This window comes from Nematostella vectensis, chromosome 4, assembly GCF_932526225.1.
Source record: "Nematostella vectensis chromosome 4, jaNemVect1.1, whole genome shotgun sequence".
Classification (NCBI taxonomy): Eukaryota; Metazoa; Cnidaria; class Anthozoa; order Actiniaria; family Edwardsiidae; genus Nematostella; species Nematostella vectensis.
The window spans coordinates 16,450,528-16,589,957 of record NC_064037.1 but is presented as its reverse complement, the minus strand read 5'-3'; the positions used below and the strand labels follow the sequence as shown (position 1 = coordinate 16,589,957).

At 43.3% G+C, this 139,430-nt stretch overlaps 13 protein-coding genes, 1 long non-coding RNA gene and 2 pseudogenes across 20 annotated transcripts; 8 read left to right on the top strand and 8 right to left on the bottom strand.

The window, feature by feature from the left end:
• Window positions 1-78: 78 nt before the first annotated feature.
• LOC116619143 lies at window positions 79-2,227 on the bottom strand. The gene is made up of 3 exons (XM_032383564.2): window positions 1,070-2,227; window positions 672-836; window positions 79-563 (listed from the first exon to the last, which is right to left on the bottom strand). Exons 1-3 carry the CDS (start codon window positions 1,941-1,943, stop codon window positions 388-390), a joined length of 1,215 nt encoding a protein of 404 aa, XP_032239455.2. The 5' UTR covers window positions 1,944-2,227; the 3' UTR covers window positions 79-387.
• An 872-nt stretch (window positions 2,228-3,099) lies between these two features.
• Window positions 3,100-8,920, top strand: LOC5513926 (vacuole membrane protein 1). Its single transcript, XM_032383565.2, has 14 exons — window positions 3,100-3,427; window positions 3,530-3,618; window positions 3,821-3,879; window positions 4,591-4,783; window positions 4,891-4,981; window positions 5,353-5,463; window positions 5,992-6,071; window positions 6,417-6,507; window positions 6,636-6,687; window positions 6,872-7,035; window positions 7,188-7,304; window positions 7,546-7,607; window positions 8,158-8,263; window positions 8,566-8,920. Exons 1-14 carry the CDS (start codon window positions 3,257-3,259, stop codon window positions 8,716-8,718), a joined length of 1,539 nt encoding a protein of 512 aa, XP_032239456.2. The 5' UTR covers window positions 3,100-3,256; the 3' UTR covers window positions 8,719-8,920.
• Window positions 8,921-9,815: 895 nt separating this feature from the next.
• Window positions 9,816-14,809, top strand: LOC5513927 (nucleoredoxin). The gene is made up of 6 exons (XM_001634099.3): window positions 9,816-10,233; window positions 12,229-12,480; window positions 12,870-13,077; window positions 13,241-13,329; window positions 13,894-13,984; window positions 14,287-14,809. Exons 1-6 carry the CDS (start codon window positions 9,934-9,936, stop codon window positions 14,592-14,594), a joined length of 1,248 nt encoding a protein of 415 aa, XP_001634149.2. The 5' UTR covers window positions 9,816-9,933; the 3' UTR covers window positions 14,595-14,809.
• Window positions 14,810-18,426: 3,617 nt separating this feature from the next.
• Window positions 18,427-19,700, bottom strand: LOC116619116. The gene is made up of 2 exons (XR_004296529.2): window positions 19,101-19,700; window positions 18,427-18,651 (listed from the first exon to the last, which is right to left on the bottom strand). It is a non-coding gene; the product is annotated as an uncharacterized LOC116619116 (long non-coding RNA).
• An 879-nt stretch (window positions 19,701-20,579) lies between these two features.
• LOC116619144 lies at window positions 20,580-23,446 on the bottom strand (annotated as a pseudogene).
• A 3,379-nt stretch (window positions 23,447-26,825) lies between these two features.
• Window positions 26,826-27,584, top strand: LOC125561899 (uncharacterized protein K02A2.6-like). Its single transcript, XM_048726699.1, has one exon. It carries the CDS (start codon window positions 26,826-26,828, stop codon window positions 27,582-27,584), a length of 759 nt encoding a protein of 252 aa, XP_048582656.1.
• Window positions 27,585-30,388: 2,804 nt separating this feature from the next.
• LOC5513935 (ribonucleoside-diphosphate reductase subunit M2 B) lies at window positions 30,389-35,024 on the bottom strand. Its single transcript, XM_048726539.1, has 6 exons — window positions 34,793-35,024; window positions 34,367-34,579; window positions 33,998-34,144; window positions 33,531-33,769; window positions 31,599-31,869; window positions 30,389-30,790 (listed from the first exon to the last, which is right to left on the bottom strand). Exons 1-6 carry the CDS (start codon window positions 34,922-34,924, stop codon window positions 30,638-30,640), a joined length of 1,155 nt encoding a protein of 384 aa, XP_048582496.1. The 5' UTR covers window positions 34,925-35,024; the 3' UTR covers window positions 30,389-30,637.
• Window positions 35,025-37,324: 2,300 nt separating this feature from the next.
• LOC125561861 lies at window positions 37,325-39,129 on the bottom strand (annotated as a pseudogene).
• Window positions 39,130-44,173: 5,044 nt separating this feature from the next.
• LOC116619148 (ribonucleoside-diphosphate reductase subunit M2 B-like) lies at window positions 44,174-46,970 on the top strand. Its single transcript, XM_048726541.1, has 6 exons — window positions 44,174-44,392; window positions 44,606-44,818; window positions 45,042-45,188; window positions 45,418-45,656; window positions 46,143-46,413; window positions 46,555-46,970. The coding sequence occupies exons 1-6, from the start codon at window positions 44,261-44,263 to the stop codon at window positions 46,705-46,707; spliced, it is 1,155 nt and encodes a 384-aa protein (XP_048582498.1). The 5' UTR covers window positions 44,174-44,260; the 3' UTR covers window positions 46,708-46,970.
• Window positions 46,971-63,538: 16,568 nt separating this feature from the next.
• Window positions 63,539-66,810, bottom strand: LOC125556723 (ribonucleoside-diphosphate reductase subunit M2 B-like). The gene is made up of 6 exons (XM_048726540.1): window positions 66,577-66,810; window positions 65,676-65,888; window positions 65,307-65,453; window positions 64,847-65,085; window positions 64,089-64,359; window positions 63,539-63,947 (listed from the first exon to the last, which is right to left on the bottom strand). The coding sequence occupies exons 1-6, from the start codon at window positions 66,706-66,708 to the stop codon at window positions 63,795-63,797; spliced, it is 1,155 nt and encodes a 384-aa protein (XP_048582497.1). The 5' UTR covers window positions 66,709-66,810; the 3' UTR covers window positions 63,539-63,794.
• Window positions 66,811-67,774: 964 nt separating this feature from the next.
• LOC5513929 (NADH dehydrogenase [ubiquinone] iron-sulfur protein 5-like) lies at window positions 67,775-74,286 on the top strand. Its single transcript, XM_048726538.1, has 3 exons — window positions 67,775-67,922; window positions 69,010-69,160; window positions 74,069-74,286. The coding sequence occupies exons 1-3, from the start codon at window positions 67,792-67,794 to the stop codon at window positions 74,156-74,158; spliced, it is 372 nt and encodes a 123-aa protein (XP_048582495.1). The 5' UTR covers window positions 67,775-67,791; the 3' UTR covers window positions 74,159-74,286.
• A 5-nt stretch (window positions 74,287-74,291) lies between these two features.
• Window positions 74,292-93,714, bottom strand: LOC5513940 (cartilage oligomeric matrix protein-like). 3 transcript variants are annotated; one of them, XM_032383567.2, is made up of 21 exons: window positions 93,107-93,714; window positions 92,515-92,683; window positions 91,759-92,033; window positions 90,946-91,144; window positions 90,192-90,803; window positions 89,815-90,008; window positions 89,505-89,579; window positions 88,922-89,067; window positions 88,443-88,565; window positions 88,027-88,129; window positions 86,878-87,063; window positions 86,391-86,516; window positions 85,855-85,979; window positions 85,210-85,420; window positions 84,885-85,088; window positions 78,711-78,799; window positions 78,236-78,312; window positions 76,327-76,463; window positions 75,650-75,769; window positions 75,419-75,504; window positions 74,292-74,906 (listed from the first exon to the last, which is right to left on the bottom strand). In XM_032383567.2, exons 1-21 carry the CDS (start codon window positions 93,374-93,376, stop codon window positions 74,789-74,791), a joined length of 3,645 nt encoding a protein of 1,214 aa, XP_032239458.2. In that variant the 5' UTR covers window positions 93,377-93,714; the 3' UTR covers window positions 74,292-74,788. The 3 variants fall into 3 exon arrangements, with proteins under 3 accessions (XP_032239458.2, XP_048582494.1, XP_048582493.1); XM_048726537.1 differs by lacking the exons at window positions 74,292-74,906; window positions 75,419-75,504; window positions 75,650-75,769; ... (1 more) ...; window positions 78,236-78,312; window positions 78,711-78,799 and adding an exon at window positions 83,551-84,707; XM_048726536.1 differs by lacking the exons at window positions 74,292-74,906; window positions 75,419-75,504; window positions 75,650-75,769; ... (1 more) ...; window positions 78,236-78,312; window positions 78,711-78,799 and adding an exon at window positions 83,551-84,311.
• On the top strand, window positions 79,009-84,571 carry LOC116619146. Of its 3 annotated transcripts, none has more exons than XM_032383571.2 (6): window positions 79,009-79,991; window positions 80,113-80,270; window positions 81,202-81,567; window positions 82,135-82,332; window positions 83,196-83,401; window positions 83,886-84,571. In XM_032383571.2, exons 2-6 carry the CDS (start codon window positions 80,159-80,161, stop codon window positions 84,069-84,071), a joined length of 1,068 nt encoding a protein of 355 aa, XP_032239462.2. In that variant the 5' UTR covers window positions 79,009-79,991; window positions 80,113-80,158; the 3' UTR covers window positions 84,072-84,571. The 3 variants fall into 3 exon arrangements, with proteins under 3 accessions (XP_032239462.2, XP_032239463.2, XP_032239464.2); XM_032383572.2 differs by lacking the exon at window positions 83,886-84,571 and adding an exon at window positions 83,758-83,862 and having other exon boundaries at window positions 79,793-79,991; XM_032383573.2 differs by lacking the exon at window positions 79,009-79,991 and having other exon boundaries at window positions 80,139-80,270; window positions 81,188-81,567.
• Window positions 93,715-94,995: 1,281 nt separating the features above from the next.
• On the top strand, window positions 94,996-95,922 carry LOC125561898 (transcription initiation factor IIB-1-like). The gene has a single exon (XM_048726698.1). It carries the CDS (start codon window positions 94,996-94,998, stop codon window positions 95,920-95,922), a length of 927 nt encoding a protein of 308 aa, XP_048582655.1.
• A 14,915-nt stretch (window positions 95,923-110,837) lies between these two features.
• On the top strand, window positions 110,838-124,033 carry LOC116619115. The gene is made up of 7 exons (XM_032383524.2): window positions 110,838-111,033; window positions 111,163-111,241; window positions 115,818-115,936; window positions 116,601-116,728; window positions 117,393-118,277; window positions 119,115-121,157; window positions 121,829-124,033. Exons 1-7 carry the CDS (start codon window positions 110,843-110,845, stop codon window positions 122,035-122,037), a joined length of 3,654 nt encoding a protein of 1,217 aa, XP_032239415.2. The 5' UTR covers window positions 110,838-110,842; the 3' UTR covers window positions 122,038-124,033.
• Window positions 124,034-124,774: 741 nt separating this feature from the next.
• LOC5513937 (transcription factor Sp9) lies at window positions 124,775-131,178 on the bottom strand. 3 transcript variants are annotated; one of them, XM_032383525.2, is made up of 5 exons: window positions 128,532-128,671; window positions 128,335-128,413; window positions 127,967-128,109; window positions 127,099-127,173; window positions 124,775-125,657 (listed from the first exon to the last, which is right to left on the bottom strand). In XM_032383525.2, exons 1-5 carry the CDS (start codon window positions 128,538-128,540, stop codon window positions 125,388-125,390), a joined length of 576 nt encoding a protein of 191 aa, XP_032239416.1. In that variant the 5' UTR covers window positions 128,541-128,671; the 3' UTR covers window positions 124,775-125,387. The 3 variants fall into 3 exon arrangements, 2 of the variants coding, with proteins under 2 accessions (XP_032239416.1, XP_001634182.2); XM_001634132.3 differs by lacking the exon at window positions 128,335-128,413 and having other exon boundaries at window positions 128,532-131,171; XR_007307527.1 differs by lacking the exons at window positions 124,775-125,657; window positions 127,099-127,173 and having other exon boundaries at window positions 127,971-128,109; window positions 128,532-131,178.
• Between the last annotated feature and the right edge of the window lie 8,252 nt (window positions 131,179-139,430).

Here is a 139,430-nt window from a genome sequence, read left to right as displayed (position 1 = left end):
CCAAGGGTCAAACATTGTGGGTAACTTTTTGAGGAATAATTTTTAAAAGCTTACAAAAACGGTACCACATACGAAAAATACGGAAAACACTTATTTATTCTAAGATGAGATCATCCAGTCACAATCGCTTGTCCTTCCAGAACAGTAGCTGTCAAGTGGTTGGCTTTGATGGGGTGTGTGGCACGAGGAGAGTCGAAGATTTGGAAAAAGACGTATAGTGTGTCTTTGTAGGTGAGTTAGAATGGTAACACTTGGAATACGAGGTTTTCTTTTAACATTTTTATAATAATGATAATAATAAAAAAAGCAAGTAGCGATGTTAACTTATATTAAGCGCCTTTTCGGCAAAATATGCCATTTACTCTCAAATTTCGCACTTGAGCGTCTCTAAAAGTTGAGTGCTTCCTTGAAGTCTTGGCCGCCGTACATGTCACGAGGAGATGTTGGTTTGCAAGGAGCCTGCGAGTCCTTGTCCTGCTCAGCGGTGTTTTTTTCCTTTTTGGCAAGTCTCTTGAGCTTCTTCTCTCGCTTGGATAGGCGCTTTTGGTGGGATTCCTCGGATCCTGGATAATAAAACAGTCAGATCTCTCATAAAAGTGTCTCAAAGGTCACACCAGAGCAGGCAAAGCTTTGACTAGAGCAGCCTTCGAGAGACTCTACGTGATACTTACTGTCCTCTGCAAAGTCGATCTCCCACATGACAGCAGATGTGGCTCCGTTGCTGCGCAACCTCTCGTCTGGTTGGTCAGCGATACTCTTGTTCTTGAGCTGTTGTCGAAGCTTGTGGATTTTCTTTTGCTTTTTCTGCTGTCGCTGACGTCGGGCGTCGTCAAGTGCTACAGAGAAAAAAACAAAATTGATCGTGATGATCCACCATGGGGGAGGGAAATTTTGAATTTGATTTTGCTTTCCGCCCCCCCCCCCCCCCCCCCTTCCTTTACAGCGCTTTTTTCGGTGACCCCCTCCCCCCATTTTAAAGTGGCTTAAACTTTTCGGAGCCCTTCCCAATATCTCCCCTCCCCTCTTCCCTCCATCCCTCTAAATGCTCCTTAAGGGATACAATGCTTACGCTTCTCCGCAAAGTCGATCTCCCATGCCACTGGGTCGTCAATCAGGAAGGGCGCGGCGTTTCTGGGAAGCCGCTCCCTTTCAGGTGATTCCCTGTTCTCTGTCCCGCCCCGCTTGAACCACTTTTCCAGGACATACTTCTTGTCAAGCTGCCGCTGGCTGGGGCCTCCATAACCCATGCCCACGATATCGAGGTCGGGGGTCGGAGGGAGATCGCTGTACTCGGAGCAGGACGCGCGGGAGGGCCACGGAGAGGAAGTAGCGGGTTCATCCGTCTCTCTCGCACTAGCGGTGGTGGCTGGCCTTGCTGCCTCCCTGCCTTCCACGACGTCCTCCCAGTTCTGCACTCCAAGGAGCGTAGACATGGCGCCTTCGCGCTGATATACACTGCTGCCTGGTGTCACGGGGCAATCATCCTCCGACCTGAACCTGTCAAGAGCGGCTTGCATGGCAGACACAGCCCTGGATACAGCAGGTGAATGGCTTTGCTTCTTGTTGCTGACCAGACTCGTGGGCCCTTTTGGCAGGCTTGGGAAAATGCCTTGGCGTTTCCCCTTGCTCTGGTCTTGGGCACTTTTGACCAGAATCAACTGTCCTTTCTTAGGCTTGCTAAGTTTCGGGTATTTCTTGCCCTTGTCCGATGTGGAGCCTTGCATGTTTTTCTTCGCTTCAACTGTGAACACGGAGTAGTCAGGCGTTTCTTTCTCGGCGTCTGGGATCTTCATGTCCGAGGTTGTGTTGGCGCCCACCTTTCGGTTCGCTCTCTTCACCATGATTCCCACAGGTTCACCTGTGTTCGCGGTGTCTTGGCCCTCCGGTCCAAAACCAGGAATACAAGCCAGACAGCTTGAAATAAACTCTCTCAATGTTTCCATAACAGATAAAAGACTTATAAATTCTTTTAGAATAAGCACTTCGTAGGAAAGCTATCTTTTTCAATTCAGTATATGGAATGTCTTCTAAATTTGCAAACGTCATAATTATTGATGCAAAGTGCGAGCGCGTTGGAGAGGCTCGCGCGCCCTGGGTCCACCCCTCGGGTCTGGGAGGCCTGTAAGCTCTTCAGAACGAGACTATATATAGATGAAGAGTCAAAAACAAATTGTAGAAGTGTTTATCAAGAATTTTAATAGCGACAAAATAATGTTACTTATTTTTTTTTCAATTAAAGCTACTATGATTTATTTATTTGTGATTTATTTATATAATAATAAAAATAAAAATAATAATAACTTTATTCCAATAAATACCAATACAGGTAGATTAGGATAATATACAAAGTAGGTTGGCTTATATGACTATCCTCTATTCATAATATTTAATTACATCATCACAAAATTTCAGGACTAGGCTCGTAATGGAGTCATCTGTTAAGCTCATAATATAAAAAAAAAAGGTTTTTTGGCCAGAGTTATTGATTGCAAATAGATCATTAAAAAATACTCGACGAATATCATTGGCATAGTCGCATTCCATTAATGTATGGTACTCGTCCCCAACCTTATTTTTTAACATTTTTCACAAATCCTTAATTCATAAGGTAAATTTTTATAGCGGCCTGTTTCAATTGCTAGTTTGTGTTCCGAGACACGCAATCTAGTCATAGATTGTCGGCGTCTAACATTAGCTTCTGATAAATATTTGTCTAGTTTAATATTTGTCTTGATCTTGCAATAAGTGCGTAGCTTTCCACTATTTTGATTTAACTGTGCCTGGGTTTTCCAAAATGTTGCATAACTTTTATATAATACTTTCTTAATATATTTTCCTAGGGTATGAATTTGTTGGCCTTCAATATCTATTTCCTGTAGTGTCTTTAAATCACACCAAGCAAATAGGGAATTGAAAAAACTTACAGGGACATTAGATGTTGAGGAAAGGCTGATCTTCGCCGTTCCCCCCACTAAGGTGTTTTCATATACCTACTTTGTATTCGGCACCAATATTTTGCCACTCATTGATGACAATGAGTGTGTTGGGTTGCCTGTTTACGTGGGAACGAGGCTGTATGTACACGTGTGTGATGGTGTGATGGTCAGCGGTTGACGGTTGGTGGCCAACTCAGTATTTGTTCCTTGAATCGAAAAAAAACCATTGTACTTCATTGTATCCTAAAGAGATAATTCTACTATTCGATCTGCTTGTGCCTGAAGGGCGAACCAGCTAAGGAATATCAGTTTACCGATACATGGCCGATACAGCAAGAAGAAGGTCTAGACGAAGCCTGCGGGGAACTGAATTCTCCGAGAAATCCTCCAACGCAGATCAGATTGACTCGTATTCACAACTCCGGGTAGTAGATTTGCGCAAAGAACTTAAATTACGTGGAGCTTCCCCTTACGGACTAAAGGCTGAACTGGTATATATAGGTCATATTTCTCTATTTCCGTCACACTTTCTTGTGACTAAGTGGTTATAATGCATTGATGACGTCTTAGTGCTGATGACCGTTTGTCGGTAGGTTGCTCGACTGAGGAAGTTGGACACAGAATCCAAAAACACAGAAACAAAAAATGTACCGGACGAAATGCCGGCAAACTCTTTGCTAAGGTAAATCATATCTTACTGTTCATATGAAGATATATATGAACTTTTGTGAGATGTTTTGATCGCAGCTTGACTGTTCCTTCTGATATATTGAACAACCAATATAAGGATGCCGGTTACATGTCATTAAGAATCTTGTGTAAAAGAGTATAGTACGAAATATGATGTAATGTAATGCCTGTCTGGTAATCTTTTCTCTTTCTAGAAATGACCAAATGAACCATGTAGAGGGCCCAAGAGAGAGATCCAAGCCATCAACAACAGGTAAGTATAATAATTAGCATGGCCTATTTTGAAATTTAAAAAAATAATTGCTTGCCTTCTTTACACCAGTTAAATAATAAAGATTATCAAGAAATAACTATTTGCATAGAGTAGGTTTTAGAGTGTTTATCAAGTTTTCTGATAAAACTCATTGTGTTGGTTGATATTATTTTGCCTCAAGGCTTTGGTCATCATTAACTCGAAGCTATCACATGACGATTAAACTCCCCTTATCCAAAAAAAAATCCCCTTATCCAAAAAAAATTCTTACTAAGAGCAGGGATTTAGCTAGGAACTAATCTTCAAGTGAATTTGTCAATAAGGTTGGCTATAGAATACAGGACTGCTGTATTAGGATTGTTCCTAGCCTTTTAATTGAGTGTTGAATGTCTAAATTCAACCAACACATATTCTTCCCCTATTATCTAACCCCTCCCCAGGGAGAGGGGGTGAAAAGATGAGCAAGGGAGGGGAAGAGGGGGAAAAGAACCGTCTCCCCTTCCCCACACATTTTTTCTCCCCCACCCCCTGCGGAGCGCGTTATCCAAGATGGTGGCCAGGTTATGCGAACTTCGTGTTTTTGGGGTTTTCATGCTGGTTTTCGACTATCAAAGCCTACAGGCTAGGCTACATATAAAAAATTTTTAATTAGTTAATAATTGAATAATGCTTTATCTCACAAATTGTTCATACACTAAATTGCTTGTTTAGAGAGTGAGATACCTAATAACGGCACAGCTCACCATACAATGAGCTCTGACCCTGCATTTGAGGAGGAGCTGAGACGCCAGCGCAAGCTGGACCAACAGAAGCGCCATAAGATAGTACTATGGAGAAGACCTATAACTACGCTGCACTATTTTGTTCTTGAAGTCATTATTTTATTACATGACTACAAAGAGAGGTAAGACAAGAAGCATGCCTATAGCACTTGAATGAAAATTCAAGTCATCTTATTTCCTTTTTTTGTGTGTTTCATAGCTAATGAAGTTGTGTGTTTTTTTATTACAGAGTTTTGAAGCACAGAAAGACCTGTTCATTGATTACATTTATTACTCTTACCACATTACTGGTGTATAATGTTGATGGTGCCCATCACCATGTGAGTCCATAACCCTGTTTTCAGAAGTTATCCCTTATTTGCTTTATTCTTGTCATGGTGCGATAGATAATTTTAAGTATAGTGCAGAGACTGCAGAGCATTGAAAAGTGGGTGGGTTGAGAATTGAAAAAAATAATATTGAAAAAGGAAAAAGGAATAATTAATAGTATTTGACTTGTTTCTGCCCAAAAAGGTAGTGGGGCCGCGGTCCCGATCCCTTCCCCTCCCCTCCCAAGTACAAAATGAAGTACTAAGCAGGCATTAGTGTTTTTTTTTTTGTCTGGTTAGGCCTCTATGTACATTACCCTTTGCTACAATCCCTGCCTGTTGTTCTTTCTGATAACATATTCTTTCCTGTGTGTTTATTTTAGTACATTGACGAAATAGAGGCACTTGCTGTATGGTGTGCGTACTGGGTCGGTCTTGGTATTCTCTCTTCTGTTGGGCTAGGCACAGGCCTCCATACTTTTCTACTTTACCTGGTATGTTCATTATCATTAGTAAGATGTTCACTGCATCTCTTAATGCACAATTATTATGTCTGGTTTGCTCAACTTTTTGTTTACAACAACAACACAAAAACTCTGAGTGATTGTGAAGTGATAAATGATGAGATATTACATGTTTGATAACATGGCACTCCCATGCTGCTTGCAAAAATCCTGTTTGAAAAGGGTTGTCAAAATAAATCATAATCAACAGTAAACCAAAAAAACTATTACTTGCATCATATGAAGTTCATTAGAAGACAGATGTATGCAAAATGAGCTCTTTTCTTAAAGTTTATATATACAAAATATATCAATTCTAGTTTTATCTTATTTATGACACCCAAATTTGTCTGGTGGAAGCTTTTGCCAGTGAATAGACATCTTTTCTAGCTTTTCTAGCTAAAAGAATATCTTGATTTTACACTTTTCCCAAAATAACTAGGTCTGCATGCCCCCTTTCACTGTTCTCTTAGTAAATCGTGGCTTTGAATGGGCATTCAAATTGTTTTTATTTTGCAGGGGCCACATATAGCTTCCGTGACTCTGGCTGCCTGGGAGTGCGTCAGTCTGGATTTCCCTGAGCCCCCTTATCCTACTGAGTGAGTGAATTTTGAAATATGGCGGCTCTTTGTTTAAAGTCGCATTGTCACCAGTTCACTTCCGAAGGTCCGACGGAAACCTCAACCGTTAAAAGACAAAGAATCTATTAGAATCAGAGATATTTAACATGCCATCCGCTCTAAATTATCAATCACATCCTCGAAGAAACTTGCAATAGACACACTGCTTTCAATATTTTGAAATATTTTTTGCGTTTTCCATTTAAAATCATCAGAGATTGTTACGTAATCAACTGGAAGTAAACTGGTGACAATACAGCTTTAATCATCATGTAGTATTTAATGCTGCAATTATCATGTCATGTTTGATTTGTAATTCTCTAGCATCAAGTGCCCAGCTCCAGGCCATGTTTCCTCATCCCCAGTCAACATGTGGACAATTATGAGTAAAGTCAGGCTAGAGGCATTTATGTGGGTAAGAGTGTTTATTTATTTACATTTGCCGGTCACACTCTGTAAACCTGTAACATGTCCCTTCCTTTTTTTTATTCTGATAATAAATTAGCTTTCACTGATTTTATTAACCCTTCTATTCTTTTGAAGGGAGCTGGAACAGCTCTTGGAGAATTGCCACCTTATTTCATGGCAAGAGCAGGTATTTTATTGTGCCTTTTTACACTACCCTACACTATTGTACCTTAACACTTCCTTAAGCAAAGTTATTAAATTATTGTACTACTTTTTTCAATCATTGGTTTCTGACTATATGTTTTTTACTACTTTACTGTATATGTTTTTGTGTGATAGCTCTGACTACTGTATATTTTTTTGGTTCATAGCACGGTTGTCTGGTGTTGAGCCTGATGATGAGGAATTGGACGAAGTTGAAGAGCTGGAAAGAATGACCTCAGCCGCTGGCCAGGACTTGTGGACAAAGGCAAAGAAGTTTGTTCATGACTTTGTCGAAAGAGTCGGATTCTTTGGGATTTTAATCTGTGCATCTGTAAGTATTAAAATCTATTACACCACTGACAGCGTACTTTTATTTTTTAAAAAACATATTTTGGGGGTAAATTTAAATATCATCAAAGTTTGTGCCTTTAGGATAATAGTTTAACCTTGTTGCTTCGGCTGTTCTGTTTCTGTCTATTACAGGTCCCAAACCCACTATTTGATCTGGCAGGAATAACATGTGGTCATTGCTTAGTGCCCTTCTGGACATTCTTTGGTGCCACACTCATTGGCAAAGCTGTTATTAAGATGCACATACAAGTATGTTTCAATCTGAAATATAGAAGTTTCCTGTTGGAAAAATAATCAAAATCAAATTCTCACAGTTTAAAACTGTGTGCACATTGAAATGTGTAAGGAAGCTGGGATGTGTTGCTGTGTGCCTGGACTACACCTAGGGATTATCAGCTACCAGCTATTATGTGTAAATGAGCACACAATTGATATTTTTGTTGTCAAAGTTCTAGTTTCTAATGCCTGCAACTGTACTGTTCTGTTTCAGAAATCCTTTGTAATCTTGTCATTTAGTAAACACTACGTTGAATCAGTGCTGGAGTTTGTCGGGTACGTTATTCTTTGTGGTTAAGAAATTATTCAGGGTAGAAGGAAAGGCAAGTTTCTTGTTTAAGTACCAGCATTGCTTCCTCCTAGTGTTGATTGTTCATTGTATCCTTGAGTGTTCATTATATGGCTAAACTCAAGAGTTGGTATCTTCAATGCTCTAATCAGAAAATCAACTCCACAAAAGATGATATTAGGATCATTTTTAATTTTTAATTTATTTTTTAATGTGCACAAATGATTACAAATTTTTAAATTACCCCTAGGATCACTTTGTAGCAGGGTATTCAATTGGGCTTGAAGCTACATAATTAGACATTTAGTGAGTGTTCTAAGCTGGAAAAATAAGAGCTAAAAGTTTCCAGTGGGGCAAATATTATTAAAATTATATTAATATCAAGCAGAAGCATCATACTTCATCCTATCTCTGGGTTGTAAAGTAAGCCATGACCCATTGATGGCTATCAAATGGCTAGGTATGCTAGCCAGTAATGAATATATAACAAGGCAAACCTCTAACTATGGCCTTCAAACTTTTCCTTTCTCAATCTAGCACTATCCCTGCTGTTGGACCATATATCCAGAAACCATTTAAAATTGCCCTGGAAAAGCAGAAGGAGAAGCTTCGAGGCAAGAGTGGGAAGGGAACAGTTGCCTCGGTAATCTGTTTTGATTTTTTATTGGTTCTTGAATAGTTATAAAATTAAGTCGGTCCTGCATTTAGCCCTAGACTCATATCCAAGGGGCTATAGGGGTCCAGTTTATGAACCCACAATTTGATTGGTAGGTTTACTTCATTGAAAGTAATAAATACTGCAAGCTAGGAAGGGATATCTAAGTGAAAATAATTTGTTTAATGATTGAATAACTCTGCCCCACTTAAAAATTCTTGCTATGGCCTGATCCCGAAGAGCATGATGACATGTTTACCATATTAAAAATGCATTCTCTTTTTCTCCAGGAGCCCAACATTTTGGCGTGGGTCTTCGAGAAAGTAGTGATTGCTATGATTGTCTACTTTCTTCTATCGATTATTAACTCTATGGCACAGGCCTATGCCAAACGACTAGATGAAGAGAAGCGACAATTGATGAAACAAGAGAAAGGAGAATGAAATCAATTGACTTATCACAGCATCACTATATTTTATTTCAACAAACTTTATGCTTTCGACATTTTATGTAATGCCAATAACTCTCGGACCTTTTTCGTTTGTTTTAATACCCAGTGTCTTAAACAGATTCATAAGTGCTGAATGTAATTGTGGACTGAATTTTGGAAAATAAACTGAAGTAAATATCAAAAACAAAACCAAATTTGTGTCATTTAATTTGTTTCTGCTATATTGGTGGCTATCCTCAACCCTTTTTTAACCTTTTTGTGCCACTTAGTTATAAAATGCCTCACTGAAGGAAGGGAAATCACCTTATATTCCATATCCAAGTATGTAGGTAGGGTGGTTACCATGAATACAGGGGCCTCAAAGAACTGGGGGGGGGGGTCACAGTCATCCCCTGGTCATTTCCATAACATCCAAGAAACACTTGACTACTTATACTTTGGATGGCTTTTTGAGAAACTTCATCTGGGAACACCCCTGAAATACCCCTTCCTGTATATTCAACTTAGGTCTGTGAAAATAGTTAAAATGACATTTTAAGTATTCTTCAATCAGGGTCCAGGAGGGGGTTGGGAAAAGTAGCCTGTGTAGCAAGCGTTTCTGTGGATTTTCAGGCTATGGGAGAAGGGAAGCTATACACCAAGCTCAGCCTTGCTGTTTAACTCCAGATCCCATTTCTCCTGGTCTGGTTGAAAATGAGGACAGCTTCAGAACCCTTGTCTAATACATGAAAAAACAGGTCTTCGGCAGGGGTGGGGCATTGGGGGCACATGTCCCCAATATTTTAAAAAAGTATAAGAAAATAAGCAGTAGGGGCGTGGCTATGCCCCCAATATTTTAATGTTTCGGTATTGTGCCCCTCCAATGTTTCGAGGCCTGCTATGGCACTGAAAACACACATGTACAGCAAAAGTTTTATAGTATTGAGGAGCTGTAGTCAATCCTCCCATTTTCGAATCCCGTATAAGTTTGTTGACATGTTTATTTAGTGTAAGTTGTCTGCACTATCGGCTGTCAGTCTGCGGTCATCGCAGGAAGTGGTGTGGGTTTCCTGTCCCAATTGGGCATTTGGCCAATCAGATCGCAGATCGCTTTACCCTAGAATCGGATGCCGTTTCTCCCTTACGCCTCGGCTGTCGTACGCTGACCAAACACAACTTTAATTTCTCCCAATATCGCTACCTTTTATCACTAAAACACCTCCAAAGTATGGCCAAAGCACTGGAAAGTCTTCTAGGCAAGAATTTAGTTGGTAAACACGGCCAAATTAGCGTGGAAAGCTTGTCTGGCGAGGGCAAGATTGTTGGGTTGTATTTCAGCGCGCATTGGTGCCCTCCTTGTAGGGGCTTCACTCCGAAACTTGTGGAATTCTACCAAAACTACCGATCGAAAACAAATAATGCGCTGGAAGTTGTGTTCATAAGCTCGGATAAAGATGAGGGGCAGTTCAATAACTATTTCAAGGAGATGCCGTGGCTTTCTTTGCCCTTCAGCGAGCGGGAACGAAAAGTAAGTGATCAATATGCAGCTAGTGCTATCGCCTTGCAAATATCAGCCAACGATCAAGTGTTCGAAATTAGAAACTCTATCTTTAGACAGGGTTGTGGAGAGTTTGGCTTCTTTGTAATCAGATGGCGGGGATAAACGCGATCATGCGAATTGATTGAAATATTATCGCTGCAAAAGCTAGTCTTCGGCATGCTGCGTTTCGCTGCGATAAACAAAGAGTGAGGCGAAGTGATGATTGTTATTTTGTCTTTGAGACATTACAAACAGATGTGCACGCTCAAAAAATCCTCACAAAAAACCCTTGTGTTTGTTTTCAGAAAATATCAAGCGAAGAGCAATCTGATTACCTATTTGCGTTAATTAATAGCGAGACCACTCGATAAATATGTCGCCTCCAATTTCTTTTGTGTCTGCTCACTGAATTCCCGTTTAAAGCTATTGTTTGTTAACATACCCAAATAGCTGTTTTGTCTTCGTCATACCGTGCATAATGGCTAGTAGTATTTAATATCGCTGGCAAGAAGTGTTCTACTCTAAAACAAGGCTGGAACACATTCGAGTACTTTTGGCGGATTGGCGCTTTTAATACCAAAGTTACGCTGTTAATTTTTTTTTTACAAAAATAAGTAATTAAGTTATTCGTATTCCCGTCATTTTCCTAAAAAAACTAATTTAGTAAATTCTCCGATATTTTTTAGCCATTAATGTCATCGTTGCTTATAACATATTGATATCTGAATGATGAGTGCTGTCGAAGAGGTGTGAACTCATTTCTTCAGCAAACATGGATTTTTTTTCCTAATTGATGACTGCTTTGTCTGCGAGGATTATCCAATAGCCGGAATTCTTTTGGGATCACAGCAGATAAGCTTTATATGCAGAGAGGCATTCTTAATAACTCCAAAAATATTTTTCTTTCCTTTATGAAGTGAATAGATATTTGTACTTTCTATAATGTCAGTATTGTTTTTACCTCAGTGGTGGACTGGTAGTATACCAACATAATTTGATTTTTTTCTATTATACCTGTTGCATGGTCAAATAAATTATGCTAATAGTTTGGGTCAATCTAGCACCCATTAGCGCAATTTGATTCTGCATTTTAAAACGCATGAGGGCTAAAAAATAATTTTTTTTTTTTTTTGCTATATGAGCCTTGGCATGTTCTTAGCATGTTCTTAAAATTTGGTGAAACCTCAGGCTGGACGTTCTTATAAAAAAAAGGTTCTTATAAAAAAAGAGTGTTTGGTAAATAAGATTTATGATTAGTGTCTTAAGGCTGCACTCCACTTTGCTGTTTTTGGTCTTAGGTGGGCATTTTTACATTATTATTACATTATCAATCTATTACCAATTAAGGAACTTTATGCAAAATAGACACAATTGGCCAATGATTTAATGTTAGCATGTTAGCCAATTGGGTCTATTGCACTTGAAAAACAGCATTATGTTTCTGTTAAAATTTAGTATGAAATACCTTCCCCAGGCAATGGATTTGCATACTCCCTTTCTAAATAAAACCATAACAAAAACATTTTCAATATTTTTGCCAAAATTTATACAGAAACTGTCGTGCCTGTCGTGCCAAAGAAAAAGGGAAAAATCTTTCAATTAACATTAGCCATTTCTAATAAAGGAACTTTCCAGCTGATTCGTATGCTCTGAATAAGTTGCTTTTTGTTGTTGTTATTTTACCACCAAAAGCCTAAGCGATTGAGTTAGCAGCCCAAAATGTCATGATTTAATAGTGCCTTTTAAATGCCCTAAGGAATGTGGCCCTAAACCCCCCAAACCCATAGATCCACTCCTAGAGATGAGATCAGACTGTTCTTTAAATTAAAAGAGCTGCAAGTTGTGTGGAGAGGGTGAGCTTGGAAGTCTGAGGGGTCCAAGCGATAGAGAGAGAGGTAATTAGGTCTTACAGCTTACCACAAAAAAAGACTTGGGGTCATAGGTCTGAAAACCTTTGCAAACTTTTAATGTTCCCTTCCACAGAAAAAGCTTTCTCAGAAATTCAAGATCGCAGGCATCCCAACGCTGGTGTTACTTGAAGGCAAGGACGGCAGTGTTATCACCAGAGATGGGCGGGGTGCCCTCATAGAAGACCAGGAGGGAAAAAACTTCCCTTGGAGACCAAAACCTCTATCAGAAATTATCAGTGGTAGCCTTGTAAACAAGAATGGGGAAGTTATCAATGCTGGGGATCTGAAGGGAAAAATTGTAGGCATATATTTTTCAGCTCACTGGGTAAGTTGATATTGATTATACGTTCATTTCTTCTGCATTAGGTTTAGAAGGTAGCATGATGAAGAAAGCTTGCTAAAGAAACACTTTTGTCAGTATTAGATGCACAAATTAAGCATTTTTAAGTAAGACAACATAGAGTCCACCCCCTAACAATGCATGCACTGTGTCTTATTTACATACAAATTAAATCCAGACTAAATTAAGGTGTGTAAGCTGTGAAGCCATGCTATAATAGTAATAGTGATAGTAAGTAGATCATCCCTGTTTTTGTCATGTAATCAGCGATTGGGATGCTAAGTAGAAATTGACTTTGTCCATCCTCTCTTTCCAACAACAAAATGCCTTTAAAAGGGATGTCACTATATCTAAACCCTGATTCCTGCTTGCAGTGTCCACCATGCAGAGCCTTCACCCCAGAACTGGTATCAACGTATGATGCAGTGCGTAAAGCAAATAATGCTTTTGAAGTCATATTTGTCAGTTCTGATAGAAGTCAAGATTCATTCAAAGACTACCTAAACACCATGCCATGGTTTGCAATACCCTATGAAGATTCTGACCGGCGATTAGCTGTCTCAAAACATTTTGGAGTTGAAGGTACTGTTAATCTCTGTGTAACAACTTATAATCACTAAAAAAATATTATAACCATAAATTGCGCGAAAAAAAAGCCTGCAAAAAAGGCAATAGTAGTGGTTGCATCTTTAAAACTTTGGATCATAATTTATGCTAAAAGCAGACCATTTTAATTCTATTTCAGGGATTCCTACTTTTATTATAGTTGATGAGAACTGGAAGATTATATCCACAAATGGGAGGACTATTGTGCTGCATGATAAACTTGGGAAGGTAAAAAATGTAACTCTGTCATATGAGGAACATGTGGTATAACTAGAAAGACAACAGCTAACTGTACAAGATGGTCTGCATAGGTGTGGTGTAGACAAGCTATAATTCAACACAGGGCAGAAAAAGTATGTTGAACATTTTTGTGAAGCAGACTTATTTTGCTGACCTTTCGGGCGTTAGCCCGTCCTCAGAGCAAAAGAAACCTTGTGTTGATTTATACCATAGGAGGAGCATATCTTGTTTGTGCCAGTTACATATATATATATACCATATACTATATATGGTATTTGCAAATTTGATTTTACACAAAATTTGTGTAAATTGTTTTTAATTGAAAAGCTTTAAAAATGTCATAATTTAAAACTGTACTTGGTTCACTTTTTTGTATTTTGACAACCCCCTATCACCCCCAACAAAGCTTGAAACCTTGAAACCCCCTTGAAACCTATTGGTAAAGAGCTTAAATTTTATACAGCAATAAATAGTTCTATTATAATAAGCCATGGCAAGACAATTGACATTTTGGCAAATGTATATGTCCTAAAAGATCGTATTGTTTTCTAGGAGTTCCCATGGAGGATAAAGCCTTACGATGATCTAAACCCCATCACTGCCCTAATTGTTAATGAAGAGACATGTGCAATATACTTTGCAGGTTAGTCTTTTTCTCTGCCCCTTCGTATGAACTATCAAGATGGAGTTGTCATATTTTGAATCCAGGGGCATGTTTTCAGCTGTTACAAGCCCCGTTATTTCTGATATTCTGGTTAAGGACAGGCTTAGCTGGATTAAAGGCAGGTACTGTATGCCCCTAAAATGAATGAATGATTTTATATTTTCTATCAAAATATAAATCTGCATAGGGGGGGGGGGGGGTTTGTATTACTGAGTAGATGTTTGATAGCATTTTTGTGTGACAAGGTAGATGTATGATAGCATTTTTGTATTAATCGTCAGATGGGGAGGAAGAAACTCTCAAGCAAGCAAGGGAAATGTTTCAGCCACTTGCTGATAAAATTGCTAAAGATGCAGCCGAAAAAGGAGAGGATCGTCCCATAACGTTTCTCTGTGCTCGTAATGATGAAGTTGCGGAAAGCTTGCGTGAGTTTGCCTCCCTTCCAGACGATGAGAACATTTTAGTGATTCTTGATATCCCATCTCGGAGAGTGTTCGTCTCCGACAATGATGTCATCACAACGGAGAATGCAAGAGAATTTGTTAATAATTACTTAGCTGACAAACTGCAGGGAAGATTATTACATTAGTCAGAAAACTAGATATTTATAAACATTAATGTTTTCCTGAAGCATCTCAGGAATAGCTTTCTGAAAGCCAAAGATTCAGTCCCATGGACATTTAACATATTTTTATCTCTATGTGTTGTAAAGTCTTATACATGTACAGCCTTTGAGTATTTGCACGTTGTAAAAGTGGTATTGTGTAAAAATAAAAGATATTGTACGAATACTGCACAGAATAACTACCTTATAACCCAGTGACCTGCCAGTAGCTGTGGATGTGAGCAGGTTTTGTGTGGCCGTAGCAGGGGGTGGAGCACTGGACGCCTGTACCCCCTAATATTTTCAAAAATTATAAGGAAAAGAGCAGTAGGGGCGTAGCTGTGCCCCCCTAATATTTTCAAAAATTATAAGGAAAAGAGCAGTAGGGGTGTAGCTGTGCCCCCCTAATATTTTCAAAAATTATAAGGAAAAGAGCAGTAGGGACGTAGCTGTGCCCCCCTAATATTTTCAAAAACTATAAGGAAAAGAGCAGTAGGGGCGTAGATGTGCCCCCCCCCCCCCCCAATATTTTCAAAAATTATAAGGAAAAGAGCAGTAGGGGCGTAGATGTGCCCCCCCCCCCAATATTTTAAAAAATTATAAGAAAACAACCAGTAGGGACATAACTGTGCCCCCCAATACTTTCTTAATGTTTCTGTATTGTGCCCCTTCCCCCCCCCCACCCAATCTTACAGGGCCTGCTATGGCTCTGTGTGAGTATGTGTTTGTCCCATCTTGCAGTGGTACTCTATTTCCCCTCATTTAAGGGGAGGGGGGAGTAACGATTTGGACTGTTGGAAACCGTAAAATTTCAGAACCATTGAAATTTGCCTTTTTTGTGACCCCCTTCCTCGACCCCCAAGGATTTCAGTTGGGTTCAGAGTAGCCTACGTGTATACGCTGACTCGCTATGAGATAATTTGGCAAGTCAGCAGCTACCTGTGGGCTAGGTTCAGAACCCCCATATGCCCACTTTACGATAGTCATGTTTATTATATCAAAAAAGAGGTTGTGGATGGCATTACACACATCTGCCCAACTACAATATATCCTAAGGTCTCTAAACACTGCTTTCCATGATTACAGTTGACAACAGCTTATCTGACCCATACGATCACATGGTTTCAATTTGTTTGCACACAATCATGTGTGTTTTCATATAATCATACAATCATATTAGCCTGTGTAGCGGCCCTCCAATTTCTTTCTCATCCACTGACCCATTCCCCCTTCCCCTTAGCACCGCTATGCAGGCTACACTCATATAGAAACCATTCACCAGCCTTAAGGCAAAGCATGTATCATTCTAAGTGGACATGGTCCAAGGGAAGCTTTATATCTGGGAATTGATAAAGTTGAAATCTCTAGGAATAGACAACCAATGTGTAAAGAAAATGCTTCCTGTAGCTGAGCATCCAAAAATTGTATGAACTTTTTACTCATTTCACCCCTGGAATTTCAAAATTTGGAACAGCCCCAAAATCATCACTCAAAGCATAATCTTTGCTAGTAAGCCTAAACTTTTATCTTGAATTTGACCACTTTCAAATTTCCCCCATCTTGAATTTGACCACTTTCAAATTTCCCCCATCTTGAATTTGACCACTTTCAAATTTCCCCCATCTTGAATTTGATCATTTTCAAATTTCCCCCATCTTGAATTTGACCACTTTCAAATTTCCCCCATCTTGAATTTGACCATTTTCAAATTTCCCCCATCTTGAATTTGACCATTTTCAAATTTTTCCCATCTTTAATTTGACCATTTTCAAATTTTTCCCATCTTGAATTTGACCATTTTCAAATTTCCCCCATCTTGAATTTGACCATTTTCAAATTTCCCCCATCTTGAATTTGACCATTTTCAAATTTCCCCCATCTTGAATTTGACCACTTTCAAATTTCCCCCATCTTGAATTTGACCATTTTCAAATTTCCCCCATCTTGAATTTGACCATTTTCAAATTTCCCCCATCTTGAGTTTGACCATTTTCAAATTTCCCCCATCTTGAGTTTGACCATTTTCAAATTTCCCCTATCTTGAATTTCACCACTTTCAAATTTCCCCCATCTTGAATTTGACCATTTTCAAATTTCCCCCATCTTGAGTTTGACCATTTTCAAATTTCCCCCATCTTGAGTTTCACCACTTTCAATTTTTCCCCCATCTTGAATTTGACCATTTTCAAATTTCCCCCATTTTGAATTTGACCATTTTCAAATTTCTCCCATCTTGAATTTGACCACTTTCAATTTTCCCCCATCTTGAATTTGACCATTTTCAAATTTTCCTCATCTTGAATTTGACCATTTTCAAATTTCCCCCATCTTGAATTTGACCATTTTCAAATTTCCCCCATCTTGAATTTCACCACTTTCAAATTTCCCCCATCTTGAATTTGACCATTTTCAAATTTCCCCCATCTTGAGTTTGACCATTTTCAAATTTCCCCCATCTTGAGTTTCACCACTTTCAATTTTCCCCCATCTTGAATTTGACCATTTTCAAATTTCCCCCATCTTGAATTTGACCATTTTCAAATTTCCCCCATCTTGAATTTGACCATTTTCAAATTTCCCCCATCTTGAATTTGACCACTTTCAAATTTCCCCCATCTTGAATTTGACCATTTTCAAATTTCCCCCATCTTGAATTTGACCATTTTCAAATTTCCCCCATCTTGAGTTTGACCATTTTCAAATTTCCCCCATCTTGAGTTTGACCATTTTCAAATTTCCCCTATCTTGAATTTCACCACTTTCAAATTTCCCCCATCTTGAATTTGACCATTTTCAAATTTCCCCCATCTTGAGTTTGACCATTTTCAAATTTCCCCCATCTTGAGTTTCACCACTTTCAATTTTTCCCCCATCTTGAATTTGACCATTTTCAAATTTCCCCCATTTTGAATTTGACCATTTTCAAATTTCTCCCATCTTGAATTTGACCACTTTCAATTTTCCCCCATCTTGAATTTGACCATTTTCAAATTTTCCTCATCTTGAATTTGACCATTTTCAAATTTCCCCCATCTTGAATTTGACCATTTTCAAATTTCCCCCATCTTGAATTTCACCACTTTCAAATTTCCCCCATCTTGAATTTGACCATTTTCAAATTTCCCCCATCTTGAGTTTGACCATTTTCAAATTTCCCCCATCTTGAGTTTCACCACTTTCAATTTTCCCCCATCTTGAATTTGACCATTTTCAAATTTCCCCCATTTTGAATTTGACCATTTTCAAATTTCTCCCATCTTGAATTTGACCACTTTCAATTTTCCCCCATCTTGAATTTGACCATTTTCAAATTTTCCTCATCTTGAATTTGATCATTTTCAAATTTCCCCCATCTTGAATTTGACCATTTTCAAATTTTTCCCATCTTTAATTTGACCATTTTCAAATTTCCCCCATCTTGAATTTGACCATTTTCAAATTTCCCCCATCTTGAATTTGACCATTTTCAAATTTTCCCAATCTTGAATTTGACCACTTTCAAATTTCCCCCATCTTGAATTTGACCATTTTCAAATTTCCCCCATCTTGAATTTGACCATTTTCAAATTTCCCCCATCTTGAATTTGACAATTTTCAAATTTCCCCAATCTCGAATTTGACCATTTTCAAATTTCCCCCATCTTGAATTTGACCATTTTCAAATTTCCTCCATCTTGAACTTGACCATTTTCAAATTTCCCCAGATACACTTTTTTTAAATAAGAACATCTAGCCTGAGATTTCACCAAATTTCAAGAACATTCTAGGAACATGTTGGGGCTGAGGTCAGAGCAGAAAGTTAGTTTTGTTTGTGATGTGTTCCAAAATGCAGAGTCGAATTGTGTTAATAATACCCTTACATATTGCTATTGATCATTTGTGTAATTCTCTTGCTAAAAATTCATTGGGTATTGTATCATAAAGTTCTTAGAGTGGTTTTCAAAATTCCATGCATTGCCATAGAAATTTTGAAGGGCTTCAACCCTGGTCTCTGTTAGTCTGTCTTGACCACATAGTGGCCGACCATCACCAAGTTTTTTTTCTGTGGAAAATGGATGAAGCAAAATATTTAGATCCCATCATGGAATATTAAAATAAAAATTTGGTTTTGGTCAACATATAAAAAATAAGATTCCATATGGCATTCCATATTAACAGGCTATGATATTTGAGCCTCTTGTTTTTGTCAACACACTTTTGAGTTTTGAAAAGGACACATGGCCATGATAAACAATATTGCATTTCATTGCCATAATTTGACTAGGGTAACTCCAGTGGAATCAATGCGTGACAGTTGAGCCTGCTTGAAAGAGTAACTAAGACCCCATAGGCTAAAGAACCTATAATACCTATAATACATATAATAGTATGCTTTGTATAGCCCCCCCTCAGCAGTTTCTAAATGTAGTTACTTATGAGACATGATATAGCATCCGCAATATACCAAATGCATGTGCTAAAGCTGTGTTTTGTTTTTAGGGGTGAAATTACCTTTGTACTCTTTTTGTAGTTTCCGTAAGGCTGTTCCCATCCGTTTCGTCACATGGTTGACACAGTCCTCCTTTTGGATATAGACCAAGGGTCCATAAGGCTGTTCCCATCCGTTTCGTTACATGGTTGACACAGTCCTCCTTTTGGATATAGACCAAGGGTCCATAAGGCTGTTCCCATCCGTTTCGTTACATGGTTGACACAGTCCTCCTTTTGGATATAGACCAAGGGTCCGTAAGGCTGTTCCCATCCGTTTCGTGACATGGTTGACACAGTCCTCCTTTTGGATATAGACCAAGGGTCCGTAAGGCTGTTCCCATCCGTTTCGTCACATGGTTGACACAGTCCTCCTTTTGGATATAGACCAAGGGTCCATAAGGTCGTTGTTTGCAGACCTCGCTGTAGCCCTGACTGACGCCATCCCCAATGTAAGGCACATGTCTAGGGAGCATCCAACTAACCTACAAGCACCTTCAGCTTCCATTGACTATGGGAAAATTAAAACAAAAGCAGGAAGTATTGCTATAAGACCATGTCAACAATGCATTTTTGTCAATTTTAGAGTCATAAATCCATATCAAAACCAGGCGCGTAACTCTATCCCTCCAATCGGAGCACTCCACCCCCACCGCCCTCCCCCCCCCCACCCACACACACACGCATATGCAAATAGTCCATGAGCCGAGAAGGTTTATTGTCACGATAGTTGATTGACAGTCTCTTGTAGTTTTACGTGACGTCACTTAGAATAGAGGGCACTCATGAAAGCATGGCTGACACAGCTCGGACCTTGTAAGCTACGTTGTTGTTTCTAATAAATATTACCTAGAAAATCAAGATAGTTATCGGTTTTATTTTGTGGTGAATAACGCTCATACTCATTTTTGTAAAGCTTATGTCATATTGTCTTAGAAAACGCCTGATAGCAGTTAGTTGGTGGCAGCTTTGTATAATTAGGGGGTAATATGCAAACGGCGGTCATGAGTTATTTATATGTGTGTTGCCGTCATGAGTGATTTATAGATAGTTGGGTGGTGCTTATTCTGCTCCAACATTATGGTATATAAGAAGAGCAACCATATCAGACCGGAAGTTAGATGTTATACTTACTTCAAATGTTGCATATTAAATATTTGTAGCGGTTTGCTTTTCGTGTTACATACTATGCTTCTAATAGATTATTAAAAATCATTTCCAAGTCACGCTTAGCACTTCACTTGAGTAATAAAACCATTCCTGGAATATTTTAGACCGGAAGTACCTCTAAGTTGAACCGGAAGTGGCGGCGTATTTCTTTTTAAAGCGATCAACAGCTATCAAAATGTGGACATTTTGTCAAATTGATGTATTTCTCATGCATTGGGCTTTTGTTCTGACAGGAAAATATTGTACTCACTAAGTACCAGCCGAAATTTCATTTAAATCTTAAATAGGCTTCAAATTTCAATCGGGAATAGATAGAATAGAAAATCGAAACTCTTCGCTAGCTAGTCTGATTTATTTTATGAATATGCAGATCGTGAAATATTCCTTGTTTAGCTATAGCTAGCTGAAACATCGCTGTGTTATACGGACTCAATCATCTTCATCGCCAGAGAACTCATCATCTTCATCCTCGTCAGACCAGTCATCTTCGTTACATGATGCCTGATTGTCACAGTCGATAAGCTTACACATGTCGCTGCACTTTAGGCCATTCGACAAGCAGGGACAACTGGGCAAGACACACTTCCTGGAACAGCTGCATGCGAGAAGTTCCAGGATCGCTTCTGGCGCAGGCCTGCCAACCATCCAGTCGATTGCAAGCTTTTGATTGCCATCTTCTGTTTCCATTCTCCAGCCTCTCCCCACAGGACTCGGGACCTTTGAAGTGTTCTTGGTGCAGCGTTTCCAGATGGCGGCCTGGTAGTTTGCTCACTCGATGTGCTTGCAAAGGGAATCTTTACATGGTGGAAGCTGGTGGCTCTCTATCTCGCCCCGTCTCGCGCAGAACATTTGATACCGTAGAGCTTTGATGTCTCTTTTTGTGGTCTTTGAAGAGTAGAGGGCACAAGTGAAAGCCTCAAGCCTACTTACTAACTCTTCTGCTACCTCCCATCGTTCCCCCAGCTCACAAAATACGTCTTAGAACTCTGGTCGAGATTTGATTAACTTGAGTCCTTGTATCTTCCCTCTCCCCGCAAATGCACTCACGGTGTCGCAACCTGTAAATGCGTGTAGCCCTATAAGGGCTTGGCAGACACCGTGTCCAGCAGATGCAGCCACCTTGTTGACATCTACCACTTTGGTGCGATTGCGTGTCCCCATCTTTATCAACAATCGGCTGTTAACATGTTTCGTAACAGCTAGTGCCATTATCAGGACATCTGTGTCATCTGAACAGATAAGTACAAATGGGTAGCCCTCTTGGGCAGCATGGAATGCATGCAGCAAAAGACGTCCATCTGCCTCCTCCTGCTCACACTTCAGTAAGGGGACTTCCTCAAAGACTCCATCTGCAATCTTGTAGCACTTTTCACCGAAATTGCTATATAGCACCTTGCCCTCTAGCCTTCTGGTGTTTGCTTCACTCTTCCATTCATGTACTAGAAAGGAGATGAGGCTCGTTTTGTTATTTTCATAGGCGAGGAAATTCCTCCACTGCCGTACAATCTGTTGGCTTGTAATACTGCCACAAAGCTGGTGTCCTGCAACCTCCCCTCTCAACAGCCTCTCACTGCTCTTGATTGAGAGCTCATTGTAAGAGTCAAACACGACTTCTATCCTGTTACTCATCGCGCCTTCTCGCAACGCCATCCCTAGGATGTTATTGGCAACCTGTCCAAATAATGATCGATCTCCGTTGATTATCTGTACAAGCGACATTCCGTCGATCACAGTACCTATATTCTCTTTCGGCACACTATCGTTGAACTGAACGTTATTCAGCAGTCCTGCTGCCAGTGCGGCCTTGTTGGTCTTCCTGAGAAGACCGTCAGGAGTGGAGAGTGCCCAAGGCAAGGGGCCGAGCGGATGGGTGAATACTTCATCCATGACTAGGTTCCTTGCCTGGGCCATCACTATTATTCTACCAAACAGTGATCGGTCGGTCTGCCTTTAGAATAACAGATTTATCGCCTGCCCTCACTTCTCTCTTCTTGCTCATGTTGGCGAATGTCTGTAGCTTGTTCTGTCTCACAGGGTCATGAAAATGTGTCACTGGAGGGTTCTTCTCTAATCTTTCTTCTTTGAAGTTCCGATAACATCGCTCCCCAACATCCAAGGCATTCTCAAGGTCAGCTGCTACAATTTCGGGTGCGACCTTCCCTGTTGAAACGCTCACAAGAGGGTGTTCCCCAGCAAATGGGTTGATCCAGCCTTCAAGGAGATCAACGACTTGTGAGACTGCTTTCTCGTCCTTCTTAATTCGTGAGCTTTGGAGGTCAGTGTGCTTTGATACTGTAATGGAAGTCACCATGAATCTCAGTTGTCTGAGGAAAACACTTCGGAACTCATCCGTCAAGTAGTGTCGCTGTATCGTCGCAGGCTTAAGCGAGAACCCAGTGGTCCCTCCAGACGTTTTCGTGTCCCTGTTGACAGTAACTTCAGTCGTTTGATCAACAGGAATGCGACCAAAGGGATTCGTGCTTCCGAGTTGCACAGAGAATCCGCCGGCCCTTACAGCTTCTTCTACTTCAGGGTGGTCCTCCTTCAGTCGTGTCATTTGGACAAAGTATGGCGTCAGATATCTGGCGTAGTTAACTCTGTCGTAGGCAAAGCACCACGGGATCAGATTCCTGATTGCCATTAGGTGTAGATTCCAGTTGCCTTCACGAGATGCACGGAGAAGTCCAAGAATGATGCCTTCTACAAAGTCGATGTAAGACATCCAATACGAGAGAGCACCATTTTCAAGACGGAGGTGATCAAGGAACTCTCTCCAAAGCAGCATTGTCGTCTCGGCTTGCTGGGTCTTGAGCATGCGGTCGAGAGAGTCGGGCTGTAACTCAGTTGAAGCCATCAACTGGTGGAAGGCTGTAACAGCAGCTTGCTGATGTGGCTGTGCTTCGTCCTCTGTCCACTTAACGAACTGCTCCCAAGCAAGTCTCATCAGCGCTTCAAAAATGATCTTGTGAGCCCTAATGGCGCGGTTATAATGTTTTCCGTCAATGACTCCGGCTATGGATCCTTCAGCTACGATGCATGACTCTATAAGTATGTCCTTCAGGCCACTGTAGTGTTCGAGTGGGTAGGCTGTGTAGCCGGGCGAGGCCTGGGTACGAGGTAAAAGTAAATCGCCATATTGGATTATGTACATGCGTAAACTGAGCGAGTAAAGCGTTGTGTTCACAATCATCCTGTGTAATCTTTTCCATCCAGAAGTTAGACACTACATATTGGCGACGTGGGTAAACAACGGAAGAGTGAGTAATGAATTTAGATGGTTTCACGCGGGCCCCGCTTCCCCCGGTGAATTTAGAAGCCTCGAATCTCGGCGATGAGTGGAAACAATGGCTAGAGTCGTTTCAGAACTACAGCATTGCTACAAAACTGAATAAAGAAGAGGATGTCGTGCAAAGAGCGACGTTACTACATTTAGCGGGTGTGAGAGTACAGAGATTGCTGACAGGATTACCAGGGGTTAAAACCAAGTGCGAAGATGTGATCAAGGTGGGCTGAGAGATACAAGTTTCGGAAGAGGGCTCAGGAACGTGGTGAGAGCCTGGACTTATTTGTCGCGGAACTGCGGGTGTTAGCGAACACGTGTGACTTTGGGGGAGCGGTGGAAGAACACATCCTAGGACAGGTGATTGAGAAATGTGCAGACAGCTATCTACGAGGAAAACTACTACAACAAGGTGACGAGTTGACATTGCACAAGGCTCAATCACTAGGAAGGGCAATAGAACAGGCCAAGAAAGACGCTGGACTACTCGGTGGACAGGAAAAGTCAACAACATTTGATGTGAATCAAGTGCAGAAGACTTCGACGCAGAAAAGGGAGAATAAGAAATGTTATCGATGTGGAAATACGGATCACATAGCAAATGATCTAAAGTGCAGAGCAAGGGCAGCTGAGGGCCATCGGTGCAAGAGAGTTGGACATTTTCAAAGGTGTTGTAGACAACCAATCAAGGATGCGAAGCAAGAAATGAAGGTTAACTCGGTTGAGCCGGACGTAGCTACAAATTGTGGACAGGAGGACATTGACCATGAGTTTGTGCATTTCACAAAAGAAAAAGGTGCTCAGAACCTTAGTGTTACAACTAAAATTAATGGTATTCCCATACAGATGATAGTTGATACTGGATGCTCCAGGACATTAGTTCCCAAGTCCTGGTATCAAGCGAAGACTGATGGAAAGCTACAACGTTCTAAAGTGAAGTTCTCAGCATTTGGAGGCGGAGAAATACGTTGCATTGGGACATTCATAGGGACAATCAACTATGAAGGCAAAGAGATCACAGAAGAAATCTTTGTGGTGGATGTGCAAGGGCCGCCACTGCTGGGAATGAGTGCGATAACTGGACTTAATTTGATGAAAGTTTACGCAGTGACAACCGGGGATAGTTCGAAAGCGGATAAACTTGTGGACGAATTCAGTGATGTGTTCAGTGAAGAACTGGGAGAATTTAAGGGCTATGAGTATAAAGTGCTAGTGAATGAAGACGTTCCACCAGTGGCACAGCGACAGCGAGCAGTACCGGCAATGCTGGAAACAAAGCTTAAGAAAGAAATGGAGCGGATGCTTCAGGACGGTGTGGTAGAAGAGGCAACTGGTGCATCGTGGGTGTCACCGATACATGTTGTCTACAAGGATAATGGTGAACTCAGGGTGTGTGTTGATTTGCGTGAAGTGAATAAGGCTGTGATCAGGGAAAGATTTCCAATTCCGCGGATACAACATGTATTGAGGCAGCTCAATGGAGCTCAAATGTTCACAACATTGGGCTTGCGCAAGGCATATTGGCAATTGAAGTTAGCAGAGGAGTCACGTGAGATCACCGCATTTATGGCTGCCGGCAAGGTGTATCGGTTTAAGAGACTGCCGTTCGGGCTAGCCTCGGCGCCTGAGGCATATCAGAAGATGATGAGTATCATCTGCGGAGGGTTACCAGGTGTGTTGACATATTTCGATGATGTTGTGATTTACAGAAAGACTGAGGCAGAACACTGGGACAATCTAAGGCGAGTGTTGAGTGTCTTTCAAGAGGCTGGTCTCAAACTCAATGCATCGAAGTGTATCATTGGAGTATCAGAGTTGAAGTTCTTGGGTCACGTCATCTCGGATGTGGGGGTGAAGCCAGATCCTGAAAAGGTGAAGGCTATCGTTGATGCTCCAACACCCAAGAATGTTGCAGAGCTGAGATCATTTCTTGGCAGTATTACGTATTTGTCGCAGTATGTCGACAATTTAGCAACTGTGATAGCACCTCTACGGAAGCTCACACAGAAGGGGGTAGCTTGGCACTGGTCACGACAGGAATCTGAAGCATATTCAGCAGTAAAGGAAATGCTTGTCCAGGCGCCATGTCTTGCCCATTACTCAATGGAAGCTGAAACAAAGTTAATAGTGGATGCAAGCCCATACGGTCTAGGGGCTGTGCTGATGCAGCGACATGGTCAGGAATTCAAGCCAGTGGCATATGCGTCACGTGGACTGACTGATGTTGAGAAGAGATACGCACAGATTGAACGGGAGGCGTTAGGAGTGCTGTTTGGATTGCAAAGGATGCATACGTATGTGTATGGACGTCACATCACAGTGGTGACGGATCATAAGCCATTGCTGGCTGTGTTTACTAAGGCATCACAATCCATTAGGCTGGAGCGCATTGCATTGAGAGCTCAGAACTATGACTTTGTGTTATCATATGAGCCAGGGGCAAGTAATGTTGCAGATTCCTCAATTTCTCAGATTTCTCAATTTCAACTCGTCTAATCAGGTCCTTTGTCTGCGGTGCCCACAGTTGTGTTGCGTATCCTAGGTGAGGACGTACTAGGGCGAGATACATCGATCTTCATCAATTGTTCCCAAGGTTCGCTCAGTCCGTCCTACTAGATCATCTGCAAACTCAAGCGCACCACAATTCTTCGCTCGTAAATGCAAAACTTCTGCTTTTCAAAAATCATATTTAAACCGTTGTACAAGAATATGGAACACTCTCACTAATTTGTTAAATAGTTCTAGCTACTCTGACCATGCTTCTTTCAAGCGCGCTTTATTAAATTACTACTTAAATGCTCTTTCGATAACTTACGATCCAGAGGATCCGCGCTCATGTAAATCTGTCTTCCTCACCTGCAATCGGGCACCGCAGACAAAGGACCTGATTAGACGAGTTGTGACAAGCCCATTTATGATTTTATAAAAGTATGACATGTCCAAATATTCGTGCCAATACGATAGTGGCAATAATTTAAGTTGAATAAGTCTTTCTTTGTATGTTTGGCTGCATCTAAATGGGAGTCCTAACATGTACTTGCTAGCTCGTCTTTGGATTCTTTATTTTATTTTTTTATTTTTTTATGGATGGTCTCGACTGCCGGCAAACCCCAGTTGTGGGCCATGTGACTTTATAGAAGAACATGTCTGTCACGTTGCATGTGATCTGGATTTGCTGACACTTCAAGAAATTGCGGAAGCTGGAAAGGAAGACAGCGAACTGCAGGATGTGGTGGAGTCCATAAATACGGGATGGACTACCTCCACAGTACAGTCAAAGAGATGGGCTCACATGAAGGATGAATTGTCATATGCGCAGGGAGTGTTGTGGCGTGGGCGCCGTGCTTACGTACCTCAGAAATTGCGTAGAAAGGCCCTTCATGTGGCTCATGCCGCACACCAAGGAATTGTCAGGTCGAAAGAGATTACGGGCAAGTCTGTTTTGGCATAACATGGATGGAGAGGTCGGGGAATTTTGTCGGAACTGCGAAACTTGCGTTCGCCTGCAACCATTGAGGAAGGATACACCTGTCCAATCAACCCCTCTTCCACAACGGTGCTGGGACAAGTGTGCCTTGGATCTGGTTGGTCCATTTCCAGGTCAGATTTACATTTTGACACTTGTGGATTATAAGAGTAAGTGGCCAGAGGCTGTAATCCTACACAGTGTGTCATCCAAGAGTATCATCAAAGCTCTGGTTGATATTTTCTCTCGATTTGGAAATTCAGAGGAAGTTGTGACTGATAATGGTAGTCAATTTATTTCGGGTGAATTTGAAGATTTTCTGAAATCGAAGGGCATTGCCCACTCACGTTCATCTCCCTATTATCCTAAGGCTAATGGCCAGGTTGAACGATTTCATAGATACCTAGGACATGGACTGAGAGCCGCAGAAATAGATGGAATATCATGGATGGATGCACTGCCAGGCATCTTACAGGTTTATCGAGCGACTCCCCATGCCAGGACAGGTGTCACGCCAGCAAAGTTGTTGTTAAACCGGGAGATTGTGACAAATCTTCCTTGTGTCCAGGACACAGAGACGGTGAATCTTTAGGAACGGTATGGACAATATCAGCAAAAGATGCGTGATTATGCTGACAATAGAAGGGGTGCTATACCACATGACTTGTCTGTGGGTGACATCGTGTTTGTGGCAAATATGAACAGATCAAAACTTGATCCAAGGTATCTGGGAGATCGACATGTGATCTTAAGACAGAAGGGGGATGGAGCCTTTGATGTTGTCAATGTCAACTCAGGCAAACTCTCTGTTAGGAATGCAAAGTACCTGAGGAAAGCACCAACACATCAGGTAAATCTGCCCGAGCTGTTGACAGACAATGGTGCTGTTGCACAACAATCAGTGACCCCAGAGGGTCTAGAAAACCACGACTTATTAACGGGAGACTCTGGGAGGGAGGTCTCAACGGAGAAGGCTGTGCAGTCTGAGAGAGAAGTTGACCCTCAGCCAATAACGGAACTGAAATGTCGGCGTTCCACTAGGGAACCAAAACCAAACGTTATTCAGAATATTATTATTATTATTAGAACTTGGACACTTAGCAGTCAGTTAACTGATGTGTCATTTGCGTTTTTGTTTTGGAGGGATGTAGTGTTCGAGTGGGTAGGCTGTGTAGCCGGGCGAGGCCTGGGTACGAGGTAAAAGTAAACCGCCATATTGGATTATGTACATGCGGAAACTAAGCGAGTAAAGCGTTGTGTTGACAATCATCCTGTGTAATCTTTTCCATCCGGAAGTTAGACACTACAGCCACCATCTCCGAAACGCTTGCCGATTATAGCCAATCCGTTACAAATCGTGTGAAACACACCCATGCGCAGAACAATGTTCGAAAACTGCTCTTCCTTCCATGCAATTTCTGATGCTCAAGCATAAAGGGCTTGATCCATAGTAACAATGATGGACTTGAGGCAGAGTTTCTTCCGAATCTCTTCCCACTGCAATAGTATTTCGAAGACTGTGGACATGTCTGTCGCTGGACCATTGATTGTAGGGAGGTACTACACAACATCTTCTCTTGGGGTCTCTTGGTCTCTTGTTAAGATGTTGAATCCTGTCCATCCTGGGATCGTCTGGTGTTCGGGGTCAATTCTTCTCATAAGAATCCACAGCAGGTTCTTGATTCGGGAGTTTCTCGCAGCAGCATCTGCAGATGGAATGTAGTCATTGCTTGTCGGGAGTGGGTGTGGGCCAACACGGGACCCAGAAACGTACAGTGTCGGCTCTCGGTGATTATCTGAACTCAGTGCCCTTTGTTTGGACCTCTTAGTTGCTGCTAGTTTTTTGGGTAGGGGATCTGGACCAAAAACTCTAGGTTGAATTGCTATCCCATTAGCACGATGAGATGTCCCTGCTTCAGTGAGTGTCTCTTCAAGTCGGTCAATGTTGTCCCAAGCAAGATAAGTAAACACGTGTGGCTTGAGGGAAGCTGGAAGAACCACCCTTTCATTTTCAGCAGTGCGGTGTCGTTCTCTTCCAACTGAGTGTAAGAAATGCCATGTCCAAACTTGTTCAAGATTCGGATGAGCTCAGTGTTACCAGTTAGAGTCTTGACGGCATTTGGTAGTAGGACCTGCTTGGGTGGCTTACAGCGGCCACGTGTTCCCGCATATACAAAATCTTGGCCGAAAGACTGGACAAGGGTCCAGTACGACAACGACCGCGCCGAGTGAGTTTTCCCTGCAACGGTGGTGGCGCGACAGTTCACGACTGCTCGAAGTTTGAATTTCCGAGCAGTGCCTCGTTCCTAGAGCCCCTCGGTTAGAAAGTGCACACGATCTGTTGTCACAGATGGTGAATTCGATAGTCGACGGTAAAAAGTGTAAAAAATACGAGTGAAATTCGCAAATCTGTGACATGAGACTCGGTTCGATTGAAAGCTAAGGTATGTTTTCAAAGTGTTTTTGTGCAGGATTGGCGGCTGTTGATTTTTGCGAGTTTTATCGGGCCTCGAAGTGGTTGTGTGGTGGCCGTTAGCCGATGGAGTCCCCGGCCTTTCCTATTTTTATACAGAGAGAGAAACACAATTCTTGGCGGGCTTCAAACTCGCTCTACTGACATTCTATCGGCAAAATTGAAATAAAAGAAGACTCAAACTCAATATTACATGGTCTAAAGTTTTATTTTTCACGATAAAGTATTTTTTGGCTAACATAAATTCCCCCATACATTCCTTTATAAACCACTGACAGTAGCCTTGGGCTGCCTGTGATAAAACGTGCTGGAGGAATGTCGATAATAATACTGATGCGCTTGTATGCTAATTAGAGGGAAAAGCCGTAAACCTAAGTTCCCCTGATGTTGATCGCGGGACTTTGAGCTAAGTAAACAGGATTATGGGATTATTGACGCCTTCGAAAATAACGCAAAACTCGTTCGAATTCGGTTTTTCTTAATTATCTTGAGAAGTATTTAAGATTTAGGTGTTATTTTTTTGCTAACATCTAGAGTAAGCCTTGCGTCATCGAATGGCATAATAAAAAAATTTCACCCAAAATGAAGCCATTTGGGTCTACGGTATCGTTAAGTGTAATAGTCAAGCCAGAACAAAGACATTACCGTGTATTAGTACTACTGTAAATAAACTAAAAAGTATTTCACGTGTTTTTGGAAACCACTCTAAGAACATCTTTAGCCTTAAATTGCACTTTAAAAAATATGACCTAAAAATTGTGAAAAGGGCTGGCAGGAACCATGATAAAAAGCTCACACATTACTGCACATCATCAAGTTAGCTTTAGGCAAATACAGTGTACTTTTTAGGTCAGGTAGAATAGTGTTTTTTTTTTAAATTGGCTTGTAGGGAGGTAGACTTTAATACTAGGAGAAGAAAAGTATAATAGCTAAAATTGGTTTAATAAAAATAATATAACACTAACTAAATAATTAGTTTTTACATATGTTAAACTATTTACATTAAGAAGAGCATGAAAGAACAGCTGAAAATGTATATACAAGAAGTGAAGAAAGATTATTACAAAAGTCCTCTGTGATATCCAATAAATAGATAATTCATTTGCAAAGGGTGTGAAAATGGATAAAAATATATTCATATTCCTTTAGTTGATCAATTCTTGTATGCAATTCTAAAATTTATCCTCCAAACTAAACTTATGTGAGTCTTTCTCACTCATGACACCACTTTTCTGGTACTCCCCAACACGTTTCTCAAAGAAGTTTGTCTTTCCCTCTAGAGAGATATTCTCCATGAAGTCAAAGGGGTTCTCAACATTGTAGACCTAAACACACAATACAAAGATAATTATGATTAGATGTACAAAGCAAGATGCAGCAACAAATACATAATGCTATTATTCAACGATATTCTAGTTTATCATTGCTTTTCTCAGGCCGTTTCCTGATAGCAGAGTCCTCTTTTCTCTGTATTTCGCTGGGCTGGAGTTCGCGAGGAAAAGATACCTCTGCCATGGGTCGCAAGTTCGTTTGATCAAACCGCCGTCCACGATCGTGGACGGGAGATCCAGAACGCATGCTCCGTTCATTAATTACTGGCCACTATTTGAGCCCACAACGACTAGCGCATGCGTGAAGCGTATATCTGCTGCGGGATAATAAGCCCGCATTCGAAACGGCGTCCTCCGTAGAAATATCACGCGACGAATTATAAAAGTAGCCATTCAATGCCTTATCTTCATTCAGAATTTTCTCTCTTTTGACTAACGAGTCAATCTTCCGTATACAGGTTTTGCGTTTGCTGTTAAATCTTTTCAGTGACGTTTTAGGTGATTGATATTGAACAGTTGTTTTCTTTTTTCGAAGAGGAAAACTAACTGGAGTTTGATTCATAATTTGCGACTAAACCCATGCAAAGCATATTAGCATATTGACAGCTTTCGCGCGATGTACGGGTTTTGACACGTCAAGCTTGGTCGTTTAGAAACGCACACGCATGCGCAACGAAAACAGTTTCGACCCATGGCAGAGGTCTCTTTTCCTCGCGAAAGCAAGCACAGCGAAATACAGAGAAAAGAGGCCTCTGCTAGCAGGGAACTCAGGCCGCTGAGACCCTCAAAATGTACAATGTACCTTTTGGCAATTGAGAGCAACCAGTAGTCTATCTGCAACAAACTCAATATACTGTCTCATCAAGGCACAGTTCATGCCAATCAGCTTGACAGGAAGAGCAGATGTGAGGAACTCCTGCTCGATGACAACAGCATCCTTGATGATTCCTCTAACAGTCTCCTCATTAGGCTTATTAACTAGGTACTTGTACATCAAGCAGGCAAAGTCGCAATGGAGGCCTTCATCTCTGCTGATAAGCTCATTTGAGAATGTCAGACCTGGCATAAGTCCCCTAAAGGATAGACAAGGAAAGAAAAAATTGAGAATTACAAAGGAATAGAGGGGTTTAAGTGTCATTTAGAACATTAATTGAGCCACAATGAATTATACACTCATATCATTCAAGCTAGCAACACAAGAAATAAAAACTGTTCTAAAATGCTGGCTACATCAACAAGGCTACCAAATGGTAACGGGTTAAAACTGCATTGTCACAAGCTCACTTCTGGTTGATTACAAACCAATCTCCAATGAATTAACGGAAAACACAAAATATTTTAAAATATTGAAAGCAGTGTATCTATTGGAAATTTCTTTGAGGATGTGATTGATAATTTCAAGTTTGAAACGCTTCGCCTCGATGGCCGCGTTTTTCAATTCTTCGTCAAGAAGCTCTTTCGCAGCGTTTTTGAGGGCATCTGTGTGCGATGCCCACGGAGCTTTTCCAATCGTACCTTGGAGGTTTAAGACACTCGTAAGCTTCTGCGCAGCTGAATAACCCCTTCCAATCATTCGCAACCCAAGCACCTCCCACCATTACAACACTCGTTCGAACATTTCAGGAACCACTTAGAAGCAAGTCCTTGTGTCTCTTCTTCTTCAAATCTAATCTTGGACACATGTGGCGTGTTCATGCAGTTCATCGTTTAAGATCGTGCGATCCACAACGGTCCACAAGGAATCGTCGTCAATGCCTTTCTCTTTTTCGGACACGCTGTTCGAACTTTCTCCAGCGCTTGAATAGTTCACTCCTTTTAGTTTGAGATCGCTTGTTGAAGGTTGTGGCTGGTCGAACCACGAACCCTTGTCACTTTCAGCGAGGCGATTCCGGTTCTTGCTCATCAAACTCTCTGCGATTTTTCTCTTTTTTGGGCTTTCTTCCTCGGTTAGCCTTCTTCGAAGGAAGCCAAGGATTCTTACTAAATCTTGGGATAGTTTACAACTACGCAAAATTTAGTCTAAACGCTGATAAAGTTGATATAAATACGGATAATCTCGGATAAAACGTGCTGGAGGAATGTCGATAATAATACTGACGCGCTTGTATGCTAATTAGAGGGAAAAGCCGTAAAACTAAGTTCCCCTGATGTTGATCGCGGGACTTTGAGCTAAATAAACAGGATTATGGGATTATTGACGCCTTCGAAAATAACGCAACAGTCGTTCGAATTCAAGTTTTCTTGAATATCTTGTGGAGTATTTGAGATTTAGGTGTTATTTTTTTGCTAACATCTAGAGTAAGCCTTGCGTCATCGAATGGCATAATAAAAAAAATTCACCCAAAATGAAGCCATTTGGGCCTACGGTATCGATAAGTGTAATAGTCAAGCCAGAACAAAAGAGAACAAAGACATTACCGTGTATTAGTACTACTGTAAATAAACTAAAAATATTTCACGTGTTTTTGGAAACCACTCTAAGAATATCTTTAGCCTTGAATTGCTCTTTGAAAAATACGACCTAAAAATTGTGAAAAGGGCTGGCAGGAACCATGATAAAAAGCTCACACATTACTGCACATCATCAAGTTAGCTTTTGGCAATTACAGTGTACTTTTTAGGTCAGGTAGAATAGTATTTTTTTTCAAATTGGCTTGTAGGGAGGTAGACTTCAATAATACTTGGAGAAGAAAAGTATAACTATGGTTGCATTTTTAAAAACAGGACTCCTCACCTCTTCTTCAGCCAGAAAATGGCAGCAAAGGACCCAGAAAAGAAGATGCCCTCTACGGCAGCAAAGGCGATAATCCTCTCGCCAAATGATGCTCTCTGGGGGTTGATCCAGCTCAGAGCCCAGTGCGCCTTCTTCATGACACAAGGCATTGTCTCAATAGCATTGAACAGATTGACTTTTTCCGCCTTGTCTTTGATCAGGCTCTCTATCAGAAGGCTGTACATCTCAGAGTGGATGTTCTGCAACAATGAGAACTTAAAGCCCTTGCTTCACACAATAAAAAATACTTAAGGAGTTAACAAAATTGTCCAGTAGAGCTTGCATAAACATGACAAGTACGGACAAATAACCATACAAATCCTTTAGATGAACTTTATAGAAATCTTTAAAAGGGACTGTGGTATTATAAATGTAAGTTTTACGGCAGTTTTTTTCCACTAATCCATAGAGGCAGACAGACCTCATACCTCAATAGCAATCTGGAAGCCGTAGAAGCACCTGGCCTCAGGAATCTGTACTTCTTGACAGAAGCACTCTACAAGATTTTCATTGACGATGCCATCGCTGGCCGCAAAGAATGCCAATACATGCGACACAAACATACGCTCATGATCCTAGGAAAGTGAACAAAAAATGTGGTAAGTAAAGACAAAGGAGGTATACCAAGTTAATGCACCTAGCAAAATAAGCAATTCTATAAGTAACAAAGGCAGGGATCTTATTTTCTTAATGGTTAAAGTAAAATACCTGATTAATCAAAAAGAAATCTTGGGATCGAAATTAGGGTAGCAGTTTCTCAAACTACTCTGAGGAATTATAAACACATTCAAACATACATTGAGTTTGGCAAAGTCATGCGAGTCTTTGGAGAGATCTACTTCCTCTGCAGTCCAGAAAGAGGCCTCGGCTTTCTTGTACATCTGCCAGATCTCGGTGTATTGAATAGGAAGGATCACAAATCGATGAGGGTTTTCCCGGAGAAGGGGTTCGTCCTCTGTGTTGAATCGAGACTTCGCACGGCTTTTCTTAGGGGGACTTCGGTCCGATACCTAGAAAAAAAAAATCAAACAGTTCAATTAAGTCAAGATCGTTTGCCTCAACATTCGCGCGCCAGAATTTACGAGCGGGAAAACCTCGATAAATTTTAAGAAATTACATATCTAAGTAATCTAAAACGCAGACTTGCTTTACAGAAGTTAGTGGAAATACTTTCTGGCGTATAGAAGTAAAACCTCGCTGGAATTTCTCGCCGTTTTACATACCATTTGAACTGTATTCTCTTCTTTGTAACTCGTGGTTATGGTGGCGGATTTTTCGTTGTCGGTTGTGACTTTCTTCAGCGCATTATTGACTTGGTTGAGGTCGTTCACTGTGTAGTTATCTAGGCCGAGCATGGTGAAGGAGTTAAAAATTTCGAGGTAAAACGATAGCGAAGAGTAGAACACGTAGGAGCTTCTGGAGGTTGTGATTCGAAAGACGCCAAACGGAAAGATTAAATTCGCGCGGTCGAACAAAACCAACCAATCACAGCGCGAAAAGGTAAGTTTACTTGACTCTGATTGGTCAGATTTATTTCGCGGGAATTTTCGTATCAGCGTTGGATTGTGTTTGTTGTTCCAGAGCATTGCGCATGGGCCCACATGTCCATATAAGGCAGACAAAGGGGTTTTCGCGGCAAAATTTGAAAAGTTTCGGCGCGAAAACAGAATTGACCTTTGGATCCGATCACCAACATCACACGTTAACGGCAAAATGGTCTCCCTTGTGGGGGTATAGTCTATAGAAAGGGTGTTTGGAGACAAAATGAGGTCCACTCTTCCGGTTTATGGCCATATGTCTCCCCTATCAAAAAAAAATTGTGATGTTTTGTACTCGAAGCAAAAGTATAAGTACGGATTTTTATTGAAATAAATATCCCGTTTTCTTTTTACGGACCCGATTTTCAGACTGTGGTCTGGCCGTGTAGAGGGAAATTTTATCAATGTGTAACCGTCGAAACTTGACATTTACCGTGCGGTTACTAAAAATGTAGAAACAAATGCAATACTGAAAGCAAAACTATCAGGTTCTGACACCAGCCAAAAAGTAGGCAAAAATAGATGGAATGAAACGAAAACGATCGAGCGAAAGGCAACGTGAGAACGAATACATGATGCAAGGCATGGACCTAAAAGGATTTATTAACAAATTAAATAATAACTTTTAAGTGATAACAAACATAGTCAAATCACGAGAAAGGTAACCTAAACCAAAGGCTAGTTTTAAAAAATAAAGTACTTACAACCGGTAAATCAAACTGAACACAACTGGCATGACAGGCCCGTATGGACAGCGCTCTTAGCTTGTAGCTTATCTCTGCTGAATGTCTTCCCTGAGCAACTGCATATCTCGCTCCCGCATCACGCCGCGCAAGCAATGCGCCTACTTTGCTCAACGGTACTAAAAAAAAACTAACAGATACTGTAAAAACAGCCGCTTGTGGACGCGCATTTTTCTAGGGACTACGGAGCCCGGGAAGGGACATTTGAAAAACCTACTGCAATTTTATTCCGTGCGGTATACTTTTCGCGTCGTGAGGACTAGTTTTCAATTTTGCGTGTCTTTTTATTTTTTTTCGTGAGTTTAATTTTTTTTCTTGAGTTTTAATTTCTTTTCGTGAGTTTTATTTTTTTTCGTGAGTTTTTTTTTTCGTGAGTTTTAATTATTTTTCATGAGTTTTATTTTTTTCGTGAGTTTCATTTTTTTTTCGTGAGTTTTATTTTTTCCGTGAGTTTGTGAGCGGTTGTGAAAAGATAGAACCTGCGTGAGGAAATGTTAGATTTTTATGTTTCTCATTTAGATGTTGCATTCGTCGTACATGATTGGTGGCTCATTTCCGAGAAACTGACTACGCGCCAGTATTCGAAAAGAAAGAGGTCTAGTGATAAACAGAAAACCATATGTACGGGATTCTCGAAAGCCAATTTGACATTAATGAAAGATGTTGCGGGGATGCCTTTGTCGATGAAGCAGTGACAAATCATTTGGTTACCTCAAAGAACATCGTAATCGTGACCACGCGCTACAGTTATGGAAGTATAACCATGTTACAGTTGGAAGGATACATATGTTTTTTACTCACGGTCCATAAGTTGTTGTGTTGAGAACGCCATAGTGGGTCTTTGATTGTCGATAAACGAGGGCATTCTTATTGCCTGAACTATGTTTCAGTATATCATTTATGAAAAATACTAACCAGTTGAATTTAAGGTGGCCCGTGGGTAATTATTTCAGAAATGCAGCTTTGAAATAATTATCCGCGGGCCACTTTAAGGTAAGAACACTGTATCAAAAAAACGCTTTTCCTGGTACGTAGCGTTCTTCAATGTTTTGTTTTCTGAAAGATATGCAGCATTATTTTGTATGTTTGTGAGGTAAATAAAATCATAGCATACTTCCAAATTTAGTCGGATTTCTTGTGAGAGTGTTAACACTTTATTTTCATTTGCATGAATATTAAAAATCAGCAAGCGTGTGGGCCTACAAGGTATTGTTCTGGATTGAATCGTAATTAGAAAGTTTCACGTTCGCCGTCTGAATTCTTTATGAGCGCAATTAGGAGAGAGGCTAAGGGAAAAGGTAAAAAGAGGTACCCTCAGGCTAGACCCAAGTCAGGGAGGGGTGGGGGGGGGGGGGGGGGGGGTTGACAGCAGCCTACCACCTAGAATTAGAAAAAATATATTAAAAATTCAAATACAAATTTTGAATATTTTGAATAGCTCTTAGTTATAAAACTAAATTCGACGAGAACCACATCAAACAATTCCCATCATTTTATCTAATGCTCTCAGATTTTACACAGCACTTTTAGAAAAAAAAGTAAGGTGTTCAAAATCAGAGGGGGTGTGGGGTATCAGACGGTGACCGTCACCTCCTTCATCCAAATTGCAAGTGTTTTAATCTGCTCCCTAATATGCTTCGTTCCGCACAAGAATTTTAAGAAACAAACGCTGCGTTTCCATGTGGTAACAACATTTATTTTAGTAAGAATAAAATCGCGTTAAGCTTGTCTTACATTTTTCCTAACACAATCAGAACCACGTGTAAAAACTTTTGGGTTCAACTGGAACGCAAATACCGACAAAATGTAATGGAGTATCTTCTATCAGTAAAACGATGTGGCCTACTTAAGTGAAGAAAGTAAGAATAGTCTATTTCCATAGGTTGCGGTAACAATGTACAACAAATTACTCGCGTCTGTGCGGAATGATTTAAACTGGAAAACAGCAGAAAGTGACATTATTCTTTCAATCTCGTGGATAAGAGTAAGATACAAAGCTCGTGCATCATTGCCATTTTCTTGCATTCTTAATCCTTCTTCCCTCATGTTCAGCAAGTTCAGTAAAGTCGGGTGATGAATTTTGGGGCATTGGCAGCAAAGTTCTCTGGCAACATCTAAATCATCGGCGTCAACATTAAACCTGCATTCTTGACCTCCCGTCATCTAGGAATAGTGGTAAAGAAAGCAGGGTCGACCAGGAGGGGAACTGTTGCTTCTTGTTGAGGGTCGAATACGATGGATATTCCACCGTCTTGCTACACTTTGAAGTTCGCGTTGGAGCACTCCCATGTAACAAAACTTTAGACACTGCGTGTACAGCATCCGCGTCACAAAAAAGACCCCTGTCTCTTAAATCCTTGAAATGTTGTATCCACCACTCAGATGAGCCCTTTCTTAATTGTCCCCACCACGCCCCGATCCTCTGATTAGAAACCGATCGTCCATAAAGGAAACTTTTTCTCCTGACTAACTATCTTCGGCCTCATCCCGTAAAAAGCGCTGAATAGCAGCTACTCTGCCATTCTCAGTACCCATATCTCCACGGACAATTCTTGTCGTCCCTCCTACACTTTCAACACAGTCAAGAAAATAACTTGCTACGACACCCGGATGGTTATTCGTACGTCCAACTTCTAGCCAAAAGATTCTTCTCGAGTAACCGTCGATGCAGCCATGTATACAAAATCCGTAAGGTTTAAGCTTATCGTAACCATCCAGGTGCCAAATGAAGTTCGCCCCTTTAGCATGATACTGCCGTCGTCTTAGTCTGTTTCTCGAGCGTCTCTCCACGCCATCCGGATCTAATATGAGTAATGCGTTCCTCACAAATTCTTTGCTAACAGACAGTTGATGGTCAACTATTAGTTTCTGCCACATAGTTCGGTACCCGACAATGCTACCGCTTCCTTTAAGCTCGTCATCAATTGTTTTGATTTTGTCATCGAAGTCACTGAAACGCCGTCTTCCGAGGCTTTGCTTTGCTAAAATTATTTTAATCTGTCTTTCGCTAAGCTGAATTCCATGGTCAAACAGCAAACAACTAGAAAGCTCCTTGCAGCTGAAGCCTATATGAAAATATCCCTTTATAAAACCGTCGCGGAGATTTCTCAGTGCAGCAGCCATGTTGCGCGTTTACGTCTATATAATGCTTTTTTCCACCTATCACCTGGCCCACCACGTGACCTACAACAGAAACTCGCTAAAAAATTAAAACTTATCAAAAATATTTAAACTCACAAAAAAAACTCACGAAAAAAAATTAACTCACGAAAAAAATAAAACTCACGAAAAAAAATGAAATTCAGGAAAAAAAAATAACGAAAAATAATTAAAACTCACGAAAAAAAACTCACGAAAAAAAAATAAAACTCACGAAAAAAAAATTAAAACTCACGAAAAAAAATTGAACTCACGAAAAAAAAAGACACGCAAAATAGAAAACTAGTCCTCACGACGCGAAAAGTATACCGCACGAAATAAAATTGCAGTAGGTTTTTCAAATATCCCTTCGCGGGTTCCGTAAGGGACGCTAACATTTACTACCGTTCAAATTACTCAGCGTCCATTGTCCTGTCAAATTTAGAAACTAATCTTCCTGGGAAATGGTAAAGGACGCTAAACTTAAGTCAATTATCACTATCAAGCTATTGATACTAATCTAAAGGAATTTGAAACATGTTGAAAGTAAATTCTTAAACATGTACGGATCGAATTAGGATTACGTTTGAGAAACAATCCGTAAAATACGTAAAACAATTATAATCGCAATCTTTGCAAAATCTAAAATAACCCAAAATACCACCCGGTCACAAATGGTCATCCCCCCCCACCCCCCCCACAAAAAAAAAATCTTGTAAGCGAATATACATTGGCCAGCTGTCCATCTTTGAAATAATAACCCACCTTATAAGTTCTCAAGCAGTTAACAAAGTTTGAATAAATAAACTAACAAAAAAAATAAGTGTGTAAGCTTATAGTATAATAAGCAGCTAAGTTACTACCAACCTTTCAACACTCGGATCAGAGTGCTATGTGTGTAAGGGAAGGAGAACTTTTTGTTTTTAAGAACTTTTTGTCACCTTTGGAGCTGCAGATAAAAGCATTTGATATGTAATCCTTGACAAACAAATATGTGCAAAACTATATATATGAGTGCTTTCTGTTGTAATTTCCTTTTGAGCCTACATTACGTATCAGCGGTATCTCGTATAGAGTATCCCTGATCAAGTCTTGGCCGCCATCTTGGAAAGTTGACCAGAAATAACAGGGATCTTTTCAAGTGACTGCATGTTGCCAGAATCAATGTATTCTTTTCTTTTTACAGGATGATTGCATGTTTTTTTTGTATAATAAAGCACAATTTGATTATTGCATAAAATACAAATCTTGCTTAGAATTGTACAGTCCGTACTTAAGCTTATAACCAGGTTAACTGACACAGCAAACACACACAAAAGTTCAAAGTGTATTTAAAGCCAAAAGCTGCCTCATCAATTGGGGGTATTTTTCTGATCAAATACATGTTTTTTTTTGTCGCCAAGATTGATAACGAAGTACTCATTTAATTTTTGACATGCTATGATGCAAAACGCTCCTACACTTTCCCCCATAACTTAACAACAAAACATAGTGTTATGATCAAACGGGATTAAAGACTGTTGCACATATGCTACTCATGCCGTCTAATGATTCCCATTATAATGAGGTTGTTGTTTGATACTTGCACTTATAACAGTTTATTCTTGACCCAGTAATCTGTTGGTGCTTATTTCATTTTAAGAAAGGGGCAAATTGGAAAGTGGAACATTTGAATCTGGGTGACTACATTCAATTCAGAACACCTCGTTATGAACGTAAATCCATTTCATATAAACGTTTTATATCAAGCTTTGAAAAAATATATATCTCTATTTTTGGGGGAGGAGTGGTGTTTATTTGGTAAATTTTTGACCTTCTCGAAAAAGTGCTTGTAGAAATAGCAAAAAAACATTCATACCCACCCGAAGTCGTTAATAAAACTTGAAACGAAGATTAAATATTGTCAAAAAGTTTCAGATTTTGCCACCCAGTTTTTTATTGATCAAAATAAATAACTTTCATTAAATCCAAGATGGCGGATTCAAGATGGCGGATGCTGATGTAATATAATTAGCTAAAAATCGCTCTGTTTTTTTTTTAAACTAACTTCTAAATAAAATGACATCATAATGACGTCATATTGTGTTGCTATGGCAGCACAATATATCATTTTGTTCCTCTTTGTCAGATAATGATTCTTTGAAAATCTGGTCATAATAGCTCCAATGGATTCAAAAGTTACATTTTTCCCACTGGCTCCGCCTACCAGCTTGTTGTGCACAATCCATCAACTGCTCCCAGAACGGTGAACAGCGCGACATGCCTCCGTGGACACCGTACATCCTGTTTGTAAATAAATAAGAAGATAAAAAAAAGACAAGGCTACAATAAATGTTTGGGAAACAAATGAATACAGTGTTGGACTGTATGCCTGAATACAGAGTTTTGTGTTGTTGCCTCCATATGCAGACCATCCAATTTATTTGCACAGTTAGCCTGTTATCTTTTTTTACTCTAAACCAAGAATAAAATAGACCATTTTCATGATATTGAGTGTGCATCCAAAATGCCACAGACTGGCAGGCCCTAGCTGGCATAAAGTTTACAGACAAAGCTATAGAAATGCTGTCAGAGTGCTTCTTTCACCGAGTTTTGCACTCAAATTCCCCTTCTTCTGCATTTTTTATCAGCTGTGGCCCGCCAGTCTGTGGCATTTCGGATGCGCAACACAACATCGTGAAAACAGTCTGTTACACACCTCTCACAGACTAGTACCCATTAGGGTGAAATGCTCAATAAGTGAACTCTCCCCTTTACCAAAAGAGCAGAAATGACTTCGTGCAAGGTGTTCTGAATTGAATGTCTGAATTGAATGTGTTCTGAGATTTAAATGTTCCACTTTCCAATTTGTCCCTTTCTTAAAATTAAATAAGCACCAACAGATTACTGGGTCAAGAATAAACTGTTATAAGTGCAAGTATCAAACAACAACCACATTATAATGGGAATCATTAGACGGCATGAGTAGCATATGTGCAACAGTCTTTAATCCCGTTTGATCATAACACTATGTTTTGTTGTTAAGTTATGGGGGAAAGTGTAGGTGCGTTTTGCATCATAGCATGTCAAAAATTAAATGAGTACTTCGTTATCAATCTTGGCGACACTTAGAAAAAAAACAATTACAATCGACTGTATTTGATCAGAAAAATACCCTCAATTGATGAGGCAGCTTTTGGCTTTAAATACACTTTGAACTTTTTTGTGTTTGCTGTGTCAGTTAACCTGATTATAAGCTTAAGTACGGACTGTACAATTCTAAGCAAGATTTGTATTTTATGCAATAATCAAATTGTGCTTTATTATACATAAAAAAACATGCAATCATCCTGTAAAAAGAAAAGAATACATTGATTCTGGCAACATGCAGTCACTTGAAAAGATCCCGGTTATTTCTGGTCAACTTTCCAAGATGTCGGCCCAGACTTGATCCGGGATACTCTATACGAGATACCGCTGATACGTAATGTAGGCTCAAAAAGAAATTACAACAGAAAGCACTCATATATATAGTTTTGCACATATTTGTTTGTCAAGGATTACATATCAAATGCTTTTATCTGCAGCTCCAAAGGTGACAAAAAGTTCTTAAAAACAAAAAGTTCTCCTTCCCTTACACACATAGCACTCTGATCCGAGTGTTGAAAGGTTGGTAGTAACTTAGCTGCTTATTATACTATAAGCTTACACACTTATTTTTTTTGTTAGTTTATTTATTCAAACTTTGTTTACTGCTTGAGAACTTATAAGGTGGGTTATTATTTCAAAGATGGACAGCTGGCCAATGTATATTCGCTTACAAGATTTTTTTTTTACGGGGGGGGGGGGGGGGGGGGGATGACCATTTGTGACCGGGTGGTATTTTGGGTTATTTTAGATTTTGCAAAGATTTTAAGTAAGCGATTTTTGGATTGCGATTATAATTGTTTTACGTATTTTGCGGATTGTTTCTCAAACGTGATCCTAATTCGATCCGTACACGTTTAGGAATTTACTTTCAACATGTTTCAAATTCCTTTAGATTTGTATCAATAGCTTGATAGTGATAATTGACTTAAGTTTAGCGTCCTTTACCATTTCCCAGGAAGATTAGTTTCTAAATTTGACAGGACAATGGACGCTGAGTAATTTGAACGGTAGTAAATGTTAGCGTCCCTAGAAAAATGCGCGTCCACAAGCGAATATAAAAGCGGCTGTTTTTACAGTATCTGTTAGTTTTTTTTTAGTACCGTTGAGCAAAGTAGGCGCATTGCTTGCGCGGCGTGATGCGGGAGCGAGATATGCAGTTGCTCAGGGAAGACATTCAGCAGAGATAAGCTACAAGCTTAGAGCGCTGTCCGTACGGGTTTGTCATGCCAGTTGTGTTCAGTTTGATTTACCGGTTGTAAGTACTTTGTTTATAAAACTAGCCTTTGGTTTAGGTTACCTTTCTCGTGATTTGACTATGTTTGTTATCACTTAAAAGTTATTATTTAATTTGTTAATAAATCCTTTTAAGTCCATGCCTTGCATCATGTATTCGTTCTCACGTTGCCTTTCCCTCGATCGTTTTCGTTGCATTCCATCTATTTTTGCCTACTTTTTGGCTGGGGTCAGAACCTGATAGTTTTGCTTTCAGTATTTCATTTGTTTCTACATTTTTAGTAATCGCACGGTAAATGTCAAGTTCCGACGGTTACACATTGATAAAATGTCCCTCTACACGGCCAGACCACAGTCTGAAAATCGGGTCCGTAAAAAGAAAACGGGATATTTATTTCAATAAAAATCCGTACTTATACTTTTCCTTCGAGTACAAAACATCACAATTTTTTTTTTGATAGGGGAGACATATTGCCCTAAACCGGAAGAGTGGACCTCATTTTGTCTCCAAACACCCTTTCTATAGACTATACCCCCACAAGGGAGACCATTTTGCCGTTCACGTGTGATGTTGGTGATCGGATCCAAAGGTCAATTCTGTTTTCGCGCCGAAACTTTTCAAATTTTGCCGCGAAAACCCCTTTGTCTGCCTTATATGGACATGTGGGCCCATGCGCAATGCTCTGGAACAACAAACACAATCCAACGCTGATACGAAAATTCCCGCGAAATAAATCTGACCAATCAGAGTCAAGTAAACTTACCTTTTCCGCGCTGTGATTGGTTGGTTTTGTTCGGCCGCGCGAATTTAATCTTTCCGTTTGGCGTCTTTCGAATCACAACCTCCAGAAGCTCCTACGTATTTTACTCTTCGCTACCGTTTTACCTCGAAATTTTTAACTCCTTCACCATGCTCGGCCTAGATAACTACACAGTGAACGACCTCAACCAAGTCAATAATGCGCTGAAGAAAGTCACAACCGACAACGAAAAATCCGCCACCATAACCACGAGTTACAAAGAAGAGAATACAGTTCAAATGGTATGTAAAACGGCGAGAAATTCCAGCAAGGTTTTACTTCTATACGCCAGAAAGTATTTCCACTAACTTCTGTAAAGCAAGTCTGCGTTTTAGATTACTTAGATATGTAATTTCTTAAAATTTATCGAGGTTTTCCCGCTCGTGAATTCTGGCGCGCGAATGTTGAGGCAAACAATCTTGACTTAATTGAATTGTTTGATTTTTTTTTTCTAGGTATCGGACCGAACTCCCCCTAAGAAAAGCCGTGCGAAGTCTCGATTCAACACCGAGGACGAACCCCTTCTCCGAGAAAACCCTCATCGATTTGTGATCCTTCCTATTCAATACCCCGAGATCTGGCAGATGTACAAGAAAGCCGAGGCCTCTTTCTGGACTGCAGAGGAAGTAGATCTCTCCAAAGACTCGCATGACTTTGCCAAACTCAATGTATGTTTGAATGTGTTTATAATTCCTCAGAGTAGTTTGAGAAACTGCTACCCTAATTTCGACCCCAAGATTTCTTTTTGATTAATCAGGTATTTTCCTTTGACCATTAAGAAAATAAGATCCCTGCCTTTGGTACTTATAGAATTGCTTATTTTGCTAGGTGCATTAACTTGGTATACCTCCTTTGTCTTTACTTAACCACATTTTTTGTTCACTTTCCTAGGATGATGAGCGTATGTTTGTGTCGCATGTATTGGCATTCTTTGCGGCCAGCGATGGCATCGTCAATGAAAATCTTGTAGAGTGCTTCAGTCAAGAAGTACAGATTCCTGAGGCCAGATGCTTCTACGGCTTCCAGATTGCTATTGAGGTATGAGGTCTGTCTGCCTCTATGGATTAGTGGAAAAAAACTGCAGTAAAACTTACATTTATAAGACCACATTCCCTTTTAAAGATTTCTATAAAGTTCATCTAAAGGATTTGTAAAGTTATTTGTCCGTACTTATCATGTTTATGCAAGCTCTACTGGACAATTTTGTTAACTCCTTAAGTATTTTTTATTGTGTGAAGCAAGGGCTTTAAGTTCTCTTGTGTTGCAGAACATCCACTCTGAGATGTACAGCCTTCTGATCGAGAGCCTGATCAAAGACAAGGCAGAAAAAGTCAATCTGTTCAATGCTATTGAGACAATGCCTTGTGTCATGAAGAAGGCGCACTGGGCTCTGAACTGGATCAACCCCCAGAGAGCTTCATTTGGCGAGAGGATTATCGCCTTTGCTGCCGTAGAGGGCATCTTCTTTTCTGGGTCCTTTGCTGCCATTTTCTGGCTGAAGAATAGGTGAGGAGTCCTGTTTTAAAAAATTCAACCTTAGTTTTATGCCCCCTCATTAAAGACGCATTGCCACCAGTTTGCTCCCGGAGGTCTGACGGAAACATCAAACATAAAAAGACAAAAGAATCTACTAGAACCTAAGATATTCAATCACTCTAAATCCACTCTAAATTATCAATCACATCCTCGAGAAACTTCCAATGGATACACTGCTTTCAATATTTTAAAATATTTTGTGTTTTCCGTTAATTCATTGGAGATTGGTTTGTAATCAACCAGAAGTGAGCTTGTGACAATGCAGTTTTAACCCATTGCTATTTGGTAGCCTTGTTGATGTATCCAAGATTTTAGAACAGTTTTTATTTCTTGTGTTGCTAGCTTGAATGATATAAGTGTATATTTCATTGTGGCTCAATTAATGTTCTAAATGACACTTAAACCCCTCTATTCCTTTGTAATTCTCAATTTTTTCTTTCCTTGTCTATCCTTTAGGGGACTTATGCCAGGTCTGACATTCTCGAATGAGCTTATCAGCAGAGATGAAGGTCTCCATTGCGACTTTGCCTGCTTGATGTACAAGTACCTAGTTAATAAGCCTGATGAGGAGACTGTTAGAGGAATCATCAAGGATGCTGTTGTCATTGAGCAGGAGTTCCTCACATCTGCTCTTCCTGTCAAGCTGATTGGCATGAACTGTGCCTTGATGAGACAGTATATTGAGTTTGTTGCAGATAGACTACTGGTTGCTCTCAATTGCCAAAAGGTACATTGTACATTTTGAGGGTCTCAGCGGCCTGAGAAAAGCAATGATAAACTAGAATATCGTTGAATAATAGCATTATGTATTTGTTGCTGCATTTTGCTTTGTACATCTAATCATAATTATTTTGTTTTGTGTGTTTAGGTCTACAATGTTGAGAACCCCTTTGACTTCATGGAGAATATCTCTCTAGAGGGAAAGACAAACTTCTTTGAGAAACGTGTTGGGGAGTACCAGAAAAGTGGTGTCATGAGTGAGAAAGACTCACATAAGTTTAGTTTGAAGGATGAATTTTAGAATTGCATACAAGAATTGATTAACTAAAGGAATATGAATATATTTTTATCCATTTTCACACCCTCTGCAAATGAATTATCTATTTATTGGATACCACAGAGGACTTTTGTAATAATCTTTCTTCACTTCTTGCATATATATAGATTTTTTAAATCAATTTTCAGCTGTGCTTTCATGCTCTTAATGTAAATATTTTAACATATGTAAAAAATAATTATTTAGTTAGTGTTATATTATTTTTATTAAACAAATTTTACCTATTATATTATATCACGAGACACGAAATAAATCCCGCGATCGCTCATACATAACAAGTTAACTCGCGGAGAGGGATGTGAACATAACAATACATGGAGTATTTCTTCGAAATAAGAAATACATTAGCTACTAACTCAAGAGACATGGGCTTTCCAGGGAAGGAATCCAGCCTACTCTAAAGCTATTCCAGGCGGAATATAGAATTATCGACGGCTATTCCATAGACGTGAAAACGCGCAGCATAATTCCGGCTTTATTGATGTAGAGCGATAGCAATATAGAAAAGATGGATTTAAGCCCGGAGAAGAAAAATAACACTTGATATTTTGATATAGCCGACGTAGATCAATCGGAATTGATCAAGCCAACGCAGTCAATCCAGTAGCCGCTCGCTCTCAGGACCGAGCACAGACAGCACAAGCGAGGAATTTACAAGCAACAGCAATGGCGCGAATTCGCCCCCTGTAGTGAAGTGTTGCGCAGTGTAACGAGGGTACAGAAGAAAATAATATTATTTTGCAATTCAAACTGAAAAGCAAATTTAATCTAGATTTTTTTTCTGTGCCTTAGCCGGTTTATCCGGGTAAAAGATCTGTCATTGTAACATGACTGAACGCCTTGGGGTAAAAACTAGATTAGCGTTTTTTTTTGTTATCTTTATGCATTTAAACTAAAAAAAGCAAATTTGATCTAGTTTTTTTTCTGTACCTTAGCCGGTTTATCCGGGCAGAGGATCTGTCATCGTAATATGACTGAACGCCTTGGGGTACAAGAGAACAGCATTCTTTTACGATTCAAACTTAAAAGCAAATTTGATCGTTTTTTTTTTCTTTACCTTTGCCGGTTTATCCGGGTAAAAGATCTCTCATTGTAACATGACTAAACGCCTTGGGGTACAAAAGAAAATTATATTCTTTTGCAATTCAAACTAAAAAGTAAATTTGATCCTGTTGGGCGTACAGGATTCTCGTAGAACATCCGAACCCTCCGTTCTGAATAGCCTTTGTATATTTTGCAGTATGTATCGTGCGAATGATAATAATAACACCCTCACTTAGGATTTCTGTTTAAATCGGAATGACTGTGACATCTACATGCCTTTGAGAGAATTTCTCGCAGCCTCTTTCATCTTTTCGCGTGTCTCCAGGGAGGGCCTTTCCTGCTTTTTTTCTCACGCGATGCGAGGCCGAGTCGAGCTCTGATAGCGGCCTTGAGCGCGTAGTATCTCTCTTGTTCCTGAAGTATTAGCCGAAACTCTTCGTCTGAGATATGCCCGTCCTGCAGAGCCTTAGAGACCAGCTCGCTGCTCGAGTTTTTCTTACTCTCCGCTAAAACCTTCGTGTTTAGCCACCTTGTTCGTAAGACCCCTAGAGACTATCCCTGCGCCTACGCCCACGACACCGACCAGCCCAGCGACCCCTGTCAGCGGACCGCCGATCAGAACCCCTATCCCACTCAGACCCCCAGCCCGGCGCTGGAAAGCGCCCCTGCAGCGATGCCAGATGCCACAGACCAGCACGGGTAACGGCGAAGGCGCGCTTATACTTCTTCCGCACCTGTCGATGATGCGTTATTTCGTTGTCTAGAACCGCCTGAGTGTCACATATTTTCTGGAGTCGGAAGCTTTGCACGTCGCCGCCGATGCTTGCCGGAGCGGTGGGCGTAATGTGCGTTTGCAGGCGAGTCGGGGGGCAGACGCTGGGAAGCGAGGGGTATATGGCACCGCTGCTAACGTCGCTGTTTGCCATGCTTGTTATGTCGGACCTAGGTTAGCTCTAATACGAGGCGAACAGGCCTGCCCTTAAAGTCCACCCGTCTACCGCGGTCATCAGTGATCCATATTCGGATACTCGAGACAAACTCAGAGGAAGACGCTGCGACACAAACGGAGTCCATAGACGACTTTCTCGTGCGGCCTCCCGCGGGTTTCTAGGCAAGCGAGAACGTTTGAAGGCTCGTATAAGGCGAGGCATTGCGGGCGGTCTACGATATCGCAGGAGATGTAGAGGGCCTCTATTTTCGCAAAGCCACCTTAAGTGGGCCCCCCACCACGGGTAGTGCGAGGCCCCCCCCCCCCCCCCCCCCCAACTGATCGTCTTTAGCCTCTAGGCCAAATAGTGCGCAAAGCTCGGCATTCAGGAACGCAACGCTTTTGGACACGAGCGCGATCTTCCCGGTGAGGGGATCCAGCTTCGCGGTCAGAATCTTGCTTTCAGCTCGGTTTATCGTTTCCACGATGGACTCGGCCGTGTGGTGCCCGGCTGGCAGAGTAGCGATGGGCGGGAGGGAGGCTATAGTCGTTATCTGATGCTCCCGCTCGAGATTATACCAGCTGTTATACAGCGAGCACTGCCGGAGCGCCACGAAGCGTGGGCGCCTTATCGGCTGCTCGGAGAAGAGCGTCAGTTCGCCTCCGGTAAACACAGCATGTAGGATCACCATTGTGTTGAACATAGCCCGCCTTCGTGTTTAACAGGGCTGAGCATGGATGGGAAAGGCTGGCGGATGCTGAACGGGGAGGCGATTCCAAGAAGGGAGGAGGAGGAGACGAAGAAGGCGGCAGTTGCGGCGGGAGCCTCTATAGCCGGACATATCAAACACGCTATAGCCGAACAAGTCAAACGCGCAAAAACCGGTTTCCCTAGGTCTTTGACCCTCGCTCAAAAGTTGCTCTACGCCGTGCCCGCGCCCCCGTGGAGAGCACGGCCTCAGAAATCACCCCACTACTCACGCAGCTAGAGATACACGTGGCTGAGGACAAATCATTCACGACTAGGGTCCGAGACATATTCAAAGAGACAGTAGTCACGCACAAGTCCGCCAAGGAGTCTCGCCGGTGGCTATCGGAGCCTTCTTATGGGTACTGGCCACAGCAACTCAACTTTGCGGTCTGGTGCGCAACCGCCGGATGTGGGGTGTCCCTAGTCGACCCCGCTTTCGCCACGCTCCCCTTTGTCATCAGGGGATTTCTAAGGTTTCACGTCTACTTTACCACCCGGAGCATACTCTACGAGCTCGGCGCCCCCCTGCCTGGCGACAGCCCGTTCACGCAAAAAGGTAACCCCTACAAGAAGGCCGCTTTCGAGCGTCTATGTATAGAGTTCGGTTTGCCGCGTAAGCCGGACTTCCGATGGAAAGGCGGGAGGAACTACGGGCTAGGCGATGTGTTTGTGTTCTACCCGGGGGAGGGGTATCGCAACGTGCACGTGATCCGTGGCTACGACACGGCGGCGGACGAGTACCCGAGCCACCTCAATCTGTTTAGCGACGAAGGTGGGACGTACAATAGTGGGAAGCAGGTGGGTTACATACGCAACGAAGACCACGGGGGCGTGCAATATAGCTGGTTTGCGCCTCCCAAAGGTGAGGGGCTGACAAAAGCAGGGCTAGGAAGACTAGATCGCTCGGTCGAGGCGTTCGTCTACACAGTGCTTGGCGCGCAGGTAAACGTCCGTTCCTCTATCGCGGGGGCCGGTGGGCCGGCCATGGAGGCGCAGGCGGAGTTCACGAAGCTGCTTGAAGACGCGATCATAGAAAACGACATCGCTCAAAGCGTGAAAAGGTACCAGTTAGCCGTGCAGGAGGCCAAGGTGAGACTGAGTCTTGCGGTCGCACCAGGAGTGTGGCTGATGCCGAGCAATCTGGTGATAAACACGCAAAGCGTCGTGGGATACAACAATAAGCTGCAGAAAGCCACAGACTCCATGACGCTCGGCGCAAACGCGATCAACACCGAGACAAAGCCAGTCGGTGCTCATAACATGGCCGGTGGGTATCCTAGGGTGCAACACGTGGCTGACCCTGGGATCGACCGCGTGCCGTCCCGGCGGCGAAGCAAGGCTTCCGCCCCTGCGAAAGTGCACACAGAGGGCGCGGCCCCTGCCCCCTCTCCACGTACGCACGCTGCGCATAGCATGACTGCCGCCGGACCGGGCGAAAAAAGTGACCACACCGCCCTCAAGGCGGGGTCGGCACTCGCGGTGGCCGCGGCGTATTACCTGTTCCGATGACTGCTTTGCATTCGACGAACCAAGAACGCGGCTACGGCTAGAATGAGCAGCCACGCGTTTTCGCCAAGGAATTTCAACGCTTCTCCTGCAGCCTTAAACACGAAGTTCGCGATGCTGCCTACTAGCCCAGGGAGAAGCTCGCCTAGCTTTTTCCCTATGGCCTTAAGCCCGTTACCGACCCCTCTGGCCACGGAGGAGAGCGACTTGCCGAGCGACGTCACAATGGCCGCGATCGTCGTCGCTACGGCCAACCCGATAGCGGTGACGGTAAAGCCGTAGTTTGGGAAGATGTCTTTGATGCGCTCTCTTAGCGGCTTTTGGTTCTCGAGCTCTCGGTTTTCGCGTTCTAGTTCGTCAATCTCGGACAGCCTCTCCTCGTTGCGCTCACGGGCCTCTTGGCGGCTACTCTCTGACGTGTTAGGGTCGTCGATGGTCTACCTGTCTGTGGCTACCACCCCTTGCAGCTCTTGGACCCGTTCTGTGTTCTCCTGGATGACCGCGTCTATCTCTGCCACGGACCCCATCGCCAGCTTGAAGCCTCTCAGCTTTGCAACGTCCTGTCGGACGCCTCCGTCCTCATTGAACAGCTGTCTTGGTTTAGACCAACCTCTTTTGTCGAGGTTGCGAACCTGTATTAGCGTCTTTCCCCTCCGGTCTGACTGGAACCGTATCAGATTCTCGTTAAGGTCTGGGTATTCCTCCCTGAGGGACTGGAGAGGTTTCAGCGCTTGCCGTTCCGGCGGTTTGCGTTGCGCTTCGCGTAGCCATGCTATGCGGAGCATGCCTACGCGACGACGGGCTCGTCATTGGGATCGACTCCCCATCGTCGGGGTCGAACGGGATAAGGGGCGTCGTCTCGTCGTCCCCCACTCCGCGATCTGCTGAAGCACCCGGTAAGGTATCATCAATTTCGACGTCAACATCACCCATGATGCGTGCGCATAACTCGTGCTATGCTATATTAGACATGTCTAACAGTCCGCACTATAGCCACGCGGCTTCGTACTTTATGTATACATACGCATACGATATATGATATACGTAATGTCAGTCAGCGATAAACCTGACCCCCAACGAACACCCAGAACTCCTCTGGGGTTGAAAGCCGAGAGAACTGTTCACCGGGTCACTCTCAACCCGTCGACGGCCTCCCCAGGCGAGACGCTATATGTGGCGGTCCCAAAGCTACCGGAAGGCGTCACGCTCGTGCCTGGCTCCTTGAGGGTCGGTCTCGATCTCTCCATCTCAGGCCATGCAAATAATACCGTCGTGATCAACGTCGGCCGAAATCTCGTGAGCCGCCTGAAAATCACGTTTGCAGGTGAAACGCTCCAGGACACCAACCGCTACGACGTCTTCAAGACGTATGAGGAGCTTTACCTGTCCAAGGTCGAGAGAGAGGACAGCCTGGAGCAGGGCATACAGTCAGAAAACATGCGCAAGCTTCGCTCTAAGGCTGGCGATAAAGCGACTAGTAACGCCAAGGAGAACGCTCTAAACGCCGCCCACGGGGCGAGGTACACCATCCCGCTAGACCATTCTCTGCTGACGGACCACGGCGTGCTGTACCCAAGGGCGCTCTCCGAGGCGCTGCTCTTCGGGATCACGTTCGCAACGGTTGACCAGGTAGTAGTCGGAAGCGATGCTACCAAATTATCCTATGGCATCAAAAATCTAGAGCTGGAGTACGAAAGCCTGAGGGATGACAACCTCGCCCGGTCTGCAGCCGCCGCCTACCAAAACGGCACAACGTTCTTCTACGAGCAAGTGAACCTTCACAAGACCTTCGTGATTAGCAAAGGGACGGACAGCATAATCAACGAGGGTGTCAACCTGCCGCGAAGGTCTATGAGTGGTCTGTTGCTCCTCTTTGTGGAGCCACACACGGCAGGGGCTCGCGACTCTGAGAAGTTCGTTTAACCCGACATCAAGAGCGTTCGCGTTACAATCGACGGCATGCCAAACAAGGTCTTCAGCCAGGGCCTGCGCCCCACGGATTTCTGGAGGGAGGCGAAAAGGCGGTTCGTCCGCCCCTGCCCGGGGGGGCACAGCGGAGCGCCTGCTGCCCCGGCAATCGGCCCCAAGTCGTTCTATGGCGATAACAAGTTTGCTCTGTGGATCGACCTTCGAACGACGGACGACAGTGCTATCCATGGGGGTGGTCTCCGATTTGTCAATACCCGCGACGGTGTGCACCTCGACATAAAACGCACGGCAAGCGGCACGGGTACCGTAAACTGTCACGTGTTTGTGGTGGCCGACGCCCAAATGAACCTTATGAACGGACAGCTAGAGTCCATATAATACTGAGCACATACGCCGGAGCGTGTTTCTGCGCGAAGCGCTGTGGCAGCGCGGTATGGACCCGAAAAACATCCCATTTAACGCCCTCATCGTGGGCCCGACGTCATGCGGGAAGACCCAATTCGTAGTGGACCGGCTGCGCGGCCCTTTCCGGGGCAAGTTCGACTACATCGTACTCATGTGCCCTACCTTTGTCTACAACAAAACATACGACGGCTTCGGCGAGGGCGACAATCGTCTGTTTGTCATCGCACCTGAGGCGGGTCAGATCGACATACTGCTGAGGTTTGTCTTCGCTCTCTTCGAAGGCACTAATACGCTAATCATACTCGACGACTGTGCGGCCTCGAAAGACGTAAAGAGGCGCTCTGACCAGCTCGCCAGCTTGGCGTTCAGCGCGCGCCACGTGGGTATTAGCGTGTGGGTGATCACGCAGCAGCTCACCAGCATCGCGAACGTGTTGCAACTTAGCCGCGGCATGATGAGCGACGAATACTTTGAGAGTCTTCTTGAGGGGGGCGCCGCCGGCCTCCCGGCTGTCGAGTCGTTGGGCTGCTCGACGCAGCCTGCCGGAACGGCAACCGGAGTTGAGCAGACTGAGATAGCAGACGCGAGGGAGAAACTCGCGATTCTCGTAGCCTCGGGGAAGTCGAGAGAAATGGTAGGCAAGGCCCTGACTCACGACGACGTCAAACGCATGAGCGCCGAGGAGGTGAGGAAGTACGAGAAGCGATACGAGACCACTCTAGCCAGCCGGACTACAGACGCCCTGGCAGACAGCTTTCTGAAGCTTACGACCAAGCTAGTAGGCATGGCGCTGCCGATAGACAGACTACATCATCAACAACGAGCTCCGCACATTGTGCGGAAGCCTGTCTCTACGCTGCGGTCGTTTGATGGCTTTAGCCGTCGGGGCGTTACACGTAGCACGTCATGTGAACACCGCCGGAACGGCAAGCGCTGACACGCGGTGTCAACACGAGTTAGCAGTCGCGGACTCACTAGTGGTTTGCCTGCCGGAACGGCAAACGCACAGTGGCGACTCTGCTATCCCAGAGCAGACGTTCATTCGAAAGTTTGCCACTTCTTCTACCGCTTGGTACCAAGTAGTTGACACCGCGTGTCAACACAAATGGAGGAACCTCAAGGAAGTACTAGTGCCCAGCCTGCCGGAACGTCAGCGGAACCTTACAAACAAGCTGCTGATGAGCATCATCAAGAACCTGCACGTGCGCCTTTGGCGTTGGCGTAGAGAATCACGAGCCCCGAACCACCCGCGACCCCACCTAAACACCCTGTACGAGTCGAAGCCGGAAGGCGCTTGGCAAAGTGGAACCGAATAAACAGAGCGAAGGAAGAGGCACTTCGTGTCGTGCAGTCGCCGGTGGCCCCGGGGCCGAGCGAGCCGCAGGGACGCGAGGGCTTGCGCGCCGATGATGCCTTCGGCACACACACCAGTCCCGGAAAGCAACTCTGCTTGGTCGGCTAGCTCGGTTATCGGGGTCGCTGGTCTTCTAGTGTCATTGATCGGCCTCTACACACGCAGGCGGGAGCTAGCTGCCGCGTTCACTCGTACACCAGCTGTTAACCAGCGAGCTACCGATTCGCATGCTACCGATCCTCATGTAGCGGCCGACGACGTGACTCCGCCCGCTAGGCCGCCGCTGGCGGCCGCACAGCAGACCAAGGATCGCGCTCCGGCGACAGCGCTTCGCGCTCCCGGACAATGCAAATCTCGGCTGTTATCCATGTAGTAAGCAGACATTTAGACACGAGGGCCCCACCCATATCCGCACGTCCGTGCATATAACGCGTTTACGCATATATAATGTCGACGACGTAGCAGAGCAAGATTACAAAGACCATCACCGAAGCCGCAGTCATAACCGGCCTCGTCGCCGGTATCGGCTGGGTTGGGCGCAAGGTCTTACGCGAGGACTTCACCAAAGACCCCTCCGCGAACGCCATGAACTACGAAAAAATGACTGCCGCCGTTGCAGGTGCTGTCGCTTTAAAAGGTTACCTTGAGGACCAGAAGATCCTGCCCATGTAGTAGTGTACTGTGGCGTTCGTAGGCCGCGTATTAGACTCGTGCGTGCTTTGCACAATTCATGCGCATGCGCCGCCGAAGGCATACACACAGCACGTGAAGTGTGCGCACGTGAAGTGTGCGCACGTGAAGTGTGCAAAGCACAAACATGGCCTCTATCGCGATTTTGGTTGGCGGCGCACTCCTAAACGCGACTGCATTCGTTGGTGGCAACTACCTCGCAAAGTTCCTGTCGAACGATGAGAGCCCTGCCTTAGCTGAGAATGAGAGGCACGACAAGGACCTAGAGAAATACCAACAAGACTATGGACGCTACCAACAGCGGTGACAAAAAATCCTCGATTGGCAAGCTCAAAGTCGCGAGAGAGGGTCCCTCGCAAAGCAGAACCTCACCGACACCAACTACGCGCTCAAACTCTACAACCAGACCCGGCCAAAACAATCCCTGGAGTCGATGCGGGCCCCCGAGCTGTCCGACTACTACATCCCCAGCAAAACGCAGAAGGACGCCGAGTTGGCGTACATTGGCGCAGGCGCTCTCGCCATCGGCTACGCAGCTAACCGCTTGCTGTGATGCAGCTGCCGTTGAAACGTGTTTCTGCGCTGCGTCTAGGCGGCAGCGTATACGTATACGTATAAGATGATTGCAGACCGAGTTCGCGCAGCAGTGCGTATGCACGTACGCCGAAGGCGTAGCAGACGGCAAACGCCTGTTGGAGACTGATACATGCGTTGCAACGCATTGCAATGCATCGCGATACACACGTAATGTCCCGCCGGAACGGCAAGCGCATGTCCGACGAAGAACTCGATGCGTTCCTTCGTCCTATATACTACGCCAGAGGTGGCTTCCAGGGAGTGACCGCTCTGCATGCCAAACTTTCCAAAGGCTCAGCCTCCATAGATCGAGTGCGCAAGTGGGTAAGCTCGCAGCCCGTCGGGGGCTACACACAGACACCCCCTCCTCCGACTACCTACGCCCACTTCTGGGAGCAGGTACCAAACCGTATCCACCAGTCGGACCTGCTATTCTTGCCAACCGACCGCGGGTCGAAGTATGCCCTGACTGTCGTTGACGTTGCTTCACGATATAAAGCCGCCCGCCCACTGAGGACTAAGAGCGCGGCCGCCGTCTCCCGCGAACTCGCAAGCATCTATGCAGGGGGACCTCTCACATGGCCTAAAGTCCTCATGGTTGATGACGGCACGGAGCTCAAGGGTGCAACCACAAAGCTCCTAACAGACCACGGGGTGGAGGTCCGACGGGCTGAGCCAGGGCACCACAGGAGCCAAGCTTTCGCCGAGTCTTTCCATCGCTGGCTGGCACAGCGCCTATTTCGTGCGCAGTACTCGAAGGAGCTTGCATCCGGCGAGAAAAACCGCGAGTGGGTTACTGCTTTGCCAATTGTCATCTCGGACATGAACGCAACGAAGACTTGCATGACTGGCTTTGCGCCTAAAGACGCCATAAAGCTGAGGCGCGTGCCTCTCAAAGCCGAAAAGCCCAACTTAGAGGTCCCCTTAGAGGTAGGAACGGAGGTGTACATCACCGTAAACGAGGAAAACCTTCAGGACAAGGGCCGGCGGCGAGCGACGGACCCGTGGTGGACAAGCAAGGCATACCCAATACTAAAGAGGGTCATGGAGCCCGGACAGCCAGTGTTATATTACACGGCGTACTCTAAGCACGGCTTCACGCGTTCGCAGTTGCGTAGCGTGACGCCAGCGTCACGCTAGCGTCACGCTAGCGTCACGCTAGTGCGATCAGCGCTTGTGCCTTCTATTGCAGCTAAGGCACGTGAGTCTGACATTCCACTTGTAGTGACCCTGACTGTCGTCCCGCTGGTCGATACTGAAGCATTGGGGATGACTTTTGGTGTACCCCTGAAGCAGAAGCTGGGTGCCACAGACCGTGCACTTCTTTTCCGCGTCGGCGATCATGCCAAGTACGTGGTCTACCGTCAGAACGTGGCGCGGCCCCGTGTACTTTGTGCGACCCTTTTGCCTGTCGTCTATAGCGTATCGCTTGATTCGCGCTATAATGAGCTCTTCACTGGGCGTAGCCTGCAGTCCTGTGGGAACCAAGGCACCTGGGGTGTCATCGGGGGGGATCACGCGGACTATCTGGTCGGCGAGCCGCACGCGGGAGATGCCGGTGTACACAGCATTCGTGATCCAGCCCTCTAAGCTGTGGTCTATGATAAACAGACGTCTTGGGTTCTGGATGGTCTTGCCCTGCACCCGGTGGACTGTCCCCCAGCCCGCGTATTTCCACTCGAGGGTCCACTGGGGTCGGAGTCACGCCGTCGGCACCTTCGGTAGCTCGCTGGTTAACAGCTGGTGTACGAGTGAACGCGGCAGCCAGCTCCCGCCTACGTGTGTATAGGCCGATCAATGACACTAGGAGACCAGCGAGCCCGATAACCGAGCTAGCCGACCAGGCAGAGTTGCTTTCCAGGCGCCTCTTTCTTCGCTCTGTTGATTCGGTTCCACTTTGCCAAGCGCCTTCCGGCTTCGACTCGTCCAGGGTGAGGTCGGGTCGCGGGCGGTTCGGGGCTCGTGATTCGCGTACGTGCAGGTTCTTGATGCTGTTTGCCAGGTTCTTGGGCAGGTTCTTGAGCAAGTTGTTCGTCAGGCTGGGCACTAGTACTTCCTTGAAGTTCCTCCATCTGCGTCGACGTGCGAACACGCGGTGTCAACTACTTGGAACCAAGTACTTGGTACCAAGTGGTAGGAGAAGGGGCGAGCTTTCAAATGAGCGTCTACTCTGCGATGGCGGGCTCGACACTGTCCGCGGCTGCTACCTCGTGTTGGCTCCGCGCGTCAGCGCTTGCTGTTCCGGTTTCGACACGACAGTCCACATGACGCGCTATGTGTAACACCCCGGCGGCTAAAGCCATCAAATGGCCGTAGCGTAGAGACAGGCTTCCGCACAATGTGCGGAGCTCGTTGCTGATGATGTAGTCGGACACTAGGTCATTGTGAAGACCGACCACACTGTCTATCGGCAGCGTCATGCCTACTAGCTTGGTCGTAAGCTTCAGAAAGCTGTCTGCCAAGGCGTCTGTAGTCCGGCTGGCTAGAGTGGTCTCGTATCGCTTCTCGTACTTCCTCACCTCCTCGGCGCTCATGCGTTTGACGTCATCGTGAGTCAGCGCCTTGCCTACCATTTCTCTCGACTTCCCCGAGGCTACGAGAATCGCGAGTTTCTCCCTCGCGTCTGCTATCCCAGTTTGCTCACCTCCGGTTGCCGTCCCGGCAGGATGCGTCGAGCAGTCCAACGACTCGACGGCCGGGAGGCCGGCGGTGCCCCCCTCAAGAAGACTCTCAAAGTATTCGTCGCTCATCATGCCGTGGCTAAGGTGCACATACGTTATGCCCTAGGGCGGTGGTTACCGTTCAACTAGGGCGATGGTATAAGGGTGACACAAGCAAAACTCTAACTTCGACAACTTTTTCGTCTTGAGGGCCTTCATGTGCTCTTTCATCTTCTCCTCTGAAAGCTCCGCGCCGTAGTCATGCAGGATAGCTTTCATGTCCGGCCACCAGGGCCGCGATGTTCTCGCGGAACGGCTTCGTGATGCTGGTGAGCTGCTGTGTGATCACCCACACGCTAATACCCACGTGGCGCGCGCTGAACGCCAAGTTGACGAGCTGGTCAGAGCGCCTCTTAACGTCTTTCGAGGCCTCACAGTCGTCGAGTATGATTAGCGTATTAGTGCCTTCGAAGAGAGTGGAGACAAACCTCAGCAGTACGTCGATCTGACCCGCCTCAGGTGCGATGACAAACAGACGATCGTCGACCTCGCCGAAGCCGTCGTATGTTTTGTTGTAGACAAAGGTAGGGCACATGAGTACGATGTAGTCAAACTTGCCCCGGAAAGGGCCACGCAGCCGGTCCACTACGAATTGGGTCTTCCCGCATGACGTCGGGCCCACGATGAGAGCGTTAAATGGGACGTTTTTCGGGTCCATACCGCTCCGGCGTATGTGCTCAGTATTGTATGGACTCTAGCTGTCCGTTCATAAGGTTCATTTGGGCGTCGGCCACCACAAACACGTGACAGTTTACGCTACCCGAGCCGCGTGCCTTGCCTTTTATCTCGAGGTGCACACCGTCGCGGGTATTGACCAATCGGAGGCCACCCCCATGGATGGCGCTGTCGTCCGTCGTTCGAAGGTCGATCCACAGAGCAAACTTGTTATCGCCATAGAACGACTCGGGGCCGATTGCCGGGGCGGCGGGCGCTCCGCTGTGCCCCCCCGGGGAGGGGCGGACGAACCGCCTTTTCGCCTCCCTCCAGAAATCCGTGGGGCGCAGGCCCTGGCTGAAGACTTTGTTTGGCATGCCGTCGATTGTAACGCGAACGCTCTTGATGTCGGGGTACACGAACTTCTCAGAGTCGCGAGTCCCTGCCGTGTATGGCTCCACAAAGAGGAGCAGCAGACCACTCATAGACCTTCGCGGCAGGTTGACACTCTCGTTGATTATGCTGTCCGTCCCTTTGCTAATCACGAAGGTCTTGTGAAGGTTCACTTGCTCGTAGAAGAACGTTGTGCCGTTGTGGTAGGCGGCGGCTGCAGACCGGGCGAGGTTGTCGTCCCTCAGGCTTTCGTACTCCAGCTCTAGATTTTTGATGCCATAGATTAATTTGGTGGCATCGGTTCCGACTACTACCTGGTCAACCGATGCGATCGTGATCTCGAAGAGCAGGGCCTCGGGGCCCTTGCGCATGTTTTCTGACTGTATGCCCTGCTCCAGGCGGTCCTCTCTCTCGACCTTGGACAGGTAAAGCTCCTCATACGTCTTAAAGACGTCGTAGCGGTTGGTGTCCTGGAGCGTTTCTCCTGCAAACGTGATTTTCAGGCGGCTCACGAGATTTCGGCCGACGTTGTTCACGACGGTATTATTCGCATGGCCTGAGACGGAGAGATCGAGACCGACCCTCAAGGAGCCAGGCACGAGCGTGACGCCTTCCGATAGCTTTGGGACCGCCACATATAGCGTCTCGCCTGGGGAGGCCGTCGACGGGTTGAGAGTGACCCGGTGAACAGTTCGCTGGGGGTCGAGTTTATCGCTGACTGACATCGTATACATATATGTATATATATGCACATAAGGTACGAAGTCGCGTGGCTATGGTGCGAACTGTTAGACATGTCTAATATAGCATAGCACGAGTTATGCCTGGCCAGTGCCTGGCCTTAGACGAGCCTTCAAACGTTCTCGCTTGCCTAGAAACCCGCGGGAGGCCGCACGAGAAAGTCGTCTATGGGCCCGACATCCCCGTTTGCGTCGCAGCGTCTTCCTCTGAGTTTGTCTCGAGTATCCGAATATGGATCAGGGATGACCACGGTAGACGGGTGGACTTTAAGGGCAAGCCTGTTCGCCTCGTATTAGAGCTAACCTAGGTCCGACATAACAAGCATGGCAAACAGCTACGCTAGCAGCGGCGGCACATCCATATATCCCCCGCTCCCCAGTGCCCACCCCCCGCAAACGCCTACCGCTCCGACAAGCACCGGGGGCGACGCGCAAAGTTTCCGACTCCAGGTAATACGTGACACTCAGGCGGTTCTAGACAATGAGATAACGCATTATCGACAGGTGCGGAAGAAGTATAAGCGCGCCTTCGCCGTTACCCATGCTGTGTCTGTGGCATCCGGCATCGCTGCAGGGGCGCTTTCCAGCGCCGGGCTCCGCTGGCAGGGGCCGCTGGGCTGGTCGGTGTCGTGGGCGCGGGGGTGGTCTCTAGGGGTCTTACGAGCAAGGTGGCTAAACACGAAGACACGATGGTTCTAGCGGAGAGTAAGAAAAACTCGATCAGCGAGCTGGTCTCTAAGGCTCTGCAAGACCGGCGTATCTCAGACGAAGAGTTCCGGCTAATACTTCAGGAACAAGAGAGATACAACGCGCTCAAGGCCGCTATCAGAGCTCGACACGGCCTCGCACCGCATGATAAAAAAAGCGGGAAAGGGCCCTCCCTGGTGGCACGCGAAAGGATGAAAAAGAGACTGCGAAAAATTCGCGAGGAGTTCGGGAGCGAGGTGTTCGAGTAGAACTCAGGTTTAAACGCCACGCCGGCGGCTTTGAACTCACGGCCGAAAAACGGTCACTCCACGCTCCGCAGGCTGGCGGCCCTCCTCGTTTGGGCGGCCCACCGCTATTCGCCCCAAAAAGTCGTGTACGCGCAAGTCCTTGGGCTTGCACGCGCCCGGCCTACACCCTAATTATTCATGAACGCGAAACACCTGCAGCCCTAATCGATTCATGCACGCGAAACACCTGCGGCCCTAATTGATTATTTGTGTACGCGAAATCTATTTTGCCTACATTAACTTTTGCCGATTGTTTATGTACGTGAAATCGTTTTGGCCTACATTAGCTTTTGCCGATTGTTTATGTACGTGAAACATTATACGCTCGATATATAGAGACGGGGCTGGGGGGCTCGGAGGGGCGATTCGCGTCTCCCAGGCCCAAGACGGGAGACGGGGCTGGGAGGCCCGGAGGGGCGATCCACGCCTCCCACTAGTTTCTCTGAAACCCCCCAGTCCCCCCCTATGTACGTGAAACCGATTTCGCCTACATAAGGAATTGCCAATTGTTTATGTACGTGAAGCATTATCTGCCTGATACATAGAAAAGAGACGGGGCTGGGGGGACCGGAGGGGCGATTCGCGCCTCAAACTCGTTTCTATGAAACCCCCCAGCCAGAAGATCTCTCAAAGGCATGTAGATGTCACAGTCATTCCGATTTAAACAGAAATCTCAAGTAAGGGTGTTATTATTATCATTCGCACGATACATACTGCAAAATATACAAAGGCTATTCAGAACAAAGGGTTCGGATGTTCTACGAGAATCCTGTACGCCCAACAGCATCAAATTTACTTTTTAGTTTGAATTGCAAAAGAATATAATTTTCTTTTGTACCCCAAGGCGTTCAGTCATGTTACAATGACAGATCCTTTGCCCAGATAAACCAGCTAAGGTATAAAAAATAGATCAAATATGCTTTTTTTACGTTTAAATGCAAAGAAAAAACTTTGCATTTAACAAGGCCGCTATCAGAGCTCGACTCGGCCTCGCACCGCGTGAGAAAAAGAGCAGGAAAGGGCCCTCCCTGGAGACACGCGGAAAGATGAAAAAGAGGCTGCGAGAAATTCGCGAGCGAGGTGTTCGAGTAAAACTCAGGTTTAAACGCCACGCCAGCGGCTTTGAATATACGGCCGAAAAACGGTTACTCCGCGCTCCGTAGGTTTTGCGTAGATTTATCCATGCGCTTTTTCGCCCCGACCTTATGTACCCGGCCTACGATAGCAATTGCCGGTTATTTATGTACGTGAAACGGCCCCGGCCTACACTAGCAATTATCTATGTACGTGAAACCGATTTCGCCTAGATAAGGAATTGCCAATTGTTTATGTACGTAAAGCATTATCTGCCTGATACATAGAAAAGAGACGGGGCTCGGAGGGGGGATTCGCGCCTCCCACTCGTTTCTATGAAACCCCCCAGCCAGAAGATCTCTCAAAGGCATGTAGATGTCACAGTCATTCCGATTTAAACAGAAATCCTAAGTGAGGGTGTTATTATTATCATTCGCACGATACATACTACAAAATATACAAAGGCTATTCAGAACGAAGGGTTCGGATGTTCTACGAGAATCCGGCAAAGGAACAGAAAAAAAAAAACTAGATTAAATTTGCTTTTCAGTTTGAATTGCAAAATAATATTATTTTCTTCTGTACCCTCGTTACACTGCGCAACACTTCACTACAGGGGGCGAATTCGTGCCATTGCTGTTGCTTGTAAATTCCTCGCTTGTGCTGTCTGTGCTCGGTCCTGAGAGCGGCTACTGGATTGACTGCGTTGGCTTGATCAATTCCGATTGATCTACGTCGGCTATATCAAAATATCAAGTGTTATTTTTCTTCTCCGGGCTTAAATCCATCTTTTCTATATTGCTATCGCTCTACATCAATAAAGCCGGAATTATGCTGCGCGTTTTCACGTCTATGGCATAGCCGTCGATAATTCTATATTCCGCCTGGAATAGCTTTAGAGTAGGCTGAATTCCTTCCCTGGAAAGCCCATGTCTCTTGAGTTAGTAGCTAATGTATTTCTTATTTCGAAGAAATACTCCCTGTATTGTTATGTTCACATCCCTCTCCGTGAGTTAATACTAGGAGAAGAAAAGTATAATAGCTAAGATTTGTTTAATAAAAATAATATAACACTAACTAAATAATTAGTTTTTAACTATTTACATTAAGAAGAGCGTGAAAGCACAGCTGAAAATTGATTTAAAAAATATATATATATACAAGAAGTGAAAAAAGATTATTACAAAAGTCCTCTGTGGTATCCAATAAATAGGTAATTCATTTGCAGAGGGTGTGAAAATGGATAAAAATATATTCATATTCCTTTAGTTGATCAATTCTTGTATGCAATTCTAAAATTCCTCCTCCAAACTAAACTTATGCGAGTCTTTCTCACTCATGACACCACTTTTCTGGTACTCCCCAACACGTTTCTCAAAGAAGTTTGTCTTTCCCTCTAGAGAGATATTCTCCATGAAGTCAAAGGGGTTCTCAACATTGTAGACCTAAACACACAAAACAAAATAATTATGATTAGATGTACAAAGCAAGATGCAGCAACAAATACATAATGCTATTATTCAACGATATTCTAGTTTATCATTACTTTTCTCAGGCCGCTGAGACCCTCAAAATGTACAATGTACCTTTTGGCAATTGAGAGCAACCAGTAGTCTATCTGCAACAAACTCAATATACTGTCTCATCAAGGCACAGTTCATGCCAATCAGCTTGACAGGAAGAGCAGATGTGAGGAACTCCTGCTCGATGACAACAGCATCCTTGATGATTCCTCTAACAGTCTCCTCATCAGGCTTATTAACTAGGTACTTGTACATCAAGCAGGCAAAGTCGCAATGGAGACCTTCATCTCTGCTGATAAGCTCATTCGAGAATGTCAGACCTGGCATAAGTCCCCTAAAGGATAGACAAGGAAAGAAAAAATTGAGAATTACAAAGGAATAGAGGGGTTTAAGTGTCATTTAGAACATTAATTGAGCCACAATGAAATATACACTCATATCATTCAAGCTAGCAACACAAGAAATAAAAACTGTTCTAAAATGCTGGCTACATCAACAAGGCTACCAAATGGTAACGGGTTAAAACTGCATTGACACAAGCTCACTTCTGGTTGATTACAAACCAATCTCCAATAAATTAACGGGAAACACAAAATACTTTTAAAATATTGAAAGCAGTGTATCCATTGGGAGTTTCTTGAGAATGTGATTGATAATTTAGAGTGGATTTAGAGTGATTAAATATCTCAGGTTCTAGTAGATTCTTTTGTCTTTTTACGTTTGATGTTTCCGTCAGACCTCCGGGAGCAAACTGGTGGCAATGCGTCTTTAATAAGGGGGCATAAAACTAAGGCTGCATTTTTAAAAACAGGACTCCTCACCTCTTCTTCAGCCAGAAAATGGCAGCAAAGGACCCAGAAAAGAAGATGCCCTCTACGGCAGCAAAGGCGATAATCCTCTCGCCAAATGATGCTCTCTGGGGGTTGATCCAGTTTAGAGCCCAGTGCGCCTTCTTCATGACACAAGGCATTGTCTCAATAGCATTGAACAGATTGACTTTTTCTGCCTTGTCTTTGATCAGGCTCTCGATCAGAAGGCTGTACATCTCAGAGTGGATGTTCTGCAACAAAAGAGAACTTAAAGCCCTTGCTTCACACACAAATAAAAAAAACTTAAGTAGTTGACAAAACTGTCCAGTAGAGCTTGCATAAACATGACAAGTACGGACAAATAACCATACAAATTTTTTAGATGAACTTTATAGAAATCTTTAAAAAGGACTGTGGTCTTATAAATGTAAGTTTTACGGCAGTTTTCCATAGAGGCAGACAACCTACATACCTCAATAGCAATCTGGAAGCCGTAGAAGCACCTGGCCTCTGGAATCTGTACTTCTTGACTGAAGCACTCTACAAGATTTTCATTGACGATGCCATCGCTGGCCGCAAAGAATGCCAATACATGCGACACAAACATACGCTCATCATCCTAGGAAAGTGAACAAAAAATGTGGTAAGTAAAAACAAAGGAGGTATACCAAGTTAATGCACCTAGCAAAATAAGCAATTCTATAAGTACCAAAGGCAAGGATCTTATTTTCTTAATGGTAAAATTAAAATAGCTGATTACTCAAAAAGAAATCTTGGGATCGAAATTAGGGTAGCAGTTTCTTAAACTACTCTGAGGAATTATAAACACATTCAAACATACATCGAGTTTGGCAAAGTCATGCGAGTCTTTGGAGAGATCTACTTCCTCTGCAGTCCAGAAAGAGGCCTCGGCTTTCTTGTACATCTGCCAGATCTCGGGGTATTGAATAGGAAGGATCACAAATCGATGAGGGTTTTCCCGGAGAAGGGGTTCGTCCTCGGTGTTGAATCGAGACTTCGCACGGCTTTTCTTAAGGGGAGTTCGGTCCGATACCTAGAAAAAAAAAATCAAACAGTTCAATAAAGTCAAGATAGGTGGCTCAACAATACTTTAAAACATGCAAAGGGATGGTTAAACATTCAAGGGACGAATATTACAGGGCTATTTCTATTATATATATTATATTTGTTATGCAAGCCGCTTCGCTTTGCCACGCTTCTGTTATGCAAAACGACCGTTGAAATGGCTTCCTCTAAAGAAATTCTGCTAAAATATCAAACTCGACATTTTCTAGTGCTTTACTGACTTTTTATGCGACAAAATATTTAGCTTCGAAGGAATCCGCGCTTGGATTCGAGGCCTCGTAGGCCTAGGGATTCGACAACTTGGCTTTTGTCCTCCCGCCGAAACCGGTTGATTCAGTTACCGCCAAAATCACAAAACTCGACTGATGGAAAGTTCCACTATCCACATCCAGCTGAAAAGTAATTGTCAATCTTCTGCAAGCGACTATATTTTAGAAGAATTCTGATTTCCGTAAAATTTAGCCCGAGATCTGAAGCCTTCTTGTTTGCCTCAACATTCGCGCGCCAAAATTTACGAGAGGGAAAACCTCGATTAATTTTAAGAAATTACATATCTAAGTAATCTAAAACGCAGACTTGCTTTACAGAAGTTAGTGGAAATACTTTCTGGCGTATAGAAGTAAAACCTCGCTGGAATTTCTCGCCGTTTTACATACCATTTGAACTGTATTCTTTTCTTTGTAACTCGTTGTTATGGTGGCGGATATTTCGTTGTCGATTGTGACTTTCTTCAGGGCATTATTGACTTGGTTGAGGTCGTTCACTGTGTAGTTATCTAGGCCGAGCATGGTGAAGGAGTTAAAAATTTCGAGGTAAAACGGTAGCGAAGAGGAAAACACGTATGACTCGAAGAAGCTTCTGGAGGTTGTGATCCGAAAGACGCCAAACGGAAAGATTAAATTCGCGCGGCCGAACAAAACCAACCAATCACAGCGCGGAAAAGGTAAGTTTACTTGACTCTGATTGGTCAGATTTATTTCGCGGGAATTTTCGTATCAGCGTTGGATTGTGTTTGTTGTTCCAGAGCATTGCGCATGGGCCCACATGTCCATATATGGCAGACAAAGGGGTTTTTCGCGGCAAAATTTGAAAAGTTTCGGCGCGAAAACAGAATTGACCTTTGGATCCGATCACCAACATCACACGTGAACGGCAAAATGGTCTCCCTTGTGGGGGTATAGTCTATAGAAAGGGTGTTTGGAGACAAAATGAGGTCCACTCTTCCGGTTTATGGCCATATGTCTCCCCTATCAAAAATAAATTTGTGATGTTTTGTACTCGAAGGAAAAGTATAAGTACGGATTTTTATTGAAATAAATATCCCGTTTTCTTTTTACGGACCCGATTTTCAGACTGTGGCCTGGCCGTGTAAAGGGACATTTTATCAATGGTCATCCCCCCCCCCCCAATAAAAAAATCTTGTAAGCGAATATACATTAGCCAGCAGTCCATCTTTGAAATAATAACCCACCTAGTTACAACTGTGCGAAAACTGGCAAATATGCTCAAGAAAAGGCTTTTGGAATTTGGGGCTGTATATACTGGAGAAGACGTCGATCGAGAAGAACAATCAAATCGCTCCCTAAATTTGCCAAAAATATGCCTATGCTCTTAGGCGGATCACATTATTATAAGTTCTCAAGCAGTAAACAAAGTTTGAATAAATAAACTAACAAAAAAATAAGTGTGTAAGCTTATAGTATAATAAACAGCTAAGTTACTACCAACCTTTCAACACTCGGATCAGAGTGCTATGTGTGTAAGGGAAGGAGAACTTTTTGTTTTTAAGAACTTTTTGTCACCTTTGGAGCTGCAGATAAAAGCATTTGATATGTAATCCTTGACAAACAAATATGTGCAAAACTATATATATGAGTGCTTTCTGTTGTAATTTCTCTTTGAGCCTACATTACGTATCAGCGGTATCTCGTATAGAGTATCCCGGATCAAGTCTGGGCCGCCATTTTGGAAAGTTGACCAGAAATAACCGGGATCTTTTCAAGTGAGTGCATGTTGACAAAATCAATGTATTCTTTTCTTTTTACAGGATGATTGCATGTTTTTTTTGTATAATAAAGCACAATTTGATTATTGCATAAAATACAAATCTTGCTTAGAATTGTACAGTCCGTACTTAAGCTTATAACCAGGTTAACTGACACAGCAAACACACACAAAAGTTCAAAGTGTATTTAAAGCCAAAAGCTGCCTCATCAATTGAGGGTATTTTTCTGATCAAATACAGTCGATTGTAATTGTTTTTTTCTAAGTGTCGCCAAGATTGATAACGAAGTACTCATTTAATTTTTGACATGCTATGATGCAAAACGCACCTACACTTTCCCCCATAACTTAACAACAAAACATAGTGTTATGATCAAACGGGATTAAAGACTGTTGCACATATGTTACTCATGTCGTCTAATGATTCCTATTATAATGAGGTTGTTGTTTGATACTTGCACTTATAACAGTTTATTCTTGACCCAGTAATCTGTTGGTGCTTATTTAATTTTAAGAAGGGGGCAAATTGGAAAGTGGAACATTTGAATCTGGGTGACTACATTCAATTCAGAACACCTTGCAGGAAGTCATTTCTGCTGTTTTGGTAAAGGGGAGAGTTCACTTATTGAGCATTTCACCCTAAGGGGTACTAGTCTGTGAGAGGTGTGTAACAGACTGTTTTCACGGTGTTGTGTTGTTCATCCGAAATGCCACAGACTGGCGGGCCACAGCTGATAAAAAATGCAGAAGAAGGGGAATTTGAGTGCAAAACTCGTTGAAAGAAGCACTCTGACAGCATTTCTATAGCTTTGTCTGTAAACTTTATGCCAGCTAGGGCCTGCTAGTCTGTGGGATTTTGGATGCACACTAAATATCATGAAAATGGTCTATTTTATGCTTGGTTTAGAGTAAAAAAAGATAACAGGCGAACTGTGCAAATAAGTTGGATGGTCTGCATATGGAGGCAACAACACAAAACTCTGTTTACAGGCATACAACATACAAGTCCAACACTGTACTGATTTGTTTCCCAAACATTTATTGTAGCCTTGTCTTTTTTTATCTTCTTATTTATTTACAACCAGGATGTACGGTGTCCACGGAGGCAGGTCGCGCTGTTCACCGTTCTGGGAGCAGTTGATGGATTGTGCACAACAAGCTGGTAGGCGGAGCCAGTGGGAAAAATGTCAGCACCAGCGGGAGGATTACATCGAGTGTTTACACCACAGAAAACTGGTGAGTAGTGCCACGCAGCTAAGGATTGGTGCAGTAATTTTACACCCATCCCTCCTTGTCTGGCCAATTCAAAGTATTCTTTTCTAAGAGAGTCTCCAACAGTTACAGAAAGGTCATTATTGAACGGGGGAAGGTCTACGATTTTTTGAGTGTCGATTTGGGGGAGGGCCTCAAATTTTGATACAGGGTTTATGGAAGGGCCTTATTTTTTTAACAGGTATTCTAATCAGTTTCCAGGCCTCCTAGAACTCTGGAATTTCAAAACTTTTCTGGGGCCCAGACCCCCTGCAAAACAGATACGAATGAATGTGATGCACCTTCTGCTTACCTTTTCATGACTTTTGTTTGGCTGGCGTTGAAAATGATGATGTTATCTATTAACCCTATTCAGGCCGGGCTTTTTAGGGCTTCCTCTGACCAGGGGGGGCTCTTTTGGCCCCCCATCCGTAACTTTTGAATCCATTGGAGCTATTATGACCAGATTTTCAAAGAATCATTATCTGACAAAGAGGAACAAAATGATATATTGTGTTGCCATAGCAACACAATATGACGTCATTATGATGTCATTTTATTTAGAAGTTAGTTTAAAAAAAAAACAGAGCGATTTTTAGCTAATTATGTTACATCAGCATCCGCCATCTTGGATCCGCCATCTTGGATTTAATGAAAGTTATTTATTTTGATCAATAAAAAACTGGGTAGCAAAATCTGAAACTTTTTGACAATATTTAATCTTCGTTTCAAGTTTTATTAACCACTTCGGGTGGATATGAATGTTTTTTTGCTATTTCTACAAGCACTTTCATAACGAGCCCCAGCTCCTTGACAACGACTTTTATGTGCTCTGGATCCCGCAGAGATCTCTGCGGGGAGTAACCTGGTTTCTGGTAATGAAAAAATTCCAGCCCAACACATAGCTGTCGTAGTCTCCAAGTGTGAAGTGGAGAATAGTGTGCGTCATCTGTCAACATAAGCTTCATATGTGACTTTGTAAAGCAAAACAATCAAAGAAATCCGGGAGAAAGCAGAAATTTATCGTAAATTATTGTTGGCGCTGTGAATTGCAGAGAGTGGAACCCAAAATACATAGGGTACAATCCGGGTTTCTCTCCGTCAGTTATTAGAAAATATCATCGGATCTGTTTAAGAATCAGTTTTTTGGGGGCGCTTCAAGTGTAAATCGAAAAGGAAAATCCACTCACAATGCCACATATTCGCGCGGCTTGCTCTGATGCCTTCACCATGCTAGCGGAGCTTTCTCCCAGTTTGTCTTAAAAATTCTACTTTAATAATTAGTGTTTTTGTAATTCACTGACCGACACGAGGGAACGGTGCCCATCTGTGTCTTAACCTATTTTATTACGATCCCTGAAGGTTTTTTTTTTATGCATTATACATGCCGTTTCGCGATATAGCTTAGAAACGTCTGAAAATCTAAAATAATAACTGCCTCTTCATCATCAGTGTCTAAAAGCAACCGATGAAGTAGCCTCGAAACATCTGTATTTTTACAACGTTATTAGCGCTGTAAACAAACATTTAAACAAAATATAACAGAGAAAGTAAGCCATGTATCTGCCGTATACGTATATTTATATGCGAGTTGAGAGTTGTACTTAACAAATTTCCCAAAAGTTTTCCGTGGTATTTACTCTTATACACCATGATATTCGTCACCTCAAAATGTTGAGGAGTCACGAGGCGCATAGCGGCGAGTGTTCCGCAGGTTTTGCAGTAAAATTTGTTTTCTACAACACAAGCAACGGAAACAGTATCTTAGAAAAACAAAACAGTGTGCGCTCGTTAGATTTGTTTTTCTAGGGCGTGCGCGAACCGTTGTTTGTGGTGCTTCAAAACCCTGCAGACTTCGTTACTTTTAGTGTCAGAATGGGAAATACGTTTACTGGAAAATATTGAGAACCAAGTTTCACGAATTTGAGTCAAGGTTTTTCGTATCTTTCGTTTCAAGTGAGCCTGCGCAAGTGTTGTAGAATGGATAGCTTATTCAAGCGGCAAATAAATGTGGAATATAGGAAAATAGTGCAACAAATAGATGCGATAGAAATTGACACAATTACCTAAACTTTAATGTCAGTGTATAAAAGTAGACACTATTGATCAGAATACCATTACATATATTATTATTTTTTAGTTTTTTTTGTAAAATTCGCGCTGTCCGGGTAAAACTGTTGCTTCAATAATAGTATTAAAAACTCCCAGGCTGGTTGGATCTTTCAGTGAAAAAAAGTTACTTTTTTTAAGTTGTTCTAATTCTAAATCCTATTGAATGTATCTGTGTGTCTGTTGGACGTTTGGAAAAGGGGTGATCGTTTCTAGAATCACAAATCACACAATAAATTTTGCGGGGTTTCTTTTACTATCATGACCACAATATTGTTACAAATTTGATAAACTTATTATCGGAAGCGGCTGTCTAACCGGCCAGAAGATCTCTCAAAGGCATGTAGATGTCACAGTCTTCCGATTTAAACTGAAATCCTAAGTGAGGGTGTTATTATTATCATTCGCACGATACATACTGCAAAATATACAAAGGCTATTCAGAACGAAGGGTTCGGATGTTCTACGAGAATCCTGTACGCCCAACAGGATCAAATTTACTTTTTAGTTTGAATTGCAAAAGAATATAATTTTCTTTTGTACCCCAAGGCGTTCAGTCTTGTTACAATGACAGATCCTTCTCCCGGATAAACTGGCTAAGGTACAGAAAAAAATAGATCCAATATGCTTTTTTATGTTTAAATGCAAAAAAAAAGCTATTCTATTTTGTACCCCAAGGCGTTCAGTCATATTACGATGACAGATCCTCTGCCTGGATAAACTGGCTAAGGTACAGAAAAAAAAACTAGATCAAATTTGCTTTTTTTAGTTTAAATGCATAAAGATAAGAAAAAAAGATGCTATTCTCTTGTGTACCCCAAGGCGTTCAGTCATGTTACAATGACAGATTCTTTGCCAGGATAAACCGGCTAAGGTACAGAAAAAAAAAACTAGATTAAATTTGCTTTTCAGTTTGAATTGCAAAATAATATTATTTTCTTCTGTACCCTCGTTACACTGCGCAACACTTCACTACGGGGGGCGAAGGAGGAGAATTCGCGCCATTGCTGTTGCTTGTAAATTCCTCGCTTGTGCTGTCTGTGCTCGGTCCTGAGAGCGGCTACTGGATTGACTGCGTTGGCTTGATCAATTCCGATTGATCTACGTCGGCTATATCAGAATATCAAGTGTTATTTTTCTTCTCCAGGCTTGGATTTGTCTTGTCGCCTTCGTATGTCCAATATCATTGCAAGGCCGCTTAAATCCATCTTTTCTATATTGCTATCGCTCTACATCAATGAAGCTGGAATTACGCCTAAGGCATGGGCAATAACAACCGCCAGTTTGCCGGTTCTCTCCGGTGCTCTGCTCTGCGTTTTCACATCTATGGCATAGCCGTCGATAATTCTGTATTCCGCCTGGAATTGCTTTAGAGTAGGCTGAATTCCTTCCCTGGAAAGCCCATGTCTCTTGAGTTAGTAGCTAATGTATTTCGTATTTCGAAGTTTCGAGGAAATAATCCCTGTATTGTTATGTTCACATCCCTCTCCGCGAGTTAACTTGTTATGTATGAGCGATCGTGGGATTTACTTCGTGTCTCGTGATACTATTTTGGCACCCATGTCGGTTTTTTCTTAGCCCGGCCCCTAAATTAAACATTGCTAATAAATTAAGACTAAATAGTTCAGATTACACAGGGAGAGTATCCCGATGTACTGAGTCATTGTTGGCACCAGTACACAGTATAGGTGACATCTTTATTATTGGATTTGACACTTCTACTATTGGATTATGATGTCAAGCATGGCAACCTCAGTGAACCAAAATTTGACTTCCCGAATTGCTGGGGCTCGTTATGAGCATGTATTAATGGTTGATCTTAACGACTTAAAGTGTTTTGCCTTATTTTTATTAAAGCTATGTCTCAAGACTTGGTTGCTATGGTTACCAGGGTACACATATCAAAATTTTGTTTTTACCAAACTGATCTCAGATAAATTTTAGGAAAAGTCATCAAAGTCCAATGCTCTAGCCCTACTAGTTCAAAAATTTGGTTGCTGGGGCCCTCATAAGCACCTCCCCCCGCCCCGCCCCCTGGTCTAAATAGGGTTAAAGTTTTAACAATAATGAGCATTTCATATATTTGAAAATCCCCAAATTTTCAAGGGGCATGCCCCAGACCCCCTATACAATATTATTTACACCCCTGAAAACTGGGTGTTTTATGCCAGCTCTGCCATCCCTTTAAGGGCATGTCTTAGTCAGTGCCCCCCCCTTCACACACAATAATTTTGCATGCAGGGGGAGAGGGGAGCTGTGTCTGTCTCCCCACACCCCACAATTTGAATTTGAAACGGCAACGTTCAGGCCATATTCTGGTAAACAAAATATAATGCTATATATTTTTTTTGGCAAAGTGCCCAATCCCTTTCTTTGTACAGCATGGCACCATTAAAAGTGCTTGTTATTACAATTGTGGGTTTACTACATTTGTAGGCAACTTTTTATTACATGTGTGGGTTTATTAAATTTGTGGGCTTTACACTCAAATGGTTATAGAATTTGCTGGTGCTCCTGGAATAACATGCCGTATGTATGTATAATTTAAATAAAGTAACCACTTTTTAGCTTTTTTATCTGGAGGAGGGCCTTACCCTAATTTTTGGTCGCCTTTTTGGGGGAGGGTCACCATTTTTGTGATTTAGATTGGGTAGGGTAGAAATTTTTGAACCAGAAAAAAATTCAACTTAGCAGCCTTCCCCCCCCTTCTGTTCTTAATTGTTTTACTACATATCTTCCTTTCCCACATTTTTCACCTTGGTTGTGATGTTTTTTATTTTCCAGTATACAAGAATTGAGAGGATAGAAAAAGAAAAAGAAAAACTTAAGAAAGAAGGCAAATGGCCACCAAAACAAGAGGAAGCTAAATCTTAGAGTTTCATTGTAAGATTGTACAGTTTTTCTGATGTATGCTAAAGGGAGTCACCTCATGGGTGTGAATTTGTTAAAGATAATTTTGCAAAATATTTTGTGTCAATAACAGTAAAGGTTCAACGAAAACACTATCTGATAATTCATGGTATTTATTTTTTATTTCTCTAACATATTTTGTTTTGTATTTTTCTTTTTACAAGTACTGAGTGGAATAATTTTCTCAGTACTTAGTACCACAATTCTGCAAGTCTGTGGTTTCTCACTTTTAAAAGTTAAATTCATAAAAAGGCTTATTTTATATACCCCAGTGTCTATCTCTTTGTAAATTGGCATCTTCAAAAGATTTTCTGGGTAATTTTGGTCCAAAAAATTGTGTTTCTTATTTTGATGACTTGTGATAGCTCAGTGATGCATGCATGATTAAATTTTTCAACCCCAATCAGCAATTCATTCCATAAATATTTCTTATAAGCTGATTTTAAAATTTAAATACAATTATCTGTAAACTGTGTCTTCACACTGTAATATGGAAATGAATATGGTGTGGGAGTTTAATGAGTTGTGGTAGTTTTGGTCAGTTTAATGAGTTGTGGTAGTGTTGGTCAGTTTAATGAGTTGTGGTAGTGTTGTTCAAGGTGTTGATTTGAGTTCCAGTGATGACGTAACCCATTTTGTGCCTCTGAGTAGCCTTATACCTTTGCTTGGGTTTTTGCTGTCTTTTAACCATGAGCCCTTTCCTGTATTGAATCTGGAACAAATATAAAATAGGCATACTTAAGATGGAAGACACAACTTTGAGAACTTTTGAATCACCTAATGCACCAGACTTGTAGCCAGGGTTTTGAGCGGAGGGGGGGGGGATTCATTTACCCATAAAGCAGACCATTTTCTCTTAGGTAGCTCCCTATCTAGCATTGGTATTTTATTTTCCTTAATTAGTGCAGAACTTCCAGTTGAACCCCCCCCCCCCCCCCCCCTGGCTACAGAACTGTGCACTGATAGTAATGTACTAAATAACAACTTGTTCAGTTGTTATGATGGAACTTTTTCCAAAAGGAGCTAAGCATTTCTGGAAAAAAGTTTTTATAGTCTAATTTAAAAGATAAGTCTTTTAAAAGATAAATCTCTTGGTTAGAACATCCTAAAATGTAAGAAAAAGCATTTGTTTCTGCAACCATCTTATATTCGATTATTCATAAATCATTGTAGTAACAAAATGTCCTACAAGGAAAACACACTAGAAGAAAAAGAACTAGTCACCTGTAGTGATGAGCTAGTTGACTAGGAGTATGTGGGTATTTATTATATGTTTCTGTTACATTCACGGCTGCTTTCCAAATACGAACCTATCAAAAGAAAAACAATATTTCATTTTATGTAACTCAAGAGAGAAGTTTGCCTGAGAAATGGCAAGAAAACAAAGGATCTATAGATGTTGTTAATGTGTAGCTCCTACAGATGAGTTAGGCTGTGTATGGGCCTCAAACAAACCTCATCTATTTGGCCTTGGAAATATTTGTCATCATCCCTGCCAAGAAGCAAGTTTCTAGATGATGGTTTAATCTGGACATTGTTTGTGATACTATCAGCTTTACCATTAAAAAACAGTATCTGAAAAAAAATATCACAAATAATTCAACAAATGCCAGCTAGGTTTGTCAATTTTTTTTTATTGTGCAGGGTGACAGTTGTGGGTGACATCAGTGTATTTTAATTTTTCCCTCCAGCTACACCATCCCATGCCTTGTTCTTAGCTTCTCTTTTAAGCCCCCCCCCCCCCTCTTCTAGTGCCATATTTGTTTTAATTGTAATTTAAGACACCTCTTTTAAGCATCCCCATTAAAAGCATCTAAAATATCTCACAGACACTTCAAGCAAACATTGTTCTACAACATAATCTTGTCAACAAGCATATCACTGAGAAAGACGAGGACCCATCCTTCATTCAATGCTTCTTCAATGTGATAACAAACAGGAGTGCACAGTTGCTAAAGCTCAGATTAGATACAAGAAATTAGCCCCTCCCTCCTGTTAACCTCAAAGGCCTCTGCCCCCTCTGAAATGAAAAGAAGAAGTCCGGGGACTTAAAACAGTTTTACAAAGTACTGGCCATTCATTCTCTCCCTCTCTGCCATTCATAATATTTTCTGGCTGTGATTCCAGTTTACCTGCTGTTTGGTGCGACCATTGTACTGCAAAGCCACATGGTTCCAGCGGTTATATAAAAATGTGGCATGCCCAGTAACACTCCTTGCATGGGACACGCCCCCTTGCACAAGGCCACCTGTTATGGACAGGTGGGGACCTGGAAGAAAAAAAGAAATAAAATCTAGCGTTAAAAATTTCAATGAATGGTCTGTGCGTGTTTGCAGGTTAAATGCCCAAAATGTCTAATGAAGCACCTTTCATTTAAGTATTTACTTAAATAATTTGTCATGCATAAAAACCTGGCCATCCAAATAGAATGTAACTTCGTTTTATGCTCAACATATTATGATAGAATCGATTAGTAACCTTGTGGAGTATGTAATCTAAAGTTTTACGAAGCTAGTTTTAGTTATTTGTAGTCCCTAGAGGAATCATGAGTTAGCATTGTAGTCTCGTCTGCGAAGATGCCCTTGTAGGAAACTCCCCTACATCAGCTCTATCATATTAACCAATATTCGTGAAAGGCTCAGAGGAATTCCCACGGCACTCAAAAACGTTTCTTCCTCGCTGTCCCAAGATTCGAATCTAAACCAATCCCTCAGTAAACAGGACTTAATTAGCCGAGTGCAACCGTGAGAACCACCCCGAGCCGAGCCTTATAAAAGGGCCTGCACGCTCTGTGTTATTCACTTCTCCTTAATCATCACTCCTCAATAATCACTTCTCAATCATCACTCGAGTAAAGCAGTGCCATCAGTGATCCGAGTATTTGGTACCTCTTGTTACAAAAGTAAACACTGGTGATTTCAAAGTCTGTGAAGCACAGACTCTCGTGGGGGGTGGGGTCTCGATTAGGCGTGTAGATATGGGAGTCTCAGTCTCCAGACATGGTGATTCCTGTGAGTCAGCGAACATCTCCCTTCCCAATAAAGGAGCGCGCAACATGGACACGGCTGGACAACAAGCCAACCTGCACACCAGCTGGTTGTAAACCAACCAGGCCCCGCAAAGCAAGCGCAAAAACGGAGGAGAAGCCATAGAAAACTGTATGCTAGCAAAAGATCACACCAAGGGAGCTAGTGATGAAAAAATATATACACAAAAATCCATTGACTGAGGATCGAGCTTGATCAGATCAGAAATTAAATAGACCATACTTCAAGTGTGCTGAAACGCCGTATGGCAGATTAAATTTACTGCTTGGCTAGAGATTTCTACTAACTCCAACACCGCCATCTAGCGAACTGTACTTTACAAAGGCACCTGAGTCACCCGCGTCAATAGGGAGGTTATAACCAGCCCCCCCCCCAACCAGGCTCCTAGCCCGTATTATACGGTTACGCCACGCACAGCTCGCTGAGATGTAGAATGAAAATTATCAGTCTTTTGCACACTTTCCTCTGCTGGGAGTTGTTGCGTTGCTATAGTAGTGTAGTGATGTCGTCATAATTAGTAGCACGTTGTGACTTGGGTCTATAACCTCCTTGGTCTTATAGTAGCCTTTCGCCTCTGTATTTGTTTGCCTGGGTCTTCTGGGAACCCTTCTTTTGTGTTTTCTGTTTTAAGCACAGTTTCATCAAATATAGAGTTCTAAAAGCGGATTTTCCAAAAGACTACAACATAATGTCATTGCTGACTTAATTTCTCGAAGAAGAAATCCGATTATTTATGACATTTATTCGTTTAGCACTAAATTAAGAGTATTATTCGTACATATATTTAATTTATTGTATCTATTACGTTACATACTTTTAACTCGGGGTGGTCAAAAAAGGCCTTTCCTTATTGAACAATCGACTAATCTTAGACCTATTCATGTGATATCTGTTCCCAGACACACCCTCCCCCCCCAAGGGAAATGGACGGATTATTATCAGCAACAGAGCAAGGGAGACTAATCTGTTATCAGATCATCCCTAGTTGGCTTACCTACGCCTTCCTCGTCACCGAAAACCGGCGCAAACTCGGGAGTCCTGTGGCAATCCAGGCGAGACCCACACCCAGCACTAGTAAAAAGATAAAAATGTGTTAAATGTGTTAAATGTGTTTAAAAATAATGTGACACAGATCTTTGGATAATGTCAAATGGGCAAATTCGGTATTTATAACCAAGTTCGAAAGCCTTAAAGCTTCAGGGATAGTGGTGATTAAAAAGTGTACAAAAGAAGCAATCCGCATAAGGGTCGAACCCCATCAGCCCTATAAACCCTATTATTTTCTAAGCTATCAAAAAGCACAAGGTTGAACAATACAAGAATGTTATACGTCTGTGTGAGTTCTTGGGCTTAAGTTTCGAGTAGAGCGTCATAAACAAATAAACGGCTCAGAGAAATAGTAGCTAGCATCAGTATCCTAACATGCCCCTCCCCCCTCCCCCCAACACACACCCAATGCGGGGCCGTACCTAAAGATGACGTCATCAAGGGCCACGTCACTTTTGTAGCCATCACCTTTAACTGCGGTGAAGCGGACTGCAATCAGGCCACTGTTTGTCTGCAAAGGTAAGACATATTAAAGAAATGACTATTAGCGTTGATGCCCCCCCCTTCAGTTTTCTCTGTTTATCTGTATCCTGTCACCCCTCCCCACCCTCCACGGGTCTGCTACAGTCCTATATGCTAACCTCACCCTAAAGGTATAGTCCAGACCTGGGACTCTTTGCGCTCGACATTCTGGCTCGCGTGAAAGAGGGTCCAGTATTTATTGCATGCGCATGCGCGAAAATACACCGCATATATGTGGTGTGGCCTGGTTGCGTAGTTCGAGATGGCTGCGAAAGGGACGAGCGAGGGTTTATTTCAGAAATAATACGCTGATTTTGGTCGTGGGTAAATACTTGATTGTCAATCCTTTCTGAGAACAGGACAGATAATAATTAGAGTCTGGAAAATATATCAATCAAAGAGCTTTTCCGTTTCCGTTATTTTCACGCGCGCGCTTTAGGCAATAGCGTCATTTCAAACGGGCGCGCGCTTTTTTGGAATTTGATTTTCAATCACATTTTATTGCGTTTTTATAGAAAACAAATCCCAAGCAGTTTGCTTATATTCCTTCACATGTACAAAACATTCTGTTCAACTTAGCGATGATCGATTTTCGGAGCTCTGCACTCGACAAGGTCTAGCGGGAATCGACCCTCCTTAGGCACGTCCGTTATTGCGCGCGCGCTATCGTATTTCAACTTTTGCCGTGAAGATCGCTGATTGGTACATGTTCGCGCATGCGCATGCAATAAATACTGGACCCTCTTTCACGCGAGCCAAAATGTCGAGCGCAAAGAGTCCCAGGTCTGGACTACCTAAAGGTAGTGTGTAATTAGTGTTGAGAAGAGGAAAGTTGGTTTGTATGAGTAAAAAAGTTAAACGTATTCGCGCGACCAGATTTCAGCCTCTTCACCAACAAAAATGTCTTACGCTGTAAAAATAAAAAAAAATTAAAAAAATCGAAAGGGATGCGTTGAACGAGTTCGAGGGAAAAAAGTAAAAACGGTCTTTGACAGTGTGAGTAGCAATTACCGCTAATTGTGATGGCCTAATTTTTTTTAGCGTGCTATTAATTATTGATGACGTATTAGAATGCGCCTAATTCACACCTGGCTGATAAACTGACGATCGCTCTGATCAAGATAAAGATTCTTGCAAACCCACATCATCAAAATCAAGCTGCTTTTAAAGCCAAGATACAAGTAAGAATTCCCTCTCTATAACTCGGGTAACAGCGGCTAGAAGTGTGCGTCTCCTCTAAAAATTCATTTTTTTTTATTACAAAATTCCTAGCATCTAAGTAACAGCTTTCTTTGACGAAAGGTTAAAAGGAGAGTTTAAACCTGGATCAGAGATACATTTTGTCGTCATGGAAGCGCAGATGTGCTTTACAGAAGAAGTGACAATCAACACTGAGGTGACAAGGAGGACCCGACAGCACTGCATTTTGCCCGAATTTCATTTACAATTTCACCTAGTAGGTAAGTCTGTAAACTTTATGTATAGGAACACATTTTAGGGATAGAAATACATGATGAACAAGAGTAATAATTGGCAAAAATGAAAATTAATAATTACATTATCAAATCTGATTATGCGACAGTGTTTCATTTTGGGAATACACTCGTTTAAGTTGAAGGAGCACAGTAAGGACCATTTGCATGATATACCGAGGCGTGTGTTTTTGTGCTTTAATTCCGCTAAAAGAAGCAAAGCTAGAACTTAAAATGTCATCATCGATGCGGGCACCATGGTATGGGGTTAATATAAATGTTAATCTTGAGCAATTCCTCGATTCTTCGATTGCTCAGAAGTAAATAAAAATCTATTTTTTTATCAAATAATACATTTTGCAACTGACCGCCGTCGTACGCTTTGTTTGCAAACTTCGAGAATCTACAGACAGTCAAGGAGGAATCTTGCTTAAGCTTTTGAGGCCTTATTTAATAACAATATTGGTGTTCCGGCAGAGAAACTGTCAAAATCGAATCCTATGTATACACATTAAGGGAGAGTTCATAGGGACAATTATTACTTTTTCTTTTGGAGTAGGACAATATTTAGAATCAGTTGTCATGTAACATTGTCTTTCGTTACGTCCAAATCTTATTTCACAGTAGGAGTAAGAAACACACCCACACACACACACACACACACAAAAAACACTGTTAATGAGGATGAGAGAAAACTCGAGGCACTGTAAAGAGTCCACTGAAATACTACATTTTAACAGTGTACGCCATTCTGTCGCTTCAGCAGTTTTAGCCAAAGAATGCATTTTTTCCTCTTCAATCTTGAGATATATTGTTATGTAAGATGTAACACTGCCGGGTGTATGCTAAATACTGCAATATAATTATTAATATCTGTGGCGTTGACCATTTTAAAAGTCGAACAGTTGCTTTTTTCAAGCAAATATGTCACGTCACTTTAACAAACATGAAAAAGGCGACCAGAATCCTATGGCGACGGAATTAGACGAAAAAGCAATATCCTCCCGGACAACATCAGCCAACCGGACAAGACGGCCGGACAGTTACCGTTCAAAAAACTCTGAAAATACGGACAGTCATCGGTCAAGAAAGTCGGAAAGTCATCAGTCAAGAAAGCCGGACAGCCATCGATCTTGTATTTCAGACAGCTATCGGTCTGAGATGTCAGGGAGTTTAACATCTAGAAAATCAAACAGCTACCGGTCCGGAATGTCGGACAGCGATCGTTTCAAAGAGGTGCCAAGCAGGAGTCCTGTGTCTAGAGGGTACCCAAGGGAATGCACAGGCAAGTACCCCCTCCCCCCCCCTCCCCCCACACACATACCCTAAGGAAGCACCCTATGATAAGGTCACCATGGCAACAATTTACGTAGTGTCGGCAACAAATTGGGAGGATGATTGATGACTTCTATCATCAAGTCCTTTCGATAACTCTTTTCTCTAGCTTTGCGAAACACAGACACAGTTGCAAATACAACTTACGCCCTCGTTAGTGCATGCTAAGTGATGTTTTGACGTCTACCCACTCAAAGCCGCATTGTCACCAGTTTACTTCCAGAGGTCTGGCGGAAACCTCAACCGTTAAAAGACAATAGAAACTATTAGAATCCGCGCTATTTAACAGGCCATCCGCACTAAATTATCAATAACAACCTCATAGAAACTTCGAATTGACACACTGCTTTCGCAATTTTGAAATATTTTTCGCGTTTTCAGTTAAAAATCATCTGAGATTGTTACTTTATCGACCGAAAGTAACCCGGTGGCAATGCGGCTTTAAGGCACAACACAAAAATGTTTCTGCATCATAGCAGAAGAACGCGATTAAAACCGCCTCTCCACCAACTTTCAGATTTGAGTGAGTTTACCAATGACAACAAGGCAGTGCGCATGCGTACGGCCCACTTGCGTTGGCTCCAGGACAATAACGTGTACATGAACAACAGCATGAAGGCCTGGCAGCGCAGCCTACGGGAACACCGGCCTAGCAACAGCGCGCGGTACCCCATCCGGATGACCACGCCCAAGCTGCCAATCGACCCGGAGTGGGGTGAGGCTCATTTATTCATCGCACAGGTCGTATCATCGTACGAGACGTATCAACGTACAAATCGTACTATCATACAAATCGTATCGTTGTACAAACCATATCATCGTACAAGTCGTGCTATCATAAAAGTCGTATCATTGTACAAGTCGTATCATTGTACAAGTCGTATCGTTGTACAAGTCGTATCATTGTACAAGTCGTATCATTGTACAAGTCGTATCATTGTACAAGTCGTATCATCGTACAAGCCGTGCTATCATAAAAGTCGTATCATTGTACAAGTCGTATCATTGTACAAGTCGTATCATTGTACAAGTCGTATCATTGTACAAGTCGTATCATTGTACAAGTCGTATCATCGTACAAGTCGTATCATTGTACAAGTCGTGTCATCGTACAAGTCGTATCATTGTACAAGTCGTATCGTTGTACAAGTCGTATCATTGTACAAGTCGTATCATTGTACAAGTCGTATCATCGTACAAGTCGTATCATTGTACAAGTCGTATCATCGTACAAGTCGTATCATTGTACAAGTCGTATCATCGTACAAGTCGTATCATTGTACAAGTCGTATCATTGTACAAGTCGTATCATCGTACAAGTCGTATCATTGTACAAGTCGTATCATTGTACAAGTCGTATCATCGTACAAGTCGTATCATTTTTTGTTGTTGTTGCCTTTTGGAGATATCTCACCAAACAACTTAGACGACGGACTCCAATGCTTGACCAACCTCGTCCCCAAGGACTTCTGGGTAAATTCAATATGACGTCTAGCCACTATATTGAAGTCTACCCAGAAGTCCCTGGGGACGCTTGACATGGCGACCGGTCAATGTCCACGATTTCCTCACTTGCAGACTTCAACGACTTCCGAGTACATATTTACCACAGCAGTCGTGATGGGTTATGGGTAAAGGAGTGGTTACTAGGCATGCTGTCTGTTCGTCGGTTCCAGGTCACCACGAACAGACAACCGTGTGAAGACTGTGACCGAGTCATCGTAGTACTCAGTGCCAGGCTTCTGCGGACACGGTTGGCCGAGGAAGCCTTGGAATCCATGAAGGTTTGTAACACTGCAAGTGGGTACGCTCATTGCGTAGGACCTAACCTCCATAGGTGATCTTCCCAATGCGTTCCGTGTATTATTTGTAAAAAAAAAGGTTATGTTGTCCGATATGAGGAGTTTTACCATAACACATTTCTTTCCATTTATAGGGCCATTTTGTCCTAGTGGACAACTTGTACTAGTGTTCCGAATAGATGAGTTCACCAATTACTTCACTCTATTATCTCTCTATAAGTCCAAATGGACCGAAAACACGAGTTCATTAATGGCTTTATTCTCTTACTTCTTAGGACGTCTCGCCTTGGTTGTCCGATTAGTCGAGTGCACTAATTACTCAACTCTAATACTTGTAGGGACGTCTCGCCTTGGTGGTCCGATTAGTCGAGTGCACTAATTACTCAACTCTGATACTTGTAGGGACGTCTCGCCTTGGTGGTCCGATTAGTCGAGTGCACTAATTACTCAACTCTGATACTTGTAGGGACGTCTCGCCTTGGTGGTCCGATTAGATGAGTGCGAGGGCGAAAGAGCGCAAGCAATCGAGAACATGTGCCACTCCTGGCTCGACCTGACGTTCTTCGACATGTCTGACAGCACTTGTCAATATCAGATGATGTCACGCCTACTCAAGGAGCTCGACTTGCCTGTATCCGTCTGTTCTGCATGACGTCACGATCTGTTGCCATCGCAACAAAATTGTGTGCTATGTTGACATCACTATTCTCACGTTATCATGTTGAAAAGGGCGAACAAAATGAATGTTATGTGAAGATAGTCCCATGTGTGTTTATTATTATGACGTCATCAAATGTTGAGATGCTTAGAAGTGTTGCCATGGTGAAGATGTGCACCACAGTGACGTCACAAAGTGTTGGGCGGGTGGGAAAAGTTTGACGTCATATTGTCTCTGCATGAACATTTAATAAAACGTGACCTCATAAGATGTTGCTATATGGGAGGTGCGGCTGTGTAGTACACGGTAGCTAACACAGATAAACTCTTTTTGACGCCATGATCCGATGATAAGCATGCAGAATTTTGATAATCCTTCCTACACAGCACTATTTTTACCTTATCAAATAATAATGAATGTATAATAAATTGTGCATCAGTTGCGTCACGTAACAGTTAAAGGTGCCATGTGAGAAATAAATTTGGTTTTCTTGATACCGTCTCTTTCCCCTTGCTGCACTTCTCGCAATACATGTCATCTGTCAGCTGGTACCGTACCCGAGTGCTTTCTTGATTAGCGCTCAGCATTATGGGTTAGAGCAGGGGAGTGACCTTGCAGTGGACTGGGAGCCTAATTAAAGAGAAGAAAATTCTTCCCTAACTTGCGAATGTGTCTTAGTGTTAGGGAGAGGGGGGATTTCAACCCCCCCCACCCCCCCCCCCCCCCATGGACCCACCATTAATACTTTGATTAACAGGAAAGGCTTCATTTCATTTTAAACTCTTTTACATTACCCATCATGCTTACCGATAAATCCAACACAGCTTGGTGCCACGTGTTGCCATGGTTTCCCTTCCGCTGGAACACCTGCCACCACGTGACCCGAGTGGATCTGACGTCAACTTGTAGAAAGCCCATCTGAGTAGGGGACGCCCTTCCGTCCCACATGTGGTAGAAAAACGATACGTTACACCCTTCAGACGCTAGAAACCATGGAGTCTCAAACGACGCCTAAAACAAACAGTTCGTTTATTTAGATGTATTATTAGGGGGGGAGGGGGCGTAGAGTATGGGGCGAAAGAACCGCGACAACGAGGCACGGAAAAACATCAGGTGTCTTTGTCTATCATACCCTGTTCCCTCTAGCGATTCCCGAAGCTTCTAGAAAAGCGTAGTAGCCTGAGCCCGTGGTGTGGTCAGCAGCAGGACCTGTGCTAGATGTTAGCGTGCCACGGTTACTTAGTTTCCAGTCATCGTCGTCGTCTGTTGACTGCTTCAAGAAGGAAGTGTTGGCTGTCAGTGTACCGAAGTCGATAGGAGGAAGGTCACATACCACGGGGCCGCTGATAAAACAAACACAGTTAGCAATCTTTATGCTAATCCTCACAAATGGTAACATTATGGGGAAGGAGGTTTAGTGAGTGAAGGTCCCAAAACTGGACTGAATCCTGATTTGTAATAAAACCTTTTCTGTTTTTTTTCTCAGGCACAGAATGTAGTGCATAGATTTCAATCCAACGTCAGGAAGAAACATCAACGGGAAGATAGATCGATCTATCTATCTGTCTGTCTGTCTGTCTGTCTGTCTGTCTGTCTGTCTGTCTGTCTGTCTGTCTGTCTGTCTGTCTGTCTGTCTGTCTGTCTGTCTGTCTGTCTGTCTGTCTGTCTGTCTGTCTGTCTGTCTGTCTATCTATGTATTTATCTATAATAGCCTGATAGCTAACCTTTGCCAGGTAATTATACACAAGATAGACCAGGACAACAGGTTTATACATACTCTGGTCCACTAGTCCAGACCCAGGCCTCCGCGGTAAAGCTGCTGTCTCTCCCAGTGATGTCCTCTAGCGCAGGCAACTCCACGTAACCATGACGACCATCAAAACTCAACGCATAATCAGTAATCTATCATAACATTCAACGATGTTTTTATCTTAGGATAGCATAACGTAGAGTACAAGATGATGACTATAGGAGTATCCTTGTCTGTACTGATATATGTCGTTTGTATGTGTACACAGAGTGTGATATTGAGCGACACCTCATGGTGGTGGAATCAATTATAGAGTTTGTGAAGTAAGACGGATATAGGGGTGAATTTTGAATAGTGTTATTTTGAAACGTATGACTGGAGGTTAATTTGTGAATTTCTCCCGTAATAAGGGTCCTCTTTGACCCTTCTTAGGGTGGGATGGTACAATGGAAATGAAATATGAAAAATACCTTACTAAGGCAGGTAGCAAGGTTTTCCTGAGGGGGTGGTGGTGGGTGGGAGGGGCCTAGTTGTGTCTATGATTGACAAGTCTAATGACGAACCTGCGGTGTGCGCGTGGCTAGCGCCGAGTAATACACGTCAGACTGTGAAAAGACATACATGCCGAGACGTCCTCCGCGATAACGGACGTCTACGATGTTACCAGAGTCTGAGATCAAGCGAGAACCCTGTGGATACAACAATGCACACAGAGTCAAGCGGGAACACTGTGGATACAACAATACACACTGAGTTAAGCGGGAACCCTGTGGATACAACAATACACACTGACTCAAGCGGGAGCCCTGTGGATACAGCAATTAACCTACTGTGGTGATGCGTGTTAAGAGCTTGTGTAGAAGAAGGGGAGAAGAAAGAGAAAGAAGTGGTTCTTTGTTTTTTCTGCCTTCGAGCAGAATTTTACACATGCATGCAAAACCTACGCTAAAAGTAACGAGGGGATATCCGCAGTGCTGCCACCCCCACCCACTCCCCCTAAAAAGCTTTGCCTTACCTACCTAACGCCACGCCCTTGCACATGTCACGTACCTCATACCATCGGACACGTATTCGTCCGGTGTCCGGATCATGGACCAGCTTCCACCAGTACGCAGTAAAAGGACGCCAGGCCGGAGCAGGGTCGTGCCACAAGAGCTGGGCCTGGTGGATTGTGTTACCTGTTTCCCATAACGCGTCACGCAACTCCACGCCTGGTCCTGTACTTGAATTCACAGCCTAAAACACAAGCCATTTTAGTCCGGTTTGAAACGCAGAGAGCTGTGATTGTGAAATGACATAAATGTGTACGCCCAAAGATTGTTAATACGCAAGGATTGGTTCACCATATTGGTTACAATGCCTTTTTAATATTCCAGGAAAAGACGCTAAACCATAAGCCATGTCTCAAGAGTAGAGAAAAGGTATTGATAAAATGTCATTTTGCGCATGAGCTTTACTCACCATAAGACTTAAACCCTGGCGCCCACATGAGCTTCATTCACCATAAGACTTGTACCCTGACGCCCGCATGAGCTTTACCCACCATAAGACTTGTACCCTGACGCCCATATGAGCTTTACCCACCATAAGACTTGTACCCTGACGCCCGCATGAGCTTTACTCACCATAAGACTTGTACCCTGACGCCCATATGAGCTTTACCCACCATAAGACTTGTACCCTGACGCCCATATGAGCTTTACTCACCATAAGACTTGTACCCTGACGCCCGCATGAGCTTTACTCACCATAAGACTTGTACCCTGACGCCCGCATGAGCTTTACTTACCATAAGACTTGTACCCTGACGCCCGCATGAGCTTTACTCACCATAAGACTTGTACCCTGACGCCCGCATGAGCTTTACTCACCATAAGACTTGTACCCTGACGCCCGCATGAGCTTTACCCACCATAAGACTTGTACCCTGACGCCCGCATGAGCTTTACTCACCATAAGACTTGTACCCTGACGCCCATATGAGCTTTACCCACCATAAGACTTGTACCCTGACGCCCATATGAGCTTTACTCACCATAAGACTTGTACCCTGACGCCCGCATGAGCTTTACCCACCATAAGACTTGTACCCTGACGCCCGCATGAGCTTTGCTTACCATAAGACTTATACCCTGACGCCCGCATGAGCTTTACTCACCATAAGACTTGTACCCTGACGCCCGCATGAGCTTTACTTACCATAAGACTTATACCCTGACGCCCGCATGACCTTGGATAGGAAGCGTTCGTCGGCAGATTGTATGTCTGCGTCTTTTGCTTCCACGACACAAGGTAGAAATTTCTGCGCACAGAGAAACGCATGGTGGGACTGAGGGTGAACGCCAAACAAGAGACCACTACGCTACTACACTCTCCTTATAGAGACACTTCAAAATAAACGCTTACTCTTATTATCCAAAAACGCTAAAAAAATACCTTTCCCACATCTCTTTGCGACGCGCGAGTGAAACCGAGGATGAAAACAGATTCCGCCATCCTGTTTACAATATTCACGCCTGACCTCGGTTTCACGCGCTCGTTCGCAAAGAGTTGTAGGAAGTGGCGAGGAAGGGAAACAATAGATCTTGAAAAAGGAACTTGCTGATTACACTCACCGGTTGCTCTGGTAACCAAACACTATACCGGCAAAGTCATCATCCAGGCTGTCACTGATGAAGAACGTCCCGGTATAAACAAGATGATCAAACCGAGGGTAAGTCAGAAGCAAACCTGGGTTCCTGCAAAAAAAGTGTGAAAGATTATCCCTCTTGTAGTACAAGGGGGCTGCAACAAAGGGAGAGGTACTGGGGTCATATGCCCCCAATAATTTTGAGAACCATATATGGTATCAGTATATACATCAGCCATACCTTTTCTTTTTTAAAGACAATGGGTGGACCAAAACAGTTTTGACGCTAGTACGGCACCATCAACAGTTGTTATAGCAGCATTACAGCACTACCACTACATTGTATCGAATATCCGTACCATATCGAGCTCTACAGCTACCATAAGCCTCTACCTCTTCTCCCCATACCTGTATAACACATTACAGGGGGAGTCCCCTCCCCCTTTGATCACGCCCCCTCTTTACCCGTTTCGTAGCTGCACCACCTCGCGTCCACTGTCCCGTATAACCCATTTTGGGGGCGGTTGCGAGTTTCCCTCGTCATCCAGTAAAACTTCCTCGAATCGCCGGAAGTCAGTTTTGTTCTTAAACTTGTCCACAGCAAAGTCATCCTAAACAACAATGAAATAAACGTTTTACAAGATAAACAGGAAGAACAGACTAGCATCTAGTACCGGAAATGGCAGCCAGAGCTTACATATTGCTCCACGTTGATGTGTAGTAAAGGAAACGAGCGAAACATAAAGCGCTGCGCAGAAAGTTATACGTTAGTTTGATAGAGGGCATACCTTAGAGTGATGAAAGTCTTATTTTAGCGTGACGGAAGTCATACGTTACCATGACAAAAGTAATATTTTAGCGCTGGAAGTAATACTTAGCGCGACAGAAGTAATAACTTGCGTGACAGAGGTCATACCTAAGCGTGACGGAAGTCATACCTTAGCACGACTGAGGTCATACCTTAGCGTGACGGAAGTCATAACTTAGCGTGAGTGAGGTCTTACCTTAGCATGAATAAGGTCATACCTTAGCGTGACGGAAGTCATACCTTCGTATTACTGACTGTATCCCCATCTGCGTCAGTCTGACAAGCATCACCCACACCATCGCCATCAACATCACTCTTTAACACACGAAATGATAGTTTGGGAAGGTATTTCATTGCGAGTAACATCGAAAGGGTTTAGAAATCGCTTTAGAACGCAATTTGACTCGGGCCACATGTGATAAAAACACAAACGTAAGCTTAAAAGCTGATCATTACTGGTAGCGCATTTTACAACATTTTAGTTGGCAGACAAAGCAGGTTATTTAGGATCAAAAAAAGACACCGGAGAATTTTCTATTTGATGGGATACCTGTGCTTGGTTGGGTACAAGCCTGCAGTTATCAGAGCCGTCAGAAACACCGTCCCCATCCGTATCACTATCACAAGCATCTCCGATTCCATCTGAATCAGTATCTACTTGATCTGCATTTGGGACAGACACACAGTTATCTGCCCTGTCAATTACGCCGTCATGATCACTGTCCACGCCTTCACACGCATCGCCTAGAAGTAGGGACAAATAACCGTGAAATGAAGGTGCCGTACGGAGAATGCAAAGTCGAGGAAGTACGGAAATCACGTGTGCGCATTTGGATACAATCTTCTTGCTACAGTGTTTGTGGTTGTGAGCGGGATATTTAGAACATTCTGATGAAATACACTCACGAGATAACAAACATATCTCACCGATTAAATTCTGATTGGTGTCACTTTGGTTATTAGGTACAGCTGGGCAATTATCACACGTATCCCCAAACCCATCGCGGTCCCTATCTAGCTGCTCAGGGTTATAATGCATAGGGCAGTTGTCATGGCTACCCCCGATTCCATCATCGTCTGGGTCAGCTGTGCACTCATCCCCTCTACCATCACCATTCGCGTCCCTCTGTTGCTTGTTCCAGACCCTGGGACAATTATCACAGGAATCTCCGATGGTGTCTTGGTCCGAGTCCAATTGTTCAGGATTACTGATCAAAGGACAGTTATCGCGGATGTCACGCACACCATCATTATCATCATCATCATCGCAGGCATCACCTACACCATCACTATCGGTGTCTTCCTGGCCACTATTGGGTGTTAATGGACAGTTATCCCCTTGGCAGGAAGCTTCGTAACATGGCAGTTTTTCGTCTGGGAATTCATCAAGGTCCTTATCCTGACCACACTCAATTCCATTTCCAGCAAATCCGAGTTTGCAGGCGCATGTGTATTTTCCTGGTGCGTCCACAGTGCATGTCCCATTAATTTTGTTGCAGTCGTTTTGCCCCATTAGGCAAGGATCCTTGGCAACACAGCCTGAAAAACACGAATACAAAACATAAAATTTCATATTTCCATACTTTATAGCCTGACTGCGCTAAAACGGTATGAGAGCGGCTTATATAACCGGCATATATTAGCGTTTTCCACTCTCTAAGTACTTTTATCGACGACCTACCGATGTTCAAATCACTCCACGATCCATCAGCAAGGCACAATGGATTACTTGCATTTTGTACATAGTTTGGTTCACATGTTATAATGCACATGTCTCTGTGTCTTGACCCATTACACTGTAAGCTTCCATGGCTGATTCCAATAGTACATAATGGAGAATTGACACCTTGACAGCCTACTGAAGACCCTTGTAGGTATTCCTGAATGTAACAAAATGGAACATCATCATTTGTTCAGAATCACCACCATTATCAAAAATATCATAACTACACAATGTATTTATAATCATGACAAATATTATCATCTTCACATCAGCAGAATCGCTATCATCGATGTCATCATCATCATTACCATAATCACCAATTACAATAGCAGGATGATCGACCCAGTTTCATCATTGAAATAATCATCAATATCATAAACAACATCAAAAACATTGCAATCACTGATTCTCTGGTTATGAAAATCAACAGTACCATAATCACCACAAGCAATTCATCATAACCATCATCTCTGTAATCACAACCATCAGCTGCATCAATACAGTCTACCATACTATCATCATCATTATACTGTCATCAACAAATCGTTTATCATCATCATTTATATAATATCATAATCATAGTCAACATACTTATCATTAATAAACTGTTTATCAGCATCCTTACATCACCAGGGTAATCGTCAGTTTCATCTCACCACCACAGTTATTATCATTAGGTAATCAATTTATTGTCATATCACTATGAATTCAGCTATCAAAAATTACCACCACTACCTAGATTATATATAATCATCACTGTCCATTTGTTACCTGAATAATTCCACATTCCACTGGAGTGCAAGTCCCATTAGTGCCATTCCATAGTCCATCAGATGTGCATATAAATTCCCCAGTATACCTGCTTTGTAATGTATAACCACTGTCACATACAATCTGACAAGAACTGCTTATGTTATGCCCAGAGCATACAACACTACCATGGGATAGATTAGCAGGGAATCCCTTGCAGGAGGTGATTGGTGTAAAGTTGTCTTTGTTCCCAACTTTAAGTCGGTCGGCTTGTGTTGCCTTGGCCATCTCGGTAACTACAAAAAGCAACGCAAAATCTGCTAATCATTCAATACGACAAACCACTCCGAATTTGCATCCCTACTAAGACACAAGGCACTAAATAAGCACCTCTCTTTAAATTACCCTCCTCCCTTGAAAAATAACAAGATTGAAAGAACGACCAAACCCAAGGGTTAGCAAAGCTTTTCATTTTCATCAAGTAAAAATATTCATGTGTTTGAAGGCACTTAGTGCACGGGCTGTGGGGATGTCCCAAGGGGGAAGGAAGTGGGAAGGATGTTGTGCAGGGATGGACATATTAAAGGGAGTGGATTCACTTGGATTACAGTAAAAAATGAATTCAAACCAAACAATGGATTTCTACAGGTAACACTTGATACATATTACGCATAAATAATAATAAATCGGTAAAGATATTAACTGTCGTTTCATTTATAGCCTGAGTGGGTGGGTCCATGGCCCGTACAACACCCCTAAACCAGGGGAATGCCGTACCTGTTACTGGTATCGATATGATGAGTACCACCACAGCGATGATAACAGTTAACACCATATAGAACAAACATTTTCTTCTTCTTTTCTTCTCTTCAACACTAGCAGGGCCTTCATCCTGGGGTTCACCTTTTTGGATGAATGGACTGGGACCACCATCATCATTATACACCTGGAATATGGGTGTATAATGGTCTTTAAGAAACTAAAGATACAGTGGATAGCATTTCTCGAAGGGGGTCAAAGTGGGGGGAGGGGGAGGGGATGCAGGCATAAGCCTGGAGGGATGTTTGAGGATTTGAACTCCAGTGTATTTCTTCTAAACTCCCAACGTAACTTATTGATAAAATTAATAATTGGCATCAACTGATAATAATTGATATCCATTCACTAAATGATTATCAGTTGATATCAAAATTTGTGTAAGTCTAATTGATAAAAATTTATAACCATTAACTAAATTGATACATGTCAATAAAACCCACCTCAAATTCAAATAATGGAATCTCTATGTTCCACAGATGCTTACTCAACCTGTTTTCCGTCTCCCTTGCTTGTGTAAGCAAATAAAGTATGACTTTATGACATAACTTACCTCTGTATTTCCGGTTTGCAATGGTTGTTGAGATACTTTATTTCCTTTCCGACCCCATCTCAGGATTTTCTCGCCCATCGTGCCACTCGCAGTGGTTGACGTTTCATTTGCGACACTTGGAAGTTCAATAAACTCTTGCGTATTCTGGTCCTCGGCTAACGGCTCGTTAGATATGTAGACATCTCTTCTATCTTTCACCGCCAAGCTGCTTCTTCTGTACGGAAAAAAATTCGCACGAGGATGAGTTTTTTCGCTCTGCTGCTGTTCCATCTAAGTGTGTCGAAGACTTGAAGGTTTCGTGCAATTCGGGACGAATGAATTCTTTCTTTCCGTGATTATCAGTCTAAAATAAACAACTAGATTTGAATGTTTCACGTTACGCAAGCAGTTCTTGACTAAATCGATGATAGAGCGATTGTTTTTCCATGTGCTTCACGCTTGTTTGTGCTTGTTTTCTGTAAAAGGCCGTCATATTCGCTTTTTCCTGCCACGGAAAAAAATATATTTCCTCTCTTCGGAAGTTTTACTGTGAACTCAACAATCAAATCGTACGGCGAAAGTTACCGCGAGTCGAACTAAAACTGGAATCACAAAAATCCCGGAAATCAGAGCAATAATTTTCCCAGTGGGTGGGGGAGGGGACGAAAGTAAATAATAAGAAAACGGACGGAAAGCAGGTAAAAGTGTAATCTAGAAAATATATTATTTTATATTTCGATTAGATACAGCCGTGCAGCACACATCGAATTAATTTTTTGTTTTATCTGGGACTGCAGTACCAGTTTGAATCTCAAGCAGTAGTAGTGTTTTGGCGCAGCTGGCGCAACTTTTTGATCACCCCAAATTTCATTCCAAAAATGGCGCAAAAGTCTCCGCGCACCTCCGCCAAGCCTCGCGACCTGCGCATGCGCGAGTTTGCCAGAGATCTCTTGCACGACCAAGCCCACCTGTCAATCACTTTGTCACGTGATAGCCACGCCCACCTGTCAATCATTTTGTCACGTGATAACCAAGCCCACCTGTCAATCACTTTGTCACGTGACGGCCACGCCCACCTGTCAATCACTTTGTCAAAAACCTGTCAATCACTTTGTCACGTGATAGCCACGCCCACCTGTCAATCACTTTGTCAAAAACCTGTCAATCACTTTGTCACGTGATAGCCACGCCCACCTGTCAATCACTTTGTCAAGAACCTGTCAATCATTTTGTCGAAAACCTGTCAATCACTTTGTCAAAAACCTGTCAATCACTTTGTCACGTGATAACCAAGCCCACCTGTCAATCATTTTGTCGAAAACCTGTCAATCACTTTGTCACGTGATAGCCAAGCCCACCTGTCAATCATTTTGTCACGTGACGACCACGCCCACCTGTCAATCATTTTGTCACGTGCCGCACCTAGGGGGAGCTCGGGAGGCTATTCTGGTCTAAAGACGTATGGGGTCCTAGATAAAATGACATTAAAGACGGAGGTTAAGATTAGAAATGGTGCGGCTACCGCCGGCGGTTGTTCGGTGCCGGAGGTGAATGTGAGTAACACTGCGGATGCGGGGCCTGAACACTGCTGTTGTAACGTTGATTACTATGAAGACTCAGAATACGGAAGCTTCGACCCCGTTGGGTTTGTGGCCGGAGCGGCGACAATTGTCCTTGGTGTTCTAGCAATGTTAGTCTCCATGCCACGGTATGGCGAAAAAAGATGGGTAAGATACTAGTCCACGAATGAGGTGTGGAGACTTTAGACCGCACCGCCCCCACGCGGACCCCTTCGGAAGTCTTAGCAACCACACACATCACACCTAGAGAGAGCTCGAGGGGATAGCCTCTCAGCTTCACATCTGAAAAGCCTTTGAAAAGTGGTTTAAAGACATGAACAGTTTAATAAAATGGAGGAACGAACAGTTGAACGCACGGTTGAAGATCGGTCACCACCACCATATAATATCCCCGGCGGACCGGTGCCTGAGATTAACGTCCCCACCCTCGTGCCGGAATTTGCACTGTTTGATCGAGCCCTCACCGAATACGAGACTAGTAGAGCCTTCTTGGGAGACGAGGATAGTAGTAACACCCTTTGCAATCATGACGACCTAGTCACAGAAGACGGGGTCACTAGTTGCTTAGAGTGCGGGGAACAGATGCAACGCGCGATCGCGCACGAAAGGGAATGGGGTTTTTACGGACATTCCGACGGCGAACGGTCTTCGGATCCAAGTCGGGTCCAGGTACGTAGGTCTGAGGATAGAAATATTGACAAGGATGTGGAGAACATGGGTTTTAGCGGGGTAATTGTATCCAAAGCTAACGAGATATACACTCAGGTGACGAAAGGCCAGATTTTTCGCGGCGACCCACGGAAGGCGATCGTCTTTGCGTGTATCTACTACGCCTACAAGATGTCCGGTAAGTGTCAGACACCGAAAACCTTGATGGAGACTTTTGGATTGAGCAGGAAGAGTTGCCTTAAGGGTCTAAAAATCTTTAGTATTAACGCGCCTAAAGATTACTTACTACACGAAACGTCTCCCACCGTCGTGGACCACATTCACGATGTGATGGATAGATTCTCGGCGTCCCCCGCACAGAAGGGAGAGGTGGTCCAGCTCTACTACAGATCTAAGAACCGCTCGTCTGAGTTGAATCGCGCCCGCCCACAATCCTTTGCGGTCGCTTTAACCTATTACTGGGTACGGCTAAAGGGGGTCAATATTACACTTAAAAAATTCTCCGAAAGAACGGGCGTCTCCGAGTTAACCATCAGTAGGAAAGCGAGAGAAGTGGCCACAGTCCTGGGTACGCCTGGTGTGGTATGATGTTTCCTGATTTCCAGAGAAATCAGGATTTCCAGAAAACTGTCAGTTCGGAGTAGATGTGAATTAACACGTCTAAAAAAATTCGAAAAAAGTGGTTTAAAGACGTGGATGTAATAACAAAATGGATATGCAAAGTGCTGGAAGTCTTACAAATCTCACCGTGGAGGATCAAGCCGCCACCTTAGCGAGGTGGGGAGCCGCAGACTTTGACGCCGTTATGGAGCGCGCGGCGTGGGAGGGGTGCGTCGAGACCGTGAGGTTGTGTAAGAGTTGGGGTGCGACGGATTTCGAAAAGCCGATGGTCAGGGCCGCAATGAACGGCCACGCCGAGATCGTTAAGATGTGTTGTGAGTCGGGCGCCTGTGACTTCGTGTATCCAGCGTCCATGGCCGCGAAAGGCGGCCACGTAGAGGTTTTGAAGGTGATGGATGAGTATTGTGCCGACGGAGGAGAGGCCATGACCGAGGCCATGGGTGCTGCGGCGGGGGAAGGTCAGGTGGGGGTTGTTAAGTTATTGATAGATCTAGGCGTCGATGCCGACGTCGGTTGGGCCTCCGCTGAGGCGGCGTACAACGGTCACGTTGAGGTTCTAGAGTTGCTGAGAGAAAACTTCAGCGAGTTTGACCCGGACTATGCTATAACACCGGCCACCGAATCTGGCAACCTCGAGATTGTGAGGTTGTGCTTGGAGTGGGGCGCGACCGATCTCATTGTACATATGAACTACGCGCGGTTTTTGGGTCTACACGAAATTGTCGCGGTGCTACGTGCGGCGTGGAGGTGGGGTCTCGTGCATGAGGAGCTCCCGGAGAAGCTACACAAGGTGAGATTCCGTAGAAAGCTGGAGGACGAACTAATGCCAGTAGCTTGGCATCCTGACAGGTTTTGGGATTGGTGCATGGATGAGCAAGAGAAGGAAATGTTGGAAGAGTGTTTCGCCAGGTAGACGTCGGCCGGCTAGGAGGGTGAGTATCGAGGCGTAAAAAAATGAAAAGTGATTTAAGGACATGACCGGTTTGATAGAAATGGAGAACCAAACGGTGAAAGACTCGAAAGTATCCCCCGTAAAGCGAACAACGGATTATAAGTGTCTTCATGGCAGAGTGAAATATTATTGCAAAGATTGTCACGGATCGCAAATCTGCCCTCACAACCGGAGAAAAACGCGGTGCAGAGAATGTAACGGCGGTAGCATTTGTGAGCACAGACGAGCAAGATATGTCTGTAAAGACTGCAAGGGGAAAGGGATGTGTGAACACGGCAAACAGAGACCCTTTTGTAAGTTATGCGGAGGGTCTCAAATATGCGAACACGATAGACAAAAGCACCATTGCAGAACGTGTAACGGAAATTAACATTGACCCACTCAGTTTTGTAACGCGTCTCACGTTACAAAACACATACATTCCTAATCACCCTGACAACTAGCGATTCTGAAAATAGGTTTTGTATTTACATTGAGAGTTCGCGGTCGCCAGGGTGGTCTGGTATGCACACGTGAACAGGTATTGTCTTCTTGCGGTACGTCACATCCGTCCACATGCACCCCGCATGTTACCGGAATAGATACCAAGCTAAACCAGCCGTAAAGGCTGTGATCGTGGCAAGGTTAGTTTCGTGCTGTGTGTTCGTGGGTTTAGTCACGTCCGGCTTTGGGTTAGTTTTCGCCTCCGGTTCCGGTTTGTGAGCCGTGACTGACTCGGTATGAGGTAACACAATCTTTGAATGACCCATATTATGTTTTGGGATCGTTTTTATCTCGTTATTTATCGGATTCAGCCCCAGTTTCATATCAGTGGTGGCTTTTTGTAACTTGTTATTATAGCCAGCGATCGAAGTGTTGTTATTTATCACAAGATACGATGGACTTAACCAACAGCCGAGGGCGAAAGCCAGGTCTAGTTTTTGTCTCGCCTGTTGTAAAGCAAACTGATACCGTTGTATACTTTTCGATATACTGTTTTCCACCACCGCGCTTTCAAAGAGTTTCGTGAAGACCTGTTTCGTTTCCTGAGCTGAACCGCTATCACCGACGATTGACGACCGGGTCTGAACTTGCGCGCCTAGAATACAGTAAACAAAGGCTTCGATGCTCTGGTTTATCCTAGACAACCCAGCTTTGGTTAACCCCATTGATTTTTCCGGAAAGAACCACTCATACTGAAACCCAGTTCTAAGGTCTTTCAGGTACTCGATCTCAAAGTGATTCATGTGTTCGTGGTCGCTTTTGGCAGCGTCCCATTCGTCGTGTAATTGATCAATGGTGCCATAAGGCTTATACTTGTCGTTAGAAGATGACAAGCCGTGATAATCATAATTATAAACGTTCCCTAACCCATGATTTATCGGCCCGAGGAACCGGAAATCGTCACCAGTTCGGAATTCTGTTCTTAGTTTTTGGTAAGCCGCTTCGCTGTGAAAGTTTTTATTCCAACTAAAGAGCCTATCTTTTGGAAGAGGGCATTGTAGCTCGTTTAATATTCGTCTGATAGTGAAAATGATGTGAAATCTGTAGAATGACCCCACTTGAGAGTCGTCAATCATGTCACGCGTCACACCACATCCAGCAGTCGCGCAAAACATAACAAAATTTAAGGCTTGACTCCAATAACTGAGGTTCGGGGCGTCAAGCCACCTACTAGCCTCCTTTGCTGTTCTGAATACTAGCTCGCTGTCGGTGAATATATCCCTAAAAACAAAGTGTGTCTTCACCTTTGGTGTTATAAAAACATCAAAAGAGACGTAGTTATTTTTCGTAGGGTTTTCGTCCCACGGCAATATCTTGTACTCTGCACGCGCGTCTAGTCTATATTGTTTTGGAAATCCAAACAGTTGCTGGATCGTTTCCTTGTATGCTTGTGTGTCGTCGGCGACTAGAAAATCCTGGATATTCTCGGGTTTCCAGCTATTACCAGGGAAGTGATATAACGTTTTGACTAGATTCCCATTCTTGTCGAATGGATCGTATTCGTCCCCATTGAAAACGAATTGCACATTGCCGTGCTCGTCGGCAGAGAACCTGAAGCGTGAGTAGTAGGGGTACCTTTTCGCAAATTCTGTAAACTTCATCTTATATGACATATAAGATGTTTTTAAATCAGTCCTTTACGCATCTCAATTCATAGATCCATCCGACGGGAGTTCTCTCGTACAGAAATTTCACCGAGCGGGTCGACTCGCCAGGTCTTTCAAAATCTCTTCTCTTACTGTTTCCCTCAGCTTGGTAATGTTTACGTTTTTTTCGTCCTCTCTTACCGACTTTTGACGGATCTGGAGCTTTAGAGCCTCAAACTTGTCCAACTCGTTCAAGATTAAAGAGAACTCTTCGTCTGATATTTTGTTGTCTTTTAAAGCTTTAGAGACCAGGTCGCGTATGCTATTTACTTTTGCCTTTGCCATCGCCGCTGTTTGGTCGTGCTTGGAGACTTTTTGCGACAGCCGTTTAGAAACCGCCGCACAGCCTACAGACATAAGACCGAAAACACCGGCCAAAGCACCCAACGGAACTCCGACGACGATACCAAAACCCGACAGAGAAGTCCCCAAACCACTAGACCCAAGAATGACGGATAAGAGTCCTAAGACCACACTTAACTTTGAAAACACGCTCTGCCCTCGTTTATACTTTTTCCTCACGTTCTCGTAATGTTTAACTTCTTGCTCCAAACTTCCCAAAACATCGTGGGTCTTTTGGAGTCTGAAGTTATCACCCGAGGGGCTGACCCCTCGGGGTACGTTCGGGTAGATTGAGTTGTACTCTTCCATAGCTTTATTATGGGGAGAGTTTATTCTTTAAGTAATTTCTAAGATTAGACGTATCGGGTAGAGACCGCGCTCTATTGTGTTTCCGTCACCGCCCTTTATACTAAGACGGAGACTACTCACGTAACCGACTGATGTGGTACTAACCCGTACCGGATCGCTTGGATTGAGGTATATCTTTCCTTCATCAAGCTCTACACTTGCTAGGACTTGTGAGGGCGCCCCTTGTTGGAGGGAGTCAGACGCGTTCACAAGGTCGCAGTGGATAAAAATAGCCTCGTGACCTATCGTCTTTATCTTGTGGTGAGTGTTTGCTTCCAGCTCCCTGGTCTTGAGTCCTAACAGGCAGGCAAGCGGCTCATTCAACACAACGTTTCGATGAACCTCGAGTGACGAGTCTCTAATAGAGATTGGCTTTTCACCAAGACGCATACCCCCATCTATTTGACGTTTTAGCGTCTCGATCGTATACTGCCCCGCGGGGATCCTAAGGATAATGTTCTCACCGTCGGAGACCGTTCCCTCGCTTGAGAGACTGTTACAACGATTATGAAACGCACATCCTCGCAGCGCGATAAACCGCGGCTTTTCAATAGGGTGTTCTAAATAGACGGTAAAGTCACCAACGTTCCCTTCAATGTAAAGTAATACCATTTGTTATGATTTCCGTCTCCTTTTAAATCGTTCTACGAAGTACAGAACGACAGCGACGATGAGAAGCCAAGCGTTTTTAGCTAAAAAGCCAACAACTTCACCCGCCGTTCTAAATATGAAACTAGCTATCGCACCAACCATTCCTGGGAGTATTTCTCCTAATTTTTTGCCTATTGTTTTCAGACCATCTCCAACACCTTTTGCGACACTAGTCAAACCCGTATTCAAGTTAGAGACAATAACACCGATAACAACGCTCACAGCGGTAACGACAGCAGCGACTGTAAATCCGTATTTCTTAAAAATCGCTTTGACACGATCTTTCAACGACATTCTCTCTTCAAGATTTTCCCTCTCCAATTGATTCTCTTCCAAAGTCTCATCTATGACAGAATTTCTTTCGCTGAGCTCTTCATTTTTACGATCTATAGCTCTTAGTCTTTCTTGGTTAGTTGTTTCACTTCGTTCCTCATTATTTTTTCTCATTTGCTCGGTGTTTCTCTCTTCTTCTTCTCTGAGTGTATTAGCTGTAGCGTCTAGTTCATCGAGTTGAATCTGAATTTGCTTGTACTTTCCGGATCTGATTTTGGTGTCAACACTCTTCCGCACCGTTCTATCCTCATTATACAACCTTTCTGGTATAGTCCAACCACCTTTTCTCGCAGAATAGAAGGAAATGAATTGTTTTCCTCTCTCATCCGTTGAAATCTGAACTAAATTTTCATCAAGATCTGGATATTTCGATAACAAAAGGTCTACCCTAAGTGTGTCCGTTGAAGGAGAACCTCCCATATTCTGTAACTCCATGTACTCGGGGACAGCCCTCCCGGGGTTTCGTGTTTTCCATAAGTCAGTCAACCTCCTACTCACATAGCTTGCACCTCTACCAAATCTGTTTGAAATCCTTTCATTCCATGATTCTCTTCCCTCACCATCGTTTGGAATAAGAGAGTCATAATCTTCGTCTACAGTAGTATTCAAATCTTCTCTACCTTCTTCTGTTGTGGGATCAAAATCTATATCCATTTCTTATTTTGTTTGAAAATAAGAAATCTTTAAGTCGTGCCGGCTCATATCCACCTACTCGCTACATAGCCAAGGGCTAACATTCCACCTCCAACATATGCCATCTCTCCCATCTTTTGGTTGCTACTTGGTCTGTAGTAATCTGAGAGCTCGGGCTCTTTCAAATCAAAATCTGGATGTGTTTGAGCGTATAGTTTGAAGGCCTCATCCGTCTCTTTATCGTTCTCATCCGCACGAACTTTATCGTTGTATTGTTCAGTCAACCAATCCTGGTATTCCTGTCTTTTTTTCTGCCAATCACCCATTGCTTGTTGATACTTTTCAAGCGCTTTATCGTGTCTTATTTTTTCTTTATCAACATGAGTAGCGTCAGAAGATAAGTATCTCGCTAGGTAACTCCCTCCGACAAACGCCGTCGCATTAAGAATAGCCCCACCAATCATAAATGCTATACTCGCCATTTATTAATCAGTCTGCGAGATCTTTAGACCGCCTACAGCGCTTTCGGCAAAATCTTTTGTGTTTCCAGATAATCTTTCAGATACATACTGCCGGACAGGACAGCAACCCATTTAGCGTAGTTTGTAACACTCGACGAAGGGTCGCTGATGAATGACTCTTTCATAGCCTTTTTAGCGACATAACCCACACCGGCGGCTAATCCGATGATGACCGCTGAATCGGTAAACGTCTTCACAAGCTTGTTTTCAGTTGACATGACTTTTTTATTAAAGGTCTGGTTAATCTTTAAATCACAACATTCCTATTTTTGGCGTCGCGTTCGGGAGGCTAGCCCCTCGAGCGGCAGGCCTCTCGAAAGTTTCAGTCTCGTTGGCGTTGATCTTGGGCGTCTTTTTGTAAAAACGCATATACATATCCAACGCGGTGAGCCCTATTCCAACTAGAGCCAGTACAGTTGTAAACGATAGCTCTGGAATCCAAGCGTCCGAGAGGCTATCCCCTCGAGCTCCCTCTTGGTGGGGTGTCTCTGCCCGTGCAGCGTCTTCTGAACTCGCCTCCGCCTCGCGTTTCATCTCCCTAGCGAGCGCTTCTCTACACCTCCTATTATATTCGGCAACTCTCTTACCAGAAGCGACTTTTATAGGATCTTTCTCCTTAGCGGCACTCTTCTTCCTGGGGGGAGGGTCCTTTGTGATTTGCTCAACCTCTTGATTTTCGTCAGACATGATTCTTTACTCTGGATAAAGAATCTTTAAATCACATCATGCTCAAGAGCTTGCTCAGTTGTGCTCAAGAGCTTGCTCAGGTGTGCTCAAGAGCTTGCTTAGACGTGCTCAGGTGTGCTCAAGAGCTTGCTTAGGTGTGCTCAGGTGTGCTCAAGAGTTTGCTCAGTTGTGCTTGAAACTTCCTGAAGTTTGTTGGAAGTCTCCTGTGAAGGTGTTAGTTTAACATGCTTAGCGACCCGAAAGAGGGCACTAGCAAGTGCTACCATCCTTCCTCCCTTCAATACCAAGAGACCTGCAAAGTTTGACAGTTCGCGTTTAACCAACTCGTCGTTCTGTAAGTCTTTGCTAAGCGCTTCGGTGTCATCTACAGGAACCACGTAGGAAATGACTTGAGACACCACTTGAAGTGCTGATTCTACTAATCCATCAGTAACTTGCTTGCCTAAGACAGTCTGGTAGCGAACAAAGTATTTCTCGACGTCTTTCGCCGAGAGCTTCTTGATATCACCAAGACTCATACCGACACCAAGAAATTCCTTCGTAGTCCCAAGAGATGCGAGAATAGCCAGCGATTCTCGTTTGACTTCAACATCATCTTCGGGAGGCTCGCCCTTCGAGCTAGCCCCTCGGGCTCCCTCAGACTCGGGTTTCTCTTCCATGTAATCCTCGACGCTTGCCATCTTATTTTGTAAGTAGACCAAGATGTTTTTAAACCACTTCGAGGGGCTGGCCCTAGAGCTCACCGCGTGGCAGGAATCTCCAAATAATTTTGGAATGGATGCCGTAGACAGAAACAGAGTCTGGAATACTTTTCAGTTTTCAGCAGTTCGACGAACTTTTTACGAGTCTCGACGTCTAAGTCACCCCCATAATCTTCAAACAGTGTTTTGGTGCCGATTTGAGATGGATTATGGAATGTAACCACACAGGCGACGTTATCACGGAAGGGTTTTGCTATGGATGTTAATTGTTGCGTCAATACCCACACTGATAATCCTTCGTGTCTCCCTGAGAACGCTAGATTGATAAACTTGTTCGAGCGTTGCTTTAGATCTTTCGATACAGCACAGTCATCCAAAACGAGTAACGTATTTGTACCAGAAAATAGCACCGCACAATCTGTTAGTAACTCGTTAATCTCATCGGTGTTACTAGCATCCGGCGATAATACCAAGAAACGTTTATCTCCGTGAGCAAATCTACGATAGGACTTGTTTTTCGCATAAGTCGGACAAATCAACACAATGTATTCAAACACATGCCGGAACGGCCCTCGGAGCTGTTCCGTGAGGTACTTTGTCTTCCCACAATTAGTAGGTCCTGTGATAATACAATGAAAAGGAACTTTTTCCCGTAATTCTTCCATTCTTTTTGTATTATCACACAAGTCCTTTTTAATACATGATTGCTCTCAAATTCGAGTTCATAACCTCCATCAACGCGTCGGCTACTACAAACATGTAGCAGGTGATGTTTCCCGTCCCTCCAACTTTTCGTTTCATTTCTAGTTTTACTCCGTCCCGCGTGTTGTTCAAGACCAGACCTCCTCCGTGAATGCTGTTATCTGGTTGTGCCCTCAAGTCGACCCACAGAGCAAACTTGTTATTAGCGTAAAAATCCTTTTGCTTAACACCCTCTCTACCGAAACGTTTCTTTACCGACTCCCAGAGGTCCGGCGGTGTCATCCCCTTGGAGTAGAGACGGTTTGGCATGCCATCCACATTAATGTTGATCGATGTGATGCTTGGATTGACAAACTTTTCGGAATCCCTTGCTCCTCCGGTGTAGCTCTCTGTGAACAGGCACAATATCCCTGTCATTGACCTCCTCGGCAGATTAATGTGCTCGTTTATGACACCATCATTAGGTTTGGAGATGGTGAACGTTTTGTGGAGAATGACGTTCTCGTAAAAGAATCCTCTACCAACCTGATAAGCCGACAACGCCTCACGAGCCAAGTATTCACTTGAGATGCAAGCATATTCCAACTCGAGGTTTGTGATTGTGTACGTTGGAGTCTTGACCGTGTCAGCATAAACAACGACGTCGGAAACTGGGGCTAGAGTAATTTCAAAGATTAGCGGATGAGGTAACGCCTTTGGATAAAAGACCCCATGCTCGCCGAGAATAGGATGGTCGAGTGGAATGCAGTACTTGGTGTTGTGAACCGCTGCAAGAGCTACTTCCTTAGCATCTGATGTCGCTTTGTCACCTGCATTTGTCCTGAGCTTCCTCATGTTTTCAGAGGAGATACCTTGTTTTATTCTATCCTCACGATCTTCAGCTTGTAAGTATAAGTCGTGATAGGTTTGGAAGAGATCGTATCTTTGAGTATCCTGTAGTGTTTCTCCACCGAAAAGAATCTTGAGTCTTGACACTAGGTTCCGGCCAACGTTGTTGACGAGAGTATTATTCGCGTGTCCTGCGACGTCTAAGTCAAATAGTAAGGATACACTACCTGGAACAATCACTACATTTTCAGCAAGTTTTGGAATATTTATATAGAGGGTTTCTCCAGGACTTGCCGATGAGGGATTGAATGTAATCCGATTCAGCGACGATTCCGCTTTCAGGCCGAAGGGTTCCCGTGGGATCCTGTTTGGGTTAATTTTTTCTGATATCGCTTGTGCCATCTTTTATTTTAAGAAAAGAGAGATAATCTTTAAATGAGTAACGAAAGCAGGTTATCAAAAATATACTATTCCACCGATGGATACTGGAAAGGGTATTCAGCTATTTCTAAGTTAGCTAGTGTCGCTAAAGTCAGTGAAGCCGAGGCTAAGAGGTGGCTTGAAAAACAGGCGTTGTGGCAGATCTACCTCCCAGCCCCAAAGTATGTCCCCAGACCGCATTGGACTGTGAATAAACCTAATCAGATTCACCAAGCCGATCTGTTGTTTATGCCCCACGATAACGTAGGCAGAAAAACCTACCGTTACGCGTTGGTCGTGATTGATATTGCCTCGAGATATAAAGATGCAGAAGCACTGACTACCAAGGATTCGAGTGGAATTGCTAGAGGGTTTGAAAAGATATACTCCAGAAAACTTAAATGGCCTCATACGGTGATTGTCGACCCGGGGACAGAATTTAGGGGAGAGGTAACGAAGATTATGAAAAAGAAGGGGGTCACCATCCAGCGAAGCGAAGCTGGGAACCATCGCGCACAGGCTTTTGTCGAACGCGCCAATAGAACACTGGCGGAGAGGTTGTTTTCTCATCAGTATGCTCAAGAAATGATTAGCGATGATCGGTCCAGAGTTTGGGTGAAACGATTGCCAGGTGTTTTGAAAACTCTGAATAGTCAACCCATAAGAATTACTGGCAAAGAGCCTGCAAAATCTATTGGTTTGAAAGAGGTTGATATTGACCCTCCAACGTATAAGCGGCCTGTTGGACTTGATGAAGTTAGACTACCACCAGGGGTTAGAGTTAGATATCTGTTAGCTCCTGGAGAAGAGGAAGGAGGTGAACGCAGACGAGCCACAGATCCTATTTGGAGTTTGAAAGTGTTTGATCTATCACGCAGTGTTGTTTCGGTTGGGCAGCCTGTGTTGTATTACCTCTCCGAAGGTGCTCCAAGGAGGTCGTTCGTTAGGGAAGAACTTCAAGTCGTCCCTGAAGATACTGAGCCACCACCTAATAGCGTTCTGAAATGACCGTGAGCGAAGGTGTGAATACCATCATCACAGATGACCCGTTTATCATCCTCATGAGATAGAGCGACCTTGTTCACCGTTTCAGTGTAAACATCATGCTTATGACTTCTGATGACATTCATAAGTCTCATCTGAGGTTTCTTACCAAATAAGCAATCCTTGTAGTCATCGAAACCGATGCTCTTCTTGACGACTGCTCTCTTGACGCCCTTGCATTTCTTTTCTTCTTTACCTTCATCCATCTTGTACGAGTAAAGTTTGGCCCTCAGTCCTACAAATTCTGTAATTTGCTGGCCCCCAGCCTCATCTTTAAACATTCCGATGACTTTCTTGTTCACACCAACCTCAATACCGGATGGGTGGCCCTTCGGAAAGTTGCTGGTGTCGAACATGGACCTCACATCCCCGCTGATGTCCTCGTAAAAGTCTTTCGTCTCGATCTCATACATCAGGCTGTCAGTATCAGTGAATAAGAGCTTTGCATCCTCACCGTACTTGGGCTTGACGAAGTTGTAGTGGAAATCGTACATGAGCGTCTTACTCAGGTCTAGAATGGACATGCCCAAGTAGACAGGCTTGTTGAAGATCAGCTTTGTCTTCTTCATGTGGATGGCGGCTAGATTCTCGCAAAAGATGGTGCGATGTTGGTAGTTCGGCTTTGATATGAGCTTCTTGGCCTGCTTTTCGTCCGTCACCAACCGAATGTCCACCCTGTTCCTAATGTTCTCCATGGTTTTCCCGAAAACAGAGTTGTTCATTAACTTGAAAAAATCTTTCTCAAAATCGTTTGTCGCCTTGGCTCTCAGATCGGTGTTCAAGTCAATGTAGGGCTCCAGCCAAGCAGACTCCTCAAAAGTGACACCCCTGTGAATCTTGGTGACTTTTAGCCCAAAACTCACATAAAGTCTCAGAGTCTCATGGTGGATAACGTACTTTGTCTTGTCGTTAAGGTTGGGGACCAACTTGTCCACATTGCCTAGCCCGATAGATTCCGGGGCTAGTGGGTAATCGTTGTGTAAGTCATGTAGGTGGTGAGGGTACTCCAAGTCAACCTCCAGAATGCATGGGCGGTCTCTCCAACCTGACAGCTCTTGGTCACCCATCCACCTGAAACCGTGAGTCGGTAAAGGGTTGCTCATCGCCCAGCCATACAAATTGTTAGCATCAAGGTAGGTGATATATTTTGTGGGTAGGTCAGGGTCATACTCCTTCATGTAAGGGTTATTTGCCTCCCCATGTCTGTTGCTTATCATGGAGACACCCCCACGGATGCCCTTCTCAATCATGAGCAACATGTCATAGTCCGTTAGAAGCTCTAGCCTCACCTTGGTGGTCTTCAACGCTGCATCCCAAGCCAACCCTGGCGCTGTGTAGTACCAAGCGGGGTCCAGACCGTAATTCTTGAGACAAACGTCCCTAAAGTTCTCGAAAACGTCAGCTAAAAGCAACACATCTGACTCTAGGTACAGATTGTGGTAATCCCTCATGGTCCCCATCCCAAAGACCTCCCACACTCTCCGCGCGTGCAGGTGATCCTCCTCCGATATGCCGGTGTCGTTGAGTTTGGAGTGGAATGCCTCTCTCTGTGGGAGCTGTGTTGCGTCGAGCTTGCTAAAGCCGTCGAACCAGTCGTAAGGGAAAACACCCTTCCTCAACAACAGCTGGAGCTCCTCCCCCTCATAGTACTTCGCCATGTTTTTGAAGCACTCACTTGACATATTACCTACTAGACTGTCGAGACTGGCCGACATAAACCTGAAACTGTCGATAAATCTGATATCACGTTTAACATCAATCTTGTTGCCCTCCTTGTTCGTGAAACTGTCGACTACAATCTGTTTTGTGAAAGAAATATACTTTTCCTCGTTATTAGGTATACAGTTTATTTTACCTTCCGATGTACCAAGGTTCTTGATAAATAGATGGCTGTCGTACCCAGACAGATTGTGAAAGATAACAGGAAAGAACTTTGGAATTTTGTGATCTAAGTTGCATGCGTTGTGAGCAGCACCTCTGTACTTTCCGGTGAGGTGGCAATGGTCCAAAACCTTGTCTTCCCCTAATTCACCCTCACAGATGTGACAGTGAGTGGCGTCGTTATAGGCGATTTTGTCCTTCGGAGTCATTTTCACCTTCTTAGGGAACCTGAACTTATCGTAAATTTTCTTAATGTCTGACTCCAAAGACTCTACGAAAAGCTGTGGGATATCTTCGTCTGGAGATTCAGCTGTGTATCGTACAAGCTCGGGTGGGGATATATCTCCGTCGAAACACTTGATGAGATAGCAGAAACCAGACGGTTTGTGCTTCTGGTATTGCTTAGTGAAGCTTTTACTCTCATCTGGAGAGCATGTGTCTATATTCTCTGTGAAGCTCTCAAAGTCGGCATAGACAACAAAGGGGACACGCATTTTTCTGTTGTAGTTTTTGAATTTAATGTGGGGTAGATTTCCATCCTTATCTATCTTAGGCATCTCTATTCCAACCGCTTCATGATTACCGCAGCATTCAGAATGTTTTTCTAATGATTGTTTGCACCGAAACGAGTTCAGACATCTACAGCATAAAAAACGAGTATGATGAAACTCATCAATTTGAGTAGATACTAATCTCATCATATTCTTTATCCAGCAGTAATGATTCGTCTCATCATCCGAGATGAGAAGTAAGTTGATCGCATTATCTGGATCCTTCTCACTGATTCTCAATGGATATATTTTGGTTTCGTATCCAAACACATTAACCGTATACTGGTTCTGTTTCTCGAACTTGTCAATCTGTTTTAGTGAGACGGGGAACTCTATCCCTGACCAGTCGAATTTCTCAGAGTTCTCTATCATTTGTTTACTGAACCTTTGAGGATCTTTCTCCCTAGGATACACAGCAGAGGTTACTGCCCACTTGAAACATTCGTGATCATTCTCGTTCTTAACATTGATGATCGCCTTCTTAGACGCTAGTTTCGGCGGCAGCGGAATATAGGAAGACCCAGAAAGCGGTTCAAAGGGATCTATGTTGATGTCAAAGTATTCCACTTGGTCAAACTGCCATCCGGAGCCTTGCTTCTGGAACAGCTCAACTAATCCGAGTAAATAATTTGTCATCGTATCGAACAAATCAGAGAGATCAGTCGACTCTGTCACAATCTCGGGCTTTTCTGTATGAAAATATCCCAGTTCTTCTTCGATCTGAGCTGTAGCCGGATCCTCTTTTATAAACCCGCAAGTAAAGATAAACTTCACTTTGATAGGCTTTTTTTGTTGACTGATGAGCTCTAAGACTTTCGGTTTGATTCTGGCGATGAATGTCTTGGGGTCGTAACCTCTCTGCCCGGCTATTCCGTGGGTTTTAAGATACCCCTTCAACGCCGTCTGTTGTTCCTTGGGTGTGAAGCGATCTTCCACCTCCTCGTGTAGACGCTTAATCCTCTCCTTCAGACGTTTGACCCGTTTATCTGCAGCCTCTTTGACGGTCTTTTTGGCGGGCTCGGGGACATAAGATAGTATCCAATCCGCAAACTTGTCTAACTCGCTCTTGATCGAGTTGGCCGCCCTGTTTGCAAAATGCTTGAGTGATTGGACGCGGGAACTCCGTGGGGGTTGGGAGGGTTTTAGAATAGGGACATTAATCTCAGGTATCGGGCCGTCGAGAATACTCTCCGACGTGTTGGACGGGGTGATGCGGGGTGGTCGTGGCAGCCCTTTGACAAGTTTGGGTAAAGGAACCCGTCGGGGTGGTGGTGGTGGTGACGTGCTGGTCAGCGCTCCGACGAGTTCGTCTCTCCGCATCCAGTAATATCTTGGGATACCCCGCTCCTTGGCGAGGGCTTTCAGATCTTTCACCTTCAGGTTCTCCATTTCTATCAAACCAGCCATGTCTTTAAACCACTTTTCAAAAGCTTTTTTAGATGTGAAGCTGAGAGGCTAGCCCCCTCGAGCTCCCCCTAGATGCGACATGTGACAAAGTGATTGACAAGTGGGCTTGACCATCACGCGACAAAATGATTGACAGGTTCTTGACAAAATGATCGACAGGTTTTTGACAAAGTGATTGACAGGTTTTTGACAAAGTGATTGACAGGTTTTCGACAAAATGATTGACAGGTTCTTGACAAAGTGATTGACAGGTGGGCGTGGCTATCACGTGACAAAGTGATTGACAGGTTCTTGACAAAGTGATTGACAGGTGGGCGTGGCTATCACGTGACAAAGTGATTGACAGGTGGGCTTGGTTATCACGTGACAAAATGATTGACAGGTGGGCGTGGCTATCACGTGACAAAGTGATTGACAGGTGGGCTTGGTCGTGCAAGAGATCTCTGGCAAACTCGCGCATGCGCAGGTCGCGAGGCTTGGCGGAGGTGCGCGGAGACTTTTGCGCCATTTTTGGAATGAAATTTGGGGTGATCAAAAAGTTGCGCCAGCTGCGCCAAAACACTACTACTCAAGCCAATTTTTACGCGTGTATACACTTTATTAATGAAAGTTGCAACAGGTTACTATTTGTTGTTACAGTATTGATTATTCCCAATTTTTTTTCATTTCTTGTTATTATGTTTTTGCGCGCTATACCCATAATCCCTAGCGTCATGAGCTTGTGGTGCGCCTCGCTTCGATGCATTGCTTGCGGTGCATGCTGGGTGCAGCCCACAGCGCGCTAACTGACTCTAGTTATGCAAATGCGGCGCAGCGTTTCGCTCGCTTCGTACAACACCACCCTTCACTAAACCGGCGCGATTTCTCTGCTTTCTACCGCAATCAATCATACTGCAATCACGGGAAAACACCGACTGAAATGTCTTCGATAAACGCGAAAAAGAAGCGGTAGGTTTCCAAGCGCCATTGCAGATTTCCTTCACATAGAGTTCAAGTTTCCGTGTTTCAGTTTTGTGACGTGACGTCGCGTCTCTGCGTTTGGGCTCATTTCTTATTCTTTTCTCCTTCAATTTATAGGTTACGTCTTCATGAGGTGGTGCAAAAGATCTGCACAATTGTCCCTGAACAGGAGCATAGTCCATCTATGGACGAGAAGGTATGCAGAGTCAAATCACCGTCCACAGCGCATCGCGCACAGATCTATCCCAAGTCTCTAGAGGCGCACTCGAGCTTTGCGCGGCTCGGCAAGTTCGCTTTAGAGAAACTTATCTTCATGAATTCTCATTGCGCACTCTTATATTCGCTACAAGAGCAGCAGCTTGGAGATCTTTCAACCTTACGCAACATTTTTAGCTGGAATTTTGCGAGATTTGTTGATTAGATCCCTAGGAAAGTCTCGCTAATCGGAGTATGGTAGCGTAGACCGGGGTCCCTCGTCGAGAGACACACTCCCCTACTCAACTCCTGGCCTAGTCACTTTGCGACCGCCACATGGCGCTTTCGCGGCGAATATTCCTTTGGTTAACTAGCTCAAAGTGTCATTTAGACCCTTGGGTGATAGAAAGAGTTGTTTTCATGGAGAAAATCTATGTGCGCACACAGAGAAACTCGAAACTCGGTTAACAGTCCTCGCACATTGCACAGGCGCTTGTCGCGCTTGCTTGCGGCAAAGATTGACTCAGTTTAAATCCCTTTCTTTCAGTATTTTAACTACTCTAACTGAAGTTGAGTCATATCCTATGCGCAAACAGGTTTCAGCGGTTTTAAAACCCTATTTTCCCGTGACTTTTGCGAGGCGCGCAAAGACAAACATTCTCGAATTTATTTCACCAAGGCACAGTACATGAGCGGACCTGCTATAAACTCATCAGTCATTTCACCGATAAAACCAGCGCTTAGTTTATGCGCTTCTCTTGATTTTTTAAATCTTTCATTCGCAGTAGAATCATGCTGTTATGTCTTCTGTGAATGATTGTATGTGCTAATGATATTAGAAGTTTTGTTCACGATTTTGTACTTGAAGTGCGTGTGTGTGTGCGTCGTTTGACGAAGGGTTTTCGAAGTGTTGACTTCCAAATTTCGTGCGCCTCCGAACTAACCCACACTTTTCGATCGGATTGCAACGTTTATATGAAATCTCAGCTCCGTTTCTATACCGCAGAGTCTAGAATTGCGATGATTTTATTGCAATAGAAGCATTTTTAAGAACCCTTGAGGGTTTTTCATCCGAACAAGTAATCGTATATCCGAACGATTGGCGATGCGGAAAGACAATTTGTTCGGGCCTGATTTGTATTCGTTGATTTCACGAGGTGAATAATTCGCGCGAATTCCGCCTGCAAAACTTCGCCAAGTTCGAGTCAATTCCTCCCCCGGATACGGCAGAACTATCGATTAGTACTAGGTGATGATATCTATAAGCCCTCTGGCCAATCTTGGTGTCGTTCTGCACGGGAAAGAGATTTTTCCGCGCAGTTCAAAACCTTGGATCACAGAGTAAACACGGTTAAGCGAAGCCCCGAGGGAGTACTCATACGGGCCGATAATTAATACGGTGGCAAGTGTCTAAATTAAAGATTGGAGAGACAAGGGCAGTTTCGCTTATTTCCTGGCTAAGATTTATTTATCGCTGTAACGATGACCGAACTAGCCCTAAAATGTACCGGTAAAAAGTCAACTCTGCCTTGTTTCCAGTCATTTCATGTTTTGGCTATCCCAGAAATGAAAACATGTTGTTTCTATGATGATTTTGTACAACTTCAAGTATTTCAATTGTCTGGAAGCTCTTGTTGGCCAAGCCTCTCTATCAACGGTGATGGAAAGTGAAATAACAAATCAGGAAAAGTACAATTTTAGAAGGATCTATTTATGTCATTGTCATTTTGGGCCCACGAACTAGTTGTAGCTAATAATAGTGGTTTATAATAGTTTTAGCCCTTTTCGCTTACTGCAATTTCAAATATTATGTGCCCTGACATCAACAATTTCCAGCTGCTGGACTACTTTCTGGCTTGTGCCATTCAAACTGGCGGAATTGCATTTGGTGCTGTTTGATTTGCCGGCTTGCTTGCCAGATTTGCCAGGTTGCTTGCCAGATTTGCCAGCTTGCTCGCCAGATTTGCCGGCTTGCTTGCCAGATTTGCTGGCTTGCTTGCCAGATTTGCTGGCTTGCTTGCCAGATTTGCCGGCTTGCTTGCCAGATTTGCCGGCTTGCTTGCCAGATTTGCCAGGCTTGCTTGCCAGATTTGCCAGGCTTGCTTGCCAGATTTGCCGGCTTGCTTGCCAGATTTGCCGGCTTGCTTGCCAGATTTGCCAGGCTTGCTTGCCAGATTTGCCAGGCTTGCTTGCCAGATTTGCCAGGCTTGCTTGCCAGATTTGCCAGGCTGGTAGGTTAATAGATTTGGGTTGGGGAAGGGCGAATGTGTTATATTAGCAGAGGCAGATTCAGGATTTCAAAATGGGGGGTAGACGGCCATATAACTGATCCAGTGGTTTCTTGATAGGTCGCTACATAGATCTTACAATACTTCACGCTGAATTGGATTTGTCACGTCAGCGAAGTCAAGCAGGCGAAGGAAAATAAGCAGTACCTCCATCACTCAGACATTTTTTTCTTCAAATAGTGACTTTTCGATTTTTTCTACTCAAAAAGGGGGGTGGATATCCACCCAATCCACCCCCACTGTATCTGCCCCTGATTAGAAGTCAAAATATATACTTACTGAAGTCAATAGAAGCCATGTTCCCGCTTAACTGCAAATGATATTCTGAAGTGTGCTTGTCTTGGCTTGAGTCCTCATTAACCTCTTTGGACTTTTGTTTTATGAGGGAAAGGAAATGCAATTTAATTATTTAGTTTAAGATATTAACAATATTATATGATTTACTTGCCTTAATGTTAGTAGTTATTGCCTGGCCAAGATAGTGTGGTCACATCCTTAATTGTAGCTACTCTAGGTGAATACTTTTCCTTTTTGATTTTTTGTGTGGCTAATTCATTATAATTTGATCAAATGTTTTGCAAAGTAGATACAAGCTTAGATACAAGCTATGTTGGATGTGAAGGATGTTGATTCACCACTCCTTTGGTATTGTTTACATTTAATAAAAAATACAATATATTTTGAAATATAACCATCAGTGTTTTAATAAACCATCCCAGCTATAAGCTTGCAAGCACATTACAATAGAAACCTACCTAAACTAACAGCCTTTTTAAGCTTGCACCAAACAAAGTATGCAGTGCATGATGGTATTTGAGGTAAGTTTCCATGTCGAGTGTGCATGCATGCTTATAGCTGGAATGGCCTGTTCTTTGACTTTATTAACAAATATCTCGGTTATTGCTTGAATAAGCCAGTTGTAACTAGGTATTGCACTTTAGCATACAGGCCCATAACCAGGATTTTTCTTGGGGGGTGCAAAACCCGAAAAAGTGGAGGGGGGAGGGCGTGACCTTTCTGATAAAAATCTGACCACCCCGAAAAGAACAAAAAGGGAGTTTTTTTATACCTTTGCAGTATCTCCATGGGGCGTTTATTATCAGATTTGGCTACAAATAAAGTCTGACTATAGATTAATGACATACAAGAGTGATCTAGCTTATGCTTTATAGTTTTGTCTACAAATCGCATGTCTATTGAGAACTGAAAGTGGACTTTCGGTTGTTGTGGGGGGGTGCGTTCGCGAACCCTGCACGCCCCTGGGTATGAGCCTGAGCATAAGCAGTGGTTTATTCACTTAGTTAATCCATCATCCAACTGAGCCAGCATTTTTTAGGGGACGGGATCATAGCCATCATAGCCAGGAATGGCTGCTTAAAGACAAGCAGTGGAAAAGTAATATCCATGACAGCCATGTGCCTATTGTCCTTTTCTCGCATGTTTTGCATGCAGTCATTGATACCTGCTCTATTTTGACATTTTTTAATTTCTGAAATGCCCCACCACCTCCCCCCCCCCCCCCATCCTTGTCTGCCTCATATGAACATGAAGCAAAAAATGGGAAGGGCAGGTACATTATTTAACCTTATCTAACCTTGCCTTCTAAATAGTTTAAAACCAGATTTAGGTGTTTTTTTAGCAATGTGATATACATGTTTGAGTGTATTTGTCCTGACTCGGACCTTAAAAATTAGAAGAAAAATTAATGGTGGTTTGAGTGGGGGGATGTGTGACCAATGTGTGTAGGAGCTAGAATCCATGAATTTCTTTTTGAGGGTGCTTTCTCCTCCTGCTTACTGCTTAACACCTTCTGTCAATCAAATGCCTTGAAGTTTTTTATTGGTCAATTCAGATAGTTTCCAGTCATGCATTATGAGAGTGCATAATTCAGTGTTAAGAAATTGAGTTGGCAGGGGTGGATACAGGGGGGGGTGGAGTGGGTTGATATCCACCCCCCTTTTTAAGTGAAAGATCTGAGATCTATATGAAGTACCAAGAACCACCTGATCAGTTATAAGCCATCTATCCGGCCAATATCCACCCCTCCCCCCATTTTGAAATCCTGGATGTGCCCCTGGTAGGATTAGAAGCTCAAAATCAGTAGCGTTGGAAAATCATTTGCAAGAATTTACAGAATACTGTGTAGCCCTTGCTTGAATACTTTCTTTCAAATCACGAGTATCTTTTTTTTCCTGTGCTCCACTTTCTGCATGTGCATCCACACCAACCCATCAGCAAAGGTGCAGAGATTTGAGATTTGCTTGCTAATATATTTTCTGTTTCTCTCAGGAAATGCAGGATGTTGAGAAGACAGTGGAAAAAGATTTGGAGAAGGATGATGAAAAAGAAGAAATGGAGATAGATGAAGTTCCTGTAATTCAGGCGGGAAGGCGATCAGGCATGCACAGGTTGGTGGTTATTATTTAGAAAATTGGGCAGCATGTTGGCATGAGCTTACAACACCTTAAAAAATGAAGTCCAAGTTACAGTGAATGTGACAGTACACATGAACAATTATGATGTTTTTGAGGTAGGATAATACAAACCCCAAACCCTTTTATCACCCTCTTCAGAATGTAGCTGCACTAAATCCACCATCACCAAACCCAACTTCATCCCCAAAACCATTATCAAACCCTAAGCCCCATTAGCAACCTTTGTCTCATTATCAACCCATGCCCCTACCAGCCAACCAAAGCCGAAACCATTAACAAACCAAACCCCCATTACCAAACCCAACCACAATCAAACCCAAGCTTATCAGCAAACCCAATACCATTATTACCAAACCCAAACCCCATCAGCACAAGGGATCAAACCAACCCAGCAGTGAAAGGTACAGGCTCTGCAGGGTGATGCATCAGACGCATAGCCAGGGTTTTCTGGGATGGGATGCTGGTACTGAAAGGGATGCAGAGGTATAGATATTTTATGAAAATCTGTCGATTCTTGAATGGGTATAACTCAATTGTTTTTGCCAAAGGTGATGCATGCATCCCTTGCTACACTCCTGTGCACTGTGTGTGCAGCCCTTTTTCCACGAATGTCTTCTCTGAAAGTGTCCTGTTCCAGGTTTCACCTGGGTAAGACCCTAGTTCCCCCACAATCCCCGACCGTGAGTGAAGCAAGTACGGCCGATACAGCGGATGAATCTGGTAGCACTGAGAAAGATGCTGTGGTTGAGGAGGAGGCAATTAAAGGTGAGACTCCATTTGTGATGAGAGCCATAAGAATCGCACCTCCAGACCATGCCTAGGACCTGGGTATTAAGTGTAGTAAAATTAGGGTTAATTTCAAAGGCTTCCTTGGGCTTCTTGTAAAAAAAACTAAGGTTCTTGAAGAATACCTGTTCTGGTAGTTTCCATAGCAAACAAAGTTTTCTATTTGGGTTTTAGTTTAGATGAAGCATCTTTGTTGGAGAAGGTATTGTGTGACTACACAAAGACCTCCCAGTCCCCCTTCCTGGAAAGTGTAGGGGGTGGGGTTTGGGTGATCTTTCAGCGGGGTTGCTTTTCCCCTTCAAACTCTTCCGGAGCGTGGAGGACCCTGAGAAAATAATTCTTTTTTTCCCAACATTGGCAATACCCCCGACTATAAGATGCTGAGATAAAAGCGCGACTTCCATGGACTTTCATTTAGCAGGCATAATCGAAGCTCTTTTACTTCCAAGCGCTTTCTACGTTAACAAGAGCTGCAATCAAAATAAATAAATTTTGTCACCATCTGGCCGTTCTGTTGACGACATAAAAAACGGTTTATATTATTACTAAATGCCTAGTTAGCTATGCTTATGTAAAAAACGGATTGCGTATTTCATTTTCTTAGTAAAATAAACCCTGATCTAGTTTCCATTAACCATTGCAGAACCTTCCGGGCCCCAGAAGCCTTTGCGTTGCGGGGTGTGTGACTTGCGCGTATTTAAATCGTACCGTTACATCAGTCGCACGAACGCGCCCAATCACCTAAAAAACTTCTTCAAACCCGACGTGGATCGCTTCAGAGTGTGCAAACGCTGCTTCAGCTCCAAGGAGAAATGCCGCAAGAACCTGGCTCTAGTTCTGTTGAAATCCCAGACGGAGCAAATGTCACACGTGAAGACCCCCCTCGGGATTACCCACAGTCGGTCCACGCGCGCCTTGCAGTACCTGTCACGTGACATGAGTAACGTGTGGAAGAGGCCCTACGAGGATTTGCTCGCTTGCAACGAGACGCTCGAAGACGACGACGACATCAGCGACGCCGACGACACATTCATAGTCACATGCGAGGCCAAGCAGCCGAAAATCTACCCCACGTCCAATGGACTGGATAAAAGCATTACCGATGACGGCAACTTTGGGCTGGTAACCATCGTCAGGCCGGGGAATAAAACTTTTCAGGTGTACCCGAATCATCACACGGTCTACGGCGAGTTCGACGATTTCAAGGCCGGGGAGACTGGTAATGACAGTGCGGAACCACAGGGATCCCAGTTAGAGAATACAGAGGAAGTCAAAGTTAGCTTCGACCCAATAAAGAACGGGGAACTGAAAAACGAGATAAATTCAATCAACGAGAAATTGACATTATTAGACCACGCCTACGCTCTCCCGGCCAAGTCTGCAAAACCACCCAAGGCGCCGAAGGCACCGAAACCTGTAGACACCGAGACCCTGAAACCTAAGGCGAAGTCTGCGGACCTGAGCAAGCCTGGTAACCAACCCGCCAAGACAGTGGCATCTCCCAAGCCACCAGTCAAGACTGAAGGAGGTGAGATCATCATAATTTAATTCATCTATTCAAAATCACGTTTTCTGAGCAAACGGCGAATGACGAATTTAATTATAAATAAGACGAGTCCCATAACTCCCGAAACTGGCATTTGCTATTTGCGACAACGTATTGTGAAAAGGCGATAGACAAAAACATAGTCCACATTTTTTTGCATATTTTTTGGGGGCAGTATTTCTTAACACTAGACATACAATTTAAGAATTAATAATAGGCGAGGAAGATTAAAAAGCAACGGCAAGGCTAAGGAGAAAAGCATGAGAGCGAGCAACAAGAACACAGAAACATTACTTGTGGAGAAAAAAAAGCTTTAAGTTTAGGGTTAAATGAAGATTAAGTTCTAGAGTCTGTAATGTCAGCGCTGAGGCTATTGAAGCAGGCCCGTAGCCAGGATTTTGAAGGGGAGGTTGTTTTCCCATTTAGCGGACCGTTTTCTCTTAGGTAGCTCGTAATAGCTCGAAGTGGTACTAAATTTTCCTTCATAAGAGCAAGCCTTCCAGTCGAGTAGAAGTTCTCCGTAGCCAGGGCCAGGCTACGGGCCTGTGTAAAACTTATTCGACCTATAAAAAACCAAACGGAATAAGTTCTTAGATCTGGTGGTCAAGTAGTTATTGTGAGGTAAGAGGAGGAGCCAGGATTACAACTAGATTTGTAGAAATACGGCTGAAAATAATAGGTCACAAGCAGCGACCACATGGTCTAGGAATGTTTTCAAGTAGAGACATTTTTTTTAAATTCAGTGGTGCCAAAACTGCTGGTAGTCGGTAAAGTAAATTGGTATTGATAGAAGTTTGATTGAGATTTCCTTTATTCCAGGTACCGAAAACAAGGATGGTACAGGCCCCGTTCGAACGTGTGGAATCGTCTGTACAGTCTGCGATAATTTGGTCACAAAATCGTACAGCTGCTACAAGAAAGACAACGCTCCTGAAAAAATCAAGCATCTCTTTGATGGAGATGTCAAGGTCATTAAGGTTTGCCGGAGATGTCTACCTTACAAGAAGCCAAAAGTCGAAGGCGCCGTGCCCACTAAGGTTGTGAAAAGCAAAGGAAAAGTTTTACAAAGTAAACTCCTCAAGCAGAAAATCAAGAAGGCAAGGAAGCTTAAAAGTTTAGTCAAAGGTGATCAGGAGGAAATTTCTACGCAAACCAAAAGCATTTCGCCAAAAACCGAAGCGAAATCCTCATTTAAGGGAGATACTAAGGCAAACATCTTAGACAGCGTTTGTGTTAAGAAGGATCTGGTCGTTGTACATAATTTGAAAGTAACGGAAGGCATGCAGATCCCAGACGCCACATCACTTTGTGGGGGCACGTTTGAAATAGTTGATGGCAAACTGAAAGCAAAAACTTCCAGTCCAGCAAAGACCCCAGTAATATCAGCGGCGACATCGGGAAGTACAATAGGGAAAAACATAAGCTCCCCAGTTAAAAAACCTCCAGGATTTATATCAATGGTGTACAAGCCGATTAAGATTGTGAACTCTACTACTTCTTCGATAGCTGAAAAAATTGCTAAACAAGAAGAGAAGAAGGAAATAAAGAGCGTTTTGGACGCACTGAAATGCGACGAGACTTTAGATAGTGATGACAACACGAGTAGTGAGGAAGGTGGAAAGAGCAAACAGCAGACCTCAGCGGAGACGAATAGTGTCCTGGTTTCAGGAGAAGATAAAGCCAACGTTCAAGTTACGAAGAAAGCGATACTGGTAACCACGCCTTCAGTGATCAAAGATGACCACACCAAACCTGAAGGGACGGATAAAACAATGGTTACGGAGACGGCTACGGCTAAGGCAGATGCACATGTGCAAGCTTACGCACCTGCGAAATCAGACTCTGCTGTCAAACCCGATAAATCTCCTCAACAACAACCACAGGGCGCACAGCAAAAGACGGAAAATAATGTCAACTCACCGAACACAAAGGCAACAAAACCAATAGCGAGCGAGGATAGCAGCGTGGTCGCTATGCCGGCTGCGCGCCCTGTCACGCCTAAACCTGTCACGCCTAAACCTGTCACGCCTAAACCCGTCACGCCTAAACCCGTCACGACTAGGCCCGTAGAGGCGGTGAGGCACAGCCCAAGGCGAGACCGTGGGGTCGTCCCTCCCGAAAAGAAAAGAGAAACAAGCAATTCTGAGAAGAAGAAGGAAGTTGCGACAGCGCCTACCGAAAAGAAGAAACTGCCTACAGCCCCTAACGAAAAGAAAAAAGACGCTAATGTGATCATTACTGATAAGAAAGACAATGCAAATGTGGCCGTTTCTGATAAAAAGGAGGCGAACTTCAACGTTTCTGATAAAAAGAAAGAAGCAGATACAAATGCCTCTGATAAGAACAAAGACGTGGATGTAATTACGACAAGTGGAGATGTGGCCACTTCAGCCAATGCCACTCTTAACAAGACCAAAGAGACCAACCCTTCATCCGTCGAAACGAATGTTCCTAATGATACCATCACAGAGAAAGAGGAGCAAAAAACTATCAACGAGAAGAATTCAAACGAGAAAGCAATCTCGCTGGACACGAAGGAAGAATCGGATTCTCAAGAAAAGGTGGGTGAAGCTGCTCAACCTGAAAGTAACAAAATTGAAGCCACAGCTTCTTCAGACAAGAAGAAAGATCTAGCTGCGGAGAAGGTATCCAAGAATGTTGTGACTAGAAAGCGGCCTGCGTCTAGTGAATCAGAGTCCTCCGGGGTGGTCAAGGCTGGCGAGGATTCAGACGGCAGACCAGCCAGGAAAAGACCGGTGCGCAAAGGAAGACCGCCAAAGAGACTTGCAGAGGAAGAGGATGACGAGAAGAAGAAAGAGGGAAGCGTTGACTCATCTGACGACATTGAAGGAGTGGACAAAGGTAAGGGTAGATGTGGAATGGAAAAAGAAATGGGATCTGAGAGAGGGAAGGGTGGGAAGGAAAAGATATAATGGGATCAGAGAAAGGAAAGATATGTGGGGAGGAAAAAACATGAGATCAGAGAAAGGGAAGGGTGCGTGGGAAGGAAAGGATATAATGGGATCAGTGAAAGGGAAGATGTGGAATGGAGATACATAGGAGCAGAGAAAAGCGGCAGTACGGAGGAAAAAACATGGGATTAGAGAAAGGGAAGAAAAAGAGGTGGGGGAGATATGGAAAGATGAAGGTTTTCGTGGAATTAAGACGAGAGACTTTGTTTTGGTTACAAGCAAGGTACAAAACACGCAAGTATTCGTGTTATCAGTTCCTGTATTCCTCCACCAATAGCCACACCCAATCACATGACCCCTATTCAAGGGGTGAGTTCTGTTCCTTGTAAAGTGTCACCCAAACTTTTGGTATAATTTATATTTAATAATAGAAATAGACAAATTTTGCGGGAAAAAATATCAAATTAACCACTTAAAAAACGTTTCATACTAAATTAGAAGATGGAAATGGATTCTTTCTGACACACAATGGCGAGTTTATCAATAATGGTGGCGAGTGTCATTTTGCTAGAATGACCTAAAGGACAGAAACGCTAATCAATTTGGCTACTCCTTTTCCAGTACCGTTGCATTCTTACTCCACCCGGTTCACCCAAGCGCCTGTCTGCTGTACTTGTTGCAAGGAAAAGGTCGTCAAATCGTACCGTTGCGTCCAGCAAGCAAGCTCGCCAGCACATCTCAAGCCATTCTTCGCCAGGGAGAACACCACCGTCCTCAGAACTTGTCGCAAGTGCCTCAGTTTTCCGTCCAGAGTCAAAGCATATTTGTAGTAATGTATGTCCTCTTATTTCCACTCGACTTAAAGTGCGACGTGTGCTACAGTATAACAGTTGATTACTTGATTACTCCTACAAAAGTAGGAGTATTCCGTCCTGGTGCTCTGATGTTTACTGGGGCATTTTTTTTTTTGTCTCTCTGGTTGGCTAGTTCATAAGTAGGAGTATTCCGTCGTGGTGCTCTGATGTTTACTGGGTCATTTTTTTTGTCTCGCTGGTTGGCTAGTTCATAAGTAGGAGTATTCCGTCGTGATGCTCTAATGTTCACCGGGGCATTTCTTTGCCTCGCTGGTTGGCTAGTTCATAAGTAGGAGTATTCCGTCGTGGTGCTCTAATGTTCACTGGGGCATTTCTTTGCCTCGCTGGTTGGGTAGTTCATGCCATTCAGATGGTACGTTACTCAAATCCTTATTGGCTTTTGTAGACTTGTTAAGGTGACTACGGTAGCGCGCATCGCATCGACTATCAGACGAAGGAAATGCTTGCGAAGTTCCTCCTTTCTGCTACTTGGTATTTGCAACAGCGAAACATTTGAACTCATGCTATGTGCCTTAATTATGGACGTGGTTTTACAGAACATAGGCAAACCTCTTTGCTATCGCTATTGTTTGAGAAGCAAGCAAATATGACAGGTAACTCAAAGTTTTATGTGTAGCGGTGTGATGGAAGAGGTGTATGTAAGGAATGATTGTGTTTGTTGTGTGTGTGGGGGGGGGGGGGGGGGGGGAGGGGAGATGTCTCCCGTTGACCCCTCGAAGAATGGTGGATTGGTGACTTGCCCTGCGATGGCAATTTTAATGATTTCTACATTAGAAATATTTTAAATTGCATATATCCCTGCAAGCAGGTTTCATCTTGGTAACCGGGGGAATGTAATTTCTACTGATGTGACATGACGAACATCCGTACCCTATCAGAGTATGTTGCGTCATTCGGTGAACATAATGATTTCAGGGTTAATCTCTCTCTTATTGTTACACCAGCTACAGATGGACCATTAGATATTTTACGGGACTATTATGGATTCGCATTGCAACGCGCGCTACCGTGGCCACCAGTAGAAAGTTTTAAGAAACTAAGTCAATTTTCATGCGTTTTTATTGACGCCAGCTAGAAGAATTCCGTCGTGTTCTTGAATACATACAACCATTTTTTGCCTCGCTGGGTGGTTGGTGCCAATCAGATAGTACTTTTCTCGTATCCTCATTAATTTTAATCTTGCGTCGCACTGTAAGCTCAGCCCGAGTATTTATTTCTTGCAAAATGACCTTCTTTGCAGGATTGCTTAGAAGTATTTTGGTATTCCCCTACCTTCAAATATCTAATGGTCCGCTATGATCTTTTTTGGTGTAAAACCGGCTGATGCCTTCCTAAGTAATTTTATTGTGTTCATTTGAAGGTTATTTCAGTAGAAATAATGCATGAAAATTAGCAAACAGATGCAGCGTATTTTCTCTACGCATGTCTTGAATTTGATTGCTATTGGTAAAGCATACTTGCATCACAGTTAATCAAGTATTTTGGTTAGTTATAGCGCTGCATTTGTTCCCATGTGTGCTTATCTTTAAATCACAAATGCGTGTCATCGGTTCAGAAAAGATAAAGTCTTGTATTTGTGCAACCCGTACAGGGACGAGAGGAAAATTACACTGGTAATAGTCTTTTTACAAATTTCCAAATTTGGTAAACTCTTGTTTGACAAGGATTATAGGGACGCTAAAATAATAATATTTCCCAATCGCGATGGCACAACCAAAGTTGTAAAACAAATCGTTTTGCTGTAAATAATTATAGAAATTTGGTATAAATAAGTTATATATCCCTGTTACATATATGTACGGGGTGCATTATCACGAGATACAAGCTGTACATATGTTGAGGTGTGCTATGTTTTTTGTAATTCTTTGTTTAAATTATACTCATATTTATGAACGCAATATCACTGTAAATAGCGAGTTGGCGTTGCTTTGTAATAAACACGAAAGTTGTACGTTCCCTTTCTTTTTAGTAGTATCGATAGGTAACTAAAGGGGAACTGGTGAGATCTTATTGGAGTAAAAACAGGCCTCACTATTTATCTGCACTACAGATGACGTCACAGCCTGCCATGAACAAAAACGTACGAAAAGAGACGCAGCCGAGTTGCGTGACCGTTGTTCACACTACTCTTCGTGAACCTTCCCTAACCCTCACTCATATTCACACGACCCTTCGTAAACCTTCCTTACCCTTCACGCATATTCACACTACCCTTCGTAAACCTTCCCTACCATTCATGCATATTCACACTACCCTTCGTAAACCTTCCTTACCCTTTACGCATATTCACACGACCCTTCGTAAACCTTCCCTACCCTTTACGCATATTCACACGACCCTTCGTAAACCTTCCCTACCATTCACGCATATTCACACGACCCTTCGTAAACCTTGCCTACCATTAACACATATTCTCACGTCCCTTCGTAAACCTTCCATTACCCATCACGCATATTCACGCTACCCTTCGTAAACCTTCCCTACCATTCACACTACCCTTCGTAAACCTTCCATTACCCATCACGCATATTCAAACACTTCGTAAACTTTTCACGCAGCCTTTGGGGGCCTCGCACTCACATCCACTACCCCTCACAGTCCAAGCAATAGATATCAGTGCGACCCAGTAACAAGCCTTCTGTTTCACCACCTGATCATGTTATCCCTGCACGTCAGTGCACGATCGAGTAAATCTGATAACAGCTGAAATTTTATTTCAAACGCTAGTATGCAATGTAAACGATTTTGAAAAATAAGCTGGGTCGCGTGTTTCGAAGCTATCTACGATTTACTTTCTCATTTTTTTACATAATACTACAAAACTAGATTTTACAGAGCACCCCAAGCAAACAAGGCTTAAATAGTAGACATTGTTAAGGTTTCCTGTAGAAACCTGGTACGAGGGTCTAGGGCGAGTGCCTGCACCATTTGCAGCTAACGACCACAGAAGACCCCGTCAGAACGTTCAAAACCTGCACACACACCCTTTGACATTCGCATTGGCTGTTGGCAGTCAACGGGAATGTAACAGTTACACTCCACAGTTGACCTCAGCGCCATTACGATAGCTAATAAAAGCTGGAAAGCGCATGTAAGTGATTTCTTAAAGAGCCACATGTATAAGCTCATGAATGGTCGTATGTCCCCTGGTAAGAGATAATACAAATGTGTCTCTTCAAGAGACTGCGTAGAATAGTGCATTCAGCAAATATCATCAGCCGGTCGCTTTTTTTTTTCTTGTGTTCAGCTCGACAATTTATCCAGTTAAGATTTCGCTCTATGTACAAGAAGCATGGCTTGTTAATCTACAGCTCCAGCACCTCTGATTTGGGTGTGGCTACATCTTCCAGTTCCTCGCCAATGCTCTCGGCGTCTGTGTCGCTTTGTGGTTGGTTGGCAAGTTGTCCTTTGGCCTTGTGGATTCGTAGGTGCTTGGTGAGGTGGTCGCTACGCCCAAACGCTTTGCCGCATACGTGACAAGTGTGCGCTTTCTCCTTTGTGTGGGTGCGTAGGTGTCGCTGAAGCTCATCTGACCTGGTGAAACTCTTGCCACAAGTAGAACCGAGAATGGTTTGCTAAAAAAAATTGAGTTTTAGTGTTTTCCCATTCCATTCCATTTTGTTCAACAAAAGAAGTCCTTTCCTACATATTTTAGATTCTATCCCTCCTTTAAATAAAAAACCTTAAAACGACTCTCAGAAAACGATTTGATGCAAGCCTAACGAATCTCTTTACGAGATATGTATTTATCCCTGAGACTTTTATCGGAGCTTAGCCGTAATTATTCAGATGAATACTTGACTGTGCTTGTTATGGAAAATCTGCCATGACTAAAATTCTTTTTAAGAATCTCCTTCAGCTGAGCCTGCTGACATAGATTCGGGCTTAGCTGTATTAATGGAGTGGAACACTTGATATCTTTGTGTTATTATCTGAAGTTTTTTAAAAAAATAAAAATAAAATCGCACGCGATAATTTAAAATATTTTCCCCCGCCATTACGCTATTTCTCTCCCCACGCTGATGACGCAGAAATTATCCCGAGACAAACACCCTTCTGGCGTATTTCCCATTAACCTACTCTACGTACCCACAGGCCTATTTTAAAGAAGCATAAAACCCGGGTAGGAAATGTGTCCATTTATCGTCAAATTAGCATCGCTAGGCTCTAGCCCACAGTGCTATTATCGATGCACTACAAGAAAGTAGTGGGTGGATCAGCTTCATTACCCTTTCCCTCAGGCAACACCTACGAGGTCCTCAATCGCTAATTTAACCTCTCTGTAATGGTTGGCACTTCTATTGGTTGCTAGTTTACCCTGCAGCCTTTTTTAACGGCGTAATAATATATTCATTTGATGCTTTTCAGGTAATTAATATTTCGTAGACATTTAGGAGTTGAAATTGTTTTTCCCGTTTTCGTTTTTTTTTTTTTCAGTGCAAGTCTCAGAATTTAACTTAGTAATATTCGCAGTTTTGGGATCAAGACAATGCCTAATATAGTCCATTCCATTAATTTGCAAAAAAAACATTTTACTACACTTATCATTTAAAATGCATTTCTTTTGATATCACGGCAATTTTATCGAAATGATCAGACTGTAGGCTATCCAGTTTTGATAATTTAGACGTATCTTATCGTAAACTGTCGTCCTTATCACGCCACCAAATAACAAGGGAAAACGAATTTTCAATAATGGTGCTATATATCTGACGAACATCTCAGACAACAGCTAAATATTACTATTGAATTCGATGTCAGTTATATCTCACAATAGCAATTTTATTGTTAATATAAATGCACTCCCACGAGGAAAAGTTTCTTTAGAAAAAAAATCAAACAGCAGACAAAATATATTATGCCCCATCCACTGAAATGGTAATGGTTCTGTTTCGATGATAAATTTTAAAAAGTTGAAATTTCATTTAAGTGCGATGTTTCTTGAAAAAAAACTTTTTAAATGGTAATGGTTCTGTGAGATCGATAGATTAAAATAAAGTTTAAAAACACACTTACCCAATTGCAAACAAACGGTCGCTCGCCACGGTGCCATCTTAAGTGTGCCTTTAGATGAGAAGTCTTTCCATAAATCTGAAAAAAATTGAGATATGAGAAATACAATATGGCATAAAATCGATAAAATGCTGCTTGAACGTAACATTTATGTTCAGAATTTTCGTCTATTTGCAAGGAAAGAAATATAATGACATGTCTAGACGTTAAAAAATTTATTTTGGAGACCCAAATAATTTAAAATTCCTAGCAGCAAATATGTATTTCAGACAAGGATAAGTTGAATAGGCGATTTTATATGAACAGAATTGTTCAGAAAAAATTCAAAAAGGTTAAATATACAATAAACCTTTTTGTATCAATTTCCTGTCAACTGGAAATCAGAGAATAATCAAACAAAAAATAAAAACCAAAAAAAATAAGAAAGCAATCTTTTATTTTAAAACGGTATGATAGTGTGGTATGCATTTATCTGAAAGGTGAAAAAAAAATCTCAATTCATTTTGGGTATTGTAAATCCTGTTTTAATTGGTATTGGGGATGTAGTTAGACATCTGTGAGACTCTTCTGTAAAGATGGATAACCAAATACACAATACCAACTAATTTACACATGATTGTCAACTGCTTGAAGAACTCTTAATCCGCAATCATTCTTGCAAATTGACAGCCTCATATAAAGTTGTAATATTTACAAGAAAGTAATTAATGCCTTTTTTAGTGGTGTTAGAGTGTTAGAATATTTTAAATGGCACAAAACTCATTCATTTATTGTTTCTATTGCCTAATTATCACCTTTTATAAAAACCTTTAGGTGATAGGGACCTATCTGACTTTTATTCTTAATAATTATCTAACATTCCTAGACCTACCTTTCCGCATCCAGGGTAGTGGCAGTTGTGATACTTGGGGTGAGTGGGACTAGGGTTACTGTTTATCCCAGACACACAGTTAGGACAGGCGCACAGACACTTTCTTTTGCCCTCTCGTCCAGCCAGGCCGTGATATGCAGATACTGAAGACGCACAAAAAGAGCTTTTAGGTTATACCAATATTTCTATTGCATGTTAGAATTTCATGCCTCTTTACAATGTTAAGTGTTGTTTGATTATGGAGTCTCTAAGCACTTCAGACTGACTTTTACTTGTCTAGCATCTTATGTGATTCTCTAGATGGTTGTAAACCTTAACATGAAATGGAGCAATAAAAAGGAAATTTCAAAATTCCTTTTTCTATTTACCTATGGTAGTAAATTCAAAAAGGCTGGCTCTGAGGATAGAAGAGGGAATGCTCTCAAAACTTTGGTATGAAGATGTTAGCTGGAAAAATCGAAAAATCATTCTTTGAATATATCGGAATATGTATACCCTCAAAGATTTAAAAACTCATGGTCTCCTATGGTTCTATTGCTAGCTTGCTTATTTTTAATCTACTCACAGTAGTCATAGTCTTGGTGCATAGGTGTTTTCGTTACCACAATACTGCCCTTGGATGCCTGGTCTGGGATCAGCTTGGCCACAAGGTCAGACAAGTTTTGTATAGGAGAGCAAGGCAGCTGTGTCAAGTCGATACTTGTGTTCTCTTGGGGGATATTTAGATTGGGCAGAGGCCGTGCTCCAGGATAGGTGTGCATAAATGTTGATGCAGGCTTTTGTTGGTCTTGATAACTTGTCCATGGCCTCTTTAAATTGATGTCAGGTTGAGAAATCCCTGGTGGCAATTCTCTTTTAATAGCTCTCAAAACTTGAGTCTTATTCTCTATAATCCTGTCATTGTAGTAACAAGAATTACTTGTGTTGTTGACAAATTCACTCTTATACTGATAAGCCTGGTTGCTATGGATATCATGTCCTTGATATAGCATGGGTTTTATTTCCTGGCCTTGCATGTAGCTCATGTTTTGTTTGGCAAAAGTGGACGAGTTTTTCCATGCTTCTATTGCCTCCAAAAGAATTGGTTGTTTGTTATTAGCTTTGGTACAGTCCATAGTATTTAGAAATAGCTCTTGCTTTATATCATGTTTGACATCTAATTCTTCCACTTTTTGGCCTTCTTTCATTCCAAAGTCCATATGCTTCAAAGGCAGTGAAAATCTGTCTTTGACATATTCGTTGTTATTGAATCTAGATCCTAATGTATGTCTTTCCTGTTTTATATCGCTTAGGACTGTTTGGCTTGATGGAAAAATATCTGTTTTCTGAAAAATATCTGAGTTTTCTGAGCCATTGTTCAATTTACATGATAAAGAAACATCATTTTCGGACTGTCTTTTGTAACCATAAGAAGTACCATTGTTAACTGGATTGTGATCAACAATGCAGGAAATTCCAGTCTTTCCTGGCCCCATATTTGTTTCCAGACTACAATTTGTTCTTGTGCCCATAGGGGCCATTAAAGCACCATCCACATTCCTCAAATTTTTTCTATAAGTCTGTGTAATATCAACTCTTACTTTCACGCTTGATAAAACATCTTGTTGGTATTGTTGCTTGGTTTTGATCATAGAATTCTCGGACTTTACTGTAAACTCAACCTCGTTTTTAAAAGGTAAATCGTTTGCCTGAGAATTGTGATTTTTCTTGAGGGCAAATTGCTCCTTTCTCCAGTCACTTCCGGCTGTCGAGAATGATTGGCACGCTGACCTGTCAGTCTTTTGCAAATTATTGAGTAATGTGTCAGCCGGGCTCTTGGTTTGATTGTCATATGTCAGATTAGTGGCCATTTCACTTAGCGGATTAATACCACATTCCTTGGAACCGCAAGATCGCTTATCGCATTCATTGCCGTTCGACCAAAAACCCTGCCTTAATGACACGGAATTAAGCCCTGTAGGTTGCATATGACTTGATAGTCCGCGATTAGCGATATTTAGGGGTTTGGGGGTCTGATAAGCCCCACAATTTTTACCAGCATGTCGAAGAAAATTGTTAGAATCCCCAATAAACAGATCGGATTTTGATTCCGAAGATGAAGAGCGCCTTTTCTTCGAGGGGCTCTCAGTTATATCGGGGATAGAATTTAAGAAATCTTCGGTTGATACTTGTTCTAGCACGCGTGGAAATTCTTTAGACAGTTCGTTCGATGGTTGAATGACGTTGTTTACTTCGCTACAGCGTGCGCCAATGTCCCTTCCGGCCGTAGATTCACACGGCGAATTTGCAAACGGACATTCTCTTCCGAAGCTTTTGTTATCCATAAGGCCATTTAGTAGAGCAGTTTTTGGTTGCGAACAACTGTGATTACTGTCGAAAGAGCAAGGGTCCGCTCCATCTCTTGATTCAGTCGTATACTTCGAAGCCGCAAACGTTTTTAGGTCATGACTATTGACACGAGTTTGATAGCTCAAGTTTCTTGAAGCCAGCTGTTTGGATTGAAAACTCTCCATGAAGTTATTGTCGCTCTGCAAACAGTTTTTAACAACTGAATGCCAATAGGGCACATGTGTTTGATTAACCCAACAAGCGACAGCTTATATAACCTGTCAAATCTAGCTCAAATCAAGGACAGAGAGGCTCTCTTCGTCTGGCTCTCACCAATATTCGCAAGCGCTGATCCCAATGTGGTGTAACTTTCTGAAGCTCGCGAGACGAACGAAGCGTTCAAAATGAACAACACACTGGGCAAACAAGCATTCCAAGGCATAATTACTGGCGATTGTGAGCTACAAATCCCTTGGGTGTAGCTTCTCTGTTAACACTGGCCCCCAAATTGAGCTAGTTTGGGAGCACATTATCATATATTGGAGTTGGTACCGCCTCACTGATTAAATTGAATAAACAAACGAACCAGTGGCAATGAAACGACGTTAAGACACGTTCGCTCTCTCCAGGATATTACACTTGTTGTAATTAAGCAGCGAGGGTTCTCTATCCGTCAGTGAGTGTTCTTCGAGGAAAGCCACAGCGGTAGTGATCAAAATCTCTCCCGGCACAAACCGTGTTGCGAAGAAGGCGAATGGCGGGAAAAAGTGCGTCGCTACCAGGGTCCCTTGAGAAGTGTGTATGCATGCATACTAATCAGCTTTTTGTGATGAACGACGCACGTTATGCACTGAATAAACAAATAAGGGATAGCAAAACAACCAGATTAAATCTTACAAATGCAATGTGGATAGTATCACTGTCATCTAAAGGTTTTAGACATAGAGACGTTTATTATTACAAGAGAAACTTATCGATAAATTGAGGCGGAGCAACCTAAATTGCATTTTTTATTTCACTTTTGAGTCAAGTGTTAAAATGGTTTATGTGTAGCGGACTAAAGTCAATCAGTTTGTATTCAAACATGACACTATTTGTGTCCAGTTACTCTAAGATTTACTGTTGCCATGTTTACAAGGCCCCGAAAATGGGAATGAGCCGTAAAGTTTATGTCGTGTATCTAATTGCTGGAAGCAGAGGGTTGAAACCTATTCATTTGAACAAACACCTGTCTTTCCATATGCGTGGATTTGATAAGGCAAGCTTTCAAAATCAACCCAAAATATATTTACAGTAATAGCCTCCGGCTCACGATAGACTATAAGTACTTTAGGTACTTTATTAGATTTCGGTCTGAAATTGTCTGTGTTTTTGTCTCTCTTTCTTGCTGTGTGGGCTGTAGTTTTTTTTTTTTTACGCAATCTTTTCCTTTACCGTCGTTCCTATATATTGATATTTAGAAATGAGATCAGTCGACCTGCAAGTTTGAATAAAACATTAAAGATGACAAAACAATTGTTACAGTCATGTTTTAGTCCTGTTTATTTTTTTCTTCAGTTTTTGCGCGTATTTTTGCGAGCCAAGCGGGTTACCGATCGACTCGCTCGTCTGCTCGCACAAAAAGGCTGAGAAGATGCAAGTGATAAAGAATTAGTTAGCATACTTTCAGAGATTGCTTGAGCTAGGGCTTATCAACATCATGAGAGACTTGAAGGCAATGTAGGAGAATACACTAAAGCAAAGTGATCTCACTTGCAAGTAATGACTCATAAAATTGAAATATTCATGAGTGAAAAGATCACGTAGTCTGACTATAAGAATGATTGGCAATATCAAACAGTGTATTGAGAAAGAAATCAAAACCACAAATGGCTGTGAAATAACTAACCCAAATGTAATCAAAAAGTAATATAGAAAAAGACAACTCTAATAAAAAAAGTTTTCTTGTTTTTCAAGTACGGCTCCAGTAGAATTGTTAGCAATAACAAGCAAAACACATTTTCGTCTACATTATATCCAGCCGCACTTTTTTATTTTCTTAGGACGTCTTTTATTTCCGACACAGTCTAACCCGTTCATAGTTTTTCAGCAATTTCAGGGTAAAATGTTCTAAATCACGTTCTTAAATTTCACCACAAAACCAACTTTGATGACATTAGAACTATTCTAGCCTAAGTTCAAACGTCGTATTATCCATGAGCCGTATTCAATGCAAATGCATGCAAACGAATCGAGTCGATTGTTTCATCTTCATTTGTACACATTTGCATTGAATACGGCTCATGGATAATACGACGTTTGAATTTAGCCTTTTATAAAGCTAAATATCACGGTCTCATGACTACCGCAATCGTTTGTCTGACGAGTTTAAAAAATTAGAAGGAAAGTTTTATTAACTTGATGGTTCGGAATGCCTACAAATTTACCCAGGGTACCAGAGGCTCCGAGCTTCGCGGCGACAACGATTTGAGCGTTTTGAGCTTCGATCAAAATTCCGAAGTGAAAGTGAAGATTCTTCTTAAAATGTTTCTTATGCGAAAAAGCGTGTACGTGCTTCAATCATATGGCACATGTATCCGGTCGAACTCGATCAACCGCAAAAAATAACAGATTTCCGGCTTACCACACTAGGATTTTTTACGTGATCATTGAATCTCCTGATCAACTCAAAGATAAAAACAATACAATCCACACACCACAAGAAAAAGATGCGAAAGGTTATGACTCTCTCTTAGTTTAAAAGAGTTCACCCATACGCCTTTTTTCGGGGTGCTTCGCTCCCTATGGGCAGTGCATTCGACTGACAATATCCCAAACGCTAGAAAGGTTACCAGCACTTGTCATCGATGAAACGGAAACATTATTCACGACCACGATTGCAAGCGATTGGTTACGATATTTTCATATACACTGCATTGTTTTTGGTTCTTATAAAAAAAGCATGTATTCTACAAACATTGGTTCGAAGTGACACCCTTTGCGTATGAGTACATGGGGGTACACACTGATAAGTGCGCATCAGTACATAGGGGTACACACTGATAAGTGCGCATAAGTGTACTCATGCGTACTGATCAATGTGTACCCCCATGTAATCATGCGCACTGTTCAGTGTGTACCCCCATGTAATCATGCGCACTTATCAGTGTGCATTCCCATGTACTCATGCGCACTTATCAGTGTGTATTCCCATGTACTCATGCACACTGGTCAGTGGGTACCCACATGTACTCATGCGCACTTATCATTGTGTACCCAATGTACTCATGCGCACTTATCAGATTGTAACCACATGTATTCATGCGCACTTATCAGTGTGTACCCAATGTACTCATGCGCACTGATCAGTGTGTACCCCATGTACTCATGCGCACTGTTCAATGTGTACCCACATGTACTCATGCGCACTTATTAGTGTGTACCCCATGTACTCATGAGCACTGATCAGTGTGTACCCCATGTACTCATGCGCACTTATCAGATTGTACCCACATGTATTCATGCGCACTTATCAGTGTGTACCCCATGTACTCATGCGCACTTTTCAATGTGTACCCCCATGTACTCATGCGCACTTGTTAGTGTGTACCCCATGTACTCATGCGCACTGATCAGTGAGTACGCCCATGTACTCATGCGCACTTATCAGTGTGTACCCCCATGTTCTAATTTGCACTGATCAGTGTGTACCCCATGTACTCATGCACACTTATCAGTGTGTACACCCAAGTACTCATGCGCACTTATCAGTGTTTATTTCCATGTAATCATTGGCACTTATCAGAGTTTACCCACATGTGTACATGCGCACTTTTCAGTGTGTACTCCCATGTACTCATGCGCACCGATCAGTGTGTACCCCATGTATTCATACGCACTGTTCAATGTGTACCCCCATGTACTCATGCGCACTTGTTAGTGTGTACCCCATGTACTCATGCGCACCGATCAGTGTGTACCCCATGTATTCATACGCACTGTTCAATGTGTACCCCCATGTACTCATGCGCACTTGTTAGTGTGTACCCCATGTACTCATGTGCACCGATCAGTGTGTACCCCATGTACACATGCGCACTGATCAATGTGTACCCCCATGTATTCATGCGCACTGATGAGTTTGTACCCCCATGCACTCATGCGCACTGATCAGTGTGTACCCCCATCTACTTATGCGCACTTATTAGCGTGTACGCCCATGTACTCATGCGCACTTATCAGTGTGTACCCCATGTACTCATGCGCACTGATCAGTTTGTACCCCCATGTACTCATGCGCACTTATCAGTGTGTACCCCTATGTACTCATGTGCACTTATCAGTGTGTACCCCCATGTACTCATGCGCACTTATCAGTGTGTACCCCCATGTACTCATGCGCACTTATCAGAGTGTACCCCATGTACTCATGCTAACTGATCAGTGTGTACCCCCATGTACTCATGCGCACTGACCAGTGTGTACCACCATGTACTCATCCGCACCGATCAGTGTGTACCCAATGTACTCATGCGCACTTATCAGTGTGTACCCCCATTTACTCATTCGTATTTATCAGTGTGTACCCCATGTACTCATCCGCACCGATCATTGTGTACCCCCATGTACTATGCGCACTGATGAGTTTGTACCCCCATGTACTCATGCACACTGATCAGTGTGTACCCCATATACCTATGCGCACTTATCAGTGTGTAACCCATGTACTCATGCGCACTGATCAATGTGTACCCCCATCTACTTATGCGCACTTATTAGCGTGTACGCCCATGTACTCATGCGCACTGATCAATGTGTACCCCCATGTACTCATGCGCACTTATCAGTGTGTACCCCATGTACTCATGCGCACGGATGAGTGTGTAGCCCAATGTATTCATGCGCACTTATCAGTGTGTATCCCCATTTACTCATTCGTATTTATCAGTGTGTACCCCATGTACTCATCCGCACCGATCAGTGTGTACCCCCATTTACTATGCGCACTGATGAGTTTGTACCCCCATGTACTCTTGCACACTGATCAGTGTGTACCCCATGTACTCATGCGCACTGATCAATGTGTACCCCCATCTACTTATGCGCACTGATCAGTGTGTACCCAATGTACTCATGCGCACTTATCAGATTGTAACTACATGTATTCATGCGCACTTATCAGTGTGTACCCCATGTACTCATGCGCACTGATCAGTGTGTACCCCATGTACTCATGCGCACTGTTCAATGTGTACCCACATGTACTCATGCGCACTTATTAGTGTGTACCCCATTAACTCATGAGCACTGATCAGTGTGTACCCCATGTACTCATGCGCACTTATCAGATTGTACCCACATGTATTCATGCGCACTTATCAGTGTGTACCCCATGTACTCATGCGCACTGTTCAATGTGTACCCCCATGTACTCATGCGCACTTGTTAGTGTGTACCCCATGTACTCATGCGCACTGATCAGTGTGTACGCCCATGTACTCATGCGCACTTATCAGTGTGTACCCCCATGTTCTAATTTGCACTGATCAGTGTGTACCCCCATGTACTCATGCGCACTTTTCAGTGTGTACTCCCATGTACTCATGCGCACCGATCAGTGTGTACCCCATGTACTCATGCACACCGATCAGTGTGTACCCCATGTACTCATGCGCACTGATCAATGTGTACCCCCATGTACTCATGCGCACTTGTTAGTGTGTACCCCATGTACTCATGTGCACCGATCAGTGTGTACCCCATGTACACATGCGCACTGATCAATGTGTACCCCCATGTATTCATGCGCACTGATGAGTTTGTACCCCCATGCACTCATGCGCACTCACCAGCGTGTACCCCATATACTTATGCGCACTTATCAGTGTGTACCCAATGTACTCATGCGCACTTATCAGTGTGTACCCCCATCTACTTATGCGCACTGATCAGTTTGTACCCCCATGTACTCATGCGCACTTATCAGTGTGTACCCCTATGTACTCATGTGTACTTATCAGTGTGTACCCCCATGTACTCATGCGCACTTATCAGTGTGTACCCCCATGTACTCATGCGCACTGATCAGAGTGTACCCCATGTACTCATGCTAACTGATCAGTGTGTACCCCCATGTACTCATGCGCACTGATCAATGTGTACCCCCATGTACTCATGCGCACTGATGAGTTGAGTTTGTACTCATGCACACTGATCAGTGTGTACCCCATATACCTATGGGCACTTATCAGTGTGTACCCCATGTACTCATGCGCACTTATCAGTGTGTACCCCCATCTACTTATGCTCACTTATTAGCGTGTACCCCCATGTACTCATGAGCACTTATCAGTGTGTACCCCCATGTACTCATTCGCATTTATCAGTGTGTACCCCATGAACTCATGCGCACTGATCACTTTGTACCCCCATGTACTCATGCGCACTTATCAGTGTGTACCCCCATGTACTCATGCGCAGTGACCAGTGTGTACCCCATGTACTCTTTCGCACTGATCACTGCGTAGCCCAATGAACTCATGCGCACTGATCAGTGTGTACCCCAATGTACTCATGCGCACTTATCAGTGTGTATCCCATGGACTCATGCGCACTTAGTGCGTACCCCATGTACTTATGCGCACTTATCAGTGTGTACCCCCATGTACTCATGCGCACTTATCAGTGTGTACCCCATGTATTCATGCGCACTGATCATAGTGTACCCACATGTAGTCATGCGCATTGTTCAGCGTGTACCCCCATGTACTATGCGCACTGATCATAGTGTACCCACATGTACTCATGCGCACTTATCAGTGTGTAGCCCCATGTACTCATGCGCGCTTATCAGTGTGTACCATCATGTACTCATGCGCACTGTTCAGTGTGTACCTCCATGTACTAATTTGCACTAATCAGTGTGTACCCCATGTACTAATGCGCACCTATCAGTGTGTACCCCCATGTACTCATGCGCACTGATCAGTGTGTACCACCATGTACTCATGAACACTGATCAGTGGGTACCCACATGTACTCATGCGCACTTATTAGTGTGTATTCCCATGTACTCATGCGCACTTATCAGTGTGTATTCCCATGTACTCATGCGCACTTATCAGTGTGTACCCACATGTATTCATGCGCACTTATCAGTGTGTACCACATGTACTCATGGCACTTATCAGTGTGTATTCCCATGTACACATGCGCACTTATCAGTGTGTACCCCCATGTACTCATGCGCACTGATCAGAGTGTACCCCATGTACTCATGCTAACTAATCAGTGTGTACCCCATGTACTCATGCGCACTTGTTAGTGTGTACCCCCATCTACTGATGCGCACTTATCAGTGTGTACCCCCATGTACTCATCCGCACCGATCAGTGTGTACCACCATGTACTCATCCGCACCGATCAGTGTGTACCCCCATGTACTCATGCGCACTCTTCAGTGTGTACCCCATGTACTCATGCGCACTTATCAGTATGTATCCCATGTACTCATGCGCACGGATGAGTGTGTACCCCCATGTACTCATGCGCACTGATCAATGTGTACCCCCATGTACTCATGCATACTGATCAGTGGGTACCCCCATGTACTCATGCGCACGTATCAGTGTGTACCCTCATGTACTCATGCGCACTTATTAGCGTGTACGCCATGTACTCATGCGCACTGTTCAATGTGTACCCCATTGTACTAATTTGCACTGATCAGTGTGTACCCCCATGTACTCATGCGCACTGATCAGTTTGTACCCCATGTATTAATTTGCACTGATCAGTGTGTACCCCATGTACTTATGCACACTGATCAGTGGGTACCCTGTTGTACTCATGCGCACTTATTAGTGTGTACCCCATGTACTAATTTGCACTGACCAGTGTGTACCCCATGTACTCATGCGCACGTATCAGTGTGTACCCTCATGTACTCATGCGCACTTATTAGCGTGTACGCCATGTACTCATGCGCACTGTTCAATGTGTACCCCATTGTACTAATTTGCACTGATCAGTGTGTACCCCCATGTACTCATGCGCACTGATCAGTTTGTACCCCCTTGTACTCATGCGCACTGATCAGTGTGTACCCCCATGTAATCATGCGCACTGATCAGGGTGTACCCCATGTACTCTTTCGCACTGATGAATGTGTACCCGCATGTACTCATGCGCACTTATCAGTGTGTACCCCCATGTACTCATGCGCACTGATCAGTGTGTACCCCATGTACTCATGCACACTGATCAGTGGGTACCCCCATGTACTCATGCGCACTTATTAGTGTGTACCCCATGTACTAATTTGCACTGACCAGTGTGTACCCCATGTACTCATGCACACTGATCAGTGGGTACCCCCATGTACTCATGCGCACTTATTAGTGTGTACCCCATGTACTAATTTGCACTGATCAGTGTGTACCCCATGTACTCATGCACACTGATCAGTGGGTACCCCCATGTACTCATGCGCACTTATTAGTGTGTACCCCATGTACTAATTTGCACTGACCAGTGTGTACCCCAGGTATTCATGCGCACTTATCAGTGTGTACCCCCATGTACTCATGCGCACTGATCTGTGTGTACCCCCATGTACTCATGCGCAGTGACCAGTGTGTACCCCAATGTACTCGTGTGCACTGTCAGAATAGAAATGTCGCACGGGATGGATTAGCGTGAATCTTTTATCGGGATTTTTGGGAAAAGTTATATGGATAACGGGATTTGAGGGTTATGTTGTAGCCCCTCTAATGTATACATCTTTACAACGAGGTTCGCCACATTCATGACGCCAAGTTTGGTAGCAGAAAAAAAGGTGCGGTTAACGTGGCTAGTAAAATTTTAATTTGTTTCTTTACTGGAACCCCTCTAACCCAAACTCGGGTAACTCGACCTCCACTCTAATTCAAACAGGGGTAACTCAAAATCCCCTCTAACCCAAACTCGGGTAACTCGACCTCCCCTCTAATTCGAACAGGGGTAACTCGAGATCCCCTCTAACCAAAACTCGGGTAACTCGACCTACCCTTTAACTCGAGTTCGGGTAACTCGACCTCCCCTTTAATTCAAACACCGGGGACTCGACCTCCCCTATAACTCGATATCGGGTAACTCGAGATCCCCTCTAACCCAAACT

Excerpts from the sequence above, each read along its gene's own strand:
- LOC5513937 (XM_001634132.3), bottom strand. The coding sequence starts at position 130,479 with ATGGAGAGTTTTCAATCCAAACAGCTGGCTTCAAGAAACTTGAGCTAT. Across the intron at positions 128,110-128,531 it reads GCACCAAGACTATGACTACT|TATCTGCATATCACGGCCTG; the intron begins GTGAGTAGATTA and ends GTGCGTCTTCAG. Across the intron at positions 125,658-127,098 it reads GACCGTTTGTTTGCAATTGG|CAAACCATTCTCGGTTCTAC; the intron begins GTAAGTGTGTTT and ends AATTTTTTTTAG.
- LOC116619148 (XM_048726541.1), top strand. The coding sequence starts at position 44,261 with ATGCTCGGCCTAGATAACTACACAGTGAACGACCTCAACCAAGTCAAT. Across the intron at positions 44,819-45,041 it reads ATGACTTTGCCAAACTCAAT|GATGATGAGCGTATGTTTGT; the intron begins GTATGTTTGAAT and ends TCACTTTCCTAG. Across the intron at positions 46,414-46,554 it reads TTGCTCTCAATTGCCAAAAG|GTCTACAATGTTGAGAACCC; the intron begins GTACATTGTACA and ends TTGTGTGTTTAG.
- LOC5513935 (XM_048726539.1), bottom strand. The coding sequence starts at position 34,924 with ATGCTCGGCCTAGATAACTACACAGTGAACGACCTCAACCAAGTCAAT. Across the intron at positions 33,770-33,997 it reads GCTTCCAGATTGCTATTGAG|AACATCCACTCTGAGATGTA; the intron begins GTATGAGGTCTG and ends TCATTGTTGCAG. Across the intron at positions 31,870-33,530 it reads ATTTTCTGGCTGAAGAAGAG|GGGACTTATGCCAGGTCTGA; the intron begins GTGAGGAGTCCT and ends TCTATCCTTTAG.
- LOC5513927 (XM_001634099.3), top strand. The coding sequence starts at position 9,934 with ATGGCCAAAGCACTGGAAAGTCTTCTAGGCAAGAATTTAGTTGGTAAA. Across the intron at positions 13,078-13,240 it reads AAAACATTTTGGAGTTGAAG|GGATTCCTACTTTTATTATA; the intron begins GTACTGTTAATC and ends ATTCTATTTCAG. Across the intron at positions 13,330-13,893 it reads TGCATGATAAACTTGGGAAG|GAGTTCCCATGGAGGATAAA; the intron begins GTAAAAAATGTA and ends ATTGTTTTCTAG.
- LOC116619115 (XM_032383524.2), top strand. The coding sequence starts at position 110,843 with ATGCTGGGTGCAGCCCACAGCGCGCTAACTGACTCTAGTTATGCAAAT. Across the intron at positions 111,242-115,817 it reads GTCCATCTATGGACGAGAAG|GAAATGCAGGATGTTGAGAA; the intron begins GTATGCAGAGTC and ends TGTTTCTCTCAG. Across the intron at positions 118,278-119,114 it reads ACCAGTCAAGACTGAAGGAG|GTACCGAAAACAAGGATGGT; the intron begins GTGAGATCATCA and ends CCTTTATTCCAG.
- LOC5513926 (XM_032383565.2), top strand. The coding sequence starts at position 3,257 with ATGGCCGATACAGCAAGAAGAAGGTCTAGACGAAGCCTGCGGGGAACT. Across the intron at positions 7,036-7,187 it reads GGATTTTAATCTGTGCATCT|GTCCCAAACCCACTATTTGA; the intron begins GTAAGTATTAAA and ends TGTCTATTACAG. Across the intron at positions 8,264-8,565 it reads GGAAGGGAACAGTTGCCTCG|GAGCCCAACATTTTGGCGTG; the intron begins GTAATCTGTTTT and ends CTTTTTCTCCAG.
- LOC125561899 (XM_048726699.1), top strand. The coding sequence starts at position 26,826 with ATGAATTGTCATATGCGCAGGGAGTGTTGTGGCGTGGGCGCCGTGCTT.
- LOC125556723 (XM_048726540.1), bottom strand. The coding sequence starts at position 66,708 with ATGCTCGGCCTAGATAACTACACAGTGAACGACCTCAACCAAGTCAAT. Across the intron at positions 65,454-65,675 it reads ATGACTTTGCCAAACTCGAT|GATGATGAGCGTATGTTTGT; the intron begins GTATGTTTGAAT and ends TCACTTTCCTAG. Across the intron at positions 64,360-64,846 it reads ATTTTCTGGCTGAAGAAGAG|GGGACTTATGCCAGGTCTGA; the intron begins GTGAGGAGTCCT and ends TCTATCCTTTAG.
- LOC116619143 (XM_032383564.2), bottom strand. The coding sequence starts at position 1,943 with ATGGAAACATTGAGAGAGTTTATTTCAAGCTGTCTGGCTTGTATTCCT. Across the intron at positions 837-1,069 it reads GATCGACTTTGCGGAGAAGC|CACTTGACGACGCCCGACGT; the intron begins GTAAGCATTGTA and ends TTTTCTCTGTAG. Across the intron at positions 564-671 it reads GATCGACTTTGCAGAGGACA|GATCCGAGGAATCCCACCAA; the intron begins GTAAGTATCACG and ends TTTATTATCCAG.
- LOC125561898 (XM_048726698.1), top strand. The coding sequence starts at position 94,996 with ATGGAGGAACGAACAGTTGAACGCACGGTTGAAGATCGGTCACCACCA.
- LOC116619146 (XM_032383571.2), top strand. The coding sequence starts at position 80,159 with ATGGAAGCGCAGATGTGCTTTACAGAAGAAGTGACAATCAACACTGAG. Across the intron at positions 81,568-82,134 it reads GTACCCAAGGGAATGCACAG|ATTTGAGTGAGTTTACCAAT; the intron begins GCAAGTACCCCC and ends ACCAACTTTCAG. Across the intron at positions 83,402-83,885 it reads AAGCCTTGGAATCCATGAAG|GGACGTCTCGCCTTGGTGGT; the intron begins GTTTGTAACACT and ends TGATACTTGTAG.
- LOC5513929 (XM_048726538.1), top strand. The coding sequence starts at position 67,792 with ATGAGTGCTTTCTGTTGTAATTTCTCTTTGAGCCTACATTACGTATCA. Across the intron at positions 67,923-69,009 it reads AATAACCGGGATCTTTTCAA|GATGTACGGTGTCCACGGAG; the intron begins GTGAGTGCATGT and ends ATTTACAACCAG. Across the intron at positions 69,161-74,068 it reads GTTTACACCACAGAAAACTG|TATACAAGAATTGAGAGGAT; the intron begins GTGAGTAGTGCC and ends TTTATTTTCCAG.
- LOC5513940 (XM_032383567.2), bottom strand. The coding sequence starts at position 93,376 with ATGGAACAGCAGCAGAGCGAAAAAACTCATCCTCGTGCGAATTTTTTT. Across the intron at positions 90,009-90,191 it reads CACCAATCAGAATTTAATCG|GCGATGCGTGTGAAGGCGTG; the intron begins GTGAGATATGTT and ends CCCTACTTCTAG. Across the intron at positions 87,064-88,026 it reads GTCAGGGTATAAGTCTTATG|GCTGTGAATTCAAGTACAGG; the intron begins GTAAGTAAAGCT and ends CTTGTGTTTTAG.